At 37.5% G+C, this 137,330-nt stretch overlaps 2 protein-coding genes across 2 annotated transcripts; one reads left to right on the plus strand and one right to left on the minus strand.

Annotated features, from left to right (window-relative positions):
* Nucleotides 1–7,487: 7,487 nt before the first annotated feature.
* Nucleotides 7,488–88,018, minus strand: HS2ST1 (heparan sulfate 2-O-sulfotransferase 1). Its single transcript, XM_050901465.1, has 7 exons — nt 87,895–88,018; nt 25,302–25,540; nt 18,966–19,051; nt 15,236–15,374; nt 11,627–11,724; nt 10,247–10,404; nt 7,488–9,193 (listed from the first exon to the last, which is right to left on the minus strand). Exons 1-7 carry the CDS (start codon nt 88,016–88,018, stop codon nt 8,967–8,969), a joined length of 1,071 nt encoding a protein of 356 aa, XP_050757422.1. The 3' UTR covers nt 7,488–8,966.
* Nucleotides 88,019–88,789: 771 nt separating this feature from the next.
* On the plus strand, nt 88,790–118,620 carry SELENOF (selenoprotein F). The gene is made up of 5 exons (XM_050901466.1): nt 88,790–89,054; nt 91,971–92,138; nt 104,963–105,026; nt 113,891–113,940; nt 117,543–118,620. Exons 1-5 carry the CDS (start codon nt 88,986–88,988, stop codon nt 117,672–117,674), a joined length of 483 nt encoding a protein of 160 aa, XP_050757423.1. The 5' UTR covers nt 88,790–88,985; the 3' UTR covers nt 117,675–118,620.
* The last annotated feature ends 18,710 nt before the right edge of the window (nt 118,621–137,330 follow it).

Genomic DNA, 137,330 nt, shown 5'->3' on the forward strand with positions numbered 1-137,330 from the left:
GGCACCAAAACTAGATATTCTGCTTTCCTAGAGACTTATTGATACTTGCTCAACCGGAAAAAAAACAACCCATGAACAATTTATTACATAACTACATATTAACATAAATACCTAAAATCAGGCTCCACATTTGAAAAACTGACAAATACTGTCAAAAACTGATAACCCTTAGTTTGCATTGCTTTTAGCTATGGAATATCACAGACTCCAAGAAATTTTAGAATATACTGTATGGCTGCGATACCCAGGTTCCCATCTCCTAGTCTTCTGCAGTATCTTTGGAACTAGACAGTAAGACTTCCAGTTATCAATCATCATTTGAATTTGGATAAACAAAATGAGATCGGCATGGGGGAGAGTCTACCAATGCAGCTATAGAGAAAAGAACATTCTTTTGGATTTTGAACACATCTTTTTCATGCATATGAGAAAACACAAGAAAAAGAATGTGTTTAAATCAACACACATAAGCAGAACATAAAATGATGAAATAAATTTGAACAACCATCTCAATGTCTATGATAAACCATGACATCAGGGTTTCTCCCTCCTCTCTCAGTCACAAGGTACATGATTCTCTTGGAAAACAGTTGTTAAAGGAGCAATAAGCTTTACTATCAGGATCTTTCATTGCAGAAAGCTCTTTTAAATTTGTTTCCTAGGTACTCGAACCGAGTAAAGCCCAAACTGGACTGCTCAACAGATGCTGAGAGGCCATTCCAGATACACAAAGAAGCTGGGTTTTGAAAGCGCATTTGAGTGTCTGCCTGAGCATGCTTTGCTCCCTCTGACTACTGACAAGGTTTTCAAACTTGGCTTCCGAAGCTGTCTTCGAATCTTTTTGGCTTTGTAATTCACTCTCCATTTATCTCAGTATGATCAAGTGATGAGAACTATGACTGTATATGTGTAGACACACACGTGCACATATATATGTAAGAGGACATTCCTGGACAGGTGAGCTGGGGAGGAGGGGGTATGGAACCAAAATTACACGAGCCAGCTGCAAAGCTTTAGTTAATAAAACCTGTAGATTGCAGCCTGATTCTCATCTTGTCAGGCACTTGTCCTGCACAAAGATTTAAAAAAAAAAATACACAAGCTAAATATCCTTGCTAGATGAAGTGACTGTCAGATACATCGGATAAGTGTATCCAAACTGTTGTATGCACAGTCACTAGTGTGCACAAGCTAATTCAGCACAATACGCGAGCACTACCTCTGACACACAGGACAGGGACCTCTATTGCCACCAGACTCTCAAAGGTGATCCTGAGTAAACACCAAGTTTGATAAACTCCATATTGGAGCATGATCTCATGTCCGACAACAATACCTGCAAGATAAGACTTGTCCTTTGGAAGGCTTGTGAAGGAACGAAACCTATTATGCTATCTCACAGAGCCACCTGAGAAAAGGGAGAGGCTGAACACAGAGGTCATACACACTCACACATTTTTCCATATACTTGGGGGGGGGGGAAAGGGCACTGACAAAGAATGTTTGCTGGGGTGGTGGGGGCACTGATGTTTTCCTGGTTTGCTCTGTTTTTAAGGGAAAAATTCCCCGTTTGTCTTAAGAAAAAAAAAAACCCAAACCTTTGTTGAGAAGCTTTGTGGAACAACAGTATTTACGGCAATTTTTGCTAAAAGTAAATCTCAGGTTTCCAACCATCTCTGAAGTAACCTTTAGTAGTCTGGTTGGAATCTGCCTGAGCCAGTGAACTCATTCTGAATGGACACCAAAAAAAGTGCACAATTTTTGCTCCATGTAATCTGAGCATAAGATGCTTTCTCCCAGACTTCATGGATTTGACTTCTATCATGCAATTACTGACTATTTTATCTTCAAGAAGCAAGGACCTCAAATGCAAAGCAGACAAGCCTCCCAGTCAATGTAATCTGCTTTTCCAGATCTATAGCTTAGCTGTAAGTAGTACTAGAGCAAAGTGCTGGAAGTAGGTATTTGGTCGGGGGTTATAAACAGGAGAGATTTCATTTGTCAGTGTACAGGCCTTGCTTATAATAGCAGCGGCCTTGATGGCTGCAACTTTGAATTCATTAATTCTGTCAAGGGAAGGCACTGAAGATCCAAAGCAGATAATTAGGCCAAAGATAGCCATCATAGCTGCTAACTTCAGGAATTCCTGCAATCTTATATAGTGGTTTATATTTCTGCCTGCACTTTCCTCTGCATTCCTTACATACTGTCTTCACAGATGCATATATACCCTTTCTTACCGTATCGACTGCTTTACGCAACATTTGCCCATATCTTCGCTCATCGTTACACACTGCAGTGAGGCAGTCCTGACAAAGCCAGCCTGTAACTGCACAAGTCTCTGGCAGTTAAGCATTCCTTTTCCCCTTGCCAATTCTCCAAGTCACGCAACATTTTAAAAGTTATTAAATTCTAAATAAAGGAGATTAAGCATGCCAAATTCTATTCTGTGCTAAAAATGGCAATCCATATTTGTCAAGACAATAATGTCTTTAGAGCCAGAAGACCATTATTCTCTAGACGCATTTTTTTCTTTTTTTGGTAAAGAGATAGTTCATAATATTTTCCAGTAACTGCTGCGTCAAACCCAGTGTTCTGGTTGAGTTAGAGCATTTAAGTTATCATACCAAATTAGGTATGTTTCTCTCTCAAAATAGAACAGTGTTTTTCATTATTAATACTGAAATTATATTTGAAATACAATGCTTTTTTAGTTGAAAAACACAGATGAGTTCATATCAATAGCAGGGTGAAACAACACATGCATGTATACTGCAAGGTAGTGAACCATTTCTTAAAGCATCAGAGGAATGCCATACCTATATACTTGAACTATAACCACAATTCCCATGAATCACTATTTTAATCTATTTTGTTCCGAGATATATTTTTTTCAATAGGAAGATGGATAGTTGTTCTTTGTGCAATTATTTTGAGTCATATTTATTATGAGAAGTTAATGTCTGTGTGCAGCAAATCTGAGAGTGGATTCAGGACCAGCCTTGTAAATGTGCAGAAAATGGGCAGAGAATGCTTATCACAGTATTTCCCATTTTTATGAGGATGCAGTTGGTTATTATGACAAGGTGAAAGGTCTCAAAGCCTTCATTTTTAGGCCACAGGTGTTCTTTGTAGAGGTTTTTTTTAATAAAGAGTATTATTAGTCCTTTAAATTAGCTCTTATTGAAAGTTACCACATCTGCGTTATGTGGTAATGAAGCCGGGGGGAGGTCATAGCAGGGGACTTGTGCTTGAAGAAAACATCTGGACATTGCTTTGACATTCACTAGCAACTTCTTGTATTTTATTAAGAAGTAAGGAAATTATACTGAAATCAAATGCAAGATTCAAATAATAAATAAAATGAAAATACAGGACCTGAAAAAAGATCTAGCTTTGAACAAAAAAACCCCTTTCCCTTTTTTCACTCCCCTCCCATGAATTCCAACTGATGAGATTAATTACCTGTGCAAATGGCAGCATCAGTAAAAAAAAAAAGTTCAACCAGTATTTAACACATAAGTCACTCTGTCTTTCACAGGACAAGCTACTGTCATTTTAAATAAAGCATTTTTTGTATTGTAACTTTTTTTGGCTGTCATTTTGTGTACTACATCATTTCAGAAAGAGGTGCAGGGACCTTAGGAAGTCCTGTACCTTTATATAGGCAATTTTTTCCTCCACTTCCCCCTGGCTGATATAAGCAGAGAGACTTTGTTTCCCATGCACAATTACACCTATCACTTCCACTGACGGAAGTAAGGAAAAGTCTACTTTCAACGAAAGGGGGATTTAAAACCCATCAAAATCCTAAGTGGAGGTTGCTGAGTAACTGCACGATGGCTCTTAATCATCAAGGCTGACAACTAAATATTTAGGCACTATCGCATTAAGAAACTTGGCTGGGTCAGATGACTGTTCAGCTCCACAGTGCACGCAGCTAGGAATGTTTATAGGGCAATGGTTACAGTACGCGTCAGAAATCCTAAACAGAGTAGCGTACCCATGCTCACTATATTTTCTTGTTTTAAGTGCTTGCTTACAAATGCAAACGACATTTCTATTCTACTCAAGTTCTTATACCATACTCATCACTGCAGTAACTGAGCATCTTCCAGTACCACAGTCATCGGTCAGGTCATTTGTTCCCTCAGGCAGGGAAGCACATATGTATCAATGCACTGTTTTAATGCCAGTTTTCTATTCTTACAAATCTCGGTTTTAATATTAAGAGCTTTTCATTGACACTTTCAGCACAGTGTATACCCTTTGCAAATTTACTACATTTCTGGCCAGAAAGCCCAATGCAAATTCTAAAGGCCTATAAATATATTTGGTTATAGCTATATGAAATTATTACAGACGAGCTACACTCCAGCTTGCCCCTCCCCTCCAAAATCACAATAGCTGCAAACAAAGTTCACAATACTGCATAACAACATCTTCTAGAAAAAAAGCATTTAACGTGAATGTGACATGCAAATATTAAGACAGGACACCAGACTTCTTTTCTCTCCCCTTCCCACTGGGTGTTTTATTTTATAGCATTTGCATTAGGTAATCAACTGAAACACTTCAACAACAGAAAGCTGGCAGCATAGTAAGGAAAAATGGAGATTATTTCTCAAACAGCTGTGACAAAATGGTTTCAAGTTGGAATAGTATTGCACAAATGAATCAATTTACGGAGGGTGAGTGGGAGCGAGCATCTTCAACATGGATTGTGAGGAAAAAAGGCACTATTTAGCTGTGTGTGTGTTTAAAAAGAAAAAAGTCATGAAGCACAATCCATGTTTTTCAAAATTACATTCAGTACTGCTTTAGAAACGCTCACAAACCTGTCTCTTTTTACAGAAGCTACAGAGAGCTGCTGATGTAAATATCAGACAGTACAAGTGTATGAACATTTATAATTATGCTCCAGAAAAGTCTCAGGAAGAGGGCTCTTTCTATAAATACTGCTGCAAAGGTTACATAGTTGCATAGGCTTACAGTAAAGGAAGCATCCTTGCAACTAAGCAGCCTTACAGTTTCCTTAAGTTTAATCTCTAGTAGTCATAAAATATGCTCTGATTTTGAAGAGCTACATTGGCAGTGCACTTGAATCAGGCTTTTCCACTGACTGCTTAAGCAGCACAGTTCAGACAGCGTCATCCATATACCTTTTTGTCATATACACATTTAGCAATGCCAGGTAAGCTTAATGGAAAATTTTAACAGAATTATAACAGAAAATAACTGAATTTTCCCTGATATAAAATAGAACTGCTCTGAGACCATAAATAAGCAAATGTTTATTCCTGGAAAGCAAGAATAGTTAAATATCTTCAGAAAAACTAAGTACCCAGAAAACGCATTTCAAAGGACCAGGATGGGCTGCTTCTTCCTCTCCCGTATTGTATAGCTATAAATTTTCATGCCTGTTTGAAAATGAAGCCATGATCAGCGTACCATTAATAGAGAGACTGCTTGAAAATCAACCCAGAGCAATTGGGAAAGTGCACATAGGACATTCTGCACCCTAGCCTTGTGTCTGCTTATAGATGTACTAACAAAATAAGAGTGAAATTCTTGTCGCATGGCTGCAGAATTATTATGGGAAGGAGCTAAAACCACTGTTGCTCTCCTGTCAACACTGCCCAGTGTATCACAAGTGCTCCAGGCATGCTGTGGTGATGGCTATGTAGTTACCAGTGCAGCTGGACCTAGCGCCATTATCCTGACATTGAGTTTCAACAGGGCTACGGTTTTGCACAAAATCTGGGCGTTAATTTTGTACAAAAAGTACAGAACTGTGTAACAAAACCTACTCTCAACTATATATATATATATATATATGTATATATATGAGAGCATTTCAGCACCTTTCAAACAAGCTTAGCCCTGCAAAAAGCCAATCTCACTTCTGTGTAGAGACTACAGTGACTTCAGTTAAAAGATCCGTGTTCAGGAGGCTGCATAGTAAGTTTACTGATCATACAACCTGCAACAACAAAAATCCATGTATTGCTGCTTTTCACTGTAAGTCAATTAAGGGAAAATACACAAGATACATTCTGTTTATATACTGTAAAATATTTTTAATACCAACAATTTGGATTGTTTCCATTTCTGAATAGAAGATGAAAAGAGCAGGTTATTAAAAATCTGTAAAGCTCTTTTTCCTAAACTGACTTTTAGGAAATCCAAGTTTGATAGTTCTGAATTCAAAGGATTCTAAAAAGTTCACAGTTGACTTAATGGTTGCATTAGATATAAAAGTAGACAGTCTTGATTCCTTCTGTGTTCCACAGACAATATAACATTTTCAGAGTACGTCTGGAATGAATACCTCTCCAATTGTAGCTAGCATTTTTAAAAAATATTCCTAAAATTCTAGTTTGTCTCGACCCTGTCAGTTCACAGCAAAGAACAGGAAGTGATATCTGATTGAATAAAATACGTTTTCATATATGAACTATGAAAAATATATTGCTCTTTTAAAAGTAAAAAAAATTGCATTGTTCTATTATTTTTGTTACTGAAGACTCATAATTAAGAAATTCTAAATCCTGGAAGGAAAAAAAAGAAACATAACTTTAAAAATTGCTTACAGAACAGAAGAGGTTTCTGTAGACCCTACTGAAATCAGTAGAAGTTTTGCCTATTTTTTCTTGTCAATACAGAAGCGTTTGTCTACACACCTATTTCATTACTTAGCTGAATTTTTTATGTTTTCACTTAGTAAACTCTTCTGCTCTCTTAGAGGTGCTCTTCTGAAAATTCTGAGGGAGAGTCAAGAAGGTAAACTGATCTGAATTACTCTGAAGGAAAACAACAGTCAAAATAATATCTAACATAAAACTATCACTGAGTGGATAATCTTTCCTGGGATTATAAATACTCATTTTATTTCAGAAAAATTACTGCTTTGTTATGGAAATTTTTAGATCTCCATTAGCTAATTCTTGTGTATGACTCCTCAGCTCCTTTCAAACCACGACACTTTCTTTAGCTAGGAAACATGTCTTCATGTGTGCACTAACACATCCTATTCCCAAACATGTTGGCATTATTAATGACATCAATAGACAAGAACTAGAAGAGGAAATCTTATGCATGGTTCATGCTATATAAATGGTAAGCTATCAGAAGGAACTTCCCTGATTATTTGGGAAGAACAAAGAGAGATCTATTTTTAAAATTCAAAGGGAAAAATCCAAGAACACAAAGAAAATGCAAGATGTACTTGATAGTCTCTCATTATCCTCTCTGTAACTGGGCTGTTGCTTTTGGCTGCAGACATCCAGTTCACAGACCATTTTCCATTTCCTTTGTTTTCATTACAAGAGCAAGCTGGTTAAAGAAACTCCACTTGGTAATTTTAAACTAAGCTTTCAGCATCATCCCTTAGGAATTTAAACCTCTACCACCATTCCTTACTTTGTCTCCTCAGTGCCTTCCTCCATTAAACCCTGTGAAGAGCACTTCAAGAAAAGGCATGCGTAAGATGTGTAAATACTCAGATCTTTAAGAAAATTCCATAGGAAACAAATTCTTGTAGTTCTCCACTGCCATTTGCTATAATGCAGTGGACCCAAACATCTGTTCTCAAATTTCAATTTACTTCATCTACCAGATGTTTCACATTGTTAATAATGGCAACTCACAAATTTACAATAGTCACATAAGGCAGTTACATAAATACAATTATGTCAATCAAGTTCACTGCATCTTTCTCAACCAGACTACACATGACATTTTTCTTCTTTTCCTCTTACCATAATAAAAAGATGAAGACTACATATTTGTAAAGAGAATCCCTGGACAATATTCTGGTATTGAAGTCAGAGAGGTCACTGAAGTGCATTTCAGCAATGTCCAACAGTTAACTCAACCAGGAAGTAGATGTGATGTTTTTCACTTCACACATAACAGAACTGGTGCAAAAAAACCACTTTAAACTAGTTACTTTAAACCTTTTGGTCCAAATACATAAAATAAGCAGTATTTACAGCATTTTACTCCTTTTGTAAATGCAATGCTTTAAAACACATTATAAAGCACCTTAGTAAAAATATTCTACAGGTAAAAGTATCGAAGTAGTAGGAAAACCCTAACCATACCACAGCTCACTAATGGAGTCATAATATGGATTCACCAATACCTTAGTTTACAATTATTACAAAGAATCCATGGAGAAACTTAATACTGAATTTACGATTTTTATACCACTGTGTAAGGATCAACTAGAACTGCAGACAATACCAACTTTCTTCGTAGTTTTCCCAACCTCAGTCAGTGGTGGTGGGGATAAAAAACAAAACAAAAACCCCACTGCTCTGATTCTTTAACTTTTTACAATATTAACGTGGAAATAATGTTTTAACACTAATGAATAGTTGTAATTTTTTAATAAAACCACATATATAAATATGGGCAATTCCAGCAGCAGCAGCATTTCTCAGCAGAACATGATTAACCATCCCAATTAATATCATGTGACATGATTCACAAAAACAAAGCATAGATGTTGACCAGTTATTAACACTACTCATGTTGTATACAACCAAAATTTCCATGTTGAAAGCTGGGAAAAATTAATTCCTCTTCACAGAAGTATAAATGAAAATAAATTGCTCTGAAAATTAAAAAGAGCATCAACAGAAGCATTTTTTGTTTGTTTATATTTTCAACTAGAACTGCTGTGTATTAATTGCTCCGAATTAAAGTGTATATTTCTTCCGGTAAAGTATATTAACTCCCACTGAAAGTATTAGTTAGATAAAAGAAATGAAGCCTTTGCTTCTGGATTACCAACATAGTTAGCCGGTATCCAACGCCCTGGAGGTGATCCACAGCCCACTTCTCTCAGATCTATAAAGAAACGTCTTGGAGGTCTACAAGCAATCTAGTTTCCATGGCTGAGGACTAAGATGATGATGTGACCAAAGATTTAGGTCCATAAATCTAACAGTAAAGTGTTCTTAGTTTGATTTAGGGTAAATCTTTTCATAGAAAAAGTTTTGAGCCAGAATATACAATTCTCCGTCTTTTTCCCGAACTGCATGTGCTCTGACAAACTGAAATTGCTCCAGTGCAAATTCATAGAACTCATTCTCCATTTTCCAGATTTCAGACTGTTGTAGCTTGGCAATAGTTTCTTTTGTGGGAAGTTTTTTCTCAGTTGTTTTCCTAAGGTGAGACTTCTTTCCTAAACGCAAAATGAAAGCAATAACTTCACTTTAAAGTTCACGTGATTGAAAAATGTTTACAGTCCTTTTATTTACAGAGGTTTATACTCTCAGCATGTTGATAAACTGCATTAGAAGCGACAGAATTTAATCCAGAATTTATTAACGTAACATGCAGGGTTGGAAAATTGCAGTCTCTCTCACTAAATGTTAATGAATTTTGCATCAGTTCTTTCAATTCTTCCTCCTTACTCTAATAAACCCAGGGAATGAACACTTCATTTAAGGAACAAGATTACTCCACATAATGTACTTGGAGCAAGACTGGTCTTTCAAAATTAATTATTTAGATGTTAATCTGGTATCAACTGTGAAGAATTTTAAAAACTGCAGAGCAAGAGACTTCTTTCATGAGATGAAGATGACCAAAATGATGACAGCATTTTCCCTAAGAAGTGCGCTCTGTTGCTTTATAATAAACTTGTTAATGCTACGCATCTAGGCTCTACACATCAGAGCCTTTTCTCCCTCTATTTGCAGATAGAAGCCCTGCTAAGATGGACCTTTTCTTTATCATAAGTTGCACGGCCATCTCCTAGAAACTGAGCTACTAGCTATACAACAAGTGTCTTATTACAACCCCAGGAAGATAAACATCTACTTGGGCCTTTGTATCCCTTGGGCCTTTTTGCACAGCCAACCAGGTTGCATCAAGCACAGTTAATTTCATCAGCAGGGCTTCTGAGGAAATGGAAATCTGCCCCTGCAAGACCTTTCAAAAAGGTTCTGATAAACACTTGTCACAATTTTTTAAGTGTAGTATACCTACACAACTGCCTTTACCCCAACCTTAAATATTTACAATTTGTGTAAGGCAGGAAGATACTTGGGCTGCCCTGAAAAATTTGTATTGAGAGTCTTTTTTTGTCTCTTCTGTAGGAACATCAGCCAACTGAGAGGCAAACCTGGCAGAGACTCAAAACTATTCATCTAGGTCTAAAGAATTCACATTAAAAAAAGTGATGAGAGGATGAAAAATCCATGGAATCCATGGAAATTAACCATTTAAATACCTGTACGGTACAGTTCTGTGGCACCCCTGAAGAACCGGGGCAAAGCTGCCTCCAATAACATGATAAAGTCTTCAAGCTCTTCAGTAACGCCCACTAGGAAGTATTCATTAATCAGATTGTATTTGGCTTGTTCCAAAGCCCATCTGCTTCCCACATTCCTAAAATGACAGAGAACAATTACAGCAAGTTCTGATGTCAGCCAACAATCCTTGGTCCCTAGATGGACGTTACTCCATAACAGGACATTTGTATAGGAAAGGCAAGACTCATTTCAAGTTATAACCATTCCTAACTTCATTTCCCTTTCCAGTTTCTCTCATCTGTGTTGTTATCTAAAAATTTGACTCCTCTACTTATTTTGACTAAGAAGTCATCCACAAAAAAAAAAAAAGTGTGTGTATATGGTTACTGTCTCTATTAATGCAATTTTTGGAGGATTTACACTTTCTCAATGTCAATACTCAGTCTCCATTTTCACATTAGATACCAGAAATGGTTCTGGCAAGAACACACCTTCCCTTTTGCATCCTACAAGCATAATTCTGAACTAGAAAGTCATTGTGCTTAATGTGAGGACTTCCCTACTGAACAACAGACAGAAATTAAACTGACATTTTTTCCTCCGTTTTATAACTCTAGACAGGGTGAAAGACAGGTTCAGAGTTCTTTCTTTCTCTGCTTCTCCACCTGGCCCAGGTGTAGATAGGTCTGACCAACATGCACTGAAAGAGAAGCTCCCAAGAGGCCATTTACTTTGCTTATGTTTGGATGAACAGTACCTTTGACAAATAATTGCCCTTGATTTCACTCAGAATCCTTCAAATCATCTATGTCCTTTTTCTTTTATTTTTTTAGTTTGCTAAAGAGTTTTTTAAAGTCTGTGCCATTGTTATAAAACATGCTGCATTGACAGATGGACACTTTTTGCTTTTCAGTTTCTACTAAGTAGCATTGACTACTGGATGTCTGGTAAGGGTTTAAGAAGATAAATTTATCCTGATCTCAATTATTTTATTCTCCACAGAAACTCTAGGAGCTTGAACAAAATATCTCCAATCAGAAGACAAATATTGTAGCCTGACATAAGAGAAAAATGTCAAAACTCCAAATCTACAAAAATTATTTCTAAAATTGAAAACATCTGTTTTCCCTCATAGCACTGCTGATACAGTATCCTAGCATATTGCTTGTTTAAAGAACTGCAAGACTGTTTCAGTAAAATGCATCTTCAAAAGAAAATACATTACTGAAGTACCTGCTGCTTCACTCTGTCCAGTCCCTCACACTTTCCCCAACTGTGCTACATATTCGAATTTGTTAAGTTTAGATTTCAGCGCTGATATACTTGACTAACAACTTAAGCTACATTTATCCCCCTACCAGCATTCGGAGCTGTGGCCACAGAAGAACGGAATTTGAAGCCAAAGTTTCTCTGGAGCACAGTCTGAACCTCCAGCTGCCACACATTCATCAAAGGTCTGGAACAAAGACAAAATTGAGCTGAGCTTTAAAATCTAGTATATGTATCAAACATCTCAACCTGGTTAGTTGCTAAATGTAGTGGCGAGAGAAAAACAAAAGATATGATGTGAAAGAAAAAAAGTAATTTTTTCAAGCCTTTCACAGTGTTATTAGGAGGACCTAGTCATCTCAATTGAAATAGTACTTGGACAGTCTTTTATGATTAGAACTAACGAACAATTTGATCTTACCTGATAGATTTGATATACCTTTGATATAACCTTGATAAAGTCTATATATCGAGACAAGCAAAAACAGTCAATAAGTGTTGGTATCATTATGTTTCCCTTACAAAAGAAGTCACTAAAGATACAGCATCAAATGCCATCAGGATTTGTGTGATACTGGAACAGCTGGATCTTTATACCATAGAACACCGTGCATTTTGTGTTTCAGATTAAACAGTGTTCCATTACATTTTAAATATTATGACAAATCACTGTGATTTCACAGGCTAATTTGTTTTTGGCAATCAGAAGAAGTAAAAGTTGTTCACTGCATAACAGAATATTCCATAAAACATCTGTTTCAACTGCAGTAACACAGTTACAATAAGAACTCCTAATTTGTAAATATTTTACCCAGTCACCATAAAGTAAGTATTTACGATATTTCTAATCAAGATATAAGCCATGTATCTAGGATAGATTTTTTGTTAAATTATTTAAAAACAAATAAGTGATCACATGACAACTTTTTAGAATGTTTCTTCTGTATAATTACAAGTTTTGTTCAAAACAACTATGTAAAAATATATTTGTGTAATTATTTGGTGTTAGAACAAGGACAACGTCCTTTGCTTCTATTTTGAGGTGAAGTTCCTGAGATAATCTGAAAAAATTTACTGCTATCAGGCCAAAGCAGGGATTAACCTGTGGTGTCTTGGTCCACATTGCACTTTTGAGTTTAGAATAGCTCATACGTGTCACATATCACAGATAAAAATGCAGCTTAACTAGGAAAACAAGACACTGGTATGCTTTCTCTAGCATAGTTCTCTAGAGAAATTCTGCACTGATCTATCATGAGTACTTTATAACATCAACATTACCTAAGTACTAAATTATTTAAATGCACCTGCTAACTTATGAATGTATATACTAAATATGAACTGGCATCTCTCAAAAGAAAGACTTCTTTGCTTATACCTGCAGGTTATTTTATAGTTCATACGCAAAAACAAGCAAGTAATTTCCTAAGTAAGATGAAATAGGACAGGCCTCCTTCCCCACTTCCTCTTATATACTTACCTTGACTACTCCATCCAGAGATTTTATTATAAGAAACACTTGTCTTTACAGACTCTGTTCTTGGAGCCAAGCTATCTATAACTTTGGAAGCACAGGGATATAGAAAGAAAATGAATGAAGAACTCTTGCATATAAATGCTGTGGTATGGACTGGGAGGGGCGAGGGTGTAAAGTACGTTGAGATTCCTTTACACTTAATAAAGGAACAATTGACTTCCATTAGAAAGACTGCATTTTTTACCTTCCCTGCTTTTCACTTGAAGAGCTCTTAGTGAATCTACTGTAACACAGACTAGAATAGATATAAGTGTTATAGACACTGCGATTAGCTCAAAAATTGATTGATCCTACTGAATTTTATATCTAATGTATGTAAAACTGACACCATCTATATATGTACAGTTTTCTTGGAAACACCATGGAAAAAATAGTATTACCTGATTTAAATGAAAGAAACCCTAAACCTTGGCATAGCAAATCAATTTCACTTCAAATGAACTACAGATGCTTATAGGACAAGTTAAATCTGTATGGCAACAACAAAGTCTCAGACCTAAATAAAGTGGTATGACAGTGACAAAATGAAAAAAAAGCATCTTTAATAGAAAAACATAAAATTATTAATGCAATGCATTACAAACAGTATAAATAGGAATGCATTTCAACTTATTCCAACAAATCAGAGCTTACAGTGCAGTCTACCAAGCAGTAGCATTAAGGATTTTGGCTTAATGTTTCCCAGTGACTACCTAACAAGGCTGTTCAGATTATAATTCAAAACTAAAGCAACACTGTTAAATTTCACTCTTTTTAATAAATAAAGTCCTATAAACAGCTTGGACTTGGTAGCATGCTCAGCTTTCCAACTCACTGATCTCCACCAGGGAGGAATTCCACTGGCCAAATCATGCTCCTCATGAAAAGGAACAGAGTCGGTTACAAAAGATGAGATCCTATCTCTCCTTTTAAAAATGTCTTTATGATACCATAGCACCAAATCATCTCTGTAGCCAGTTCTACGAAGATACGTTTTTTAAGCTTAATATCAATTTGTTCTGCTTGAAGCTTTCCTCTACCTATGCTGTAGGATGTCTGGACAAACTGAAAGGCAGTAGCTGAAGATGGCGCCAAAACCTAAATAACAGAGGAGCAGTTAGTTATCAACTGGAAAGAGGAATGGTCTGTTCCCAATATTTAAAAAACACTATTTGGATGGGTGGGAGCACACAAAATGATTATTCACATTTATTAGTTGTTATGGTGTTTATAGACTAAGCTGTATTCAGGGTGATTTTTGCTTAGTTATTTTTTTCAATGTCTCTTGGTATTCCCACGGTGCTACACTAAATTGTCAACATTACAGAAAAATTTCATCAGTTTAAGAAAATATTGCCACTGAAATTTTAAAAAATGTTTGGCTCTGTGAAGTACAAAACCCCCTTACATTTTATGAAAGCTTCCATGCCGTTCTAACTACAGTTTTATAAACTATATTCATATACTTAATATCCTACTTTTCTTCCTGATGTAAGAAAAGTCCAAAGCAACATGCTCCAACAAATGTCTTACTGCAAACCATGACAGTGCATGTATAAATTCTTTCTGGAATAAATATATTATGGAGCCTAAATAATGTTGCCATTCTGAAACTGTATTAGTAATCAAGGTTTCAATATGCTAACCTGAACTACTCCTACAGCCACCTAAGACAGATGGAGGAAGTATAGAAATGTATGATTCATACTCCATAGTTTTCAAGCAGACTCTTTATGCAATTCCATTGCAGTATTTACATTAAAAAAAAATTGGGTTGCTAATTATAAAAAAAAATTAACATCACAGACAAAGCATCAGCTGTTCTACAGCTTTTGGTGAAAAATGTCTCTCTCAGTCTTCAACAAGAAGAGATGTAGATTTCTTACATAGGAGGAAAGCTTAACTTGATACTTAAAACTCTGGATACCTGAAAACATTTTTTAAATTTAATTTTATTTTTTTAACAAATTGCAACATAAAGTGAATTTATAAGGTTACAAAGAACATACTTAATGTTACACTCTGGTCCAGTACAGACATGAAGAGGAGAGTATAACTTACAAATCCACCATCATCACCAAGGCTGATACAAGAACTATTCAGCTTTTATTAGGACATTTTTTAAAAATAGTTTTCTCATTAGCTTTGGTAAGAACAACATACATAATAAAGTGTACTTTACCTTTTTATCCCCCTGTTTTCGCCTCCGTAGCCCTGGTCTGTAATCATCTCCAAAGCGCAGAAAGTAATAATAAGAAACTAGTCGTTCTATAGGATCTCTTATGACATTTATGTAAATTGGTTTCTTTTTAACACCAAATCTAAAGTAAAAGAGGAAAAAATGTCTTTTAAAGGCCAAATCAAAGCTTCTCATCTAATACGTAAAAGCCTGTCTCCATTGATACAACTGAAATCTATATACAGAGAAGATGATGGTGAGAGGAAGTTTAATGATCACTTTCTCCCATCCTCATATCCAGTGTGTTAGGTGGGTGTGAAAGTCCGATCAACTTCAGTTTTCCTAAGACTGTGATTTGGGGGTTTTTTATTAGAGAAACAAACAAAACTGAAATATTCTCACACAATAGATACTGAAAATGTTTATACAACCATCCTGACTCTAGAAATGCCTTAATTAGTCTAGCAGCCATGTATGTGTTTATAAGTACAAGCAAGTTGGATACTGAGTTCCTGCCCTCCTGAACTGTGCTATGCAATGCTGCAAGTGGTTCTCCCGGCAGGTCTCCAGTTGTCAGAGACATGAACTCTAACAGAAGGAAGACAGAGCTCAGAGCCCATCCATTACCGGGGTTGAATCCATATGGCTATGCTTATTAAATATAAGCCTAAGACAGTATCTGTAACCATATTAACTTCTCTATATATAGATACAAAATTTTTCCTTAGACATTTACCCTGAGCAAATTTTGATTTACTGTGGTACAAACAGGAAGCTTGATGAAATGAGGTGGTAAGCTCATAGGACACATAAGATAGATTTAAACCACCAAAACTGTTTTGTGCAAATACTACCTTTCAATGATCTACGTCCAAGACAGCTTTTATGACACATTTCTCAGTTTTATTTTCTATTCCATTTGAGGCATTACTGTGGCAAATAAATACGGCATCCAAACATTAAAGAGGTTATATCACAATGGAAATTGCAAGTGTGTCAAATGCCCTGAAGTAAAGCTAGGAACTGGAAAAAAAATTCTCTTCTGTTCCCATGCAAACTGGGAAAGTGTTCTGCATTGACAGAGGGCCATTCAAGCCTCCTAGCTTGGCTAAAACAGAGAGCGCTCGTAGTTTTAAGATGCAGTACCATTATTGTTAAAGTGGTACTCTGTAAATTATAATACCAGCTACTGCTCATATGAGGAATCTTAAGTTGAAAAGCTGAAGAACAGAAACATAAAATAAGCAGCAGAAAAGAAGACGTTAGAAAAAAACAATTCAAAGGCATTACTTTTGCAAAAGACCAGCGCTATAGGTACAGAAATTGTTAAAGGCTACAGAAAGAGCAATTGATTCTTCAGATGTTGCCAGCAGAGTACCAGTGAATCAGACTGTAGCAGTTAAAGGCAGCACTGCTGACATCTGTCTGTATGCCAGCTCTTGCTCCCCAAAGTCCACAAAATAAGAGTGTGTGAATGTTTCAACCATTTTGATGCAAAGTCCAGACTTTGAAGTGCACCCTCTTTCAGGTCCACTGAAGTGCCTGAGACATGCACGTGTGTCCCCTTCTACCGACTCTACTGCAAGTGCTGTAGAAGGCTATAACAAACCATTTTGATATAGTAGCAGCGTCAACCAATAATACGTATCTGTGGGTTAAATGAAGGTGTCAAAGCCCTTGGAAATGTTTGTGCTGGACTGTACATTCATATGGATTTGCACATGACCTTGCAAAACTAGCTTCAGTTACGATAACATAAGCCACTTACTATTGTAACCTTATTAATAATGATAATGATTTGGCGATTGCATTGTCAAAGAACTTTTTTTCCAACCGTTTACCAGAGCAAATAGGGAATAAGGGTGGATCAGAAATTAAAAAAAAGAGGAAAAAAAGTTTTTAAACTTTTATTACTGTAATTTCTACATGGATGGCTTATGATAACCTGTCCTCAATACTGTAAGTCATCGATTGAATCCCATGCTTTAAGCTTCAGCATAATTTAAGAGGTACTTCTGATATTCGACAGTGTACCTAAGTCTGATGTCTGTGTATAAGCAGGCATAGACTTTTCTGAAATATTTCACACTTCTCAACTACAAGAATGTTCACTACAAGACCATACCTCACAGCCTTAAAAGTGTGGGCCTTGCCAAGCACAACCAGAGTATTCAAGATATGATTTTAATAATGAAAACCCAAAGTATGAGAAAGCAAGCTTTTGTGGGAAAAAAATAAATCATTTAAGTGAAAGGATAACAAACAACAAACACAAGGATAACACAGTCCTGGAGGGAAGATGCAGATGAAAGAAATCTGTGAAATTGCTTAGATGCTTTCTAGATGTAAAATAATGATTTTAGTTTAAAAAGTTCCAGTATCTGAAAATGTTTTCAGCTTTATGAATTGAGTAATGTATAAAATAACATTCACCCTTGCTGTTCCAGAAAGCTGTTATTCAGTTCAAGGGTTTATTAATGTTACAGCATTTTAACTTCAAAAAGGCAGAAAGGAAGCTAATGAAATTTGATACATTTTATTTTATTGATTGATTTGCAATTAAGACTTCTTGCCTGTTACTTTTTGTAAACTTCAAGCTTTTACTTGGTGCCATTGGTAATTTCCAGCTACTACTATAGCTTTTAGCATTTTCTATTATATAATATACTGTACTGGAAATCTATGAAGCTCTCACTTCCCCTTCTCATTCTTTGTAATAAAAAGCTAGAATTAAAAATAAGTGTACATAACAGAATGAATAATTAAAAGCAATGACTAAACAAAAGAAATTCTTACATACAAAAAACTCATTTCACTAAATAAATGTTTTAATATACAGAAATGTAACATTACTGAGGACTGATCACCAGCAAGAGGTAAAAGTAGTGGTTACTATTGTTTGTGCAGTCGAATATGCTAAAATCTGAAAATCCCACTTTCAATTTTAAACCATTTTCCGCATGCTGCAAGTGCAAGATGAAGCACTGCCTAGTAAGCATCTTAAGCAAAACTGACTTGCCAGTTCAAGGGGAGGTTTCACAAGACTGAGCGACTGAGGATCACTGCTTTAGATCCAGAAGCAAAAATAAGACAAGGAAAGAAACACATGGAAGCGGGAATACAGATATGATCCTGAACCTTTGAAGTCACTGGGAGGATTTTTACCTCGTTTTCTTTTAAATTAGTTTTAGAAGTAGCAGGACTTAACTCCACAAGAATTATTTCCATGCTTTCTGCAGCAAGTCAAATTACTATAGGCCAGAAAACTGCTTTAAAATATAACTTTTAATATTTTGATAAAGCGTAAAGGGATACTCTGATAGAGAAGAACTACATAACTTAAGAGGCAGGTGGTATTACTTATAATATGAAACATATTTGAGAACAGGTATCTTAAACTTCCCAGAATGGGAAGCCAATCCTAAGGCAGAACTGCCAGCGTTCCAGAGAACAGCCAGGATTTTCAGTAAAAGAAGCTTGTAATTCAGACAAGGAATACTAAACCTCACAAATAGTTTTGAAATGAGACTCGGCTACATTTTATCATGCAAAAAGACAGGAGAAAACTGTGAAAATCAAAACCAAATATTGCTCATCATAGGAATTTCAGTGTGTGAATTTTTCAAAAACTGCAGATGTCAGACTTTCATCACTAGAGGGCACTAATATCCCAGCTGGATCCAGGCAACTTAAACTACTAGCTACTCAACAGATAAATCCAAGGGTAACATACTTTGCAAAGTCCAAATAAGATATATGTCCATGGTAAAATCCTGGTTTCATTTCCTTCCAGGAAGTCACATTCTTCACAAATCGGACCTGTAAAAGTAGACAGCAGAAAGTGTTTCTGTACTGCTGGAACACATTAAGTTTCCCCATACATGGTGTTTTCTGGTTTGTAAGTAAAATCTTATAATGCATTAGGACAAAAGTCTATTTTGAATATTACCAAAGAATTTGTGCCAGCTAAAATAGACTTTTCTGCAAGCACACAGATGACTCATTTTAGATCATCACAATTTAATGATCAGAAACTAAACAAAAGCAGAATACAGCAATCAGAAGGGCAATTCAAGGAAAGCTACCACAAAAACATTAGCAAGACAAACATTTAAATTTTTGTCAGTCCATTTTATTTGTAATTTGAAAGGAATGTGGAATTCCCTCAGCAATAAGTAGAAATGCAAGTACACCTTTGATGGAATTGTCTGATCCGTATTTAGTCCCTCAAATAAAAGTGTACCAGATTTACAAGCATATTCTTACACCTATTTTACTGGGACATAAGAAACAAATCTGATGGTTCATTTGCTTCCCCATCCCAAAATGCAATGCATGAGTAATCCAGAAATTTTATAAACGTATACAGTGTAAATTAGATCTATAGCTTAGCATTTTGAATAGTTATCTTAAGCCTAACATTTCAGTGAAAATTCCATGTTAAAGCATGAAGTAGCCCTTAAACAAGGGCTGATAAAGCAGTTATCGGCAAACCTCACGAAAATAGGAATAGCTTTACATTTCAAAGAATAAAATAAGATACACGCCCCAAACCAGAAAGTATGATCAAATTAAGTGGGACATGCAAATCCTGATATAGCTTGGCTTTATTAGATGAACAGAATATTTTAACATCAAAGCATTTAACTCTGAAAGTTATTTCAAAACTAGTGAATTGGATAATAAAGAAAAGATGATAAATTTGTACTGCCTGAGCTGTCTGACAATGATATGCCATTTCTGAAGCTGAGAATTAGAAGATAGCGTACCCTGCACATCTAAAATATCTTTTCTGTTATACAGTGACATAGATAACCACGAAGATACTGAGGTGAGACAAGAGAGTCAGAAAAGACAAGTTTGAGAGCTCAAGACAACACACTAACATTCTGTAAGGTCTAATGGATTGAGAGTGTCCTGCAACATGATATTTATTATTTATTCTAACCAACCAATTGAGGATTTTAAGAGGCAAGACTGGCCTGCTGCTGTTTCTTCAAATGTGCAAAACTCGCAGTCTAGGATTTAAGAGGTTGATAATCTTTACTTATTTCTTCAAACACTGGCTCTTAGCTCTCAGGTAAAAGAAATGCATGTTACTTTTTAATAACAGGCAGCATTCATTTTTTCAGTGTACAAGTTTCACAGTCTGTGGCATTTCACAATTTAAACCATATATTGCACATGAAAATTGTGGCAAATCTAGCTGAAAAGCACTGCACAATGTTATACAATGGTGTTTCATAAACTGCATTGGCTTTCTGTCTGGTTTTGTCTACAGCACAAACTGATAATACATCTATGAGGCTTTGAATCCACTTGAACTACCTTTACTGCTACTGAAACAAATCACACTTTCATTGACTATACCTTTCAAAGATTAATGACAAGGTATTTTCAGTGGAGAGCCTCAGCTATGAATATTTCTATATCTGGGAAAGAAGTTTCCTAAATGCGAAGTATATATTATCCTCCCTTCCCTCACCCCTAAACCCCAAAATGTCACGGCTGGTTGATACAACTCCACAAGTAAACCAGTTATGCTACCTGTTGTGTGTAGTGCAGCATGCATATTAAAGCCTGTATTTGAGTTATGTTTCCATGAACAAGCTTTCTGAAATCTAGCACCAGCTAGATTTCAGTTTCTCATAGACTAGGACTAGACACAGGGAAATGTTAAGTGCAAAATCCCAAGGGTCAGTTCTGTCTTAGATCCCCATGCCGCCATCTGGCATCAAACCTTAGATGTTCCAGTAACAGTTAAAAAAATCCTTTATTGTCTTTGCCTTACAATGTCGTTGTCTGCTAAGGAAATAATTTTTATGAACACAGGATGGATATTCTAGCCTTTTATTAACTTTAATACCAGACAAGCTAAGAGAAGGCTAGGAAGATTTTATAAGACAGCTGTGACATTTACATCTGCCTTAAGATGGACCAGCAACAGGCTGTGCCCCTGAGAACTTAAGTTTTTAACACCTATAACTAGCGTGCAAGCAAGAGATTATTTCCCACCCTGGTTTGCAGCATTCCAAAAATCAGAATTGTTCCAGGTCACAGACAGCCTAATGAGTCTGGATTCACACATTTTAGGGCAGAGATGAATATTGCCTGCTGCTTCATACTGGTAAATATGATCAATTTTACCTTTCTTTCCAGGGCTTAGCAGATACTGGAGCTTTCAAGAGACCAAGCAAGCTTCTCCATCTAAACCCAACTGAATAAAATTTGAGGTTACTTTAAAAGTTCAGATAGACGTGAATGGAATTCCTGTGAAGTTGTTTCATGGTGCTTTTATATAATCAGTTACAAAGTTGCTTCACAGCCTTTAGTAAGTGAGAAATCAGCTGAGCTTCACTGAATTAAAAAGCCAGATCAAACGCACTCTGGGGGCGTAAGATGTCCTGAAAGGTAAGTTAAATACATTCAGTTTCTAGGACAATAAGAATTTAAAACAAGTCCCAGTGAGCCAAAAGGAAAAAAAAAACCAAAACAACCAACCAGCATACTTGGCCTGAGCAAAAAGCCCTGGGAAATCTGTGCGTGCAAACCAAAGTGATGTTGTAAACTGTCATCTGTGTCCACTAACCGATTCCATCAATCTCAAAAAAAAAAAAAAAAGGGTTCTCAAGTAAGACTGAAGACCAACACAGTGTTCCCATTAAAGGAAATCTCAGATTCAGATTTGAAGACCAAACATGGTGGGATGACTGAATCAGAATCCCTCTGCAGGAAGGCACTGGGAGCTTCACTTTCCAAACTGTCATACAAGCTAGTAACTTATAGTTAGCTCTAAATCAGAGTCAGGAACACTGGAAACAGGCTAGCAGCACACCTTTGGCTGCATGCCGTGAGAAACCACAAGCAAGCTCAAGGCAAGGGCAGCTGAGAAGCAATTTTGTGAGATGGTGGAAAGACAGAGTTCACCAGTTCAGCCATGGTACAGCCAGGATACCCGCCTCGCATGAACAGTTCTTTTTCAGAAGGAAGAATACAATTGGCACATGTACAGCAGTGGACACTAGTACTCACTAGAAAAATTCTTAAATGTTCAGGAGCACATGACAGTACTTCCGCTTCTAACAGTCACTGCAACCTTTTACTTGTTCCACTTCTGACAGCCATTGAAACCTTCACCAGCAGAGGAAGTAAGTACTACTAAAGTCAGTATGAGTGTGCTATCCTCTGAGAGGCCACTGTTTTAGAATACATTTGGAAGCGAGATTATATATTTTCAGCTTGCTCTTTTGAGAAAAATGGAGAGAGAAACTGCAGGAGAAAAAAGAACAAGGAACAGAAAACAGCAAGCTGAGGGAGAGAAATGCTGGATATCATGGCTTTTCTATGTTCACAACAACAGTACAGAGAATGTGTTCTCATACCACCTTTTCTAATAGTATATCAAGAATACATGCTGCAAGACAGAACAGTAATTTTGTTTTCAATGTTTTAGATGACAATTTCACCATGTTACAAAAAAGCTAAAGTTTGTGTGGCTGTTATGCCATCCAGCTAGCCATAACACAGGCATACTAGTATGGACAAAAAGTATCAGTACTGAAACATGCAAGCAACAAATAAAATCCAACAACTACTCTGATTTAATGAAAGCAAGTGTTTTTGTTACAGACCACACAGGTCAGAAATGCAACATAGGCAACATGGCACTCAGCTTGCTGCAAAGAAAAGACCCAACCTGTGCAAAGAGGGGCAGTTCCCAGGATCGTGCTGTCAGAGAAGCTGCAAAAGAAAGGAGGGCTGCTGGGACAAGTTCCATCTGAAACTGAAATGGATGTGTTAGGGACTCTTACTGGATTATCTCAAATCAGATACAGATTATATTTGGAGTGGATTTTAAATAGGGTTTTTTTCAGATTGCGTTCAAGAAGTAAAGGTTTCACATATGGGCAGAGCACTTAAAATCTGTTACAGAATTAGTTTGGAAAAAGAACAGCAGAAGTAGTGCATAACACAGGGCTCACTATTTTACGAATTTATGTCAGGCCCAAGACAATCTTCACCTTGCTTAGGGAGATTTGCTTTAACAAACAGTATCACTGAAAAAACAATTTTGTCTCTAGGATGTGTTTATGTATTTCACTACTGGCGCATATACACCTAATGCACTCAAGTGAGCTGTACTGATGAAGGTGGCATGTGAATACTTCATGCAAATCCAAGCCCACAAAGAGTAAACCTCATCAGCTACTACTCAGCACCCTTGCCGTCTCCAGAATTATGTGTTATGACTTACAATGGCAAGTTGCTGTCTTGATATACTAAAGATAAATAATTATTTCTTCTTCTTTGAACAACTATGCAATATAAAGTTTTTCATTGTCAGCATCTCCCAGTTAATGACCACCAAAGAGGAGGAGTATCAATTGTCTAATTAAACAATGTAGTTTACCACCTTGGACAGTAGCATAGTATCAAATGAAGGTAGGACTGCCAGTATTGTACACATGCCCAGCATTGATGGATTTTCATTTTTCAATAGGTAATTTTTAGAGGAAAGATGAAGAGGAGAGTTTCTCTTAGACAAAACTAAGCCAGTAAAGAACAAATTTGATTGAATGAAATTAAAACAAAAGTAGAAGTTTAAGGCAAGGTTGCCTATGTTTAATTTATACCATCAATGACTAGCTCTCCTATCCTTCAGGACAGACCACTACAATTCAAAGAGACACCTTAACAGAAACAGAATCTGTGGTTGGAAGTGCAGCACTAAGTATGACTGACTTGAGCATGATTTTTAATTAACAGATACAGGCTTGTTAAATCTTTTGAAAAAAATCACTCTGCTGTTAGTGCACAGGTCTTTAGTACTTGTTCTACGCAGTGGACAGGGTATAGCGATGGCTACCAGAGTTACTCTTAGTAATCTCAGTAATCATGTATGACAATATCACCATATTTAGCAAAAGATTTCACAACAGCAAAAACCCAACAGTAACAAAACCCCACCATCACAAAACAGGTTCCCAGTCCCACCCCAAGTACACTCTGTGTCCCCTGCACTGAGTTGCCTACCTCAATCTTTCTCCCACACACAGAACTGAAAGTGGAGGGCCCATTATCATCTGCTTCCCCTCGCCCCACTCCAGCAGCTGTGCTGAGCTGCTTCTGCCTGTAGGCATGCACTTAAAAGGAGCTGGAAGCCTCAGTGCTGACATGCTGCAATGCAGAACAGCTCCTGCCTCTGCTGCATATCAACTTAAGATGATCAGCATACAGCCGGTAGTACATACCCGAGAGTTTGGAAACATTTGTTTTACAGACAGGGATGACGACATAGTGATGTTTCCGACCTCTGACCTGGGTTCCCTGCACGTGCACTCACGATGAGCATAGAACTATTATTTTAAAAAATAAAACAAAAAAAATCTACTCCCTTACCACACCCCACCCCAAGAAAAACAGAGCATTGATCCTTCATAATTTTTTTTTAATACTCATCATCTGATGCACTGGTAGCCATGATCATTTCTAGCCTGGAACTACGCTGATTTTAGTGAGAGCTTTAAGTGATACAAAGTGACCCATCCTTTAGAGTGCACACTATTTACAACCACTTCCTTCTACCTATTTTTTATCACCTGTGAGACTTGACCAGACCTAGTACCAAAGACAGAAGTATAGCCCTAACAGCATGGCACAGTGCCTGCACTACTCAGAGAGGAAATCACATAAGACTGCACTCACTGCAGATGGAGATGACAGGCAAATACCATTACACAGCCAAAAGGCAGACAGTTGACAACACAATAAACTTTTACAGTTATAACAACAAAGGTCATTTCTGCCCTAGCTGTGTCCCTTTTTAGCTTTGTTTTTGTCCGATAAACAGATACTTACCACCTCCAGTAGACCAGCAAAAACCTAAACCTATTATTTAATAAATAATATTAATTCTCTACAAAGAAAATATAAACACATTAGAATTCATTTATATTGGAAAATGTGACATAAAAGCCAATTCCATCAGACCATGTAAGTTTGCAATAGCAAAAAACTTTTCTATACTTTCCCCCTGTTTAATAAAGACATCCCAAAGGCAGCAGCTTACCTGATCTTGCAGAGACATAACAGGATTATTTTTGGTTGTATTGATATGTAGAACATGGTATTTGTTCTTCGCACAAAGATCATAGGCAATATTTGTGAAGGATGTGCTGGCAGTCTTAGGTACTCTGTTGTAAATGATCACCACATCATCTTCTTCATCCAGTGTCACATCTTGTCGGGGGCCATCTACTGTATGACGTTGTTCTATTTCTCTGACTTCATGTCTTGCAATAGCCCTTTCTGTTAAGGATGACAAATACAAAATTTCGAGGTAAATATCACCAATTTTGAAGTTCAAACCATAGAATGCAAATAACCTGGTGAAAAGCAGTAACTCCTCAGCAATAAAGGAAACACTTGCTGTCATATATATTTCTGACACAGCTGAAGCAAAACTTAATCTATAAAATGTATAAATGATAAAAGGTGATTTAGTCTGACACAGAACACGAAGACTAGAAAACAATATGCTTAGGGAACACATACGGTATTCTATGACTCACACTAATGTTACTGAAAGCCGCTGTCTCTAAAGAAAAATGTCTATAATGCGCTATCAAAATGGTGACATCCCCCAAATATCCCAAATAATTTCTATAAAACACCTATTTAAAAATTATAATAGAAGGAATAACTCAAGCAATTTGGAGAATATGAATTTTCTGAAAACAGTAGAAATTAAATACTAACACTAGAGATTTAGTCAATTAACTGTGTAGAGGCACTGGAATTCAGATTAAACCATTGTTTTGTTATTTCAATTGATACAAGCCCCAAGTGTAAAGCATTACAATAAATGGGTTTGCAAAAATTCAGTTAGATTTATTAATTTCAAGTTTGACAAGAACAGAAGCAAGAGGTGCTTACGAAACAGTTAACAATAAGGTGAAGAGTGATCTCAGAGTATTGAAATACACCCAATACATCAAAAAGAAAGAAACATGGAAAAGTAAGCTGTGAACAAGACATTTTGGCAAGGTGAGTACATTGCAAATAAACCATTTTTCCTTTTATACAAAGGGCAATATTCTGAGTAATTGAACTCTGCTTCAAGTGCTAAAAGCCTATTTGGAAAATAAACCCCACAGTATTACAGCTTTTTTGTTGTTGTTGCTGCTGAACATCAAACACTTTGTGCTGATTCAGACACAGCTTTGTTCTGTTCTAGATAAGTATATACTTTAATACGATTTGTAATACAGATGTCAAAGCATCTTTTCTGATTCATTTATTGTGATATTGCCTTTAATAATGTATTCAAAGAAATCTGCGTCGGCCAACAGTGCAAGCTGAAGTCGGTACCACAAGAGTAACCTGTAATTCTCTGTATTATGTTCTTACACAGGGTATAGCTCTCTCTGGATGACATGCTTTTAACAGCAGCAGCTCTTGGCCTTTACTTCCCTTGCTTCCTGTAACCCAGCTCCTTCTACTCTCTTTCACCACATCTCTTTAATTATAACATAAAATCACTTTTAAAGCAGAATCATTAAGCTGTGAACACCACTAGCCTGTAATTCCACATAAATTGTCTTCAACCACAAACTTCCATCTGTCTGAAATGCTTCAAAGCTTAAACTCACTCACTCTCTCATATGCTCATATCTCACACCCCATAACTAAGTTACATCAGTATGAAAATGTTTGTAGAAAATGCTTATTGAGTATATCTCAATTTTCCACATGACATCTGTTGCTCCCCACTACATCAGTCACAGTTTTTGCTCCTTCCTTTCTCATTTGCTACCTCTCCCATCACTGCTGGCAAACGTCCTATTTTTGAAAGAGATGAAGCAACAGACTCAGGTTTCATCAATCTGAAGATGGCTACAACAAAAAGGGACTGGCAACTGTCACCGTCCTGCCAGTAACAGATTAGAGGAAGCATTTGGTAGGGGACATAGTTAACCACATGGCTGCCCAAGGCTACATGGATACTGAATACCACCTAGAGAGGCTGAAATGAAACAAATTTAATTTGTATTTTCTACACCAGAGTAGTAGATCTCAGCTAGATTTGAATCATAACTGCACAGAACTCCAGGGCTGATGAGGCTGGCTGGTGCAGAGGGAAGCTTCCCCTTTTAGGTATAAGAAGTAAACATTTGTCAGAAACAGACATGATTTGCAAGAGGAGTGATGAGAAGTGTTCCTCTAATGAGGTATTTGAAACCATGATGATTCAAGAATTAGTGTGATAAGTGCACTTTAAAGGCTATGCATAAGATATAAAAGATGTATGATTAGATGTAATTAGCAGAAAGGCTATTGCATACAATCACCTTCAACTTTGTATGGTGAGAGGGGAAAGTAAGAACCCATGCAAGGAGGAGAACTTTCACAAGTGTGAAGTACGCAGATAGTTCTATTATCAAAGAATAAGGAGGCTTTAAATTTCAAATTAAAATGAAAAATAATCTTTATGATTCAGAACTGAAATCACCTTTTTGAAATAACTACAATAGTTAACACCAAAAGCTGAGATTACGTGCAGGATATAAACTGCTGAAGTGCAAGGGAAGCTAAAGGTAGTGAGAAGCAGATGAAGCACCTGAAAGTGTCTAATCTGGTCACCCATCCTGATGGCCTATTTCACTGTAGTCTATTAATAACACAATAAGGGAAGCTGCGAGTTTTTTTTAAAAGTGCACATTTTTTTCCCAGTCATGAATAGTTTGCAGTTTTTTTCTGTGAAGTCAGGAAGCTTTTTTGTTACTTTCTGAAAACTCAGTTTAACTCTTCAAATGGCACGTGATTTGATCATATGAATTTTATTTGTTTATTTATTTATTTATCTGGGGAGGGGGAAGAGGTCCAGTAATGGTAACATGCAACTGAGAATAGTCTTTGGGATAAATAGTTAATCAGGAGTTAGAGAATTTGAGGAGTTGATGGGCATTTGATTAACTACTTCATTTGCTCTTCCATAAAATTTAAATAATCTTGGAAGTAAAAGTCATGTAATGGTTGAAAAATGAACACTGCTTATACGTTTTTAGAAGTACAATAGAAAATGCAATGTATGCTTTAATGACTTTCTACATGCGGAAGATAGGGAGGAAGAAGATGCTAGGTATTTATTAAGTATATTTTGTTTACCAAAAATCTCCTTAGATGACAGCCCTGCAAATTTAACTTTGATTATGAGAACTTGGCTACATAAGGTTGGATTGGTTTCACTGAATTAAATAAAAAAAAATAATAATCAGGTTAGGTCATTTCTTTCCTATCAGAGATCCTGTGGACAAAAAGATGTCCTACAGTCTCATTGCTTTCATTGCATTCTATTTAAACTTGATTTTGTAAGAAAAACATCTAGGCAAAATTACTAAGAGCCAAGTGTCTAAACTGGGTTAAGACTGTCTACACTAAGTTTGACACTAATTAACTACATCAATTTAAAAAGATAAGCAGCATTTAAGAAAGTGGTACTTTGAATACAAGACAGATTTTCATAGTCATTTAATACAGGATCATTTTAAGGCATAAAATATTCTGTCTCACACTATTACTGCCCGTTTAGGTTCACTGTAATAAATAATAAATTACTATACAGTCGGGAAAAATGCTGTTCTGTCATCTGCAGTTGTCCGATGTGCAAACTTTCAACAACTGCAAGGACAGTTTGCACACAGACAGTACCATATATGATCAGCTTAATAAAGGTTGCTACACTGGTTATTTACCAGCAGATGAATTACTTGCAGAAAGTCTTCAGCTGGCAGAAGTAGCTGTTATGTAAACAACAGAACAAGCTTACTTTCTCACCTATTTGTCTACATCTTCTTCAAAATCCTCCTTTATCCTATTTCTGTAACTGTCAGCATCTTCCCATGACTTACATTTCTTGAGCCATCCTCTTGTAGCAATAAACCAGGAAATATCACGGCTAGCAACAAGTTGGTTTGCCAGTCAGATGCTACCAGAAAATAACACATAATAGGCAAGTTATGTCTTCTCCTTCAGCAGAAGCACTAATAGCAACATTCAATCTGTATGCCACCACTGATTATGGAAAAATTCAAAATTATTTATCTTCAAGATCACTGCCCTTTCAAGTCAAAGCAGTTTGTCAACAAGTTTAAAAGTTATTAATAGGAAAAGTAACACTTGGAGAGAAATGGACAGACCAGGTTTGATTGCTTAGCCCTATCTTGTTAGGATCTCAACTAATAAAATCACCTGTGAAAGTGCACGCAACCCATACATACCTATAAAAATATTTGAAAACCCAACTGAACAATATTTACATAATTATAGAAACAAATCACCCAACTGAACAATATTTAAATAATTATAGAAACAAATCACTGTGATTATAAGCAGTTATTTGTCTACATTCCTTGCACATTCAAACAGATGAAGGTCTTAGGTGAAACAAGTTTATTAGCATTTACTTCAAATCCAAGTGTTAACTGCATACAAAATATTATCTTCCCAAACAAAAGAGTGGCATGGATTTTAACAACTTAAAGGTTAACAAAACCAAACATTTCAAATTCCTCACATTTTTCACAAAAGCACAAGAACCTCCTGGGATTTCTTAACAAGAAAATCTATCAAAACCAGAAACTCTTCTTTCCCCCATAGCTTAGCACTCTTGATAAAGGATACATTTTGAGCCTCGCTGGCTGTCAAAGTCAAGCTAACTGAGTACCTGGAAGAATAATTCAGAGCATACCGCTCTACTTCCCCAAACTATGCTCTTTGTCCTCTACGTCTATTTTCCTTCTCTATGTATCTACGTATATTATTTAGGCTCTCTCTTCAATGTGTCTTATGTGCCTGCCATGCTTCCTTGTGAAACCTCCCACTCAGATGAGGAAAGGCTCCGTCTTAGAAGAAATTTTAGCTCAGCAGCCTTCAAGTGTTGCCCAACCGAAGAAAAAGATGTGGATTCAAACTTCACTCACACTGACTTGATGCGAAGGAACTGGACAGCTAGTATGGATAGCACCATCCCTGAGCAAACAGTTGCTGTATATCTACAATACTGGATGCCACTTCATACCAACAAGCAGGTTTCTTCCAGTTGGGAACAATATTGAAGCCAGCTGACTTGGTGTCTCCGCTTTCTTTCCACTGTGCTCCCAGGCCAATTAGGCAAGCAGCTGGTAGCCTGATGCACTGAGCAGCTCTCAAGCTGTTTCCCTGCCCAAAAGCTGCATTAAACACATGATTGGCCTAACTACCCAACCAGAGCAGGACTGAAAACCTACTCACTATTGACTCCATTCTCCTCTGATGAAGAATGAAAACTGAACAGCAGCTTAAAGATAAACCATAATTATGTAGCAAAGTTAATGTCCTGATTCATTTTCAAATTATATACACCTACCATATATACGTAGCCTTCACCCTTCACTGAAATGTGGCCTCCTCTGGGAGCTGTTTAGCAGCATACTACTTATAAACCAGAGCAGTGCTGCTGTACGTGGATATCAATACTTCGGGGATGGAGAGAAAGAGAGAAAGAATCAATGGTGCTATGACAATTTATGGCCATGGAGGATTTGTGTCACTATGCCCAGTTAAAACTGCAGGAAAAATATAGATTGAATTAATAAAAAATGCCTAAAGTTAAATTTGTTCAAGGTATCAGTATTAACATACCAACTCTTTCAAAGACCTTTAAGAATAACAACTCTATCCTGCTCTAGTGGCTGTAGCAGAACCACTACATTGGTTCTTCAGCAACTTCATGACTTAAAGACCAACATGTAGTTTGGGCAAGCCTTTGGTTTCTCCTACTTTCTTTTTGTCTGCAGAATTATTCCATGAAGCCTGCTGTCTCTTTATTGCTGATTAATGAATGTTTACTACTCTCAAAGGCAATTCTGGGTGAGCCATTGGCGGGGGCGGGGGGTGGGGTGGGGGTGGGTGCAGGGAGTGTCAGTGTCCAGGGGACTTCAGATTCTCTCAAGTGTGACTCCTCACAACTATCTCTAAGTGACCATCCTTAAAATTGTAACTAACTATTCTGTTTCCTCATTAGCATATGTAAATATACATAATACAATCAACATTAAGAAACAAGGAAAGCAAAATGCTGGCTATTTGATAGTACAAACTGGTAGTCTTGCAATGTCTCTGTTTATCAGAGCTGAGTGACTTTCCACCAGTAAAGTAAATACAACTTAAGTGTGAAATAATACAACACAGGCACATTTACCCCCATCATACCAAATTTTTATTAAGAAAAATAATAAAAGGATTGCTAAGAAACAAAACTGCAATTTTAATTAAGTTTTTTCAGTCACCAGTGAAACCTGACACTAGCGACAACATTGGTGCTCAAGCAGGAGACCACTGCCCTTAGACAGAGGCTAGATGGTCCTACTGCATTCCCCCCCCCAATCACTTCACATCTTCAGAAATTCTGGTTAACAAAGATACCATTCAGGGAACCACACTTGTGGAAATCACTGCTAATGCCATATGCAATAGCCATAATTTATTCTAGTTAAAAAGAATAACTGGGACAGTTTGCTTTCTTCTTTTCTTAGATATTTATCTGTGCAGCTCAGAACAACTTACCTAATTAAAAAGTCTTAACCCTTAAGATATTTTAGCTATTTGCATTTTAGACAAAAGAGACTGTTGGTCTCATTTGCAAATCTACCTATCTTTAATCAGCCTATGAAATATCTACTAAAACCTTTAATGTAATGTTTGTCTTTAAAAAGTCCTGCAATTCCAGGACAGCCTCAGCTCATATGTGCTCTGAGCCCAGTTCTGACCTACAGCAAGTGAAGATCACGTGCAAAGCACATACAAGGATGAAAATAGAGCACAAAACTTAAAACAATACAAGAAAAGTTATTTTAAGTTTTTTCAGTCAGGTCAAAAAACCCCATCTTTTCCTTCCACTTCTAAAAATTCAGTTGCCTTAGTGTCAAGAGATTCTAATGACTAATTTTAGAAATTTCATTCCAGTTTGGTTTTTTCCAGTAAGGCATGAAAAGAAACAGGTATAAAAGATCTTCTGTAATAAAACCCAGTAGTTTAGTGAACAATTAAAAGTCACTAACATTGCCAAAACATTTTCTTTAATAGTGGTTAATGCATTTTCAGAACAGAAGGAAAAAGAACAGTCCAGACAGAAGAGAATTGTTTTCAAACTCCAAACTTTAAACTCCAACAAATGCACACTGGAACTAGTTAAAAGCAAAAATAACCCCCCAAAAAAGCCCAACACGGAGTAGCAAGAAGGCACCTCCAACTAGGCACTGAGATCGTTAACTAAAATCTAATGCAGCAGCTGTCTGAAAATTAGAAGTAGTGATGCTGAAAAAACCTGCTACAGTTTCATTAGCATTTGATACTCGTCAGTTAATTTCAAGATAGCATTTTTTGCCAGGGCTTTACTTTACACACTAATCAATATGCTTCTACGTACGTGTTCAATATTGTTAAGGGTTTGGTATTAAACTAAAAAAATAAAAATGTTTACCCAACAGTGAAATCACTATCCCACATATACATCCAAGCTGGTTTTAACATCAGAGCCTGCATTTCTCATTTTTCTGCAAATTTTTTTAGTTGATCAACCGCATTTGTAAGGAAGAGAGTATTTAAAGATTAAGCTCTGACCAAGTATTTCCTTTTTTATCTTTTTTTTTTTTAAACTACAGTTAACATACAGGCTTACACATTTTTCTTCCAGCATTCCGTTCAGCAGAATATTTTAATGAAAGACTATGTTGTGGCCCTTTTTTGATACAAGACCAGATATACAATGCATGTACTGTAAAGTCAATCTGTGTTTTAGTTACATAATACATAGGACAGGTAAGGGCCTACATCCCAAGTTGTCCCAGCAAGGGCAAAACTAAACAAAACCCCATGAAAAGTCACAGATCAGATGAATTGCATTTATAGATCAAAGCTTAGGTACTCCAACAAGCATGGTTACTCCCAGAAAAAATACGGCTTATAGCAAGACATTTTTGTGTAATAACATCCAATAAAACAGAAAAAAGGAGGTTCCATTCCACCAAATATGAAATTTTGAAAAATTTGTAAATGCTTGAGAAGCTGCATACTAAAAACACATCTTCAGCTGTAACTATAGCATCACTACTATGACTCCTGAATATTGCAAATAATACTAATTACAAAGTTACATAACAATTTACAGAAACATTTTAGGCAACATGGTGTAGTAGTAAGCTTTAAAAACAAGCATATGTCAAACAGCTCCATAAGCTCTCCAGCTTCAGATTGAACTGTTTTGCTTGACACAAGTGTTGAATTCAAGTTAATGAATTAGCATGAGAGCAAACACAATAGACACCATTCATCTTTTTCCTCCCAGTCACTTGCTATTTTCAGATTTCTTTAGGACAAGGAAACTTGAAAAACAGATAGCTGTAAAAAGAAGGATGTAATCACACAAGAAAAAGGTTTGTGGCTTTTCAGAACCCCAAAACTGTCAGTAAACTGTTATTGTTGCAAATTAATCTGATAAAATAATGATAAAATAATCAAAATTTGATTCTACATACATAGAGTTATAAAGCATAACTTTGTTAAGATTGAAATAAGTAACTATAGAAACTTCACTAGAAATTAATGGCTTTTTGTTTTGTTTTAAGAAACTAAGGAGATGGTCATGGAGATCAGCTATGCTGCTTGGAAATCCCCTTACCCTTCCCATCTTGATTTAAATATCAAGGATTCCAATCAGCAGAGTTAAATGAAATTGACCAATGATTGTTTTAGGGTAAGAATATTGATAAGGTGTATATATATAACTAATAAAATAATCATAGTAAAAGTTAAATTTAATAGTGAACTTATTACGTATCAGAGAAGGGGTTGTGAAGTGCCTAAAACAATGAAATACTAGAAACAATGGGGCTATTAAGGTAGGAACGATGTGAGACTTGAAGCATCAGTGACCCTACCAACATATGGCATTGTGAAGCTGTCTCAGAGTAGAAACCAAAGTGAATGATAGTTTGTTTTGTTAACGATCCATGAAGGACCACTTAGTGTTGCCAAGTTTAAGTGAACTTAAGGGAAAGATAATTCCGGCAGGGGGAGATCACGACCACCAACTCATAGACCACCGACTCAAGAAAGCCACCGACTCAAAAGGTTAAGGAAGTAAAGGTCTCAAAAATCGTAGTGGGCATGTGTAGTAATTTGCATGGTAGGCGAAGAAATTTTAACCAATCGTTTAATAGAATAACGATGAATATGTATTGAATGATTAAATATGTTAACATCTTGTGTATAAAAAGTGATGGATTTTGATGTGAAAGGTGAACACGGTTTGGTGGAGCTATCCCCCGTGTTCCCAGCGCTGAATAAAGGAGTGCCTGCTTATCTGCATCTCATTGGTGTTAATAAGTTCTTTTTGTCGCGTTTGGTGATGTTATGAAGCACTGTGACTATGATAACAGCAATGAAAAATACTTGCAAATCAGGAATTTGTTCTCTAAATAATAAACTGCAGCTGAGTATGTAACAGCAGGGCTTGCTCTTATTTATAGTGCCTTAATATCATAATGCAGGTCTTCAGTGTTAGCAAGAAAAGTTAATGGAACTGTTTTATACACAGACAATTGTCACAAGCATTCCACTATACAAATGTGCATGTCACTCCTTCAAGCAAAATCCAATTCAAATAATGAAAGAAAGCAAGATCAATATAGATCATCTGACTCCATTTAGTAAGGCTGCCTGGAGACTGTTTTCTTATTTTATACAAGCTCTCTCCAGACATACAATCATTTACTTTTTCTAAAAAGGTACTGGCTAGCATAAAAGCAAAAAGGATCACTAAACTGTCTGTTAAAACCACTGAAAGACCTCTGTGTATGGACAATGCTGTATTACAGTAAGTCACCATCACATTTAATAAAACTAGTTGGTAATATATACTGTTATTTCCAACATATTACACTCATACCCCTGCTTGTCGCCACACTTCTTGGCTAAACTAACCTAGTCGGGAAAACAAACTATTGCCAGCTGGTCTAGCAGCCAAAAAAAGGAAGACAGCAAACAGCATTGCCTTGTGATCAGAATGGCAACTGACACGGTTAAGGTAGAAGATCTAAATATTTTATTAGGAATCTTAGGAAGTTAGAATACCAAGAATAAGCTTATGATAACTCTATGTAGTACCAACAGATACAGCTTAATTAACATTGGCTGTGTACAGAATAAGCATTTACAGTGATAAACATGATTTCTAACCTTAATGTAGTTATAGGAGTTTGTGTAAAGTCCTTTGAAAAAACAGAAATTAGTCTGCATGCTGAATGAGACCCCCTGTTGTTAAGTCATAACAGAATTAATTTTAATTACATTTTTTAAATACTGACTAGATAAGCTCTTGATTATATTTTTTGTTTTCTTTGTGAAAACCATTTATCTTGCTCTTAGCTTCATTTTAAGAACTTCAATTTAATTCTATACCCTGGTTGCTTTATATACAAATCAAAAGTATGTCTTATTTTTCCCAAAAAACTGCAAATTGCTAATCGAGAGATTCGCTAGCTCATGTAGCTTAAATATCAACATATATAAAAAAATACTGCTTTATCTTTTATTCCGATCTTAGGCTTGCAGCCTAAAGACCTCATCTGAGATGGAGATGAAAAAGATAAGCATGAATAAATATAAGCTCTAACAACACACAGACCACTCAAAAATTACATTTCAGGAACCTCAAAGCCATTTTAAGTAAATGAAAGTACAAGAAAACCTCTTTTTTAATTAAATGCTAGAATTACAACGAACACTCAATTAGTTTTTAAACTACCTCTGGAAAACTCTTGCTATATCCTACACCTCTTCACACCTGGGGGTCCAAGCTATACTCAGGCAGAACTAGGAAAACAAATACATGCAGTATCAACCCGATTCCTTTCTGAATAAAATAATCATCTGTTTTAAAGGCAGCCCTTCCCCTCTGACTTTCAGAGGATTAGAAGGAGCAGTGGCCCAGTGGACTCAAGGAGTCACTAGAGGGAATATTACAAAGGAAAGCGTGCAAGTCCTCGCAACTTGTACCCTCCCCGGCCCTACCCTGGAAGTTTAGTTGGGCTTTCATCAGAGAAGCCCAGACAAAATCCCCAGGATTAGTTTGAAATCATGCATTAGAGAACACTTGGGACACAACTAGCCAGTTAATGCAAACCTTCCACATCCATCCTCTCCATGCTAAGAAACAGTGACAGTCATACTCAGTTCAAATACACTTGCATACCAACAACACTACTATAAAAACTCTTTGCAGCAGACATTGATTAGCAAAATCAAAATTATACAAGCAGGAGTTTTATCTAGTTTCATGTCAGTGTGATATGGAGCTCCTTGTCCTTGGTAAAAACAGAAACAGTCCAGGACTGGTGAGGTGTGCAGTAAGGTGGTTTTGTACAAAAAACGTCCCACTGGTAGGAAAGCCAGCTGCTCATTGAAAGCCTCTGAGTGTTAATCCCAATTTAGATTGGTTTAAGCTTTTTAATTAAAAAGAATTCTTTTCCTACATGCACGAGAAATATTTTGTTCTTCCCCCAAATCAGTCCTTTTTTGAACAAGGAGGACTATTTGATGAAAATTTGACTAGAACAAAAGGGCAAGCAATTCCCTCAGCGCATCTTAGGCAGCTGTTCCAAAAAGGTATAAACAACTCCAGCCCCTTGCTCAGACCTTTGGTCCCACAGCAGTAAGGGATACAATAGATTTGATTCATCAATCTCTAACAATGCTTCCTGACTAAAATACACCATAATTATTCATTATCAGAAGGTACATCATCACTGAACTTACTAAAAGTCACAACTGCAGAAAGTTATGCTGGATAATGCAATGCCACGGAAATAAAAGTCAAAAAGAACTCCTACAGATACCCCCCAGTAAGACCAGAGAAAAAAGGAATCAAGATTCTCTTTTTAGTATTTAAAATTCATTAAAATATTCATTTTATGAAGGCCCCTGGAACAACAAGAAAGTTAATTTAGCTTTACATATCATTTTGTTGGCAGTTGATGTAGAATTGCACAGTATATAAAGAGCTGACTGGTCTTGGGGGAAAAAAAAAAAAAACCCAAACCAACCACCAGAAACACCCACGTATTTGGTCAGATTATCTTTTGCAGATATTAAGACTTTAAATTGTCAGATTTTATTTTATACAAGCAAAGTAATCTGCTTCCAACAATAGTCAATAGCCTAAAATCTAGCATTAACCCATTTCTAATATGGCTGAAACCCGTAGAGCTCTGTAAGGAAATAATCCTTTTGCTGTCATTCAGTGAGAAGGTGTTTTGAACTGTCAATACCGAGCCACTTAAGATATTTTAACTTGATTTTAAAGAATATGTTACATGGTCAGCACAGATAAGAGTAGCAATGCTAAAACTATGCTTTGAAGCAAAGATTTGTTGAAACTTCATGGCCCATGTTCCCAAAGAAAGAAGGTGTGACGTTGAGAACTATGCGCTCTCGCCAGAGATGCGGGTATCAGTCTCAGCTCAGCTTTCCCCAGCTGTACAGCTGTAACACTTCCAGTATTAAAGCTACTGAAGTCATCTAAAACAAGTTTTTACTCTCTGTTCTTCACATCTCCATACATGGACCCCAAATTCCCTGAGTTGCTTTTGGTTTAAGTCTCCAGTGACCACAGATGGCTTCCATATATATAATTTCAATTTGCCTTGCTGTTGCATTGTCACCATCCTCAAATTCCATTAGTCTCAATTACTATTTTTGTGTATATGAATAGTAAGGTTGAAAAGTTCATTTTTATGTTAACAAGCCATAACCATGTAAGGATATATATATATTTTAATACCTGTTGGTAATTCAAATAAAGCATGTATGGAAAAACACACAAGTCTTCCTTTTTGCTATATGAAGTGGAAGTTACTTCTTTGGAGTGTTAAGTCAGAAAGATATTTTAATCCAAGCCATTACTCTGGGGGGAGTGGGACTGTTATAAACTTCTGTGGGAGGATATACCAATTGATACAGTTTTTTGTAAGAAATAGCTTATTTATCTGGGATACTTCAAAGCAAAAAATACCACTGGTGAATTCTGTTTCCAGGGAGATGACATATTACCTTCCAGAAACGTCACACAGTGAAGTTATTGTTCAGACTGAGTAAGCAGAGGAAAACATGAAAAGGACTTCTTTGCCATGACACAGACTCTCTGGCAACGTTGTTACATAAGGAATAAAATAAAATAAAATAAAATAAAATAAAATAAAATAAAATAAAATAAAATAAAAGGAACTTTGACTCATGATCCTCAGCAAATTTAGTTGCAGTGGTTAGAGAGGGAACTATCCATGTACCAACAGAGCTCTAAAGACATCATATCATGGTAGGAACAAATCAGACACAAATTTGGGCGGAAAAGAGGGAGGAAAAGCCAAGAGGCAACAGTCCTTTATAGTACCACGTGGTTCAAAGGAAGTTCCAGGATAAGTAAATAATAGTGAGAATATGCATACTCCCACCCTTCATCTCCTCAGTCACCGCTCTAGATCCCCCCTATCAATAATTCATGACAAGTTTTAAGGTTATCCTCATCTCTTCATGCCCTTTTCTTGTCACTGGACTTTTCTTAAAGGAAGCAACAACATCATCCCTTCTAAAAAGGCAATACAAAGGAACCAAGCAGCTGTGTAGGGGAAAAAGAATGAAAGCTCCCACACAAGGAGTTCAGTAAATTGGTACTTAGAAATAAATAATAGACAAACTTACACTGTTTGGTAACAAATAATTTAGCAGTACAGTATGCCCATTACAGAATAGCATCTGCATACCAGTCTCCTTCAACTGCATTATCTCATGTCTTCTTAAACTTTTCAGTTTTTTGCCACATCATCTTCCTCTGAACCTTTCAGATAGCTATAGCCTCTCCTCATACACTCCGGCCACCCTGCTAATAATCATCCGCCTCTGCTCACGGTTCCCCATGAATCATTTAGACTTATAATGACCTGTTAGGTTACAGCAAGGATCACATTTCTCCTGCCTCCTTGGAAGGCTAGTGTTAATGCACTTCTCCCAAATCCTGACATCTACAAACGCTTTTTAAAGACATGCACAAAAGTCATATTGCTACTGCACATTTTTCAAGTGCACAGTCACTTGGCCTTTTGATTCAAGGACTTTTTTTTTTTCCAATACACAATTTATCCTTTAAAAGGAGGAAATACTTTGGCTGGATGTAAGTTGTAAACACATACCTCCCTTGCTCATACTAAAATACCTTCTGAAGTCTTATTACTTTTACATTCCCAGATAAAAGTAACTTCTTTTAGTTTCTAAACAGCCTCCTCAAAATATTTTCACACCTCTTTTGACACCTAGTTCATACCATGCTATCTTCTTCTCAGGAAGGAGAGGATATCATGGGCTGACATCAATTTGCAGGATTAAAATTGACTCAGGGTGAAAATTCTCACTATGTTTCAAACATCACCATATCAATGAGAAAATGGGTCACTTTTCATCAAAAGAAAATTCTGTATCGAAATCGTTATAGATCAGGACTTCACATCTCTGTACGCTAGTAGCCTATGGCCAACTGAGAAGATAACAGAACTCTCAAGCAAGATACAGAGCTGTACTTCAGTACATATAAATATATATTTTTTTTTAGCAAATTTATGTTAAATTTAAAAGAGGTTATTCCGTCCAAGTGGCCTCCCCTCTATGTTCCCAAATGTGGACAAATTATCCCAATGATAATTTGGTTAAAACAGTAGCCATTTCTTCCAGAGAGTATAGAAAAGGCCCCCCTCTGTAGTCAATGTTACAAGCCTGCAAATTCGACAGGTAGCAGAAATTTAACTCGACTTGGGTGCCACTTAAAAAATATCTGTAACTTCAGTAATTTTTGTATGCCTGTCCTGGTTTCGGCTGGGACAGAGTTAACTTTCTTCTTAGTAGCTGGTACAGTGCTGTGTTTTGGATTTAGTGTGAGAATGATGTTGATAACACTCTCATGTTTTAGTTGTTGCTAAGTAGCGCTTATCTTAAGCCAAGGACTTTTCAGTTTCCCATGCTCTGCCAGCAAGCAGGTGTGCAAGAAGCTGGGAGGGAGCAGAGCCGGGGCAGCTGACCCGAACTAGCCAAAGGGGTATTCCATACCATGGAACGTCATGCCCAGTATATAAACTGGGGGGAGTTGGCCGGGCGGCGCGGATCATGGCTCAGGAACTAACTGGGCATCGGTCAGCGGGTGGTGAGCAATTGCATTGTGCATCACTGGTGGTTTTTTTGTTTGCTTGTTTGTTTGTTTTTTTCCCTTCCTTCCCCTCCTTTTTTGTTATATTCCTTTTCATTAATATTATTATTATTATATTTCATTATTACTATTGTTAGTATTATATTTTACTTTAGTTATTAAACTGTTCTTATCTCAACCCACGAGTTTTACTTTTTTTTCCCCTCTTTCCTCCTCCTCACCCTACTGGGAGGGGGAAGGGGGAAGCGGCTGCGTGGTGCTTAGTTGCTGGCTGGGGTTAAACCACGACAATGCCTCATAAACTATTTTTAACCTGTTCTTCAGCTGAGGTACAATTTCTGCAATATATTAACTTCTAAAAACTATATTTACAAATGTACATAGTAAGGTTTATTTCAAAATATAACATGTTTCCAACTGGCAGGTTCCTGTTAAACAAAAAAAGCTGAGCTGCCACAGCTCTGTTCTGCTTTTGTGTATTCTAACTGCTCAGAGGGGGAAGAAAGTTGTTTTAAGTGTTGTGGGGTTTTGTTTTTGTTTTTAAATCATGGCTCTCAACATCTTTGAAGCAAAGGAGTTTCACACTGCTTCCCTCTGAGGAGGAAAACATGACTCTGCATCAGAACACAACAGACATCTCTCCTGATATCAGAGGAAAGATGTCGCAAGCCGCTGTGATGTGACTGGCAATGGGGTAATTGACAGAAGTTTAATGGTGCTGTCTGGCCCAACAGAGCTGTGGGAGTCAGACTAGCTGTCTCTGCACATCTGTTGTGGATATAAGCATTTGAGAACAATCCCTGCTTTCAGCCCAGATACTAACTCATTCAGTATATTCATCAAAAAAGCAGCTGAATCCAATGGCTTTCATTTTACAAAATGATAGATCCATACTCCCTCATGACTACATACATGAATAGTTCCAACTTCTGAACTTCAGCTGGATTACTACCTCCTCCTCTGCAAAGGGTCACCCTGTGCAAAGCATACAGCCACAGGAAACAAACCATAGGAAATTAGCTTATCTATAGAGAACATTTTTGAATTGACAACAACTGAGCTGCAAACCCCACAAAAATTCACATTCATGCCATTAAAATGTCTGCAACAAACTGTCTTGGTGAAAGGAAATCCAACATGGATACAAACCATATTTCTTTTTAGGAGGTGGGAGCTCTTTATAGTAATTATTTAGGCTATTATAAAGCTAATCCTCACTAGGGGGAGCATGGCTCTCCCTCTCAGAGGCACTTCCAGTCCAATTTGGAAGTCACAGACAGCATCCTGGCTCATTTAACACACAATACAGTTGTCCCTAAGTTAGTCCTAAGCTGATAAATACTAAAACGATTTTCATGTTACTTTTATTATTCAGATTATCATTAAATGTGAAAGATGGAAACTCCCAGGCAGTAAAGATATTTAAAGGCAACTTGATTGCAAAGCTTATACAGAAAAGCAACAATAATTTACCATTTATCATAGAATAGTTTGGGTTGGAAGGGGCCTTTAAAGGTCATCTAGTCCAACCTCCCTGCAATGATTTACAGTCAACCACACAAAAATCGAGATTGACATGTGATGAAGAGCATGAACAACACAGGTAAGGTTTTTTTATTTGCCTTCTTGTTCTCTCACCATATGGATACACCTGGTTCCCATTACCAAGCCTTTCTTCCCAGCTGTGAAGGATGGAAACTTTCATTTTAAAACACATGCTGACATACATCTTTCAAGAGATAGTGTTTTAACAGTTTTATCAATTACTCTTAATACTTGAGGAAATCACCTGAGTTGTCAAAATTAAAATGATATCAGTTACTGTAAATGCTCTTTAATCTAGTCCTCACTAGCTGGGAAACACACTGCAGAGATCACAAAGTTAGCTACTAAGAAACATTTCAGCAACAGTTTTCTGTTTCTGCTGCCTACTTTTTCTTTCCCTCTGAATCTAAGGGTGCATTTTATTTTCTTATTTTACCATGGTAGCACAACTATTCAAACCTTTCTTTTAAAAAATACTGGCACTAGAAAAATGAGGCACTATCTTAGTTAATTAGTGGAAATTTTTCCATCAAGGAAGCTGTCTTTAAAATGAGTTACTTTTCTTCAAAATTAAATGAACCACTCATTAAAAAAATAATTAGTATGTACAACAATCACTTGAAAGCCTATCTCCTGCTATAGGACATTTCTATTGGGCAGCAATCTGGATTGCATTATAAAACACTATTATATATGAACAGATGGAAATCATAAAATGATATTTAGCTACAGATTTCCTGTCAGAAACTTATATAAAAAGAAGGAGGGGAAATATGCTCAACATTTTCCATTAGCCAACATCAAATCACTGAAAAAAATCAGAGGAATCCATGTAATGCCTATGACACAGCAACCTATTTTTAATCCATATTTTTTCAAGTCCCTTGCATGTAAGACAGGCATAAATAAGACTACGTTTTCACCTTTAAGCACACAATATAGGATCAAAACCAATAAACTACCCACCAAAGAACACATATGAAAATGCGTTTCAGTTACAGTTAAAAATTAAGACTTCTCAGGTTTGAATTCTTACTTTTGGCTGAACATCAGTGGAAGTCAGTGAAGCTCTACAGAGCTTCACAGATTTGTCAGAAGAGCTGATTATAGGATCATGGCCCAGAAACATATTAAACGTTCCATTATAAGCTGTAATGAACTGTCTTGGCTAGAATAGCAAACACATTGTTTATTTCACTCAGATATGAAAGTTACTTGAGTTGCAAAGATCAAGGTGCATAACATCAACTTAGTATGAAAATAAACTGCTCCCTTTGTTTAAGGGCAAAGTATTATCAGCTGTTGCAATCAATACAGCTATTTTGAAATACAGTCTTGTCTTGGATTACACTTAATCAGAACCTTTTGCTTCATTGCCAGAAAAAAAAGTAAATATTAATGCTATTGAAGCACAATACAGAGATCATTATAGAAAGTTTATAGTAAAAATCCAATGTCAGAATAACAGTTGCTGAACACGCCATCCAAGAGGAATGTGGGGGTACAGGAGGTAAGATACAGACGTGAAGCGTGAAGCACTCCTTGAAATACTTAGCATACCTTATTAAATAGATTGTGTTCAGTTTATTGTTCAATATAAATCAGAGTTGTATTTCACAACTGATAAATTGATAAACCTACCTGAAAACTAGCAAATCTCCAAAATATTATTTCATCAAGACTTCAGAACACATTAAGTACTACATGAATGTTTCCTTTAGCATGTAAGTCAATAGTAGCATAAATTTTTAGTCTGTACATAGACTGAATTTGCTATTTTCTTCCTAGACTCACCAATGAAAGCTTTTAACGTTATTTTCCCATACATTCAGCTTCTTTCATTTCACTTCTCTTTCTGCAGAAACGCAATACAAGCAAAGGAACATATAAACTTCCTTCTGTTTCAGTGGTCTTAAAGGCAAGTCAACCTTCAAGATCACTGATGATCTCCAAAAGGATTTAAATAATGGAGGGCCTTACTATTAATTACTCCAAGCTAACAACAGTTAGGGCTTCAAGCACATCCAAGACAACATATTTAATTCCCCAATCAATGTGGTGAATTCAGGAGGTCAAAGTACATTAAAAATGGGGACGAAGGAAAGGAATTAGAAACAAAAAATAATGTACAAGTTGGCTATCAATTAGAATATGTTGTATTATTCCACACTCCACTAAAGAGCAAACTTGGTATCCAGAATTTCTTATTTGTACATACAGACACCTACAGTTGCATAACAGTTCAAAAAGTCTAGATTATTTTGGTGAGAGCTGGGAATAGAGTCTATACAGAAAGTAAACCTGGCAGTTCACAGCTATCTCAAGCTTACCCTTGGGAAGGGCATCAGAATTCTGCAATATATGTCTGGACACAGTTAATAAGGCTAGTCATTTATAATTAACAATGTTCTCCTTTTATTCTACATTATGCAGCTGAACAACAACTCTCCTGTTAACTCAAACCAGAGAGAAGGAGTCTTAGGCTTTATTGAAAACCACCATTAAAACACAACTGTAGTTCTAGCAAGTGAAGTTAAAGAAAAAACAGCCAGAAAACCACTAAAATAGGTGGGAAATCATCTCAGAGAACAGAAAAATATACCCCTGTATAGTACAATGAAAGAACACCAGACACCCTTGAGGTCTAACCGAGTGCACTGGAGGTAAAGAAATAGTGCTAGTTTCATACAAAAAACCCCAGCAGTTTCATAAGTTTTTGAAGTTTTTTAGGTAGCTTTTAATAGACTCGAATGAGAACAGTCTGAGGCCAGGAAGCAGTGAGAGGCCTGAGGATCCCATCTTCCAACCATCAGGCTTATGCAATCAACTGCCTCAGCCTTTCTTCTGTGGTTGCTTTATCAAAGAATGAACACAAATGCTTGTTTATAAAGCCTCGGGAATTTGAGAGGGAATGGACATTTGGCTTTCTCTATACAGAAGAATGATAGTCTTCATCTGTCTTTTTATATGTAAGGCAGTTGAGATAACATTAGGTCTTGTCTTAATGGATTTTGGTTTAGTATCTTCCAACTCGGAGGTAATATAACATGACATACAAAAGGCTCGTGAAGCAGGATGAAAACACTGGGGACATCACTTTAGCTCCCCTTAAACTCCCTCCAAGCACAAACTTCTGCTCTACAGAACGTACCTATTTCTATAAAAATAATCAAGACATTTCTTGCCCATTTATTAGAGACTGAAAAAAGAACCAAGTATACAGAGCCACTGATCTGTTTAGAGGAAGTATACTAGTATTCAGCAATATATCAAAGTGAGGAACCAGAGGATCTTTCAATACACTTGATATTTGTGCTGGCGTACCAAAGTAAACAAGTTTTTTGATTGCAGACCCGTAAACTAAAGGGGAGGAATATATCATCCAACTCCTTTCTTCTCAAAGCTCTGCCAGTGGGAAGACACAGCATTTACTTCTTTTGGGGTAAAAAAGATCTAGTACTCAATTATAGTACCTCCTAAAAAAAAAACCTCAAAACAAAAAAACCCACCCAAAATAATTCCCTGCCACCAACATCAAAAACTGCTTACCAGTGCACAATTACACCAAGTACTTTGTAATAAGGTCCACAATTGTGAATTTTCAGCTACGATGGCCCTATTTGTGTTCTGTTCACAGCTATTAGTGTCTTCTCAAACACACCTTGCCCCCCTTCACTGGCTTAATTTTAAGCACCAAGCTTCTAGCTCTTCAGCTTCCAGTGTCAAATCTCCCCAGTGTTCCCTAAACTCTCCTGCTTCCTCTTGAGCACACTGAAGCTTCTACTCCTCTGTCTTAAATACTCCCAAATGTTAAGAAGCCTGCATCCAAGTTGCTGTTGCCTAGTTTTCGTTTACAATTAAAAACAAAGCAACAGGAATAAAGAAGCTAAACACTTATGGATAGAAAAATTATTCTTCTCATCTAAGAAAATCCACGCTTCATCTATTGATGCAGAAGCAGTCCCCAGATTAAGATAATGGCAATTGCAAGACAGCTCCCCCAGGTCAAACACACCTACAGAACATAAACAGAAATTATGCTTTTTTGCAGTTAAGAGTTTTGTTCTACTTCGCATTTCACAAATTATATCCCATAGACAACATTTGCTACCTCCACTTTAATTTTTAAATGTTTCATTAGATATTTATCTTTGGTAATACATGAATGCTTCCTGGAAAGATTTCACCTTCACTCTGAAGAAGCTGTGAACACTAGACAAACAAAAATCACTTGGAAATGTTTATTCTTAAGCTCTCTTATATATGTCCAGATCTGGATAATCACTACACTGTGACAAATGGAACTATTTGGGTTTTTTTCAGCTATTTTTGTTTTCTGCTCCATGCTACATTTTTAGAGATTTATCTCCCAATCCAAGCTAGGCATATGCATTTTTATGCCTGTATTTTGCTTAAAAAAAAAAAAGAGAGAGAGAGAGAGAGAGAATGCAAAATTCTTAATACAGAATAAAACATTGACATAGCATGCTTGCTGATGACTAATATATAGAGTAGATGCTTGAAACTGGTACTTCATAGTTTCCCTATTCAACTATTCCGTAAAATGAAACAAACCCTTGACTGACAAAAAATACAAAAATGTTAAATTAAAAGAATTTTTCAAGTTCCAGACATGTAATATTCTGCTGCTCGTTCTGGTGGTCTATAATTATGCAGCACAGATATAGCATACTTATGCAAATGAAACTTATGCTAAGGGATCAATTTCTCCATCCTTGAAGTGCAGAGACCCATTGGAATATCTAATGACACCAAAATCAGAACTTCCTCTGAGTGGAAAAAATTTTGCCAGTAAAAAAATTAAATAGTGCTCATGTATATTTGAAAGAATGAGTTAAAGACACTAGACTTCTGATTTCAAAGTGAAAATACTCAAATCACTCTTCCTTCTCCCACAAGAAGAGTCCATTGTCCATATCTATTTTGGAAGCAGCTATTACGCATCAGCTTGCAATGCTCTTCCCAGAACTGAATGAATTTAAAGATTACTCAGACCCTTCAAAGGTTCACAACAGTGAATTGCTAATTCATTTCCTTTCAGAAGGAACCTGGACTATCAAAACATTGCACTTCCTCCTCAAAACAAAATCTTCACATTGCACACCATCATATTCTCATTATACAACTTCAGCTACTATGTACACTTCATAAACCAGTCAAACTCTCTGTAAAATCGAAACCAGTAATTATCTTTACAAGGCTGGTCATTAAACTTGTGCTTTACTACCAGAGTGTCTGCTAAGTATTTGTAGTAAAGGTGATGGCAGACGTCACATGCTTTTGTTTGGCTTTCCTAAAATTCCAGATGTCAGTGCAATATTTGTCAGCTCCTTTGGACTCTCAATTATTGTACAGAAGAGCTCAGACAGACACAGTAGAGTCTTGGAAGTACTGTTCCATACCAGGAATGAGGAACGGGCCATGTGTCTGCTCCTCCTCAGCCCTACCTCCCATCTTAGACTCTTACCACAAACCTATGTCCATTGGTGGCTTAAGCCAGTATGGTAAACCATAAACAAGTGATGTAACTTTCAATGAAAACGCAGCAGAGAGCTGAGGGAAACTGAGGACAGATGCACTTTTTCAACAGCCGCATCGAAATACAGCAAAATTCATCTACCAGGACCAAAGAATGATTCTCAATTTGATCCTCTTATGATTTTTGCTTCATCTGGGAAGCAACGCTAGGGGTGAAGAGGAAGTTCTGAGAGAAAGACATTTTGTCAAAAGTGCCTGGTGCTAAGGAAATGTCATAGCCATTCAGACTGCAAAAAGAAGTTTGGGATGGCAAAAGCCAGATCACTATTTTTTTTGCATAAAGGCAATCAAGAGAAAATTTGAAGTTTTCTCAGTAAATCCACGGTCTCTAATCAAACAATTCACAACAATAAAGTCACCATATATAGATGAATATTATCAAAAGAAAGCAAATCGTCTTTGTTTTGCTGTTACCAGTATATAGTTCTTTTTTCCTGCTGTTGTCCTACAGCTGTACACACAGACATGCTATTTTTCCAAACGAAAACAAGTTGTGCGAGCTTACTGCAGAGTAAAAGGTGCAGCTTGAAGCTCTATGTTTTAACACTGATAATGGATGATTTATCTCAGTGAGAAGCTGATAGAAAACAGTGCTTTCTACCTGTGAGAACCAAGATCAGGGACAGAATTGCTTCATACAGTCTGCATATGATTTTTATGACAATTAAACACTGGGAGACAGTTGGACTACTACATCAACTGATACCTGATTCTAGTCATATTGGAACTGCACTGAAATTTCAAAGCAGGCCCAAAAGAACCATTACGGGCACAATTAGTGCTAACGGATGAAAGATGCTGTCACAGAAGCACTAACAACACAAGCCTGTGCTTCAAATGACTTGCTAAACACCATTCAGGAATCCAGCAGCTTACACAGTGCATTTGTACTGCTGATCATTTCCCTCATAATCCGATTCTTACAATATGCCTGAAAGTATACAAGTCCCTGTAGTCTTGCTCTGTTTGCCACTGAAAAATGAGAAAAGCACATTTTAGCTGTTTCTGAAAGATGGGGGGGGGGGGGGGAGATGCATAGTATGCTTTGCTCTTTTTTAAGCACACAACAGTACTGAAGAAAGCAAAGTAGCAAAGTGGTTTGGTGGTTTTTTTTTTAAGTCTCACTTCTTTTTCCTATATTCTCATCCTTCACATTTTTCACCTTTCCATTTTATTTCCCTGTGCACTGCCGCATCATCTTTTGGCCAAAAGATTCCATTCTCACAATGGGAGCCAACACACATTTCTCTTACCTCAAAATTTCCCCCTGGCAGAAGCTTCTTTTCCCCCTGATCCCAGAAAGATGAATGCTAACTTTTGGGTCATCAATTAATAAAACAATGAAATACATGACACTCTTGGATTAGGAAGCAAAAATACCTCCAAAAAAACCCCAAACACCACAAAACCCAAACAAAAAACAAAAGGAAGCAAAAAAACCCACCATAGATACATAGTCAAAACAGGTTGCCTGTGACTGCCATTTTCTTTTTCAACTAAAGTGTCACAAATTATTTTCTTAGGCTTATTTTCATCATTTTTTATACAGAATACTATTACCAGGAACAGAAGAAGCAAACAAATGAGAACAGGCAACACCTTGTCTAAAAATAATGATTTCTAACTCTCTCTATATTTCCCTGTTTCTCTTAACTTTAAGCTGATTAGATTTTCACTTAAACATTGAAAAAAGGAAAAAAAAAAACAAAAAGAAAAAAGAAAAAAAAAAAAGACTGCTTCCTTTAGGCTCTGAGACAAAAATCTTTAAGGATGTTTATAAGCACTTGTTATTCTCTGGTTCCAAAGATGAAGTGGTACCAAACTAGCAGAAAAGAATTATCACTCCATAAATAGCTAAAAATGGAAAGTGATCATCTAAATTAAAAAGGTTGAGAAAGATTAGGGAAAGTTCAGGTGAGATTTATGTCTAGAGAGCAAGCAATAGGAATGAGTTATAAAATATCAATCTATAAAACTTCTTAAAAGAACATTTAATATAGAGCTTGTAGAAGGGATAGTTAATATCAGTTTTCACTGTGACAGCAACTTGTAGTTTAAACTGGTTAAATTTGTGTTAGAGACATGCACACACTAAAAATTAAATTTAAGTCCTGCCCTTTTCCAAATGCTAAGAACAAGTGCTTGATTAACATTATGTAAATGTATTCCTATTTTGATCATGACCAAGCAGAAAATGTTCATTAAGATGCAAACACAATACGCCGAGAAAGTGTCAGTCCACTTCTTTTGCAAATTATTCATTAGGAGTCGGGCACTACATTAACACAATTAAATTTCTATGACAATAAATACACATAGATCTGATGCTTAATGTGGGATGAAATGATGGGAACACACGCATTTTGAGACCAACTTCAATATACTGCTACATAAAGTTTCACAACTGGTGATGGTCTGATTTACATTTTGTGAAACGGTGTATTAGATAGATAGAATTTTTTGGCTCTTCCCCAGGAGTGCTATTAATTTAGTCAAAAGTTTGTAAAACCTATTTTGATAAAAACTGCTGCATATTTACAATTTTTATACAATAAACAAGAAAACTACTACTGCTACAGTTAGACTGAGCTTTAGTCTGATGTTTACACTGCACTGGAAATTAGAAATCAAAATTAGTGAATAAGCTTATAAAGATTAAATAGATAATGTGCTGTTTCATAGCTTTAAATCAACATTAAAGAAGAGAATAAATGCCAGTCATGGGACAGGTATTTCAAAGTAACCGAAAAATTAATACAGTTTCTGGTTTGAAGTTTTTTCTCATAAAATTCTTCATACGTGTGATCAGAGAAGCCATTTACCACGTCAAAGGAATCTACACATATGCTTTTAAAAGCAGCTCCACAAGGATGGCACTAAGTTTTCACGTTTGGCCAAGCCTTGTATCGACTCAACGTACAGAAGTGATTGCTTCCCTGCTCCTCCCTCCAGCTACCCTCCCAGATTCCACAACTGGGAGAGTAGTCAGAGGGAATGTACCCGGCAAGAACTTTACTCTTTGCAACACTAATTCCCATCTAAGTTTCTGATAGCTCACAGTGCTTGATTACTCAACTCTGTTCCTAAAAACATCTCTCCAAATCTACAGTAATTTTTTTTTCTCCCTTTGGAGTCCCACAAAGGGTTGGAATGTTCTAACGGAGCTGCTCTTTCCTCCCCGGAATCTGCTCTTGCTTCTTCTCTTTCACTTCTGGTGAGAGGGAAACAGCCCACCACATTGTAATTACCAAATTTAGAAATGAGTGCAACTATTTACTAAATGAATATTGGCCTCAAAGCTTAAATTCCTAGCAAGGAGAGTGTTTTTAATGTTGAACAGGGACTGTTTCATAGAAGTAGTGAGAAAGACTAACACAGCTGATGCCAAGAAAATTTAACTGCATTTATCTATAGCTATTTGATTCCAAGCTGGTATATTCCTAAAATGAAGGATCTTCTGTAGAAAAGATTTTTAAAAGTAGAGAAAAAAAAAGGAAATATTTCTGAAAAGAACCTAACTAGTATACAATGGTCCTTAACTTGACCGTTGTGTCTAGAGCGTCTTAGTGCAGGGTGGTGCTTTCTTGTATCGTAGGAGTTTCTGGAAGTACCACGATGGCCACATCTGCCATGAAACCTGCACGCCTTCAAAATTTATGGATTTAATCTCCCAAAACTCCTTTGAGATTGGAAGACGTATCTTTCCATTTTATAAACAAGGAAGCGTAGCACAAAGAAGCCATTTGTGCATGTGCACGCACACACCCCAGAATTTAAAGCTCGACTGCATAAATCCTGAGCTCAGACCTTAATCGTAGTATCAGTTTGACTTGTCATAGTTCTCTGTAGCCCTGACTGATCCAAAAGAGCAGCTGATATTTCAAGAAGGGTGTCTTGAAATCTTATTCAAGTTTGTTTCTCAGAAGAAAAACTTCAGCTGCACACAAGAATGCACATTTTATTTTCTACTTCTTCACCAGAATGTTTTGTCAAATAGCTAGATAGAATTTATTTTGCTGCAGTATCACCTCATGCCCTATTTTGCTACTAATGCAGTTCTCGAATATGCATAAAATTACCTGTTCAGGCACTTGACACTGAAGTAGCTGGATTAAAAGGACATATTGTGCTAGGTTTGAATCTTGCATACTGCAGAGAGTCAAGATAGCAATGAAGCTGACACTCAGTGCAGATAATTCAATTACATTATTGCATGAAGTGCAATATCTTATCAAAATCAGTTAAGTCACTGGTGTCCTTTGAGGATGACAATAGACATCACACAACTATCAGAAAAAAAATACTGTCATCAAAAGTTTACCTTTCCCTACTCATTTCTCTGGTGCACTTCAAACTACACAAAATTATATACTTGAGGAAAAAAAAGAACAGGTGAGCAAGTGTTCAGTCCTTGAAGTGTCTGGTCTGACAAGGAGTGACACTTTCCAAACTAATTACAGTTTTAGAGAATTGTGCTTAGTTAAACTTAACTATACTAATTAGGCCCCTTGAGAGAAAAAGGGTAGCTGGCTTTCAAAGAGTTTATTAGCATGGGACCAAGTTGCTAGGACCTGTATAAAGACACAGAAAGGTTGCTGCATACCTGTCAGTGAAGGGTTAGCAGGGGAAAAAAACAAAACGCTAAAAATCAGTGTCTCTATCAAGTACAAGGCTGATTCAACCAAATTTTAAATTTTAGTTATCAAACTTACCTTACCTAGACATCTTGTAGTTTTCCCTGAGAATAAGGCCCAAGATATCAGTGATACAGTACTACATTGCAATTAGATGTTTATCCATCAATTATTTGAGAATTCGTCCTGGTATTTTAGTTCCACCAACATGGTTTCCACGTGGACAGAGTATCAGACTAAATAAAATACACAGTTGCGACTGTACACACACAAAATTCATGTACTTTGATGTGTTCTTCTGACTGTCCCTTGAGACTTGCAAGCTTTACAGATACTGCTGTAGCAAGGTGTGGTACGACGTGATGTTTCTGCTCTTTATCAGTAATGATGTAGTAGAGTGGTCGAGCTGTTTGAAAGCTAGGTGAAAGAAGTTCTGGCAGATTCATTCAAGATATGTGTTCCCCCTGCCCCCCAATACAAGCAGTAATTGTGTAATGATTTTTTGAAGAGATTATTAATTAGGGAGTATGTGACTATTAGAGATGAATATTTGGGAAAAGGGCATCTTTCTCTTTGATAGTACATTTGTACACAATATTTATTTACCTTGTTAAAAAAGGAAGCTTTATTTCCCTAAAAGAAGTCCTTGTTAAGTGAAAGTCATGCCAAAATTGCAAAGGAGAATGTCAGCAGCATTAGCCTCAAAAATAGATGCAGTGCTACATAAGAACCCAGCCATATTCCGCAGCTTGCTTTGCGGATGGCAGCTAGTTTTGCAGAGGTAGGTTTGCTGGCCTTTGTAAGCATCCCACTTGTTAGACTGAGCTCATTATTGCTTTGTTTTTTCCACTTTGATACTCAATGTTAAAACTGATCTGAAAAATACTTCAATCACTTCTTTGTGCTTTTGGAGATGAAAAATTCTTTGCATCTTGCAGTTTCCATGACCAATATTATTATCTGTCCTTTCTATCACATATACATTGTGATTTTTTTTCTTGGAGGCATTGGGTAAACTCATAGTCTAAACATTAAGCATCAGATTCATTAAAAAAAACCCAAAACACTTACATACCATTGTACATCCACCCTTCACAGAATTAAAAACTGAATTAAGAGCTTTAATAAAAATTTTAAAACTTATTTAATACTGATAACAGTTTATCATCAATCAGTAGGTTTCACTTGCTGGCTAGAATAAGAAACCATCAATCCATAATCTAATCTATCCAATAATTTATACAATATTAACTAATCAGAGTTTTAGAAAATGAAATCATAGAAGTTTAAGGTCCTGGAAATACATGCTCTTTCTCAAACTATGTATTTTATCATTCAAGATACTCCAAAGTCTAGTGATAGGACTCAGGAAGATAACCCATTCCACCTGTTCCCAGCTTCCACATTCACTTCAATGCCTGAAGAGCTGTATAACTCTTATAGCTCCCTTGAACAATTACTGCTCTAAGAACTTGATAATCTAAATTACTGTTTTGAAACTACATGCCCCCAAAGTGGATTTTTCTCCTAATACCCTAATATTTAGAGGAATGTAGAAGTTTATGGCAGGTTTCCCTATTTTCACGTTTTTCTACAATCCTGATAAGAAACATTTACAAATAGGAATCAATAGTCCCACAGCAGACCCAATCAATGAGATCAAGAACTATAATTTATCTACCTGAGAATTACCTTCTATACCTGGCAGTCTGCACATAATTACCCATTTGTTGGTTAAAACAAATACAGCCATCAATGCAATGGATGCCATCAATCAGCACGCAGCCTCTACCTATGCAAATCAGCCCCAGTTGACTTCTAAATATTATAGACACATTATTTACATTAATTTTTTTTATTAAGGATTTAATGGTATTTATAACGCACTATACCAACAAACCAGCACAACTAATATAGTTGGAAATACTGCTATAAACTGTACTGAATTTTTCCAGCAGCAAAAAGAAGCTGAGCTGGTAATGTCAATGTAAAAACCAGGCCTTAATTCACCACTATTCTCATGAGAAAATATTGTTATGACTAGTTTGCTGTACTTTTTAAAGTAACAGAAGATACCCCAAGGAAAACAGCAAGCATTTTAGTGCAGCCCTATTGATGCACTGAAGAGCCTGTCAATGTATTCTGGAATTTCACTAAAATTTATAGTAAAACAAAAGATTTCTCTTCTCATCTCATTTTGTGCAAGAAAGATAGCCACCTAATTTAACTTTATAATCTAAAACTCTATTAAGAATTTAAGTGTTACTCTGTACCAAATATGATCTGAATGTTCTTAATCTCTTCTTCCCTCATGTGAATGGAAACAAGGGTAAATATTTCCATTTATACTCTATAATACATTTTAAAAAGAACTTTAATTTTTTGCACTTTTCCTGGGCAAATCAATTGTAAATGTGTCAGCAGGAAAAGCTGACATTCTAACTCTTAAATTGAAAGGAATTCTAGATTTTATATAACTCACGGAAAACAATGAGAGAAAGTTGCAATAGGAGCCAGGAGTAACAGGCTACTCATCTATTTGCAGCAAATATCCAGAGTATCTGTTTCATAAATACGTTCAAACCCAAGCACTTAGTCACTGACCAAGCAGTTCCCTACCAGGGATTTCCTGTTCACCATTGCAATAAAACGGTATTTATAGCCATAAATTAGAGTTGTTTCTCTCTTCCTTATTTTCCATTATGGGTTTTTTTCCCCAGAGATAACTTCAATGATTTCTTTCAAGAGTTGTTTTGTTTCCCTTGTGTCATATTGGTTTTTTACCAATAGATGCATCAGAGATGATCCTGTGTAACAAGATGGGATGGGGGACTTTTTTAAAAATACTTTTCCTGGAGACCGAGGGAATCAGTTCATGTGATATTAAAAACAATAGTCAGTAATGTGATATCTAAAGGAAATGCAGAGAAATAATTTTAAAAATTTAGCAAGCTTCCTCCAAGGGAGGTAAAGTATCCTGAGGTCAGGGACATTCCCATTACTAATATATTAAAGGTGAAGACTAAAACAAAAGCATTGTCCTACAAATGCAGACACTATTTGCATCAGGCTATTTCCAGAATTTTTGTGTCTTTATTCTTGTAACCAAATGTTGAGGGCCATTCTTTGCTACCGTTACACTAAATCAGATGAAAACAGAGTAACATTTTATTGCAAGTACAGAGGAAAACCTGAGTTAAGTAAAGTATGCATTAGAACATCTTCAGGATCACTAGCACCAGTAATGAATAACAAAATACATTTACTGTCCAGATGAACATACAGCACTCAGCAGCATACTTTACAGGTCAATGGGTTTTCTATAGAGCTAGTGCTGAGAAATATTTCTAAAGTACCTTCTCAAATACGCTTGTCTAAGTCTATATGTCCAACTGCACAAGTAAGCTGTCATGCCATAAATAAAGCAGACTATTTGGCAAGCTATTTATTTATTTCCTCAGACACTGTTTATACTGTTGCATTTCCTTTTAAAGTGCTGTATCTGTAAAGGTATTTCAGGTTATGTATGTAAGGAAGTACTATTCAAAGTATCAACAGTTAAATTGGCTGTTTTCTTCTTTTAATGGCAGTCACAGGATTCATAGACCTTACGAAGTTTTAAAGCCTGAAAAAAGACTGATGCTTGGTTTGAGGGTCTTGGGGGGAAGGCGATATCAAGCGTGCATAAAGAATCCATGAATACCATTTTCAGCAGCTGCAAATTCCAGATACAATCCCTATACTCTTCTATTTTTACTGCTGTAAAACTGAAGCCTTATTTATTAATAAGTGCGGAACTTCAAATATTTTCAGAGGCTTAAAAATAGTACAATTCTAATCATAAGTGGCTGCAAGAGACACTACCAGTTGCACGATGCAAAAAGCAAGAACTAAGGAAAATCTGTTCAAGCTAGAAAAATGTAAGACGGAAGGATCTCAGTAAGCAAGGAGGCTAAAAAAATTATTAATCCACATAGACAGCTCAGATCAATGTATCAAGACTTGGAAATAGTAAGATTCAGGCTCTCATGAAAACCAGAATGGTCTTAATTGAGCAGGCTGCTAGTGTGTCCAGATATATGTATCAATATATGCCCCATAAAGTCAGTCTTTGGGTATATGAAATGTCAGATAATCAAATACTAAGCAATTCCAAGAGTAAACTTGTAAATAATGCAGAATATAGAGCATGTTAGGCTAGCAAGCTCTATTACAAGCAGTTTCACTTGGAAATGCTGATTAGAGCAAAATGTCAGGCATAAAGTACGTAAAGAAAATGTGTGCTATAGTAATCAAGTCTAAAGATGACAAAGATGGATGCCTGCAGTTTTGTTCAAATCCTCAAAGAAAAGCTGCAATCACTTGGCCAGCTGGAGACAAGTATATTTTCCTGGCTACCCAGGCTATCCAAAGAACAAGCAGTAAATCTCTCGCAACTCAGACTGCAGTTCACCTTCACAACTGAAGGCCTCATGCCTTCAAATCAAATTGCATTTACCAATCCAGCTAATTTCGAAAACCGCTGCACCTTCTGCCCAAAACCGTCATTGTCTTTAGCAAAACTAAAGTGCATGTCAGCTAGCTTTCTGGCTCCCTATTTTTTTTTTATACTGGGAAGACAAAGAATGTTCAATGAATAGATGGAGAAGAAATTATTAGTAGAGCATCCCTACTGACTTCCCAAGGAACAGTTACCATGGAAGATGCAGATGTCTGTGATAACACAGAGAAATGTATGCAACCATTCCATAAACAATGAAACAGGGACTATTGAATAACCTACATCTAATGCTGAAGTGAAAACGTAGTAGAACAATTAAGACTCTTTCCTGAGTCCTGAACTGCAATTTTCTATCTTTTACGAAGTCTTGATTCCAGTGACTTCCAACATGCCAACTTAAGACAAAGGAAAACTAGAAATAAACATCAATCCTTGTTACTTTTCTGTCCCCTTTACCTACCATTCTTTACTCTTCGTCAGAGCTCCTATACAACGGGAGAAAACACACCTTCAACCATGCTTTCATTACTAGTTTAATTGTACACAGTGGTGAGGGGGAATCTAATCTTACATAGCATACATACTTAAACTAAGTTACTTTCGGGATATATTTTTTCATCTTCTTCCTGCTACCCCTACTGTGAGATCAACTTCATAATTTCCTGTTCCAATGTCCGGCAGCAATACTTCAGAAGCTAGCTTCTCTCTATGCCAAAGTATCTATTTTCAGAGAAATAAAGGAGAGAAACAGAAAAAAACCCCACCAATATACAGATATTTAAGCAATATTCACATTCTCCACTACTCTTTCTGTCCTTATGCCTCCCAGTACCACTTTTGCTACATGGTAAACAAAGTCTCTGATTCAGTTTACCTCTGTATCCCACAAAGATTATACGGAATTTGGAACAAGCAGCAAGGGAAGGAGGAGTGGGGTATGCCTAAGTCAGCATTGCTGCCAGAAATAATGCATGTCAAAGTACATCCCTAAGACATCTAGAACATTGAGGAATGAATAAATAATATGTCTGGATTCTAGACTGCCTTTCAGAAAAGCAACATTCTTCTCAAAGTCTCTTTGCCCTCCGTGTAGTATTAAATATAACTTATGGGATACCTGCAAACAGAATATAACAATAGTTGTCTTAAAAAAGCTAATTTAAAAAACCAAACAAACAACAAAACAAAAACCCAAAGCCACACGATTTTCCAACAATATCTTCTACATTTCACTGTAATATGACTCGGCTTTCAAGGAAAAAGCCTTACCAAAAACTAAGAACTATTTCATGACATGTGACAAACATTTTAATGGAAAAGTAAGCAAACTTAAGTTGTGTATTTCAAGATGTTTGTAGCATTACTTCCTAAAATTAGAAATTCTAAACCAGTAACATATAGCTAAAGCAATTTTGCAAGCTACACTTACTTATCCTAATAGAAAAAAAGCTCTGCTCAGTGTTCCAGAAAGGGAGGAGAGCCCAGTTAGACAGCACATTCACCAAACAATACACCCCAGGAGTTTAATTCTTGGACCTCTGCATGTGAGATAAACATCTAATCCTGTACTCGTTGAAGATACTGCTAATAGCTCAATTTCCAGTTCAACAAGATAATTAAGAACGTGAGTGAGTATTTCCACTCACTTGTACAGGACTAGTCATGTTTAAAATGATCTGTTATTAGAAATTTTAGGTTTCTGGGGCTTTCTTTTTCATTTGTTTAGGGGGCACTATTTTTATTTTTTAATTCTTATGTGATGGAGATATTCACATATCCTGTGCATCAAAGAAGTGTTCATAATAAGACCAAAAATGTTTTAAGACATCTCTATGAATACGCTGTATAATAGTTAAACACTTTGCTTGTAAAATCAGTATAATTTTGTCCATCACTACCAAAGCAGAGACTGATGTTTGACGTGTTTGTTCAAAACAAACAATACCATCTATTTGCTGTCATAAATATTGCTTATGTAAAAAGCAAGGCCAAAATTCACAAACATAAAACTCAGAAGTGTTATGCCTTTGCCTACTAAACGTGTGGGCCAGCACCTACTGACTCACCGAAGTGAAAACAATTCTAGGCTTGAGAAATGTAACTTAACTCCTATCTAATGAAGGAAATCATCAAGTTATACCTGCACCATCCTAATATGCATGTACTTATTTCTATAGAAATTTCTTACGGTTGTTCTCCTCAGGTCATAGTCTGATGTTGACCTAAAAACCCCTGTACCTTACAATTCTTGACTGCTGACCTCTATCAGCCATTACTCACTTCCTCTCCTCTGGAAAAATAATGTTTAAGGATTACATGAGTTCTCCTAAAACAACCTCAGGGAAGGTCAGGTGAGTTAGCTCATATCAGCCTTTATCATCTGTTTAAACTACCAGGCTAAAGCAGATGAGGAAGCATGCATATAATCCCTTTTTTTCAGCAAAGCAGTGAGGGCAGCAACCTCCAGCTGGGCAGCAGCAATATCTTCTATAAGCACAGCTAGATCCAGAGAAGGACCTCTGTCCCAGGCCTTAGGCATCTTCTCCATTAGCTACATGAACAACCAAGACTGTTTAGTTTTACAGTGCAAAAAGTCCTGGCTGGGAGTCTCAGTACTGATAAAAAAGTATGAAAGGTTGTCAAAGTGCATGAAGAGAAGCAATGTGTGTCCTTGCTTAAAGAAGAGTGCATCTTTTCAGTACTCATCCATTCCTTCTGAGCATCGCTATTGATCGTATGTATTTAGCCACTGCCTTTCTCAGGGCAGAGCTTACATTCCCCTTTTTCTAAATCAGAGCTATAAAGCTATGACTGCCTTGTGATTTACTCCATATTCCAGCAGACTTTGTATTCTACTTTTAATGGTAGAGCTTCTCAGTGACACCTACTGACATACACAAGGCCCTAGACTCTTATCCTGTGTGAAAACACTGAAAATTTAAAATAGCAATACAGTTTAAAGTAAATAGCATCTGGTTAATTTATATGCATAAGGCACTTGTGAGGACCACATACCTATATACCTCCTATTGCTTCCTCTCCTCCGCCTCCACATCATTACACCTCATTGAAATAGAAAAACCACCTTCATGACAGGGTTCTAGCTCTTTTGACTAGTTGCCCACGTAAGAACATCTATCCCTGTTTCAGTAACTGCAACTAGAATATACACTCTATCCTACACAAACACACCACGAAGTCCTGAATACAGTACAGTGTGTATGAATCAACATTATAGTCAGTGGTACTCCACATGTTGCTTACCATTGAGTCATGTCAAGCACAATTAAGAAAATTACACTAAGCTTTAAACTAGACTTACAAAATCTACCTGACAAGTGACTTTATGCTATACTAACACTCCAAATATTTAAGCTATTTTCTTGTATTTATTCTGTATTAAATAGGAAATAGTTTCTTCTCCACATACTAAAAGTAACTTCCAGGTCTCAAACTGCTTTTCTTTTGTCACCTTTTTTGCTCACAGAGACTTGTTATATCCCTCGCTACTGTAAAGGAATGTTACAAATGTTGAATAATCAAAGTAATACTAATGGAAAAAAAGTTCTACGTTACGGGATTGTTTTCCATATTATTCTGGTTTAAATCTAGGCTATACAGAATCTAGACACTTAAACCATAAGAAACAGATCTAACCTCCATGAAAATACCTGAGCAGTCTGAAAAGGTCATTAGGGAAATACATTCTGAACTGAATTAAGTTTAAAAGATATTTCTTACTATTTCTAAAGTAAAAAAGCCACCCAAAACTAACTGAACAAATCACAGTAAACAAGAAACTCTGTTTCATATTCACCTGAACTCCCATTTACTAAATTGCATCGAGGGAGAAAATATAATCACAGTGAACAGATTATGCAATTATGATATGATTATGTTGCGTTTTCCCTCTTGGTACAATTTGGTAAATGTATGTTTATGCAAATGTTAAGCAATATTCCACAGGTAATGCAAGTTACACTTTTTTTTATATCTTTAGTGGAAGTATCACCAAAAAAAACAGGAGTCATGAGTACACATTTAATGCCTTACTATAGCAGATTATTTCAACTATACATGACTGTGAGAAGGGATAAACTGTCTAGATCATTACTATTACATCTTAGTAAACTCGTGCTTGTTTTAATTTATGTGTATGGTACGTATTTTAAACAGCTGAAATTCACAAGCCTGGTCTAAACTTGATAGTCAGAAATGTAACAACAAAGGAAGACCACAAAAGCGGAGGTGAGAAGATGAGTTGGTTCTTTGGTTGTTTTTTTACTAGTAAGAAATACACAAAATTGTTTTTGTTAATAAGTCTGGTCTGCAGGCAGACTTAAATGCCTACTTTCCTCATCTCTTTGCTTCTAAAAGCACAGATTTGTAAAGTCCTAAAACAGAAATAAGAGAGATACATAACACAAAGTCAGACACCATAGAATAATATGAAATACAGTAAAGTATTTTCAAAGATCTGAAAAGCACACTCCACATTTTCAATTTCTGCTCTTAAAAGAAAGGGGAAAATAATCTGGCAGAGAGTTTTCAGGACAACTATTTTGCACTATCCTCCTTTCCAAATACTATTAATAAACATTTGTTCTTTGCTCACAAGTCTTTCTTTCCTGTACTAATTAAAATCACTTTCTAGGCTAGTCAGGGAATGCATAAACACTTCTCAGCTGGATTGTGATCATCTTCACTTCATCCCTTTCTCCTGTTTCTTCCTTGGACAATCCTTATTTAAACTGATACAACATAATACCAGAGCTATGAAGCATTAAGTTTTTTATAAAGGACATCCTAAGTCACAGCACAATGTGTTCTTAAGTGATCCTAACACAACACATAGAGCAATTAGTTACAACGGTTTAACTAGTAGTTTGAGTCTTTGCCCATAAAGTTGGAAGCTTCATTCAATGTCCTCCAGCAGGATATAAGCTCAGATGGGCTAACGGTACGGTCAAGTTAGTGCATTATTTAGACAGTGATCACCATTAAAAAACAACTCACAAAGCATAAAGTTGATCTTGATCGACCCAGACCATTATTAGAAACCTCACAACTTGTCACTGCATTAAATATTTCATTATTCAAGCTTAGCTAGAGGAAGCCCCAGGCTAATCTTGCCAAGATCAAATTGCTATTTAAAACCAGCATTAGATCATTTAAGTATTCTAATATATTTCAAAGTATCTGTCCCGTGCAGACTTCTAAATTCCAAAATACAACTGGCAAGCTTATACTGATTATACCAGACAATAACGAAGCAGTTAACCTACGTCTGTACAAATAATTCTATTTAGCAAAAAGCCAAAGATTACATCCATTTATTTTTTTCTGCCAACTGCATCAACATGTAGCATTCACTATTTAAGTCTGTGTTTTGGTAATTCAGTTTTCAATGATTCACCTGACCTTGACTTGCTTTAAAAGTAATGAATCACATTATCACCAGATTTCTGCTCAGGACTGAAGCTTGATGGACTTTATTGAAAGAACTCTTGTAAATATAAAGTCCTACACCATAAAAAAAGAAGTGCATTCCTAGTAGTAAACTATCAAGCACCATGATCCCACTGTACAATGTGCTGGTCAGCAGAATTATGTCAATACCAGCAACTTCCTGTGTAAATATCAGTTCTAAGTAAAATTTTAAGTTGCAACTACTTAGCTAGCCAACAAATATGTTCGTATTACAATTTAAAACTATGGAAGAGAAAGCTTTTGTATTCTACTTATCTTTCAGTTTATAATGTAGAAGACAAGTTTGGAATCCAGACATCATGCACTTTTAAACCTTTAACAAGCAAAAATATAGCTTGATTTTAAATATTTTGGCCAGACTTCACTAACGTTGATTAGAAAGACATGGATTCTGAATTGTAAAATGATTCCTCTTGTGTTTAGTAACATCCCGAATGAGGATGTGCAAGGTTTAAGAGCCATTCTCATTTACATTCTCCCCCAGGCAAAAATCACTTTAGGAAATGCCTGAAAGCAACTGTAATTGAACATTGGACTTATGAAACAGTTGTATTTCCATAATTAAAAAACAAAACAAAAACAATAGGAGGATATGGAAGCCTTAAAGGTACAAAGAGGCATGGGGTACATAAAGAAAAATTTTCTCAAGAGAGAAAATCTGATGTGCCAGCGTAGCGGTTTGTTAAGAAAGACCTCAGAAAAGAGAAAACGCTGCATGTACAGAACTTTGGGGATAGAAGGTTCAACCCAATACAGTGATTCAAGCCCATCTGTGCTTTCAGTACTCAAATACAATGCTAACAGTCTTGTCAATGGCAATTACTTCTCTCTCATCAACCCTCCTCACTTGTGAATTAGGCTCGGTAAGATAGGATTTGTCTCTTGCTAATCAATGTTTAACCATTTTAACAGAGACAGTGGAATTCTATGTTTAAAGATTACTTTGAAAGGAAATTTATCAATTATATACACTTTGCTAAAACAAAAGATCACAAGCTATTCTCAAAAGACTTTTGATCTATAAAATGGAGCCTGGGAAACCAGTCATGAAAACTCCATTTTGAAATCTAGCAAAATGTAATGATTTTTTGCCCTTAAATGAAAACAAAGAACAGAAAAAATGATGCTCTTCTATACAAATATCTGCAGAATCCTGACAGATGACGGAGCCTGCACCATCTAAAATGCTACGTTGCTCAGAAAATTTGCAACTTTGCTGTGATGTGGTCTCATATACTTTATAGAAATCGAGGAATATCACCTGGGCTTGGAGGTAAAGAAAAATTTAAGTGAAAGGACATATTTTCCAGTGTACTGGTTCTGAAAATAGTATTTAAGAATTTTGTTTCAGTGACATTCATGTTCAGTCTGTGATACATCTGTAGCACTTACAGAACCAGAAAAAAAATGTTTCATTTGGGTGGTACTTTTTCCAAGAATGCCATCTACAAATTCAATTTCAAAACCTGATGCATGAGCCAAGACTTCAATGACAGAAGTTAAAGCATATTCAGTTATTTCAAGTAATAACAAAAAAATTTAACCATAATACAATGTCAGGAAATACAGATCCATTTCTAAGTATGTCCCCAAAAATCAATGTCACTTAAGAAGCCAACTTAAAACTTCTATTGCGATCTTCATCTATAACATATTAAATCAAGAGGGTGCCCTCACTGGTAACACAAAGCACTGACTTAAGGAGAATGGGGGTAAGTGGCATTGTCCACAAACCTTTTCCAAATTGTAGAAAGCAGAAGAGCATCTGTTGCTAGGCATTTGCTAATATTTTTAATGTTTTTCCTGTTATTTATTAATAGATCTTTATTCATTAATTCATATTGTATTTGGAAATTTCTGACCAGTGAATCTAGTCAGACATTTCACGTGCCCATGCCGTGACTGTGAAGCCTTTCTCTACCCTCGCCCCCGATCCCCTCAAATAAGTAGTCAGTGATAAAATTGCCTGAATATATCTGAGCACCCAATCCAAAGCTCAATGCACGTGTGCTATGCTGTTCCTTCTGCCAAGAGACTCTGCTTCTGGTCTAGCCTAGAGTTCATGTCAAAGCTTGAGGGATATCAGTGTAAATGGGTCCATGAGCTGGCGCAAAGCCCCTCCTACCATCTCTGCCAAGGAGCGCTACCTTTGGCAGATGGGAAGGTCAGGCTCATGAGGCAGAGAATCACTTAAACCAAGATAGCAAAATCCAACTGGGAATATGAATCAGAGCTCTTTTATGAAGGACGAGGCACTGGATTTCTAAACACTTAGCTTCCATCTACTGTGCTAACATTGATTGCCAACCACCACCAGCTCAGTTCTCACGTGGATTTATAACAGCACATTTGGAAAGGCTAACTCGTATCACCAGGGGATTAAATTTTCTTGAATTGCTGTTCCAGAAATATGATGATCAAACTCGATTACTGCCACTGAGATACATTAATATAGAGGAGCCAGAGCAGAAAAAAGGAAAATTCTATTATTGTACAGGCCATCCCAGTAGAAAAGGTTTGAACTCTTCAAATCAAAGTAATGTCAACCAGTTACAGTAATGGGGTTATTGAAAGTTCAATTGCATTTTTAAGAGTTTTCATGAATTAAAAGTGTTACTTCTTAATTGGGAAAAAATTACAGTATATTATTATTATTTCCTCCCTTTTTAAGTAATAGGGCTTTTGTTCACCAAAATTAAAATGTCTAGATTACCCATTTTACAATTTTAAACTGAAGATGTTTAGATGATATTGGAGACTAGCCAAAAAAATGACTTGAAATATCTGGTTCAGTTGAGTAAAATAAAGCTTCTCTGCTGGGTAACCTGGATGAAGGAAAATGACTTGCAGACAGATTTGGTTAATCCACCTTTGATTTATCTCTATGTCTGGATACTCAAAAAAGGGTAAATAGTGACTAATCTCATAAAATTTCTGTTCCAGTATCAATCTAAAATCCGAATTAAACTGCAGTTAAGCACAATAAATACACCAATGCAACCCTACGGTTACACAGAACCAGTCATACTTAGGATATTGGTTCATTCACTTCACTATCTTGACTAACTGTGGCCAAGACTCACTCTTCCTATTTTGTGAAGACATGAACAATTAGCATCAGAGGGAAGAAAAATTAAATTTCCACCTGACATGACTGAAATATAGTGGCACTACAGCAGAAAAGTTGAATAGCCTATTTTTCCTGTAATCAAGATCAGAGAGTCTTTGCACAGAAATAATCTGGTTATGGGTATTCATATAAACAATTCAGATTAGCAAAAGCTGCAGATCAAAGCCTTCATCACGCCCTGCCCCCAAAATTAAAGATAGAAATGCTCCTACTTTCCATTTAAAACTCTTCTTTGCCAAGGTGGTATTACTTCTTAGTTTGCTATTCCCATCTGCAACATGTCAGACATATCAATTAGATATCATAAAAACACTCTACTCCCATCAGTGTGTTTTGTAGGCAGTAGCTGGGAACAAGTGACACTCTAAGTTACAAGTGGATACAAACATAAATAGCACCTCCCTGGAGATCTATATGTGGACCCTAAAGCATCCTAGGTTCCCAGACTCTGAACTTTAGCTGTGCATGGCTGCTGTCTTTATGAAAAGAACTCTTTGGCTCAGCTACAGTTGTCATGGAAACAGCAACTTTGATTTTTAGATCTTTAGTATACGTGATATTTCAGCCATATGTTGCATGCATTTAAGTTCTCTACGTATTCCTCCTCTTTAAAACGGAGGGAAATTGAATGATTCCAACATTGAAGTAAATGCACGCAGTGTACTTCTCAAAGTGGAGAAACATGCTTGCAACCCAGAATTATCACAAATTTAAGCTACTACGAGCATACTTGATCTGTGTTTTTTCCTCTGTCCCAAACAGTTCCATTTGTGACAAGACTGCACTTAAAAAATTAAGTCTCTCTTTTTCTGATAAAGCCATGAGATGGGCTTAATCTTGCTTCTTAACACAGCAAACTGTTTGTTGTTCATTACTTCTGCATTAACAATGTCTGAGAGAGGTTCCAATACCGATCACACAAGGGGTACTGCTGGGCGGAAAACAAGCTCTCCGATATCCCGATCGGTGTGTCTGTCTCTCTCCAAACTGGGACCAGCGTGCTACTTTACAGCACCTTAGGAGGCACAGTAAATGCAGTCTTGGCCTGACAGCATGCTAATGCTATAGTAAGCATCATATACACGCTTTTCTAAAAAATATCCCCAATATCCAGTGACATACAAGATTGAGCTATGGTCTTGATTCCAGAAAAAACAAAAAACAAAGACAGCAAAATACTGGTTGGCTTTTAAAAAACAATTAAATAAATAAATCAGTGCAACTGCTCACACACTTGGCATTACAACCATGATTGTCTGTGTTTCCATATTTTCAGCTTTAAAAAAAAACAACAGAACTATTATAGCTGCTCTGTTCCTTCATCATCCAAAAAATCTGGATAGGCACCAGAGAGACAAAGAGTGCCCACTCTTCTATCACTCAGGGTGCTCAATACAGAGTCCCAACCTCAGTCCGAGCAAAGAGCACTCTAACAATATTTCTTCATAAAACAGAGATCACTTTACAACAAGTTGGCAATCATTTTCTCAGCTATATTCAAACTCTTCACTTCAGAAGCCAGGAACATGGATACCTGACCAATGATACTAAAAGTTTGCATCTGAAGAAACAATAATTAATTTAGGAAAACTGAGAACCAGGCGAATACTAGTGGTCAGTACGGGAAAGAGCCTTTGCAACAGTTGACTTGAACACTGTCCTGCAGCTAACTCACAGCTTCCTAGATTAAACACAAGTCCCACTCTCACAATGTATATCTTTAAACTTTAAAGAAATGTCCTTGTTTTATTTTGCACATTTTCATTAATGAGGCTCAGTTCTAATTAAAACTATATAAATAAACCAGACCCAGAGGACTCTGGTCTTTTGAACTCAAATGCTATTAGGAAACATTCAGCATACTCCTAAATGAAGGCTTTTTTACTCTAGACTTCTTCCTCCCCACTCCTGGGGATAAGTAAGCAAATGGATCAATCAATGGTGAAGAAAAAGACAAGACAGCAAGTTACTTTGCCATGGGAACAACTCTTAAAATTCAAAATAGATCACCTTCTCCTATTTAAATATAAATGCAGTGTAAAGCAGCTGCTACAATGAATGACATGTTCTCAATGTAGAGCTACTACCACAAGGGTTTCCAACCTCTAATGTGTGACAATATCAGCTACAGAACAGAAATACAAGCTACAAACCACTTTATCTCCAGCTTAAGCACATCACAAACAGAAATCAGAACACTCAGGCAGGAAAGTAACTGTTGCTCTCAAGCAGAAGAAATTAAATTTCAAATATTTAAGGTAGTCAAACAGCAGAAGTACCACTTGTCAATTATGAAATCCAAAAAGCCTAACTACTTTCTCAAGGAAAAACCAGGGAAACAGTTTTCCTTAAGGAAATACAAACAAAAAAAAATAGCTGAGAGATAAAAGTATAAATGAGCTGCTTTCTCTTTCACTGTACTATTACAAGTAATAAGGAAGAACCATGTTATCCTAAGATGTGTTATTTATCCCACCAACACACTCAGAATGTAATCCATCACTCATCCTTAACTGTGTTCTATCATGTTTCATACTGTTATAACACTGAAAATTATGCAGCGTTTCAAATAAATACTAAATTCACACACATTTAAAACACTCTCCAAATGCTATTTAGACCTTTAAAATGAAGATCTGGGTTTTTTTTCCTGATTGGCTTTCTATAAAGAAATCCTACTGAACCCCTGAGTATCATGTGGACAAACCTGAAAACAGCTCAAAAATAGAAGCAGCACAGTTGCATAAATATGGCTCCATGCAACTCAACTACAGTGTTTTTGGACTGGAACTAGGAACTCCACATTACATATATTCACAGTATTTGATAGATGGTAGATGACAGATTTTCCTATCAGTAAAATAAATCAGTAAATACTGCAAGTATCAACTCTTTAAAGGAGTTTAGGGAAGTTTTAGCTATGCTTTCATCTCCATACTATAAAAGGTCTGTATTTTGATTTACAAACTAAGTCGCTAGTATCCAGCAAATAAATGGAAACTTGAGTATTTGTTGGCATTTTTAGTTTGGAGATAATATGACAAATTCTCTGCTTTCGATTTCATATAATGCTGCTGTTATCAGAGTTCTATCTACTATTTGATTTCAGTGAAAATTGAGAAATGTCGGAGCATGGCATCTGGTTAACACAACCAGCCACTTCAGCCATATCTGCAGCTGCGTAATGCTGCCATTCAACTCCCCACACAAAGGGCATCCACAGATGGGTCAGGAGGGCAGAACAGAGGAAAAACTACAGAGTGCATGGCAGGGAGGAGGCTGCTACTGAAACACTGCATAGTATTTTTGTCCACATTTTAAAGTGGTTGGGGGAAAACTAGAGAGGGTGCAGAAGTGCCATAAAAATGATTCAAGGATCAGAAAGCTACCTTACAATGAGAGGCTTAGGGAATTCAATGTGTTTAGTTTTTCAGAGAGATTGAGAAGCGAGATGATTACAGGATATAAGCACTTTCACAGGGAAAAATACCGCAGGGTGGTGGGGAGGGGAGTACAGAGAACATAACAACAAGATCCAGTAGCTGTAACGTGAGACCAACCATGTCCAGATTTTAAGAAATTGAGGCCTTAATTCAAAATAGTGAAAGGTTCCAAAGGTCATTCATAAATGAGCAAAGGAAATGCTCCATTTCTTGATGATATTTTCAAAGCAAGACTGGATCCCCTCCTGGAAGAAATGGATTAGCAAAACTGCTAGGTACCACTTGAAATTTAAGCGACTAATGACAAACAAAAGGTCAGTCTAAGTCTTTAATTGCCTTCTGAAGAGGCAAAAGCTATGAATCTACGCAATGCTGAAGAACTGTTAGGCAAGTCCTTGCACAAAAAGGATGAATAGGATGCATTAAGGGGCACATGGCATTTAAGGGAAGTGGCCTGGTGCATACATTACCTAATGGGCTTTACTGGCCCGTTTACTGGTTCAGACCAAAGCTCCAATGTCCTGTTTCTGACAAAGGCCAATAGATATCTGGAGAAGACATAAAAACAGGTCAAGCACATGGTCATATCTTCCTGATGTATTTACCATTGTCCACCTACTTGCAACTTAGTAGATTAATGAATTTTTAGATCAACGATTTTTCCACCCCTAGTTTGTCTAAGCATTTCAATAATCATTATGTGCTGTGGCATTGTGTTCTACAGTTCACCAGTTTGTTCCAGTGTTTTTGAAGCTATCAACCAATAGCTTATTTTTGATCGTTTCCTATACTTGTATAATAAGCATTCCTTGCTCACTTTTTCCATACTACTCATGATTTTACAGGCTCCTACCTTTGATTTCCTAACATGTTTTCCCCAGTCTGATGAGCCTTGGTCTACTTAATCATTCCCTATATGGGAGATGCTTTGTTCCTTTGATTATCCTCACCAGTCATACATCTTTTCCAACTCTGCTGTAACCTTTTCCAAGATGAAGGGCAAGAAAGGACAACACAGCAGAATTGCTGTATCCGATGGAAAAAAAATTTCTCATGTGGTTCTTCATTTGGTTTTAACGGCTTCCAGCATGCTATGTGCATTTTTGACCACTGTTGAGAATTGATCTGAAGTTTTCATAGAGCTAACTTCTATAACTCCAAGAACTGAGGACAGCCAATTCAGAATCTAACATGTAAATTTGGGATTGTTTTTCTCCAAATACATTTAGACATGACAAAATTGAGTTTCACCTGCCATTACCCAGTCAGCTGGTATTGAGAGATTCTTCCCCTGAATAGCTCGTTATCATGAAACTGTCATCCCACAATGCACAATAATCTCTAAAACAAACAGAAAAGTGCATATCACAAGTTCAAACCATGAATTAATGCTCAGTAAAAAATACAAGTAACAATTCTAATCACAATCCTCAAAAGATTCAGATTTTTTTTCAGCTAATTAACAGGACAGAAAGGCTTTTAAAAAACATTACAAATCTCATTCAGCTACCATTCAGCCCTGTCTCTAAAGCATTAGAAGGAGCAGGAATCAGATGTAAAGCAGGAGATACCTGCAGAGGTCACACCATGTGGTTATTTTTTAAAAGCCCACACAGGCCCCAACACTCAATGACTTAAACTCCACTACTCCAAAATACATCAAAGCAGTTTCCAAGCAATAGAGCTTTTTTTAATTCTTGTTTTTTAAACAGATTTCTTCAGAATTTAAGTTTAAAGATACATATGCATATACACTTAAATAAAATGCAAAAGCATTCCCTGGGTACTACTGTATCCAGTGTGACTATATTAGAAACTTATGAAATCTAATTGCAGAAGGACACTCCAGATTAATCAATTTTACTATTAACAACTGTCTACTCCTCACAAGACACCAAAACCCCCAGATTTAAACCAACCCTACCATGTGGCTTTATTAAAGACTAGCAGGGCAATCTTTTTTTTTTTTTTTTTACTGTTGAAACTGTAGCTTCAAAAACTTTTACTCTTTAATATGCAAAGTAATGTTACAATGTTGAGGCCATACAGTTTCAGTTCACATCGAGATAACACTGTCCTCCCTCAGTGAAAGTGGTGTGAAACCATACAATAACAATTTCTCATGTGATGAGCATGAGAACAGCACAATGGCAATAGGGAAGGGGAGGAATATCAAATTCACTGCCTAGCTCCTATCTCATTTCAGTAAATTTGTGACTAACATGCCTTTATAATTTCTGTGCAACAATACATCTGCTTAGTGTTTTATGTTCTCTTGATAACACCACTTTCTGCAAGAGTTTATATTACACGAGAGTGCATCATCCTGAATTCATTTTGTTCCTAACCATTTGTGACATTATTAACCAACTGGTTTTCCTGTGCATTGGATAAGAACAAACATTTTGGACATTTAAAGTTTTCAAAACTTCAAACTGTTTGTTTTATAATGGGTTTGTTTGCTTGTTTCATTTGAGGCCCATTTTCCTGGCATAAATTTCACTACAGTAGGATTTAAAAACATGGTTCATGCAGACGTGTCTACAGTTAAATTATTTGTTGATTTAATGTTAAATTTATATTGTGTGGTTTCCAAAATAGAAAAATCTGTTCGAAGAGTGTAAATTTAACAGGCTCAGTTTAAGTTATTTAGACCTACTGAGTTCCTATTCTTCCCTACAGCCAAGCTTGCACAGACTCTTGACATCCTTCAGTTGTCTATCCTCACCCTGCAGATTGTTATGTCTGAAAATACAGTAATTCTGTTATTGCACATACAGTGCAATAAATTTGAACGGCCAGGCTAAATTAGCTTAAGATTATATTTGTTACTCTCAAACTTATGTAACTCATCTCTAGTTCCACTGAGAGATTACAAACACATTGCCATGTTCTGAAGCAACAGGCTTATAACAGTGGAGGCAAAAGAACATGTGAGGCTGGAAAGCACCAAAAATTCTACACTGTTATTCTGACCTTCTGTACACCTCCTGAACACCTTCCTTTGTGTTCAGAACCAGACTTCAAAAAAATCACCAGAAGCCTTTGTGTATGTTTTCTTACAAATTTTTTTCCCCTTTTTTTCAGAGAGAAGGCAAAGCTCTCTCATTAATGGTAAGTCCTATACTTTTTTAAACTTAGCACATTTTTAAAGTAACAGCAAGGCCTTGCAACAACAGCTAACATAGTTATCGTGGGGAATAATTAATATGCAGCAGCTTTTAAATTCATCATGTGGCAAAGGCGGTAGGAGAGAAGGAGAAATTGTCTTGTCCCTTGTTCTGAGGAAGATGATAAGTTTTCTTGTATTTATCACTGAGAAACCTAAAGTTGCACTAACAAGAAGTGTGCTGATTACTCGGCCTGTGATAAGTGGAGCACCAGGCCAAAAAGAAAACACAAAAATCTGTATTCATACAGGAGTTACTCTTCTCTCCCATTACTTTATTCTGGAGCAAGTTGGTGGTATGCTTCCATGAAGCACAACTAAGGACTCACGTCTGCAGAGGTCTGCTATCCATTCACACAGATGTCAGTGAAATATTCCATTTGCAGTATCTCATGAGGGATTTTTAGAGAAGTCCCTCACTGACTGTTCCACAAATTCCAGTAACAGAAATACTGCAGTAAGTTTTCCACTTTAACAGTAGGGCCATATATTGTCATTAGAGAAGGAACACTGTTAAAATATGACCCATTTCAGCTCTGTGGTTTCAGATCAATATAGCAAGTCTTCAAGGAAGGAATAAGACTCCTTGAAAGACTACATTTCATCTTTGCAGACAGGGGGGGATAAAAAACCAAGAAAAAAAAGAAAATCAATACATGAGAGGTTGTTTTCCAGAATGTTATGAAATGTTATCATCTTACAAGCAATTTTACATGTCTTTTCTGTTACCAGCATCATTTACAGTATGCTGTTCTCCTTAGTTGATTTTATTTAACTTACTGCTGAGTAAGTGGTATTCAAGCTGCTCACAGGAAGAAACCAGGGAAGTGTCAAAGCAGGTTAAATTCTTGAAATAGCCAGTGAGCTCCCAAGGCTGATAGACTACTTCTTATTTAAGGAATAGAATAATAAGCATAACACATTTGTCCATATACACGTTAAACACAGGAAAGTCTTTAATAGCATGATTTTATTATGAGGTACTGCACAGAAATTATATACTGTCCCTGAAACAGTCATCAGTCTTCTAAACATACGTTCTCTCCTCTGAAACATTAGTTTAATGAGCTTAATTCCAATTAATCTAAAAAGTAACTAACTCTATAAAGGTTTTATTTCAATGCCTACTGAACATAGTTATTTAAATAATTAACAATCCACACGGACTAATAATGAAAAATATTTCAGGAAATCCTTTAACCCCAAGTATAAAGATTCTCTCAGCACTAAGATGGGTGCAGGACTCCAAGGGAAGAAATTGCTCTATATGCTGTGTGATGTACAATGGAACAAATGGCACAGAAATAAGACCCATAAACCTCTATTTTGTAGTAACTTCATGAACAGCCTGATGCTTAAATCTACATCATAAATGCAGCACTTCAGAAACATGCAAGTGAGCTGTGGAACAAATACTTGGGCATAAACACGCTTAGAGAAGCCAAGTTCATATCTTCAAGAGAGGCTGTAGCAGCCTGAGCAAACGTACTGGCTCATTCAAACCTAACTCACGTAGCTTTAAACAGGGTAAGGGAGACTAAGCAGTTCTCTGTCAGGTGACACAATATGGTTTTCTATCCATAGCAATATTTCTCAAATTTGTATGCAGAAATACCAAGTTTAAACTCCAGTATAAATACAAACAGTGACTTTTTGTACATATATAAGTTTATACTGTCACATACCTGCAATATACCTGTGAAGGAAAGAGATCAAACAGATAGACTGTATCATTTCTGTATTAGAGTGGTCCCTATGGGTATTTTAAAAATTACTTTCCATCTGAAATGTGAAGACTTTTTCATTTCCCCCCCCCCCCATATAAACCAATCAGCTATATCCTTGGGACTCCACAGATAGGGAGAGCAGAGGCAGAAGCATTACTGACCATTTCCACGCTTGATGGCCTGTAGTGGCCCACACCATTAGTACTAACCTTCTCCCATTCCCTCATCTCTTGTATTGCTATGAAGCATCACAAGACCCTACAGCCCCAACCTTCCCCCTGCTTCAAGAACGGACTCTTTAAAAGATGTGGGAAAATTACTTTCCCCAACAGACTCTTTTTTATTTGATTGTTACTCCATGTTACAAGGCTGCACTTTATAGTCTGTAAAAGTTGTTCTGTTCAGTCAGTGGTTCACAAATTAACCTGTAAAATGGCAAAAAGCTCAATAAAAAATGTTCTTCATTCTAACATCGTGGCCAAGGCTCACGGAGCATAAAAGGGAAAATTTCCACAAAACACGCAAACAAGGAAAGCCACATGCACTTTGCTGATACAGTGGTTGCTAGACCACTCAAGGCAAGAGATCTTAAATTTTCATTAGAAAATGCCACTCCAGCAGTTGGCATTAGTAAATGTTCTTCTTGGATATTCACTTTAAAAAAACCCAAACACCTCCCTCCCCCCAAAAAAGCCCCTCACCAAACCCAATAGTCACTTCTATGCCAAAACAAAGTTTAGCTCTTTAGCAACCAATCATGAAAGAGTGTCACTGCGTAGTTTTATTCCAGCTATTATAAAATAAAAAATACTAGTCACACTGCCACCAGAATTGTTAATATGTGAGCCTACCGCATAAAATTCTCAAGTACAAGTTACACTGAAATTTTGTGGTCAAAGCAATCCCTTCATTAAAAAAAAAAAAAAAAATCTAAAGCACTCTAAATTCACCTGAAATAAGCCGGCAGTTAAAACAAACAAACAAACAAAACCCCCAAAAATCAAACTTAGAATACTAAGAATCTAGTTAATGCTTTAACTACACAAAATTGTGTAATTTAAAAATTTAACCCTACACAAAATTGTGTCTGGTTCTAGTTTGGAAACACGATGACTTCATTTAACAAGCATTCTGTGATGCCTACTGGAGGTTCCAATCACAGAATGATTAATAAGTACTAAAGTGCAATTTAGGAAGTTTGCTTTAGATAAGACTATCTTTTATTCAAAAAAAAAGGAATCAAAGCATAACTAATTTTTACATTTATAAAATCCATACTGCTGTCAAGGCAGCAGAGTACAATAAAACAATAGCACTAAAATGTGTAATTATTGCAGTAAGCTCAGTCATAGTTTGGAAAAGTGCCAACTGTTACTTGTTTTCTAAAGAAATAGAGAAAAACAGCCACCAAGAATACTTCTGGCAACTAATTCATATGATTTTTGACATATGCTAACAGTTCTTGAAATGATACACCTCCTAAAAACTTTGCAGTTGGTAATAATTTAAGTGCTATACTTTTCAAGGAATGTTGGGATATTTTTAGCTAATTTTGACCTTGCATTTAGATCAAACAGGAAGCAGCGATAAACTTAAGAAAATAATTATCCTCAAATCATTAAGTTCTTTCTGTCTACAAACTGCCTAAAACAAGGATTCTTTGCTCTGAAACCAAACCGAACACTCAAAACCTGTATGAGGGTCTCCCTGGGACAAGATGAGGACACATACACAGCCCTTTAGCATACACTATGTTCCCATGTTCCATCTTGTACAGCATGCAGTTGCTTAAGATCTTGTCACTACACAATGCCGTATATTAAATACCACAGGAAAATTATGAAGGCTGCTACTGAAATTACACAAGACAACAAGTTTAGTCAAGTTCGAAATCAATGCATTTCCAATCCTTAAATACCACATTTTTTTTAGCTCCTCAAATTCTTTGTAACAAAGGTTTTGAACAAATGAAAAAGAACAATCCCTTTTTACGGTTTTATGTCTGTACTTGGTTAATCCTTATCAGTTGGTAAAGCTTTAAACTACCTGGTAGTTCTGCCTGATATGTATTTGTAAGGTCTAGACATTTTTCTATAGAGAAGCCAAATATTCTTTCCAATTTAGGTCACTATTTAATTATGGAACCTGATACAGCAAAGGTTGAAGGATTAACAGAATTTGCAGAGAGCTGGTAGATATGTGATTCCATCAAGGGCAGAAAACTCATCCAAATCAGTTCCTGGATATCTGAGAGGACTTTCATATAGGTTTCTCTAACATACTAGTTACCTCTAGAGTGCCATCTCATGTTTACATTTACATGCACATACTTAACATATATTAAGTAAAGTAAAAGAGACGTAGGAACAATCACTCTATTTCGTTCCTGCTGCTATATGAATACTTGACAGATTTTGTTGCTTACGTGTCATGTTGTCAGACATTTAATAGTTTTTTTCATACTTAAAAAGCACATGATGTAAGTGCTATTTTTATTTCCGTATTAAGATGGCATAACAATGAGAGGAAGCAAGTCTAAAAATAGTTTACCCTGTTTTCCAACATTCATTCTTGAAAACTAGTATTTCAATCTCAGTTAACATTTAAAACCTTTTCTCATCATCTCCAGCAAAAAAAATATTTTGTATGTAAATTTTATAGCACCAGCTTAAGAAATTTAACTTTATTACATCCCATTACTTATTACAAAACAATACATGTTTTAACTGCCACCTTGACACAAGCTTCCACCAGTCAAAGAGTGCACATATTTAAAACTTACACATAATCACCACTAATGCTCCTGGAAAATATAAAAATGGTCATTCAGTTTCTAAGGGCTTTTTTCTATGGCTTAGAACAACGAAAAAAAAAGAAAAAACCTCTTTCAATATCTTCATTCCTCCTTCACACGTGTGTGTTTTTCTTTAAACTTGATATGTGGATAATTTATCATCTATTTCTCTTTTCTAATTCTCATATTAAGACTGCCTTGCCATCTGCACTATGCAATCACACAGTAGGCACATAAAAATCACTAGAAACAATGCTTTGGGTTGCTCCAGTGACCACAAATGTTTAGAAAAATGCTCCCACAAACATGTTAGCAAGACCATGTTTTTCAGAGTATGGTTTGGAAAGCACAGACAGGAAAACCAGAGGAGGATACATATAAATGTTTTACTATTTGATTTATCGTTTCTTTCTGCTAAACCACCACCTCAGTTTTATGTTGGTTTTTCACATCAGAAAGGATAGGAGAGTTTAATAGTATTGTAGAGGGTAAATGACAAAGCAATAGGAATGAGAAGCAAGTACACTTTCAGACTGTTAAGCTAGAGCGAAGCCAGCCTTGAAAATAAGCGTATTCCCCAATATTCTCTGCCTTTTTGTTGGGATCAGGCAGACTGTGGATAGCTCACACATGCAAAAGTTGCACTGATCCTCATATACACACATCCTTTCTACTCCTCATTTCCCCTCTTCAAAAGTTCATCTTTAATATTCTCCTCTAAGCTTGAGCACGCACTTACAAGATAAATTTGCCTTTAGGCCAAATGCATTTAACATGCCTCATGAATAACTAAGAAGCCTGACAAATATCCTCTACTAATTTTTTCTGGGTCGGATGAAGGGGTGGCTGTCCTTTCCTGTCCAGAAGCAAACATATGCCATCTCTGCAGCTCAAAGCCCAAAGCATTAAACTAAACTGAAATCAAGAGTGCTTAAACTTCATGCTCCATGCTCTGATCTCTGCTGGCAAAGGAGCTGGGCACACCTCTGGTTACCACCCTGGCTAGCAATGGGGTGATACTCTCCCACGACAGTGCTGGGCACACTGCTGGGGGGACAACATTTTATGCTAACTTTGACAGCTCATCTGTCGGGTGTTGTGACTTCTCAAGCCCTCTTATGCACCTCCATGACTGACAGCAATTTTACTTCATTAACCACTCCAAAATTGCTCCTCAAAATTCAAAACTTTGGAATAAAAGTTGTTCCAACTGAATTCCGTGGAAAAGTTTTTATGTAACCCTAACTGCTTTGGCCATTGAATAGTTTCAAAGATGAAATTCAAGTTTGTACCAGACATGACAGGTTATGAACACTGCTATGTTTAAATGTAAGCTTAGACAGGTATTTCTGGTCATTCAGCCTTTGCTTTTGGCTCAGAAAGCATATTTGTGAGGCAGTTCAAGGACTAGAATAAATACTACTAGCCTACTAGAAAGTAAGGCGTTCTGGTACTTCTTATAGCAGAAAACACCTAGACTACTGCATACACATTAAACACACAGACTATAAGCCCTAATTTAGAAGTATAAATCAAGCAGTATGCCAGAATTTTTCTAAATTTTTTTTACAGCTTGATCAAAGAAAAACATGAAGTACACTCCTGTTGAAGATAACTTTAAACCTTAAACAGGTCCTGCTAAAACACCAGAGCTACTGCAAGTTTTGTCTTCACTCAAACCAACAGCAGCTGCACAAGTAGCACGTTAGGATTAACAATTTAGAGAGAAAAGGGAGGGAAGCCCAGAAGTATTTAAAAAATAATATTTGTTTTAATAAAAGTAGGAAGACAGTAAAAATATAAAACGTTCCAATTCCTACTAAATGACCATATTCCAAAAGGTCATTTTGTAGACAAGAACATTCTCCAAAAAGCAAATATACATCTACTCTTGAAATGCTATCTTTGTAAGTGAAATGGAGTTCAAAAACATACTCAGTCCAATCCCACTTTACACACTTTGAAGTCATCAAATTGGACAGCAAGATCTAATTGCTTCATCATAAGACAGCAAACTATTTATTAGGTACTTATCTTCAAAAGCTTGCCTTGTTGGCGGCATCACCAAAGTTAATACAAAATAGTTAATTTGCCTAAAAACCTATTAAAACAGACTAAATTATTCTCAGATAAGCAGGAGGGCTTTTAAAGCTTCTTTTGTTTGGCTTTAAAAAAAAAAAAAAAAAAAAAAGAGGGGCAAACTATAAGACATTCAATATTCCCAAAGGCACTAACTTGATTCAGAGAAAGCATTTTAGTGCTATGGTCATCTCAGCACAGTTCATAGGATAATGTATCAAAATAGTATGCAATTATAGACATTTTTCCAGGAAAATATCTTTTCTCACTTTTAAGAGCACACACTGCTGAAGGTTTACTGACAAATGAGATGTTGAAAAATCTTGGCTCCAAAGTTGTCAGTGGGAGTGCAGCTGAAATAGGATTCTACCTATGAAACACTTCATTCAACACCAGGATACAAAAAAATCTGACATTATGAATTTGTTTCCAAAAACACAGATCCTCATACAAGATATTTTGTGTACTGGGTACAATACCACATCTTCTGAAAGTGATCATACACTTGTGCTCAAGAGTGTTTTGGTCAATAGACAAGGTGTAGCATTTCTGTCCTTCAGCATGGGAGTAAAACCCTGTGAGATACTACTTTTACCACTGACAATGGAAGGACATGGCTGGAGTCAGCTTTTGTGAAAATTAATCCCTGTTTTTTGAAGGAATCAAAAATTTGAAATTAGATCTTCCAAAAAATTATTTTCTCCTCAATTTACATCTGTCATTCAAATGCTAAAGGAGTCAAAATCTTAGACTACTTTGTTTTGTTCTGGAGACACTTTCGTCTATTTAATATGTCAGAATAAGATTCTATCGTTTTCACATCCTACTTTTTGACTTCATTCCCTTTTACTCTAAATTTGTAAATCCTTCTCATAATTACAGAAATCCTTTGCTCGGAATGAATGATCAAAATCAACTCCAATATAATACAATCAATTGCTGATTAATGTTTTGTATATTAAAACCCCTTGCAAATGCCACGTTTTGCAAAAAGAGACTTCTACTACTGCAAAACCTCCTCCAAAGTCCCCCACAGAATCAATGTAAAGAAATGCAAATATTTTAAAGAAAACACAGATGTTATTTATGCAATCTTTCTGAATATGTTCAACAACAATATATCCAGAAAAGAAGACAATAGAAATATTGAAAATGGAAGGATACACAGGGAAAAGATTCAGGAGAAAAAAAAAAAAAATTAAATTAGCTGGATTTCCCTCTCTACTTTGCAGAAAGCGAGAGGAACAAGCATAATCTCTGTTCAGTTGTTCTCATATCTCCAAGTTCCTTCATGTTCTCAACAGCCTTTTTGCACCTTTTTCAAAGTGAAATGAAATGCTACTGCCTTTCAATCTGTTGTCCAAGAAAGATCAGTCCTATACTACAATATTGGAAAATATAGACAATGAGGGTGAGGAATATATACACACATAATATTTATATTATAATCATATACATTATGAATTTCTATATTCCTTACTCTCCCCTATGTATTTTTTTATATATATTAAAAAATTAGAAGAATATAATAAGATCTTCTGAGAGAAAAACCACTACAGAAGTAAATGGGGAAGACAGGCATTTTAATTTAAGGAACCTAAGATCCCATCCCCACACTCTTTACAGTTTTACAGCAATTATGCACAAGGTTTGCATAAACACTTCAAAGTCATCAAAAGGTGTTTTATCAAAACAGCACTTAAGTTTTACATATGTTTCAACACAAATTAGTATTCAGAATTTAACAGCAAGGTGATAAAAAAAAAAGGATGTCAGATGTCATTTTAAACTCTAACCAGATATAGAGAGAGGATGGACGTAAAGGAAGGCAGACAAAGACTGGGCCAAAGTGATAGATAGCTTCTTTCCAAATACTTTTTGTAATTTAATTATCTTATTAATTCTCTCACTGCCCTAGACTCCTAGCTACTCATGATGAATTTTATCACTACCAGAAAGCTTGAATAATAATTATTGTAGCAGTAATGTTATTGGAACCATGATGACACAAGGATATTGCAAAGTAAGGACAACAATAATACACTGAATACTAGGGACAATAAAAAGACATGCGGATGTAGTTGGGCTTCCTGCAGACACATTTGCAAACAATACCTCTATGGTAAAAATATGCTCTTAATTTATAGCCATAAAAAGCTAAACTACAGCAACGAATTAATTACTTGGGAACATACAGACACTCAATACGAAGCCAGACCCTGACACTCAAGGGCACATCCTGCAATAACACTGATGTCCTGATAGTCAGCATATTCCTGACACAAAAACCATATCTGTGTGCAAAATGAATGCTTCCACAAGTATTGAGAATTTATACTTTTGGTGAAGTGCCTGGGCATACCAACTATAATCAGCACTAGCAGTAATTTTAATACAGGCAATTACTGATAGGAACGCCAAATGGAGGGACTTCAGTTCTCCAAAACTTAAGAGGTCAAGTGGAGAGGAGTTGGGGGGTGAATAAAGAACCAACTGACCCAATTCCAGGAAGGAAAGATGTTGGCTTTTCTCTCCTAAGTGACTGAAGACTTCTCTGAATGCTGCCTTTCTCAAGATGCTGCGCTTTGAACACAACAAATTTACGGGGCTACAAGTTTTTAGGGGAGTGGGCAAATCCAACAGAATTGATGGGCTTGAGCATCACATGAAGCTAAGGGTTTGAAAAAGATACGGCCCGCCCTCTGTCTAGATAGTGAGTAGGACAGATTGCAGTTAAGAGTCTGTACATATTTATGACAGGCTGCAGCCAGCTGGCCAAATTTCAGATGCCTCTCTCAACACTGGACTCCTTTCACTCAGTCTTTTACCTTTTATTTCTGGTTGAAAAATAATGCAAATACACGTAACAGTTCAGCTGTTTTTCTACAGCATGGCACTTTCATTATGCTTGCTAGGCTAGTATTTCAAATATATAAACAGATAAATAGCACCACATTTCAAGCAAAGCACTTACCACTATTTTAATACTGCTTTGACAAGGTTTAAATACACGTCAGATAAGTGACAAACACTACAGATTGCACACAATTACACAAAAAGGCTGTCTTTTGACCCAATTAAGTGATAATACGTGGAGGATTCCATATGCAAAAGCCATCTATTTCCTAAAGAGGAGCAAGAATTTGAGGGAAGGCATTCATTATTAGAAGACAAGACAAGTCTGGCCAGAATAAGTGTAACAGTGAGCGACTCATTGTTGCCAGTCAGTAGATATGGAAATGACGTGTTCATGAACTGTTCAAATGTCCCTAACTTCAACAGCCAAGGGCAATATAAAGCTGTGCAAAAAAAGAATCCAGCTGCAAATATGTCAGTTTTCTAAAGTAAGGAAGAAAAAAATTCCTACAATTTATTTCACTTCAGATGTACATGATAAACTAGAAAGCAATGGTTTAACCTGTTATGCTAACTCCAAAGTTTAAGTAGTTTAGCAAGGGTTGTTTGGGGCTTTTTTTTTTAATATATATACATTTTATAAGTGTTTATATACATACATACACACATATACATATATAAAATGCACAACCACTCCATTTTAATTTAGTGGAGTATTTGGGGGTCTCTGGTTTTGTTAGGGTTTTTCTGTGTTTTAAACCAGTTCCTTTGATAATTATCTCCAGTGAGAACTAAAAAAAAAGACACAGTAACTTCCAATCATTTAATTTCAAAGGCACATTGCAGACACGAAAATTTTAGTTACTTTTGCCATGCTCAGAAGCAGAAAAGCAACAAGAGAATCAAAGGGAGCATTGGCATGGCATTATGCCATAATGTCATTGTTTTAGTTGCTTTATCACAGAGTAAATAAAGGCATTAAAAGTACCTTTTTCTGATTTCCAGTAGTGCTACCACTTTTCTTTTTACGGTGCCAAGCACATTACTGAAACCTGCCAGGTATTTCATTATTGAAATAACCCAATCTCCCTTCCTCTGTAGAAAAACAATGATATGGCAGAATAGGACCTAGAACTCCTTTAAATACTTTCTCCTGAGGTTCTCAGCCTTGAACTAATTCCCCACCTCATAGCTACCATTACCAAACCTGTAATATCGCATTAATTCACAAAGAAGAGGAGCATGGCACTTGCATCTCTTTGGCTGTCCAACAAGCCTTTTCAAGCCTAAACAGCTGATCGTAATCGTGGCTCTTCTCCAGGATTTCCCTGGAGGATGGTATTGTAAGTCTTTGTGCTCTTCAACTTAAATTTGTGCGTTAAAAAGGAACATACATAGATATGTACTGGCCCAAATCTGACCTTTTCCAATGGAGAATCTACAAAGATGCAGTGCCTTACCTGGTGATTACTTCATCCACTGCAGTCCATGGCTGGAGGGACTGGAGGCGTATGCTTTGTCCGATCTCTCAAGTCCATTTAATCTCTCAGAACTGCCCTCAAAATATCTCTAACAAAAATATCCCCTTGCCAGATAACTCTTCAGAACAGCATCTGCTATTAGAAGCGAAGGCACAGCTCTCACCACATAACTAATTCTCAAACCTATTTCACTAAAAGCATGAGGCAAACTAGGTACAACAATACTAAAGTTTCTCATGTGCAGCCTTCCAGAAAAGGAAAGAAATTTTAAAAAGTTGTGCCTCTTATTTCCACTGTTAGACAGAGACGTTGGAGTGCCAGCGAAAAGGGGTGAGACCAAGCCTCAGAGCCCATTAGCAAGTCTGAACTGTCTTGGTATGTGCTTGGCAACGTGCACAGTTCTGTATTAGTCAAAATTCAGACATTAACAATTTCATAGAAAATGCAACAGCAGCAGCTGCAACACTTATTCCTAAAAAAGTTATAAATAAAGTCACAAACAATAAAGTAATAAATAAATAAAATTCATACAATTGCTCTATATCACCCTTTTCAATGGGAAGTACAAGCATAGTATGGCAGTAGTTCAAAATTTATTCTGAAAGTGTCTGGAATGACTGGGGGCATGGTGAAGGGGAACGGTAAGGGGGAACTAAACGAAAAAGTATGATGGAACCAGCAAGGCAAAGTGGAAGAATGTTTCACTGGCTGCAGATACACTGAGGAAGCAGCATTAAAACTCTTATTTCAGGAAACCTGGTATACAAGAAAACAGCTTCTGAAAGAATGCCTCAGGCTACTCAGCAGAAAACAGTAACTACTGGGCAACAGAGCTATATTTAAAAGAAATGCTAGTAAATTATTTGCATAGCTATGTGCAGCCAGAATTGCCAGCAATCACGAACTACTCTTTATAAATGAAGTTCAAGTATAAATAATATACTAAGGAACCATGCATGCTGTATTATGAGGGACAATTTAAGAAGTTTTCTGAGGGATTTTCCAAACACATGCAACTGGCAGGCCTAGTGACAGGAGATTTTTTTTTCTTCTAAATGAAGGAAACATAAGACGCCTATTATTTCAACATCCCCAAAAAGCAGAAACTCTTCTATTTCTAGAAAGCAAAAGATTTAATCATTTAACTTCAAAGGAACAGTGGTTTGTTAGGTACTGGCACAGTGCTTAGAAGGATATTACCCCAGCAAGGGCCACAGGTGCTAGGAAACTACCTTAAAAAAAAAAAAAAAATCCGGCAATCAGTTAATCATCAATTAAATTTTCTTCCCTGGGCTTAGGAAAAGAGCCTTAGCCTTTCAAATTATTCACATATTTTCAAACAAAAAAACTTTTAAAAAGTAAAATATTAAGAATTTCTTTCAAATTATAGACTTCTATATGCTGAATTCAAGGTGCTGAATTAACAGATATGAGCTGTAAGTTTGTTTATCACTTAGCAGAAGAAATACTCCCACCATACAGCTAACCAGTGTTTCAACATGATCTGAAGCAATAATCTGAAACAGTAATAAAGTTGTTCAATCCTTGCTCTCCCTGTTAGGATACATTATGTTACTCAGACATGGACTATTTTCAATATCCAATACATAAGTATCACTAAACAGCTAGAAAGTAGCACTATTACTTCACTTCCACCCCACCAAAGAGTAATCCTTCCCCATCCACTATCCTCACCTTCTCTGATCAATGCTACAGGCTCTTCCTTGAATGAGGCAATGTCCTCCCCCACGCCCCTGCCCAACCTTGAAGTGCTTCTAGTACTTGCTATTGTAGAATAAAATTAATTTCACAGAAGAACTAGAACACATACAAACTTCCCTCTTCTCTTCCTTCTCCCCACCAATGCATTACAAAATTTTGGGGAGGGAAGAGAAGAGATGGATGGATTACTTCAGCTGGATCAGTTTTTTGATCCAACTCACCACAGACACTAACGGCAATGCAGGAGATGGCATGGTACATGTTTAATGCTAGGTCAGTTTAAACCAGAGGCAGACCGGCACCCCCCAGGCTTCCAAAAACCAAAGGGGGTGGTCAGACATTATTTCTGTTCCAGGAATGATAGTGCAAACCTCAACATTTGGCTTTCACATGCAATATTCTCTATTAGGACTGTGCATTCCTAGAGCTAATGGGCAAGTACCTACACCAGGCTTAAATAAAAACACTGAAGTTCTCACTGGCAACTAGGGACAGCTTAGTCTGGAGAAAATGCCAATTTAGCTGCCCTTATATGTAAACTTGAAAATAATATCAAAGATTAATAGCTGGATGTACAAATCTCACTAAAAAAGTACTTGAAACTGAGTTCTGACTGGGCTGCTTGTGATCTCACCACTACAAACTATTTGCAAAGAGCTTAAGTCCAACAGCTGCAGAGAAGTTAAAATGAATATTTTGATTTTCTTTATTTTTTTAATTAGGGAGTTATCTTTCACATGATGAAGAAACCCACAGGTTTACAAATACCTTTTTAAATTATATTAGGATCATAATAATCTCATCACAGAGAAAAAAAGCAGCAGCAGCAGCATTTGTAATGGTCATTTGCTTCTATCTCCTGTACTTCGCAGCTTAAAAAAAGAAACATTTGCCAGGGTGACTGAGTTTTACCTATATGAAGTCTTACAGGAAGAAAGAGGTTCCCATTCTCTTTTCGCCCAGAAACATGCTCTAAGTTCATGTTACAGGCAAAATGTTTTAAGATGTTGAACTGAAATTAACCCTCTCCCACCCAATTGTTCAGTACAGAATCAGGAGTTGCTCATACGTGAAGAAATTGGATAAAGCCCTTTCTATCAGAAAGTATCGCTGAATGTTATTAGAACTGCAGAATTATTTTATTTGCTATCAAATCTGAAGTCATTTGGTTTTCCTAGTCAGCGCCTAATTCTTACAATTACTTTCCAAGATGACAGCTTATCATATGATATATCAATGCAAACACATAGCATAGTTCAAAACCCAGTACCCAAACAATATGCAATGTGACTTCTAACATAAAGCACCCACTGAAACACAACTGAAAGACCAAAGAACTACTTTGTCATTTTCACCAAATCATAGTATCACTGCCGCTTCACACACACGCATCTCATTCTTTTGGGGGGCAGGGAGAAAGATTGGAATTCAAGTGCGTTAGGCCAACTAATTACTTTGATTCAGAGAAAACCATTCTCCATATTACTGCTCAGTAGAAATATCCCCAACCATGACGGTAAAAAATTTTCTGTAATGAAACCTTAACATTTGCTAGTCATAAAATACATACCGAACACGTAAAAAGGGAGACATTCAGGCAGCTGGAAGCTTTTTAACAAAGTATACTCTCACGTTAAAAAAACAGAACCCAAGTTCAGAGCTGTTGCAGAAAGCCCTTTTTCCCCTCCTTACCCAGGTTTTAGAGAATCACTAGTAAGTTGCTTACAAAGCAAATCTTTCCATCATACTTTTAATAAACTTGACAATAGTTTTCCCTTCTCCTTAAGAAATAAAATCAGCAGAACACAGTAATTAGATTCTTCTCCCAAAGCAGTATGAGCTGTGTATTTTTAATCCTCTAAATATGTAACTTAATCACGAGCATTGCATATATATTAAGGAAGAAAAGGAAGTTTTACCAGCAAAATTCTTTATTCTCACATGTATTATGTTAATCTTTTCATGCCAGGAGGTAGATTTCCCTAAAGTAACATACACTGTCAGCAACAGAGGCACTGAAGCCATGGGTACCAACCAGTTTAAAACAGATGGATACAAAATTCCACTGAACCTTGAGCACTATGTTAACACCTGCTTGAATTATCTTCCAATTTCATTCATTTTCTTCTTCAAATTTTTGTACTTAGTACAGTCAAATAATATGAGAAAACAAATCAACCATGTTTGTAAACCAGCCCCTGCACTTGTATACACCAGAAGTCTCAGTGCTCTGTTTTTACAACTCCTAGGCACCACAAACTAGGTTCAAGAATGGTATTTTTTCACATCCCTAAGAGCCTTAATTAAAGTAATGTAAAATCTATACAAGTTCTGCAGTCTTACGTACAACAGACAAAGCAGTAAGATGTTACCTACCAGGCAGATATTACTGTAAAAAGGTCTTTTTAAGGCAGGAAAAGCAAAAGAAATCTTACACAAGAGTCTTCAAGTTCATCATTATTCTGTTTAACTACAGCTCAGTGACAGTCTAGGAGATCACTAACTACACTCAGTAAACTGCAGAAAATAACATCTTACATTCAATGAGAGTAAAACAAAGTACCCATCTGTCATTAAGAACAACGTCTTTAGCTTTTTTTTTTTTTCTTTTTTTACACTGTGCTTTCCTTTACAATGCCAAGCGACAGTAAAACGGTTAAGGTAGAAATTAAATGTGAAGAAGATAATTCGTTGCAGCAGCAGGCAGCAGAACTAGACTCACTTTCGGCACCACTACTGCTTCCCTTCTCCCTTCCCAGGTGCCTGTCAGAAGGCACACGCAGGCCAGCCACTGCTCCTAATCGCTTTGAACACCGCTGCTCTTTTAAGAAAACCCATTTAGACACACTACAGAAATATTTACCTTTCCCACACCGATCTCTCAGAACACACATGCAAATGAACCCAAAGGCCAAGGCTGCTGCCTCTGCTGCTGACAGCCCCTTCTGCAGAGTCCCCAGACCGTACTGATCAGGTCCTTTATCGTTTCGGGCACGTAAACACAAGGAGCCACACGGGGAAAGTAGCCAGCGGCGCGCGTCCCCCCACCCCCGGCCAGGCGGCACACCGAGGCGGGGTGAGCCGCGCCGCCGACCCTTCGCGCTCCCGCCGCCGGTCCGGCTGCCCGCGCTGCCGTCTCCCCTGCCCGCCCCCCCGCGCCCTGCCCCGGCCCCCGGCCCCCGGCCCCCGGCCCGGCCCGGCCCGTTCCGCCCCAGGCCCCCGGCCGCGCCCCGCCGCCGCTCACCCAGCTTGCCGCGGGACTCCTCCAGCTTCTGGATCTGGTTCTCCAGGAAGAGCACGGCCACCCCGAAGACCAGCACCGCCAGCAGCTGCAACTTGGGCGGCAGCATAATCCTGAGCAGCCCCATGAGCAGCAGCAGCAGCGCCGCCCGCCTGGGATCACGACATAACGCGGGGCCCGGCCGCGGAGGCCGGCGGGAGCCGCCGCCGCCGCCGCAGGGACGGCGCGAGCGAGGGGCGGCGAAGGGAGCGCGGCTGGGGGCGCGCGACAGGGCCCGCCGCCGCTCTCACATCGCCCCGCAGACTGCCCGGCCCCCACCGCCCCCCGCGCCCGTCACCAACTGCCGCGCGGCGGCCACCAGCGCGCCCCTCCCCCGCCTGCGTGCGCTGCTCAGCAACCGAACGCCCAACCGCCCGCTCGCCCGCCCGCCCACTCCCCCCGCCGCTGCCGCCGCCGCCGCCGCCGCCGAGAATCGGCGGCGGGACCCGCCCCCGCGGCCTCCGCCATTGGGCGGTGCTGTCGCCACCCCGCCTCCCCCGCAACTGGATTGGCCTCGCTCAGACGACGCCCCGCCCACAGGGCGTTGACTCCTCCTTCTCTCCCCTCAGCTCTGAGCTGCCGGACCGAGGTGGTGTCCCGCCCACTTGCCTCCCTTCGTGATTGGGAGGCCCTTCCTGAAGTCCCGCCCACCTGCTCACTCTCATTGGGCACAGGCACCACGGCACTTGGGAAAGACACAACAGTATTGCTCAGACCGGCTGTCAATCGCCGGGGCTAGGGGCTTATATGCCGGTTGGCAGCACCTCTTTGGAACGAGAAAGGGTCTTATTTGGGGTTGTTCCATGCAGTGCCTGACTAAGGCTGGGGAACGGTATCTCCTCTAGCTTCGCTGCGAAGCGCTACTCTGAACAGACTAAAACAGCTTTGCTCTAGATTTCCCGCAGAGGTTCTGGGTTAGCTGTTTCTGCTGGTGGTGCCGGGGGCTGGGAGCACGTCTACGCTCTCCCGCATCAGGCAGTGTGTCGGGCATCCACGATGGGTGAGGTCCTTCAGCGACCTCCCGGCGACGCTGACAGGAGCGTTCCAGCACCAAGATGGCGGCAGCCACCGAGCTAACGGCCCTGGGGCGTTGCTGGTTCTGGTTGCTAGTGGGGCTGCAGGCGGTGAGCGGCCGTTCCGGTTTATTCGCGCTCGGGGCTGAGTGCGGCTGCGATTTTCTGAGAGAAAGAAAGAGGGTGTAAGGGAGGGTGGGGCGGGAGTGAGACGTGTCCTATAGCGGGAGGCGGAGGCAGCGGGCCTTGCCCTGCCCATCCCATCCCCGAGGCGTCGTCCCGTGCCTCGTCCATCTCCTGTCTCCGTGGCCGCCTCTTTTGCTTTCTGTCGGAGGCTGTTCTGTGCTTCTGCCCTCTTCGCTCTTCCTGTCTCTGCCTCTACTCGTCCAGACTGCGAGAGCCGCGTTTTGAAGCCTAAACAACCCTCCGCCTTGTCCCTCGCCTCGGCCCCGGTTTGCCCTGTTAGTTCGGAAAACGTGGCGATCGCTGCAGCTGTTGCAGCGGCTCGTGAAATAAATTCGCAGGCTTCCTCGCCCATTTTTAATAGGATTTGTGTGTTGTTATAAATCTCGTGACACGGGTTATCCTTAGTAACAAAGTTAATGGGTTTGGAAAGTGAAGCTAGGTGGCTTTTGATTTCTAACTGAAGGTGTGAAGGTTGTCCCTCAGGGTTTTCCAGACAGGTCAGCTTTCTCTGTTTTAGTGCACCTGATGCCCTTAAAGTTCTCACCCACCTGAGCTCCAGAGACATGAGGTTATACAAAAGATCAGGTCAAGTGTTTCACTCTAATAACTCTTAAGTACTTCCTAAAGCAATTTGTATTGATGTTGCTTTTGCTTTAATATATTAAATTATCTAATGTGAAAGCAAAGCAGTTGTGTAATGTGTATTTGTAGTCAAAGCTTTAAAGGAGAGCATGCTGCTGAAATGAGGCTCATTGCTGTCTAAGTAGCTGAAATTATCTTGTTCAGGTGGGAAATTAGCTTCTGAAATGTAAGGGTTCTTTTCTAATCCTAAACAGAGACATATACTATAATTATTATGCTTACTGTTTCAGGATAGTGTAATAGTTACGGTACTAAAAATTGAGGGAAAATACTAGGGAGAGCCAGTTTCTTCCTTGCCCTGCCCCCCCCCCATGGTTTTATTCTCAAGTTGTTTTGAGCTTGCTGTGTAACCAGAACTTCCTCACTGAGGAAGTCTCTTGTAATGGAGACTTTGCTTGCTTTCATACACTGTTTATTTTTCGGTTGGTGTCTCCCCCAAAACAGGAGAGTATTGGCCTTATATACGCAGATGCTCTAGAGTTCTGCTAGGGAAAGGTGTGAGGAGTGTTGCTGGTGGAAGCAAAATGACAATGCCAGTAATACCATTTTTGCTCCCAGGTGAATAGATTCAAAAGTGAGGAAAAGATGACAATAAAGTATAAAAGGGGTGGATGGCAAGCAGCAAGATGCAAGAAAACTGTTTTAGCTACTGTCATCTTCATTAATTTGATAAGTGAACAGTAATTAAAATGTAGCTTTAGCAGTGTTTGGCATCCTCCTCAGGTTTTCTATACTACTGTGGTGGTGTTATATTTCTTATTGCCAGTATCCCTCAGAAAGGATAAATAATAGATTATTCCAGTAGAATAGGGTCCCGTTTTTGCTTGCCTGCTGTCATATATAGAAATTACTTTAGCAGTGTCCTATAGGAAGAAGAAAAATAGCTTTCTGCCTGACAGAATGGTAATTCCAAAGTAATTTTCTGTATGTTATACTTTTCTGTTCATGGTTTAACTTTTTTAGCAGATGGAGAGAAACAGAATAATGAGGCACCTAATATATTTTCTACCAATTCCTAATCCATAACATTTCCTATCATCAGTGACATGTCTTTCCTTTGGCTGTAGGGTGGCCACTTCAGGGGAGGAAATGGGTTTTGTCTCTACCTTACCTGGGTATGCTGTATATATTAAATGGTGGGTGAATGTGAAGAGAAGTCTGATTTACTGAAGGACGAACTTAGTTTTTCTTCTGTATTTTTCTGTTTGGCCGATCATAACTCTTCTGACTCTTGGTCTATTATCATCCAGTCCAGTTTGCTGGTATCATCTCACTCTTCTCTGAACACGGGAGGTGCTTGCTGATTGTTTTGTTGGTGTTTTAGATGTTGTGGGGTTTGCCCAAGGTTTTTCACCCAGACTGAGAAGCATCTTGAGCATTTGAGAAGCAACTCTCTCCTTTCTTAATTTCCTCTCTCACTCCTCCCCCCCCCCTCCAGCATACAGCTGGAAGGAACAGTTTTAAGCTAGGGTGTGAGAAATCCCTGTGTAGGGAAGTGGGAATGTGAAAACAAAACCCAAATACCACTTAAGTGCTGGGATAGTTGGCAAAATTGTTTTTGCTGCTCATTAAAAACAGAACTGGTGTTTTACATAGAAGCCGTGTAATTGAGTTGCCTATTTTAATGTATTACTGGTAAATCAGAATTGCGGGTTTTTATCTACACTTTCAGTATGCGATTTTCCTGTAACATTATTGCAAACATGAAATTAAAATCCTACTTGCCTTGAGCAGTTTGGTCCATTTCATCACTCCCTGGTTGTGCTTTTCCCAAGCTTAGCTGTTATACTTATTTTCCAAGTGTGTTTTTGGTGATATGAAATTTACTGAAATTGTTTTGAAAGAGCAGGCTTTAGAGAGCTGTAGCCATGTGCGTTTCAGCTGATTCATTATGTTTGGTTTTTTCTTGATTTGGAGCTAGCAATAGGAAAACAGTAGAGTTGTCAGAAGTGTATATAAATTAATTTTGGTGGGTCTGATACCTTGAAATATACATATGAGTGTCTAGAATTCACTATTATTTTAAGATCATTCTTCAAAATAAGGTGCTGTTTCGCACTTAAGGGCAGACCATTAGGAGTTACTGTAAAATGGTTACAAGAGACTTAGTTGTTCTTCCTAATCACTAAAGCATTTAAAATCTTCCTTTTTTAAACAACTAATTTAATACTAAAGTGTAACATTGTATTGATTTTTCAGGTAAGTGTATATGGAGCACAGTTGTCATCAGAAGCTTGCAGAGAGCTGGGCTTCTCCAGTAACTTGCTATGCAGTTCTTGCAACCTTCTTGGACAGTTCAATCTGAATCAGTTGGATCCGTTCTGCAGGCAGTGCTGCCAAGAAGAAGCTCAGTTGGAAACTAGAAAGGTGGGTTTTGGACCAAATCCTTTGTGGAATAATTTAACACATTATGTTATGTTTATGAAATTTCATTTAAAAAATGTATGAGAATCTGGGTTATAATCTCAAGAGGAAAATGCAACATTTCTTTAGTCCAACATACATAGGCTCTAGATTTGCAGACTTGCCATACTGCTCTAAAATAACGTCCCTATATGAGCAGGGGAACCTTTAGTTCTGTGACAGCCCTTCTCTAGTGTGAAGTAACTAATGGGAGCTATGTCCAGCTTCTTTAAACTGAAAGATGTGTGGGGATTTGAAGAGGGCAAAAAAAGAGGGTAAGGAGACTGGTGTTCTTGATCGCAGCTATTGCGTGGTCATTGACCCGTAGTGTAATGGCCAGGATAGTTCAGTTCAGTCCCAAGGAACAAAAGGCTGGTGCAGCCGTCAGGTCAGCTCCTGAAGTGGCATGAACCTGACAGAAGCAGGGCTGTTCAACTCCATTCTGCAGTGGTGGGAACAGCTAGGTTCTAACAGCTAGAAGTACTGGGAATGATCTTGCTCAGAGCCCATGCTGTGCTTCAGTCAGTTAGGCTAAGGCAAAACCTTTCCTTTATCTGTAGTAAATAAATATCTATCTTGCTTAAGGTACGTCAGCAAGGAAGAATTTTTACAGAGCTCTTGAATACATGCTTTCAAATATGTTGTAATTTAAGAGTACTCTAGAATACATTGAAAACCAATCAATTATCAGGAAAGCAGAGATTTCAAGAAGAGGTGCTGAAATTATTTTTAATGGCTAGAAGATAGTTAAATAACCGACAATGTGAAATTAATGAGGAAATCTAGCAGGTTTCCCCTGTCAGTTAAATTCAGCATAATATTAAAAAAAGTCTGCCTATAATTTTCAACAGAATCACTGATTACAGTGTTAGGTACAATATATTAAATATCAAGAAGAAAGTGTTTGAGATTTGCAGAGAATTAGTAATTAGTAGTTCCTTAATATTGAGAGACTATTAAGGTAAGAGGTAAGACTAAATTGTGCTGTTTCATATCTTGACAAAAGAATGTTTCCAGTAATATTTCAGTACAATCCTTATGGGACTTGATATCTAAGACTTTTTCTTTGCTAGATATGTGAATCTTATAAAGGAAAATTTGTCTCTGGAAAATGCTCCAGTTCTTATATATATGTATATATCTATACACACACACACAAGCTGAAAAGTTTCAGAATAAAATCTAATGAAATGTACTAAAAGGGAATGGAAAAATAGGAGAGGGTCTCCAGCTGTGCTGTGGTTGTGTACCAGAACCTGTAACAGTTGTGGTGGCAGCAGCAAGGCTTCCTGTCCTCACGTAAGGAATGAATGGTTATATTTGTTCAGGTAATATTCTTACAGTTTTGCCTCTGTGCATAAGATGTAGCAGAAGAACTTGTGGAGCAGGGTGATTTCCATTGTCATTTGTTGGGAAAATAAACTAGAGGAGTTACGTTGCGTTTCTGTCAATGTGACTTCTGAGGAAAAAAAAATCTGTCTTAATTTATCAGTAATTTACTCAAGGATGTAACTTAGTTTGTATTGTAAATATTGCATTAATAAAAGTTGGATCAAACAGAATTTAAATCAGTAGATATTTTTCTGATTATCCTGAATCAGACCTAGGTTTCACCATGTGGATAATTACACATTTTGTGTAAGACTAATCAAATGCTATTTTGTGATCAGGGCTTTACATTGTAAATATTTTTAGTCTCAAAACTTTTTCTATTTTAGTCATGCTAAGTGTAGTAGAACAAATAGCATAGAGCTGGACGGGATCTCAAGGTTGTTCAACAAATCCCTTCACAGTGAACCAGAATTTGTTGTATATTCATAGGAACCAAGGGATTGTATAAGTTGTTGGTTTTTTTAGTCCGTTTGTGTTGGTTTACCCAGTTTCATTTTCTGCTTGTGCTTTTATAGTAAATACGAACAATTTGCTGCTATAGCACAGTTCAATGTACATCTTGATTATTATTTTATCTTTTCTTACTTCTGTGACATTTTTGAAGAAATTTAATACAAATGATACTTGAGATTTGGAGCTAGCATGTTAAGTATCAGCTTGAATTATAGGAGTGATTGTGATACTATTTTCATGCATTTTCATATCCAGCTTTGAATGCAGGCTTTCTGTACTCTGTGTGTGAATAGAAATATTGGCTTGTTCTAACATTCTGGTTATATGGTTGAGTGCTAGCATCATTTCTAACATTCTTTTGAATGCTGTTTCAGAAGGTGGAAATCTTTTATACTGTTACCACTACTTGGAAATGTGTATTTTGGATTTGCTGATTGTTTTGGGTTTGTGTTTTGTTTTTTTTTTTTAAACTTGTAATGAGTAACTTTCCTTGAAGACTAGCCAGTGGAGAATTAGTGTTGGGAGAAATGACCACAAATGTTATCTTAACAGATTGTATTCAGAATCATCATATTTTGGATTGACTTGTGTTTTAACATAGTGCTGGTTGTAATAGGTGTCTGTAATGGAGCTTAAGATTTTACTCCTCTTACATTAAAAATTAACAATCTAACTTATAGTAGCTTCTTGCTAAAGTAGTATTTTATGATATGCGTGCAGAATAGAAAAACTGAATGCCGCCTTTTGCTGTATTTTTTCCCTTTCCCTAGTTTTTTCAGGTTACCATAGAAATCTTCTTTCTAATGAAAATTTGATAGTCGAGAGTGAATGGATGTTAAAAATCTTAAAAGTTCTTCTCCTACCCTCTTGCTTGAAGAATTTTTTTTAATCTTACTCTTAAAAACCTGCATCTAGATGTAAGATGTCTGACTTGCTGATTGGCAACCTTATATGTTGCTGAGTTCTAGAGCAGTGGTGCTCTGGGTTTTGCTAATGCTGTGACTACATGCTTGAACCTCCTCAAGGTACATGAATCTTTTTTTTTTTTTTCTGAACCATGATTCCAGTACATGACCTCACTTGTTCATTATGTGAGCAGGTATTTGTTCCCATCATGTGAACAGCATATTGGTAGTCTGTGCTACAAACAGACTTGCAAACTATTAGAATTCTACGACAGCCTCCAGGTTTTTAAGTTATTTCTTCTTATACGTATGTGGCAAGTGTTAGAAATAGAGAAGGCAAGAGTTAGTTTCTTGCATGACTTGCGCCTCAGTTTTAAATGAGAATTTAAAAGTAAAGGTAAGGGGATAGCATGTGTATCTGAGAATTTTTATGTATCATCGCTACTTTTCACAAATGATTTGTGAAATATGCCCAGTCCTAAAAATACTTTGTGCTGAATTGCATCAGTGCAACCTCAAATGAGATGTTTACAGATTTCAACTGTTCCATGTCCTTGAAAGATGTTTATTAATACTGATCTTGTTATTGGTCCAGTATTCTGTGAACTGACATTGCGGAAAGTAGCTGTGAGGTGCTCTTGTTAGCCAGTATTTGTCTTGCTCTTAACTTCTGCTCGCACCTGTCCAGTGAAATATTTTAATTACTTCATAATTGTACTGTGGGTAAAATGAAAAAATTCTTTTGGTTATTTTGTCCTCTTCTAGAGATTTTGTATTCACTTTCAGACTAATTCAGAAGCTAGCTTAAACAGTATTGCTTTAGACAGCTGCAAGTTTTAAGCCTCAGTCTGTCAGATGCAGAGTACTGCTGGTGTGTAAAACATAGAAGGATGAAATGGAGGTGAAGCTAACTGTGTGTGAAATTGTAGTAGCAGGAGAGATTGTCCATATTTTGCAGTAGCTGAAAATAGCTGTGCTCCATCTGCAGCTTCACTTATGCTGTGTGATCATTTCAGACATAGCTATAAGCATATTCCATTAATTGTATATTATAATCTTAGATTTATCTCAGCAATATATGCGTGTCAAAATCCAAATTGATTTTAAGAATCAACTCTGTGATGAAATTTGCAATACATTAAATTTCACAGTTGCACTGTGTAGGATTGCTACAACCCTTAAGTCATCAATATTTCTAAATGGAGCTTTGAAATATATTTTGCTCACTAAGATGTGTTGAACTTCAGCATTTTAAATTTCTGTTGTCAAGTATTTGTCATGTTACGGAGTTTGGTGAATTAGACAATGTGACATCAGGTGTAAGCAAAAATTGGCCAGGAAATTTGAGACATGAAAATGGATGGTTTAGATGGCAAGTTGTCATGGGTAACATCACCCGTGTCCATCATACACTATGTCTAAATAGTTTGATTCTACTGTAAAAAAAGGCAAACATAATGATACAGAAGTCTATATGCATATCTTAAAATTTACATAGAGATGGATAATAACTGCTCCACTGTACAAATTTAAGCAAAAACATCTAAAATCCTGAGATTTTTAGCGACTTTCTTGTGCATGTATTCAGGGTTGTCAAAATATGGTAAGCTGTCAAAGTATGGCTTAATAATTTATTGGAATATCTGGCCTCTGCATTACTAAGATAATGAGAAATTTAGGATTATTTTTCAGCAAACTTGTACTAGATGTAACAATATAAATAACTAAAATATTTCAGAAACTTGAAATGGATTATTGTGCTGCACAAGGGGTGGTTTCCAACTTGACATTCTTCTTGCACCAGTACATATAAAAGTTCCCTTTCATTTTGACATGAAAGTATTGTGAAATATTAACCTGAAATAAATGTGGGCAGCTTAAACTTTGGCTATTACTTTTTTCAAAAAAAAATCTTAAAGCCCATCTTAAGGTTGCTTTACATTCAGACCCCCATTCTACCTCCTACCTGAACCTAAAATGATTTTCAGTATTTATGACTGCTGTTTGAAAGTTAATGCAAGTCTATGGACATAACCCCATTAGCTGTAGACAAACAGAATGGATGAGACTTAGAAAATAGTTGTATTTAGTGACCTTTAAGTATTGTGTTTTCTCAACATTTTGAAAAATGCTGAAAATGGAGAACCAACTGGGGAGAAAATCCTAAGAATGCATACTAAAACACTCTGGAAAATGGGGAGAAAAGTCAAAGCACAGCAGAGGAACCTTTCCTAGAGTTTTATTATGCATTTCCACTGGTCAGTCCAGTAAGCATGTCTTCGTGGCAGCTAGGCATGTTGCAGACCTGTTCCCTAGTTGTTGCATTGTAACTGGTGCTGTATGTAACCAGGTACTTTGACATTTCTGCAGGAAGATCATACCATGTTTTCACTCCATCAAGCTGAGATTCTTTTTCTTGCAAGTCCTTAGTACTTGAAGTTGTGGGAAGTCATTTTAAGACATGAATGATTCGGCCTGTTTCAACGCTGCAAAACCACAGAACTGTTGAAAGTGAAGCCTGGGCTCTGACCCCTTCTTCGACATCAGCCACCTGTTTCTGCATGGTATCGGACAATTTATGAGAGGTTTTGTGGGTGAAAAATACGGGGGTGAGGGACGATATACAAAAGAGTGAGTTATACCTATTTAGCCCATGTAATAAGTAGCTGCTAATGTTCAGCTTGGTCTGTTCTGAAGAAAAGATGACTCCTAATTTCACTGAAAGGTAAAAAATATGCCTGTACAAATTCAGTTTTCTGTAGTCTACCTTATCTGTCACTCACAACAAAATTGTCACTCAGGCCTTTAAACATTATAGGGTAGGAGATGAGCATGTATGCAGAAACTGTTCCTCAGAACGGGTTATTTTAATCCCAATAGATAATACTTAGATTCTCCTTATGACGTAGTTTGACCATAACTTAAAACCAATTCTCTGGGTGGAGTTAGCATTAGAACCCTCCTGGAAATGAAATAAATATTTAGTGTAATATTAGTAATAAACATGCCCCCTGTAATTATGACTCTGTGCCACTTTTAATAAAAAATCAAATTGAAAGCTCTCTTAAAACTCCACCTTTTTACATGTACAGACCTTTTAAATGTGCTGTTATGAATTACAAGGAGGAATAAGGTGACATTCTTGTTCAGACTTACTTTTTAAAACTCAAAATAGTTTACAAAACTCACAATAATTACTGAAACTAGAATAACTTGAAATGCTTTTAATGCTTTAGGCTACTCTTGTGTGACCCAATTTAGTTTCATTTTTCAGGGTTTTTTTATTTTCATTTCACTAATTAAAGTGCTACACTCAAATTACTGTTGGCTGCCTGCTTGTTCTGCCAGAGGCTCTTAATGTGAATGGCTCCAATGAGGCAGTCTCATTGGAGGTTTTTAACTCGATGGGTAAAAATAGAGAACTACTTAGAATTCATTGACATCTCGGTGGTATAACATGAGTGTAAGTCATATCAATACTTGTATAAATGAATTCAAATTTTCATTTACTTGTAGCTGTTTCTCAAAAACCCCAGCTTTTTCTGTCTTTTGATATGTTCTATAAAATCCTTTGTCTGCTTTGTAAAAATCAAATGGTACTTTTACATAGCTGTACTCCTTATTTCTAACATGCTACGTAAAAATGGTTCACGTTCATTGTTTTTATCAAGTGTGACTTTTAAAAATAGCATAATTCAATGACAGCATAGTTTATTTAACATTCAAGTAAATAATCAGAACCCTGTAATTGAGGCTAATATGTCAAATGATCTCCCTTCAAAGTTTGTTTTAACTAAAAAGTGTCCCATACAGTTCACAGAGGAATAATTTTATGGGGAATGTTGATAGGGAAGTTGGAGAATTGAGATGATTGTGTTCTCTCTAATTGAGAGAGTCTCTTATCAGAACACTGTTGCTTCAGAATATTATGCACAGCCATTCCTTGTACTAAAAATGTGCTGCAGTGGATGTCCTTCTTAAGAACTTTACCATGAACACTCTTTCCTTTCCTTCTGTACATGATGTTATCAGCAATGAAAATTAATGTTGACAAACAACGGTTGTAGATAAGGAAGGTGCAGGTAGCTAGTCAATACCTAAGACAGAAATTTACTGTCTTTTGTTTGGATCAGATTCACCAAAGGTTCATTTCATCTGTCAGGTAAACTAAGATAAAATACACTATCTGTCTGTAGTAGGGCAAGCCTTACCTATGGAAGAGCTCTTTCTAGCCTTATCAGTGAAAAATAAAAGGTTAGGGAAATTATAAATGCGAATTTGCTAAATATAAGTTAAAGTTGTTGATGTGCATCTGTGCTGGTGAATGGAATAGGTTTAGCTAATTAAGTCTGACCTCCTTCATCTGGATATGTCTGGATAAAATATTGGCATTTGACTCTACATTTGTTGAAACAACTTCAAAAAGTACAAAGTCTCCAAATTACTTAAATGCGCAAAGTCAAATAAATAGTTGATGAGTTCCATTCTCAGTGTTTTCTTTGCAACTCTTCTAAGATGCTTTCTTTTTTAATAAAAGCACAGATTCTGGAGAATAAAAGATGCTCAGGGATTCTACTTCTAGAGGTAAGTAGATGGTTAGAGAGCAAAGTTAATTGGACAGTATATTCCAAAATGGGAACTTAAACCGTTAGCTTTCTGTCTCTATTTTTTAGCTTACATAATTCTGTTCACTAGGTCCAAGTGAGAGCCTGTACGTAGGAGCCCTTTTTCTGCCACCCTTCTCCTCTCTGCCCCCCACCCTCACTCAAATAAATTGGGCATTCACACCAGCTAATCCATGCTATAGCTCCAGAGGTCTAAAGCTGATGGTTGCTCAGCTTCTGCATTTTCTCTCTTACCCTTGTGCCTCATCTCTTGCTCACATGACCACACCAAACCATTCCAGAGAGAAAAGTTAGAAGATAGTCTGCCAGGAGGTGCAGTTGTTTTGGAGCTTTTTGGTGGTGGTTGGATTTAAAGAGCGAAAATGTTTACATAATACTGCAAGGAGGAGATTGTTTAACAACAAAAATAAAACACTTCGATGGATGACACACTTTCCTTATGCTGAAGATTGCAATAGTAATGCACAACTATGTTACGTACATACAGATTAAAAAAGTTGAATCTTCTAGTCAAAGCAGAACGCAAAGTTCTGAAGATCACCAAGGATACAGATTCTACAACCTTTCTTAGTAAATTATTTCAGTGCTTAAACACCCTCATTGTGACTTTTTTTCACCCTTATATTCAGTTGGAATTTCCCTCCCTGCAAATAAATGAGAGCTTAGATTCTGCTTCAGCTTTGTTCAGAGGAATTTGCCTGTAATACATAGCACTTATCACAGGAATAGCACTAATTCAGATAACTGTTTTTTGACTATTTGACTCTTTGTTTCCAAACTCTTATTTAGAATTAGGCATCTCCCTTCACAGGATAATGAGTTGTGAATGGGAGCAGTTTCTTTGCTAAATTTACTGATGACATCAGTTCTGAATGATGTGTGTGTGTAGCAATGACTTCATTGGCTTTCTGCATTACAGAACAGTAATTCATAATGTTCCTGGCAGTGAGGCTTTCTGACTGCTCTCTGTTAACCTGCAGATTCTTGCTCATTTTCTGTCTCCAGGGAAGGGGAAGACTAGAGTGATTTTGAAAACTTCTAACTGTCCATACAAATACCCTGCATTCTCTCCCCCATAGAAGAGAAAATATTTTATAGTTTAAATCTCGGTGTATATTCCTTTATTTAACTAATCTAGTTTTCTAGTAAAAGTAACAAATTAATTGGTAGTTATGAGTTTAGGAAAGAGCAGAAGAAATTTGCACCAAAATCTCTTTTCTTTGTGACTTCATTTCTCAGAAGAACAAATATAAATTAACTTGTTTTGCTTCCTGGGTGGGTGGGACACACTAAAAATTAATTTGCATGCCTTTCAAAAAAGATATCATTCACCTTATTTTAAAACAATACCAGTTTGCACATACCAAGTAACTTTGGCCAGTAAGAATAATGATATCTGTATTTTTCCTGACTTTTTTGAAGTAAAACAATAGTATGAGTTGATAGGGGATGAGGAGGTTTCTTTGGCAGATCTGCTTATATAGTAATACGAAATCAAAATTACAGTGAATTTCATAAAAACAAAAATTGTTTGCATTGGAAGGATTAGTTGTTGGTAAATATTTAGTGGAAGATTGTCTTGTACCTGAGGCAAGTGAAAATTCCAGAGTTTTAGCAGTAGTCATAAGTTGTGTTTTACTGCTTGTTCTCAGAGCTTAACTTTATTTTTTTAAACTGTTTGATTATTAGGAGAGGAAAATGTGTGGATATCAGAGGGAATGCAGATACCATAAGATAGCTATTTACCATTGTGTGGCTTTATCTTAACAGCCTGTTTCACTGCATGTTTTAAGACATGATGGTACTATAATTTTTTTCAGCTGATTGCAGACAGCTGTACAAATCCAGTTTGAGTGACACTTTGTAACCTGTGCAGGGTCAGGCTTAGGAGTTAGAAGAAACCAGTGTGCAAAGTATAGGTGCTACAGAAGTAAAATTAGGGATAATTTATTGTATTTTACAAAACTTTTTTTGTCACCTTTGATCTAACACCATTTTATTATGATCAAGGAGCAATCTTTGCTAAGTACCATTTTTTCAGTTTGGTTTGATTTGGTTACTGTTTGGTTGTAAACAGTAACAGTTATACAGCAGCTTCATAGGAGGAATGTAATTTTTCTTCTGGAGTTTTCACCATGAGTAATTGTGATAACAATACCGTATCTATTTATAAATGAAGCACTGCTGGAATTTTGTCATGTAGAAATTACTTCAGTTCCCTTCCTAATAACAGGTGAAATGTTTTCTTTCACCTAAGTTAAGGTTCCTTGTTTTTAGTTGCTGGAACAATTATTTTTACAATACATATTTTTATCTAACGCTATTCTTATGTAAATGGTGGTTTATTCTGTTATAATGACCACTTTCCTTCATCATTAAAGCAGATATGACTGATAAGTATGGTTTTCCTCCTCTCAGTTGTGAAGAGCCATCTTCATTACATCAGTGTGAACTATTACAAGACATTCGGGTGCTTACAAAAAGCTTTTGAATGAAATTTAACTCAAGTTGATGCTTTGTAAAAGATGAGGTAAAAGTTCAGATTTTGTCATAATAGCCTTAGAAAGCATACTATTAAAATGTTTTTTAAAAAGCTAAGTTATTTTTATAGATGCAGACATGAATCAGCCTGGAAATCATAACAGCACTTCTTTTGGATGTTAAAATGGACACTAGTAATAGTTTAGAGAGTCTTTATTTCATTGCTTGTAGTACTAAACTCACTTTCATGAGCACTAAAACAAGTGAAGCATTATTTTAAAATGAACTAACTTATGAGTTAAGCATTGTGTAATGACCTGACTCGTCATATTTGTATGCCTCCACACTGAGTGATACATGTCATTCTTAGTAATACTTGAACACAGTAAATGCCTTCACAAGGAGGTTTGGAGGACATGTGCTCTGGACATGATGAGATGGTAGCAGCAGTAGATATTAACAAGTATGCTTTTGTTGTGGGCTAAGTGATGCAAATAAACCTGTGTTTCTTGCAAAAGACACCTTTGTTTAGAGTTATAAATGAAGCCAATTGATTTTTCTTTTTTTGTTGTCTAGCCATCTAGAGAGCAGCTGTTTGTCCCAGCATGAATCTCAACTTTTTTGTACCAGCACAGTTGGGCTTCAGTTACAGCAGAGTTATAAGCTCAAAATACAGACATCAATGATTGAGCTGTTTTCTTTGTTAAACTTTACTTCTATCAGATATTGGCTAGGAGTTACAAACTGGGAGTAGTTTGTAATTACAAGAAGTCTTACGTAGTTCCCTACAGTGATCTTGTTCCGTAGAAACCCTTGTTTGAAAGGAAGAAATAAACTGTAAGAATTATTTGCAGTAATGAGAATTGAAAAATGCTCGTTTTACTGTTGTCCTAAACTTGGGTGTAGTTAGGTCTTTATACATATATATATATATAAAATAATTAGTTAACTAGATAGTAAAAGGCTATTCCTTTGTCTACTTCTTTATACTAACTTCTTGATAGAAAAATGCAGGTAACTGTCAGTATCAGAGAACCAGTATAAATGTTCAGTGTATTAGTGAGTGTGCAAACTAATATCTAAATCTAGGATTGCTGATATAATTGTTGTTGAATGTTTTTTAAAGAATAATGAATAGAGACAAGATGAGTGAAGTTTATAATCTCACTATTCCATGTTTCCTCCATCTGTAATTATTTCATGTTTTAAGTCCAGAGGAACTTTAATTATGCAAGCTAGTATCTGAGCTGTTTATCAGTGCCTTTTTTATTTAAAATCTTTACTTGGGCAGTGAAAAAAAGCTTTTTAAAAAATCTGGTATTTTTGATCTCTTGTTTCATAGCAGTTCTGGGTATTAACAGTCAAATCTTATTTTTTATCTTAAATCTAACATCTAGTTAAAAATGTAAATGTAGTTAAGCAAATTTCTGAGATGCTGTTCTGAACAGGTAATACAATGTAACATTTTTAGTTCTGTTTCCTGTGAAAGTAATGATTACTGATTAGTTCATGTCAGGAAAGAAGTTGTAATTTCCCTGCAATTGATTAGAGTATTTCTTATGTTCTAATTCATAGTATTTAGGCAAATACTGAGTTGGACTTGAATTCAGAAGATTCGTATTCTGAAATGAAGATGTATTCCTGGCTGTCCATAAACCTACATAGATAGGTGATGAAGTGCTAATAAAATTGTCTTTGAGATTTCTGTCGTATCATGTGTGGTTTGCTTTTATGACATGTCACTCCTTTTTCAGAGGGGTTAGTACTCATTAAATTTCATAGTGAAAGCTTATTTTTAATTACATGTATTCACAGTTCATATTTTAAGTGAAATGTGAATTTACTTCATTTCAGTAAGGTTATATTTTTTCCATGTCCTGACTTGCACGTTTGTTCTGAAAACACTGTCTAAAAGAAAATTAAAGCAGAGGTCTTAATTGTTTATAGAAGGTAATGAATTGAATTAAAAACTCTTAACTGAAGCTTATTCTGTCAGCTTCTCTATAAACGGTGAGGTTTCAGGGTTAAAAGGATATGATTTGGTATACAGTATTGACAACTATGTGTAAGATTAAAATGCTTAACTTTACAGTATGAAGTTCTATTTTAGTAGCTGGAAAAATCTGTTCTTAATTTATATTTAAGATTCAGCAAACTATAGAATCAATTGCATGTTGCCAAAAAAACCCAAAAAAGTTTAAAAACATGTGACAGTATATAAGATCAATAGGTTTCTTTATTTAGATACTACATAAAATTGCAATGAACTTATACTTTGCTTTAAGAACATTGAATCTGAGTATCTTACATGTCTGACAGAAGTGACTGACATCTAAGCACAAGCATCAAAGTTAGCCCAGCCTGTATATATTACTTCAGCTAAGGCCTATTAATGTGATCTGTCCTTCTTCTACAATCACAAATAACTACAATAAACTACTAATAGTAGCCCAAATGAGAAGTCTGAAGTCACTGCCTTATCTTTATTATAAACAGTATTTCACTGTCCAAGTTAGGTTTAAATTGGATACTAAAATTTCACTTGATGAGACTTTCTTAGCATCTTTGGGGAGGTAGAAATAGTTTTCCTATTACTCGTCCATTGTAATATGTCAAATTGCTTTTTTTTTTTAATGAAGCTTTGCTTCCAGCAACAGTATATCTCAAATAATCTTCTTTTTCCTGTTTTTACATTTTTAATGTAACGAATGGAAATTATCATGTATCTTGAGTGAACAGTCAGTTGTTGCATGAATCAGACACAGGTCTGGAATTGTGATTCTATTTAGGATCTTACTTGTCTGTAGTTACCATCAACACAATAGTGTATTGTCTCCTCCAAGAAAAATAGTTCAACATATAACACACCATAAGTAAACTAGTAATTTAGATTTTTTTTTATGTCGTTAACAGCTTCTGTTTATTGTTACAGCTTTATGCAGGAGCTGTCCTAGAGGTATGTGGATGAAAATTGGGAAGGTTCCCTCAAGTCCAGGGTAAGTATTGTTCTTTCAAATATGAAATACTGTCACAGCTGAATGACAAAATGTGCTTTTAAGTACTACTACAAGTAGTCATAAATTTCATATATTATATCAGGAAAGTTGCATTGACCTGAGACTCATGGAACTGGTCTCCAATAATTGATAGATGAAATTACATTGTGCACTTATGGAACTACTTTCTTTTCACAGATCCTGCAGTATAATTGTTTTGTCAGTGGATAATGACAGTCAACTAAAGTGAATGGAATACACTAGTGTAAAAGGAAAATCAGTACCATCAGTGTGTGGTGGGAGGAAGCCGCAGGAAAAACATCTGTGAGAAATTTCGAACTGGAATTTACTTATAAATGGGGGAAGAGCTTAGGTGATAGCAGTACTTTGATTTTATTTTTTTTCTGTAATGAAGATCCTAATACTGTCCTCTGGACATAGTTCGACTTAGAAGAAAGACTGATCTAGCTTTAGACATAAAATTGCACAAACAGCATATCTCCGTCTACCATGGCCAGTATTAATACCTCCCTGTTTGAAGGCTGACTGACAAGTAAAAAAAAAGATTTTAAAACAGGTTACAATTAACATAAGTTATGCTGCTTTAGACTCTCTCCTGCCACCTCTACCCACACACCGTTCAGTTAATTGACTGAGCAAGTCAAAAGACCAGAGCAAAGCTATTTTCTCTTTTCCACTGTTTAAAATGCCAAAACAAGTATTGTTTAAATGACTTGTCCTACTTCAGGGGTGTGAGGAGATTAACTTTGTTAGCACAGGAGTCCATATTATCTCCACGACCATTCAAATTTAGCAAACGTAAAAACATTCCCAACTGTTGTTGCCCATTCACTCAGCTTCTTTATGGTTGTGAATTTGTAACAGTTAAGTGCTCTTTTGAGCTATAGATTTGAAGGAAAAGGTCAATCTGCTAGCCTGACTCCAGCCTGCATTATGTCCTCAGTTATCTTCATGTGTAGGTCCTAAAAGGGAATGGCCCTCAATTTCTGCTCTGTGCACACCATGAAACATGTTCCAAAAGCTTACAGTACAAAAGTAAAAACTTGGAATTTTTAAAGATTTTTTTTTTCCCTTTCAGTCCTTGGTTATCTAAACCTTCTCAAAGATTGACATTCCATTAATCATATAGCTTGCTTTTTAAAATGACTGAATAAATTTCAGTGGTTTTCAGTAGGTTCTCTGTTTTCACTACCAGTTCTTCTCTGGTACAGTAAGAAGAAAAAAAGGGCTGACTAGTGGACTTAAAGATCTCTTTTGCCTTTTCATCACAAACTTCTGCAGTTACCCAATCTAAATTTATCTTGACTAAATTTACTGCTAGGGTATTAGGACAGGTTGGAAGATGGGATAAATTTTAAGAGCATATTTAGAAATTTTAAAAAGCAGTAGAATGTATTCTTCCAGCTGGTGTTTGTCCTCACATTAATATTAATCTTAGAACACTTTTACTTAGATTTTCCCCTTGATTTTAACTTCTACCAGAAACAGTATTTAATGTCTCCGTCTTAAGACATTAACATTCAAGAAGTGTTTTTATTTCAACTTTTCACTTGGATGTTTGCTACAGAAGTTAGGTTGCCTGAAGGTCATGCTGCTGTTTTTGAAGCGTTGTCTTTGTGTAGGCTTCATTGAACTGTGTAGCCTGTCATTGACAATGTCTCATTGCAAATAACTCTGATTCCTTTCCCATAGCTTCTGCTAGGATTTTGTTGGGATTTTTTTGCAGAATATACACAAAATTTTACCACTAATTCAGGACTGTGTATGTATTAGAATTACATGGATTAGTATATGTTACTTCTGTATCTGACCGTGAAGTGTTCACCTTTAAGTACCTGTGTAAATTGCTTTCTCACTTCACTTACTCCCACAGACTTGATTTGTCATGGGCTACTTCTGGATTATATTTTATTTGGCCAAAGGATGAACAGTGCTTTTTTAATGATGAGATTCACATCTTAACACAGTTAAGGATTAAAATCTGTTGAATTAATAAAGGTTTGTAAAAGTTAAACAGTAAGGAAGTTACACAGTTGGAAAAGCCTGTGCATCGCTCGTGGTTACTAAATGCAATATTTTATGGTCCTTCTGTATCAAAATTTCTATCAAAATTACTGGTTATATAATTTTTAGCTAGAAATAGTTGCTGAATACACCTGTGTGCCTGAAATGTGAGAATCATTACACATGGAATATATTTGTAGATACTGGTGAAAGCAAAGAAGTGACAAGTGATGAAAAATATTTAGTCCTCAGCAAGAGGATGACTTCAGAGTCAGTAAGCACTCTATTATATTGCCTAAGTTCTCCGAGTGTGAGGGGGATTCTTTTAGCTTTTAGCTAAAATGTAATTTGTTATGGGATTGTATTTTTAGGTAAGATCACTTATTTCCTGGTTATTTTAATCTGTAATTCTTAAATACTGGTGAAAGAAAGTCTTGCGGTTTAACCCCAGCTGGCAACTAAGCACCACACAGCCACTCATTCACTCGCCCCACCCAGTGGGATGGGGGAGAGAATCTAAAAAAAGTAAAACTCGTGGGTTGAGATAAAGACCGTTTAATAGGACAGAAAGGAAGAAAATAATAATAATAATAAAATGACGATAATACTACTAAAAGAATTAGAATATACAAAACAAGTGATGCACAGTGCAGTTGCTCACCACTCACTGACCGATGCCCAGTTAGTTTCCGAGCAGCTATCTGCCCCTCCTGGCCAACTCCCCCCCTTTTATATACTGGGCATGACATCATATGGTGTGGAATATTCCTTCGGCCAGTTTGGGTCAGCTGTCCTGGCTGTGTCCCCTGCCAACTTCTTGTGCCCCTCCAACCTTCTTGCTGGCTGGGCATGTGAAGCTGAAAAATCCTTGACTGAGTATAAACACTACTTAGCAACAACTGAAAACATCAGTGTGTTATCAACATTATTCTCATACTAAATCCAAAACATAACACTATACTAGCTACTAGGAAGAAAACTAGCTCTATCCCAGCTGAAACCAGAAAAGAAAGTTAGAAAGTTGTGTTAACCTTAAATCTTGCATTGGTAGAAATGTTAGTAAAACTCTTGCTAAGAAATGCAGGATATTGTAGTGGGAGACATGCATAGTTTTATCATAATCTTTTGTAAACAGATGATACACAAACTAAAGCAATACTTCTCTTCCAATTTAGAAATGTCTCTTGTCCTACTGCTTCTACAAAGTACCCTGTCTTTGGTTTTTTGTGCAGTTTCTTCTTCAGGCTTGATCAGAGCTCTGTCTTGGATTTGCTTTTGAAGGCATGTGGTGCTTTGTATAAAATCATGAAGAGCTGCATTGTGACTTGATTAATAGACTACAAATAGTAGTTATTGATGTGCCATATGAATTCTTACATTTAAATTCTTATCTCAAACTGAGGTCCCCAAAAGGTAAAGAGCTATAGCCATTAAAATGTAAATGAGTGCTTGATGTCTGCTGTAGTTCTGTCTTCTTGCTAGGCTCTCATGGTATCTTTTCAAGCAGGCTCATGCGATTTTCAAAACTGCAGAGCATGTATTTGTCCCCAAAACAAATTATTAAAGAGTCTGAGGAAAGAAATTAATGCTTTTGGTTTGCCTGTATTCCCAGTGATTTATACATTCACATTTTTAGCAAATATTGCCAGTTGTCTTAGCAATGCTTAGATATTTGTGATGTAATTAAATGTTGGGTTTTCCTGTCTTCATAAAATATCATTCCGCTACTCTTCCTTTTGTTTTGGTTGATTTTCTTTTCCATAGGTTTAACACTTCATAACTAGCAATGCCCCAATAAAACCATTGTTCTATTCAAGTTCATTTCAGGTACAAAATGCTCAAGTCCGTGGTATGGTCAAGTCGTTTTTGCCTTTTTATGTACAAATCTGTGACATTCTGCACAAACTTGTGTTTCTAGTAAATTTTTTTTTACTTTCAAACTGCTTGTGTCTAATAATTCAGGGCCAAGTTAAGCAAACTACCCTTATTTCATTGGTTTATGCTAAGTAATACTACATTTGCTTTCTGTTTATTGAAATTATCTCAGAACAACTATTCATAGATAATCTTAGATGTACTTTAATCATCCTCTTGTGTATTAGTATTAGATCACTTCAGTTATTTCCTGTAACACATTTTGTATACATGTAGTCTTTCTTACTTTTGAGTTTTAAAAATCAGTTGTATGTGCTGCATTGAGTTGTACAAAGTACCATGGTACTGTTTGATAAAATGTAAGTCTTTTGTAAGACAGTAATAACTCATGTTCTTCCTGTTGCTAATTCAATGTGTGAAACATTTAAATGCATCACAAAAAGACTTTAAATATTTGTCTAAAAATAGATCATCCTTTATACTAACTTTGAAACATTCATCCTTACTCATGAATGATGATGGAAGCATTCCTTTGTGATGTTGCTCTCAGAGCACTAACAATTCTTTGCCCTGATCACATAATGGGCTCTTTTGGTGTAATACTGAGGGACAGGAGGGATAGTCGCCTTCATCACAAAAGTATGCTGCTGCTTTTCAGTGCCCAATCAGCATTTTTAAGGACTTATCTGTAATATGAAGCTGTGTATCTGTACACAGCATCAAGAGTTTAGAAGAAGCTAAAGGGTTCTGTTTACTAGAAAAATAGCATAAACTGAGAAGGGTATGTCCAGTTTAAAAAGTTGGATGAATCCCCATGGGCATACGTAGTCCTCGTAAGTGTTACAACAGTAAGCCTATAAATCTAAACTAAAAGCACAGCTTTTTAAATAACAAAAGGATTAGAAGTTTGAACAAGTGGACTTTTCCATTACTGGCAGATACTTAATCACATCAGATTCTTGCTAGAAGACATGCTGTAGCTTACCAGGAGGAAAAATTGTGCAGTAAAAATTTATTGCTGACCTTGTGCTGAAGATTTGACTAGTTCTGACTTGTGCTTTTCCGCCATTAAAATCTGAAACTGATATAATAGAGACAGTAAGGTTTTTTAATCTCCTCCAGGCCTTTCTGATTTGAGGCCATTATAATCCTTGTGATGCATGTAGAGACAGACAAGGTTAAAATGCTTGTCTGTGTGCATAGTTGTTTAAAACTAGTGTGAGATTTTACTGCCACTGTATATTGGCTCTCATTCAAGTATTAAGAGATTAGTTTAGTGTTTTTCTCAACATAATTTTGTATTTTTTTCAGTTACAGATCAAGCAGGAGATCTTTGCTCCTAAAGCAGGAATCTAAATAATGTCAATATTCCTGAATGTAGATATTCTTGGTAGTCTGGATCGTGCCCTTAATATATAACAGTAGGTAGTCAATTCTATTGACAAAGAAGTTATGTCTAGCATATAGATCTGCAACTCTGCATGGAGAGATGTGGCATCATGTCCATTTTGGGTCAGAAGTTTTCTTATGGTATAGCCTACTGTATCAGAGATAACAGCGTGTATGTGTGCATGCATATACATAGACTTGCTGTTTCAGCTTGAGTGATTCCAAGATTCCTAAGTAATCTCCACTTAGGACTCTAGGCTTTAATTCCAGCAGACTAGTTTTCACAGACTTTCTCAAAATGAAGAGGTGTTATATATCAAAACAAAGTGACATTATAATGATAGCAGTGAGTTTCTCTGTTCTGCTGTGTTCATAGGCAGAGGCTGCTCTTAGGTCTTTAAAAGCCCTGTGCAGTATTACCGCTCTTTGCAAAACAGTTTGGTGGTGGGCAGGCTTTAAAATGCCCATACACACCTGATCCTTTTCTCTGACCTTTTATTTGTAGTTGATTGCGTGGCGATCAAGTCTGCTCTGTAGGCTCACCTCAGGACTGTGTTTAAAAAGAAGGCATATGCTTTGGTATTGCACATGTTTCATAAGAGCATAAGGTGAAGTGATTATGTGAAGGGACAGTTGCAAAGCTGGCAGTAGAACAGCTCTGACTTCTAGTCTGGTGTTTAATTCACCGGAACATAGTGTCATGGCACCAAGCTCAGAGTTCATCTCATGGAAGTCAAAGTGGAAAATGCCTTCCCCACTCACCCATGGATGGATTATGTAAATGCTTGTTTCTCTGCAGTGTATAATTTCTAAAGCTGCCACAGGGAGAGGAAAATGGGGAGATAGTTTGATGTTTAATACTAAAATCCTAGCTATTAAATAATGGTATAAAGATGTGTAAGTAGCCTTCAGACATAGGATCATAGGAAGCAACAATGTTGATGTCAGGGTATAGAGGGGAAACTGTTGGGGCAGTGCCTAAGGTGGAGCGTGTACACCATATGACATGATAAACAAGCAGCCATGTGTCCCAAAATGTGCACTGTAGCTGCATCTGACATCCTAACCCCATCAATTCCATTCAAAGGCTGTTTATTCAACTTAGGGCATGATTTTGTGGAAAGGGGAAAAAAAAGTGTTTGATGGGATAATCTGTATTTTTAATGCATGTCAGTATATTAGTTTCTCACTTTAGCTTCCAAAATTCAGAATATACAAATTAAGTTATTTGTACAGTGAGTGTTTTTCTTTGTTGCATTGCAAATTCAAGTGACTAATGCAGAAAGTCACTATGATCAGCATTAGAAATATGCCATTAACAGAAACCTACTCTGTTCCAGCTGTCTAAAATTTCAGGAAAAATGTTCTGTAGTGCTTCAGCTTTCAGAAGATTTAGACATTTGACACTGATACAAGTGTATAATAGCTACTTTTAAAGCGACAAAATGTAATAGTGCCTATAGAATACTTTCTTCTTCCACCTAATTCTGTTCCCATTTTATGCAAGCTTGTTCAGTCCAACACTGCAGCTGGAGAACAGCCACTCATGTCCAAATGAGCTTTCATCTGTTGTTCAAGTAACAAATCCTCACACCTGTTACAAGCTTAAAGTGCTGTAACCTGAGTTAACCCCCAAAGGCTATTCTTTAATACAGTTGAGTTCCACAGTTCAGATTTGCTTCTGAAACTTTATCCATTTTACTGTGCTCTCTTACCGTTTTGCTTTACGTTTTGCAATTAAAGTTACCCACTGTACTGACTGCTTCTTAAAACCTCCTTTTCATATAAAGCCCTAGAGACTGATTTCAGCTTTGGATTTAAATTGAAAAAAATGTGGAAAAATTCCCCATGAAATAGTTCAACATGCTGTGGACTTAACAAAGAATAAGAAATCTTTGCCACTTTTTTGCACGTTACTGTTGATGACAGCCAAGACAACTAACAGGTCACAAGGACATGGGAAACACTAAAGTTGAAAATTACATCTTTGTGAGTTTAAATCAGAATTGAGCAGCAGTATGTGAGCAAGTACTGGTTATTTAGTGCTATTTGAAATTGTTATACAAGTACAGTTTACAATATGACATCAGTGTATAGTTCTATAGGAAGAACGAAAACAAGCCTTATTTTCTTCTTCAGGGGTCTAGTGTGTCTGGCAGCTCATTGGGCCATTGGCATTTTTTTTTAACTTGTTTATAGTGTGTAGTGGTTGGTGCAGCAGGCAGAGTATATGATTTTGATCTGTACTGGGAGCACAGTGGAAGAGGGAAGAAAATAAATGCTACTCAGTATATACATACTGACAAAGTGTTAAGGTAACTGTCTACAGTAATACAAAGATAGGTATAAAGATGCCAGGGGACATCTCTACAATTACTGAGGAAAGCACTGCACTTTGTGAGGCAGTATGAAACATTAGTCCTGAGGTTGCACTCATCTCCATGCACCAGCTGGATGCATTGCAATTTGTGAGAGAGTCGTTGTTGTCTAACCTTGAAAAAGCACCTTTAACATGCAGCTAGCACCTTTGTAGGAGCCAGTCCATACTGACAGGGTTCATCCTTGGGGAGACACTACTGATACATGACAGGAGTGTCCTGAATCCACTTAATGTCTGTACAGATACTACATTCAGCCTTTAGCATAACCTGAATGTAAAAAGGAGGAGTGAAGACTATGCTATTTTCTGAATCAGTTTTAAATACTTCTAGAACTCAGACATTCATTAGGCTAAAGTGTTTGGAAGTAGGGGATTATGCTCACACTTTGTCCTGAAATAATTCATATTGTCCTTTCTTTTTAAAGTTAATGTTAACACAAGGCCTGGGTTGTGCTGTAGGGATACAGGGACTGTGCTGCTGTTAATGCTTGCTGTTTGCTGACTAGCGCTTCAAGCAAAGAATTGTTCAGCAGCAGCCCACCTCAGACCTGATCTTCTCTCCATGTAGCTACATGACAGGCCATAGAGTCCATCTTAAAGCTGATTGCCTTTAGGAGTGTCAAGAGAAGAGGAGATACCAGCTTCTCTTCTTGTTTTCTGTTCTTGTTTTCTTGCTCCGAGATCTCTGCAAGACAAAATTGTCCATCTTGGTTGCAAGAATAACACCTCTATGCACAGTTTCCTCTGTGCCCTTTCACCCACGCTGCTGCAGCTTGTGTGGAGCATGCTGATGGGATATGTGTCATATTTAGCCTCCCTCACAAAGCTTATCTTCAGCCAGATTTTGATCGCTCTAATGCTTTTCCTCACATTTGTGTATCGCAGCAGCATATGGGCAAGTCTGCTGAAGACTGTCAGTTGTACATGCAGATAAACTGATTTAGACAGTTGCACTAGCGTTCCAAGGAAAATCCAAGCAGATATGAAGCTTGTTTGGAATACTAGCAAAAATAGGGTATTCCTTAAGGAATAGGTTTACTATTATTAATTTTGTGAGGATAATGAGAATTTTAACATTAAAATATCTCCTAAAGCATCATTCCAAAAGAAATAATTCAGGGAATACTAGCCTGAATGTAAATCTACTTTATGCAAGTGGAGAAGTTTACCTTTCTTTCTTGTCTCCAAACCACAGCTTTTGTCAGGAGTGATAAGCCAAAACTCTTCAGAGGACTGCAAATCAAGGTGAGTAGTAACTTAACTTTTATATTTGGGATGTTAGGAAGAATTAAGCTTGGTGGAGACAGTCCTGTGGATTGTTCCTTATTTGCTGATCAAGTAATCCTTTAGCAGAGGACATATATTTGCCTTGCCAGTATAAATCTTTACAAGTTCCTGCTGCTAATATTAATTGGTTTATTGCTTTGTAACTGTTTGGTACCAATTCTTTGTTGGTGTTGGGGTTTTGGGTGTTTTGTTGTTTGTTTGTCTTTAATCCAAGAAAAAAATATACTGGAACCCATAAGTAATAGCAGATGGCAAAAGAATGTGAGGAATGCTTGCATTCTGTCCTTACTCTGTGGATATCTTGGATTTACTCAAGCTTATTCTGCCAGTTTCGTTTTCTCTTGTTCTGTTCTCCCCTCGTTTTCTGATGGAGCTGCCATTCCCATACATTCAGTGATTCTTAGATTTTTCTCCTCCCTCAGAATTTCTTTGCTGTGTTCTGTGATTCTGTTTTTCTTTATAGTCTTCAAACATCCAACTTTATAGAAATGCATATACTGAATGGTGTTTCTTATGACTTGCATATATGCAAAGCTGCATAAGCTGCACTGCCTTAAGCTCAAACAATTCTTTGGTTTCAAGATCTAGTGTAAGACTTCACCTTACTCTTAAAATCCTCTGTGATCTTCCAGCGTACTTCACAGATATACATCTTGATTCTCACATCTTGTGCTCCCATCTCTATTCAACAAATGGCACCATCTGGAATCACTTCATAGCTATGCATGGCTGCAATAAGTGATTTGTCTTCTCAGCAGCAGATTCCATCTAAAACAGATTTCCTCTGTCCGTCTCATGCATTCATGTCTGTGTCCTCCAGTTTCTTTCAAAAGCTTTCTCTCCTTCTGCATGTCTGACTGTTTCATTTTTATTTTAAACTTTGTAGCTGTATTGAACATCAAAGCAGTCTAAACTACAATTGGTATAGAGCGCTGCCAGAAAAAATTTAGTGCAAATGGATCTGTATTTATTTTACAAGACTTTTGGAAAACGGATTAGAGATGCCACGAGCTTCATTAAGTAAAACCAACTAGGTTAGCTCAGTAGGGTAAAGTAAAATACTCCTGGGGAAATATTTCCATAAACTTAAATGGTTAGAGCCTTCTAATACTGTTAAAAGCTTTTATTTGCATTACATATTTTGTGACTTAGTGAGTCTTCAGAAGCATTAAAGTATTATGTTACCAGCAAAGCCTAGTAGGCACAGATACAACACAGCAGGAATGAATGTGATTACATTAGAAATTGAGAGTAGAACTTCAAGCTGTTAAAGTGACCAGAAATTTCTAAAATGGTAAAAAGGCTATTGATCATATGAGAAAAATCATTCAGCTGCTTGATTCAAAAATCCAACTTCAGCAACTTAAAACAGTTAAGGTAGAATACCATCTTTCAAAGCTAGGCTTATGGCATTGCCCCCCTGCGTACGCATTAGCTTGTGTAGTGGGCCAAGGAGAACAAGTAGAGTTTCTGACGCACACAAACCCCCAACATCCCCCCCCCCCCCCCCTTCATTTGACTTGTTCCTCCACTTTCCTCTCTTTAACGTTAAATGAAAGTCAGAAGTCTGAACTGAAGCTGTTTCCTACCTCTCTTATTTAAGGCAAGTAACTGTCTGGACCTCAAGATAAACAGTTACTGCTCTTAATGTGTGTGGTGGGTTGACCCTGGCTGGATGCCAGGCACCCACCAAAGCTGCTCTATCACTCCCCCTCCTCAGCTGGACAGGGGAGAGAAAATAAAATGAAAGGCTCATGGGTCGAGATAAGGACAGGGAGATCACTTCACCAATTACCTTCACGGGCACAACAGACTTGACTTGGGGAAAAATTAGTTTAATTTATTACTAGTCAAAAATGGAGCAGGATAATGAGAAATAAAACCAAATCTTAAAACACCTTCCCCCCACCCCTCCCTTCTTCCTGGGCTAAACTTTACTCCTGATTTTCTCTACCTCTTCCCTGCCCCCCGAGCGGTGCAGGGGGATGGGGAATGGGGGTTTGGGTCAGTTCATCACACGTTGTTTCTGCAGCTCCTTCCTCCTCAGGGGGAGGACTCCTCACACTCTTCCCCGGCTCCAGCATGGGGTCCCTCCCACGGGAGACAGTCCTCCACGAACTTCTCCAACGTGAGTCCTTCCCACGGGCTGCAGTTCTTCACGAACTGCTCCAGCGTGGGTCCCATCCATGGGGTGCAGTCCTTCAGGAACAGACTGCTCCAGCGTGGGTCCCCCGTGGGGTCACAAGCCCTGCCAGCAAACCTGCTCCAGCGTGGGCTCCTCTCTCCACGGGTCCACAGGTCCTGCCAGGAGCCTGCTCCAGCACGGGCTTCCCATGGGGTCACAGCCTCCTTTGGGCATCCACCTGCTCTGGCATGGGGTCCTCCAGGGGCTGCAGGTGGATATCTGCTCCACCGTGGACCTCCATGGGCTGCAGGGGGACAGCCTGCCTCACCATGGTCTTCACCACAGGCTGCAGGGGAATCTCTGCTCCGGCGCCTGGAGCACCTCCTCCCCCTCCTTCTTCACTGACCCTGGTGTCTGCAGAGTTGTTTCTCTCACATCTTCTTACTTCTCTCTCTCTGGCTGTAACTGCTCTGTAACTTCTTTTCCCTTTCTTAAATCTGTTATCACAGAGGCGCTACCACTGTTGCTGATGGGCTCGGCCTTGGCTAGCAGCGGGTCTGTCTTGGAACCTGCTGCCATTAATGTTATTGGACATAGTGGAAGCTTCTAGCAGCTTCTCACAGAAGCCACCCCTGTAGCCCCCCCACTACCAAAACCTTGCCACACAAACCAAATACAATGTGTTTTAATTTCCTGTGAAATGGGGCCTCTGTCCCTTATGCTTCCTTCTTTTCTCCCACCCTCATTCCTTAGGACTAGGCAAGAAAGCATCTAATCCAGAGCTGCAAACACTGGCCAACTGCTGCTGGTGGAGTGTGCAACCTACAGCATCTGTCTGTCTTTAAAGCTTCAATATGGTGTCTCCCCTCTTACCAGTTCTTCCTTTGCATACACACATGCACACAAACTCCAGCTTTGAACATCTCCTCCTTTGAATCTGCGCAGTAGGTGAAAAAAAACTGGAGAGGAAGTAGCAGCATAGGAGAAAACAAGCTGAAAGACTGATCTCATAAGCTTAATTTGATTTTTATCGATCTGTTTTCTTCAAGAAAAGTAGAATACGTTGTTAAACACTCTAGGAATGAAATTCATCAAATCAGAACAAAATATGTGGCACTAGAATATTTATAGCATTGAGCATTGTCAGAACAACCAAGCTTGCCTGTTTGTTTTTTAAGAATTCTAAGCTTTAAAAAGCTAAAGCTTAGGTTGATTTCTTAGTACAAATTGTATTGCCAAAGTTTGCCCAGAATACTCTGATGTAATTTAGTGCTCTGTTCTTAAGTATTCATGGTGTCACTCTCTGGACTTTTTACTATTCGTGCTTTGACATCTTTTTAACTGATTTAAATCAATTGGGGGAGGGGGGGAGCGTTAATATGGAGAATGCATTTCCAGCCCAAGGTAACTGACTTTTTTCCCCCCTCCCCCGCAGTATGTGCGTGGTTCTGACCCTGTACTAAAGCTGCTGGATGACAGTGGGAACATTGCAGAAGAACTGAGCATCCTCAAGTGGAATACAGATAGTGTGGAAGAATTTCTAAGTGAAAAATTAGAACGTCTATAAATCATTGCTTTCAGTCCTCTTTCCTTTTCATGTTTTGTCATGGTAATCTTCTCAGATGCAGTGTGCTACAATTGAAAAAACATTCCAGCTTCTATATTAATTTTAAAATATCCGTTGTGCTGTACTAAACATCTTGTAATTAGAAGGGGAATCTTCAGCACGCATATCTGACAAGTTGACAAACAGAATAGCTTGTCTTAATATATTCCAGCTTTTAATGCATTTACCACTAACAAAATGCTTTGTTTCAAAGTTAATTATGCAAATATCAGTTTGTTATAATTGGACCTGTTTTTACAAATGCTCTTAAAACTGAAGAGCTTCAAATAATTGAAATGATTACCATGCTTTTTGTCTGCTGCTGTGTGTAAGAAAGTCAGAACCAAACGCAATGTACTATCTCCCAAAGAAACTTGACTGCTAATGCCCTCTTCTTTTTCGTATTTGAACTGTCCTTTTTATAGAAGCATTGTTTACAGTGAGTATCTAGTTCAAAGGTTTTGCAGCTGATGGAGGAACTCATGCTCTGGTACTGTGAAACATTTAGTAAGTACACTTTAGTGAAGACTACATAGAAAACCTCTGAGGTGTATGGAAGTCAGATGTCAGGTGTGCTTTACGTTAAGTGTTTTGCTTCAGAAAACATGAGATCTAAGTCTTGAAACAGCTTTCCTTCTAACTTTCACAAGTTTATTGGAAGTCTGTTTATCAAATGAATTTATAAACTCTTTTAAAATGTGTATTTTTCTTTCTCAGTTGAAATTTATGTGAACAGGGAATATAGACAGTATGTATGGTAATGAGTCAAATCCATTATGACTTGTCAGGTTTTTTCCACTTAGAGTGAATAAATATGTTAAGCAAGAATAATGTGGGGTTTTTTTTCCTGAAGTCTAATTAGCAAATAAGTCTTCCCTTTAACTACTTTATGCACACCAGTTTTTGGTTGGATGGGTGTTATGCTATGGCCTGAATTGGTATGCAGTTTTTCTCTTCATATATAATTTTATACTCAAGAAATTTCTCTACAATTTACAGATTTTATTCCCAACTTTTGAGAAGAAATCATCAGCTTCATAGCAGAACAATAAACTTGGGACTGAGACCACACTAAATTATCAGAAGTAATACACTAAGGTGATTCTTTAGGCGTAGCCTTCTGAGTTTTTATTCCTGAAATATTCTTATGAGCTCTTAGAAGGTGTGAACAGCTAGGTCCCATGATGTTATCCTCGTTGTTCTCGCTCACACTCTTATTCTGTGCCTTTCACGCCTATCGTTATAAAACATGCTGCTCATCTCCCAGATGACTCAGTGTGGGACAGCTACAATAGTGGTCACCACTGGCTTAGAGAAGTATGAACTATACACAAAAAGCACAAATCTTTGCAGCTTGTGCTAACTTATCAGTCAAACATGGATTTGTTCTTGGGACATGTGATGTATTAGTCAGCAGATGAGCTACAACCAAAACATGCAGCATGACATCCCAGTATTTTGGTAGTAAAAATATGCTGCCATCCACTGGTCTTTTAATATACTGACTATATCCCATACTTCTCATTCCTATGTTTGCCAACAAGGGATTTCAGTTTCTGTGTTGATGATTTATTGTGCTGTTTTAGCAGAATATTTTAACCTCATCCTTCTCTCCAGCCTTAGGTCCTCTTTACTGCTCAATGGAGAGATTGTTTGCTTTGTTTGATATTTACCAGATATTTATCTCTGCTTCTCTCTCAGTATTTCCTTCCTCCTTCTCCTTAACATGATGGCCAGTGGGTTTCTGACCTTCAACCTCCCTTTTCTTTCCATGTCTTCCTACTGCCAGCCCTCTACTTCTCTACACAAACTTCCTCTTCTGACACCGGGTCCTTCACTCCTGCTCTTGTTTGTCTTTCACTGAAGGAACTCACTCTTGTACCAGATGATAACCATCCCATAGTGGAGGAGGATGACAGGCCAAAGAATTTCTCCTCCAGCATAACTGGGTTTTATGACTGCGGTCCCAGTACTGTTTCTGCAGCCTCTTACCTTTCCCAGTACTGGTTCTCACTTATTTTCATCAAGGAGACTGGCAATGATCTTTTCTCCCCGTTTTCCTCCTAGGTTCCCAATTTGCTGATTCCTATTCCACATACTAATCTTGCCTTGTAATACAGATATTTATTCCCTTAGCTTAAAAGCATGCAGAAGGTACATCCCTATATATAGGAACATGTCGAGAGTCTTCCGTGATTCTGTTACTGAGCTGCTGAGCCCTGAACCTACTGGATCTGTTAGCCCCTAGCAAAAGCTTAATTACCTATGCTTCTTGACCTGTTGACTGTTCTCCATGCTGTTCTTGAAGTGTCAAATTCATACTGTCCTTGCTTTAGTCTTTCTCATTCTATCCTTTAGATGATACTCAGGTTCTTGGCTCTACACACACATGCTAGGAACATTTAACATTCTGGCAAAAATGAGCTGGGCTTTGTGCTAAAAGAGGCAGTTAGAGTGGGGAATAATTTCTTTTGGAAATTCTTAAGTTTCTATTTATCAGTGTGGAGGTGTTTTCCTCCAGTCTGCAGCTGTGAAAATTCATAGAGCTCAAAAGGTTATTTTGGCTTGTGGTAATTAACTACACAAAATACAAGGTTTAAAGCTCCCGTTTAAAAAGGAAGTGGTTCATTTTTACTTATAGCCATGATAAGCACCCAGTACTTCATGAAAAGCATTCACTCAGATTTATGTAAGAATTATTTAGTCTTATGTAATGCTCTTGTTGTGCCAAATCTTGAGAGAGTTAATGAAGGGAAGAATAAAAGCAGCAAGCATGCATGACTGAGTTGAAACATGACGTATCCATCTACCCCTCCTATCTTTTTAGGAGGAAAAAAGGCAACTCATCTTGCAGGAGAGAGTATCAGTGCTTTTAAAAAAAAGAAAAAAAGTGTTGTACATTCCATTTTGTACATAGATATGATATGTAGATGAATTTGAAGCATAGTGTACAAGCTACTTGGAAGGGTTTCCTGGGTGCCTGCTTAGTCATAGATCCTGCAGTGTGAACCAGAACAAAATGATTGTAGCAAGCAAAAATCTGTTTCAGAGCTAAGGGAAACCTTCCAGCAGACATTAAAATTGTGGAAAGAAAGCAAGTATTCAACTCAGTCTTTGTTTTATTGTTTCATCACATAGACAGAACAATAACAGATTGTCAACTTAATGAAGAGCACACACAAAAAAAGTATGTGTGTTCAGAAACCTGGCCTCCTATTGAGAATGTCACTTTTTTTTGAACCTGAGCTTTCAGAAGCAAAGTAAATCTTCTGATGTTCCGCTTCAGCCAGGGAGATTAGACCCCGTTCCCCCCCAAAAAAACCAAAAAGAAAGAAAAAGCCAAAAAATGCTTTATTGTCATTCTACTTCATTAGCATGGAAGCTGGATTTTTGGAGCTGGATTTTTGGAGCTGCATTAGAACTTCTCTACATTCCCCCCATAAAGGCAAACAGGCTCAAATCTAACTTGAGATAGTTTCAAGAGTGCATTGCAAGGAACAACATCATTTGCTCGTTTTTGCAGTGTGTAAGGAAGGTTAGACAAACCACAAAATTTTCTTTGCTAGGGACGTTTTGACCACTTAAAGTAAGTGGACTTTGAAATTTGTCAAGCGTGCCTGAGAAGCGTTCATCGAATGCTAAAACGCATAATATTTATATCAAAAGCAGCTAAAGAAAACACCATCTTCTGAACTTGCGCATTTTTCCTTAAGTTGTTAACTGTTAAGGCCCAACCCAGTTACTTTGAAACAAATTTGCTGTCATGCCTAAGAGGAAGAGCCCAAGGGACAAGATAGCCAAGGAGACAGACAGCCCGCTGATACGTTAGGTTACTGAACACCTGTGGTTCAGAACACCAGCTTCCCTCCCAAACGCACTCTCATAAAAAGTCTAAGCAGAGGGCAGCTGGAGAGTATTTTCAGTAACTTTTTTTCCTTATCACTTGTCATAAAGGACAGACAGAAGGAAATGCATTATGAAATTACTCACCTAGTGAGCTCAGACAGGAGACAAACTACAGAAGCAGTCAGAGTATTCTTGCAATTATTGATTTAAATAGGAACCATGGCACCAGGTGAACACAGACTGTCTCCAAGAGTACCTGATTATCTGTTATGTTTTGAAACGGACTCATAATGCTGAATAAGGCCTAGCAGCTTTGTTGCTGTCCAAGAAGCAAGGTATCCAACTACATGTTTCAGTTGCACCTTTGTACACTGAAAGCTTTAGATACAGCAGTACTTGTGTCCACTGACATGCAAGTTAAAGCTTCTGAACACCGAGAAATGGAATACGTCTCTCAACACTTCCCACTACTAAGGCAACCAAGATCAAAACAGTTGACCATGATTTCCCCTTGCATCGAGAAAACACTTCTTTTGAATCATAGTTCATTTTGTCTGCTCTCTGGCTGTGTTGTCAAGCATATTTGTTTCAAAGCACTTGCATCAATGCAGTGGTCCCAGATGACCTAGACAGCCTAATGCATACGCTTCAAGTAGACAGCGGTGACATACATACCCTCATGTGGGTATTCCTACCAGTAATTGTTTTCCTTGAAAACACACACCACACATATATTCTCACAGGGCCCCAGTACAAAGCTGTATTAATGACATACTTATTGTGCATCTTCTGGAAGTTCCTAGCAATATTAGTATTTTATCCTGACAGCCTTCAGAGGCCATATATGCCTAAGATGGATAGTTTAAACATTTTGTAGAAAGGGAATTGATCCTAGTGCATAGGATTTCAGTTAGAGTTGCAGATACTTGCCAGGATGCGCACTTTGGTGGTCGTGATAGGTTTGGGTAGGTCTGTACCACATCAAAGATAGGTAAGAGCACATGTTGTGCCTTGAGAAGTTACAGTCTGACTAGCTTCAAAAAAATAAAATGACACACTGGTATGAGTACCATTACAAGCTATAAATACTATGGGGGGATCTTAAGAGTATATACCACAGTTGCCAAGCCCACATAATGCGAGTTTAAACCACATCTTCGCTATAGTGTGCTGCAGTTGTGCCTTCAGTGCTGCTGCTTTGTCTCCCTGAGGGTTACCTGTTCACTGCTTTCAGATTGAGATTAAGATCAGGTCAGTTGACTAGACATAATGTCCTTATCCATTTCTGGAATACAAAGATACTCTTTGCTCTGAACGTCTCCCAAAAGTGACAGCAAATAAAAGAACATATTAGAAATGGAGTGGAGGGGAAAAAAAATTCGTATTTTCATAGGAACACTTAACAGCGTTTTAATATTTAGTAGGAACAAGGGCATGAACTGAAGGCAGCAGGGCAGTAACAACTAAGCAGTAATTTGTATAAGAATAAAGTTGTTTAGTAAAAATCAATGGATCATACGAAGCTATGAAACAACATCGTATTTTCTCATAACTAACTCAGGGTTTCGATCTCAATAAAACAGCATAGATTTGTATACAAAATAGAGCCCCTTAATTTCTTCATTTAAAAGCCATGCTTAATTTACTGCTATATTAATTACATGGGCTTTCAACAAGTTATTCTTCTAAAGAAAAGTAGTTGTATGTTTATGTGCCATACAAAATACATCACAAAAAAGTAAGAGTTAACAATCAAGCTAGCAGAATCAAACTCCAGAGGCTGGGATACTTCTGCTTTGTCTTCATTTTAAGTGCCTGATTTACTCAGCAGGAGCAGGAAGAAAGCAATCACTCTAGTGAGTCAACAATGTAACAGCACAGTATGAGAGTGTCTTAGTTCTCAGTGTTCTTCCCAAGATTTTACTGTGGTGAAATCACACTATAAGTCATGCTGGATGGAATTGGAAGGAGTAAATCAGTCTTACTGTAAATCCACAAATTCATCTAAGAATATCTTTCCTAGTTTCTGTATAATGGAAATCCTCAGAGAAGGCTGTACTGGCAATTGATATATAGGAATAACTAGATAATGGATTTACAGTGTAGAAGTCTTAACATTGCCAAAATGATTCACTACAGCAGTTCCATACCTTGACCTTCTCAGCCAGCATCCAGCACTGCAGTACAGTACATATCCTGGAGCTGGGAATACATCCCCTTGGGGCTGAGTGCATCATGCACAAAAGAAACCATTTCTGAAGTCACCAGCAAAGGCCGCATTCATGGGTCAGAACAGAGGGAAGAGACATGCCACAGCACTCTTCTACCTACCAAGTAGATGGTGCCCAAGCAGGTGCCTAGTTAGGAAGGGCATAAAAGAATACTTCATCATTTCTTTTAGAAAGCAGTGTGTGGGAAGGTAATTTACATGGTATGTCTTGGTAACTGTAGGAAAATGGTTCCACAGGACAGGCGATAGCCACAGAACCTGCATGCCAGGGTGCAACCACTATCTGGGAATCCCAGCAAACAAGGAGGAAGCAGGAAGACATTGGGACTGCACAGCTTCGTGGCTTAGAGCAGCATGACAGTCTCTTGCCAGGTAACCTCAATCGGTCTCCAAGAAACACAAAATCAGGAATACAGATGGGTAAAACCTTATCAGAAGAGAATCTCAGTGGTACCTAAAGTAGACCTCTGGCCTTTGTTTTCTGGGATATAATCTTGAAGGTCAGCTCAAAATTTTTCCTTAAAAATACTTCTAGATGTGTCCCTCAATAATTTTAATACCATTATTTGTAAGTTTTCGATCCTGAAAAGATACTGGAAGATGTTCTCTTGATGATGATCTTTTGAGGTTGTATTTAATTTGGTTAGCTGGGACCCTTTCTGACTCCCCCCCCCTAAAATTAAAGAGAGACTGGTAGGAAAAGCACATCATTTAGTATTTGCTCTTGTGTGCCTGGGGCCAAGCTATGATTAGGAGGGCAATTCACATTTTGGTATATTCTCATTCTTTTTAACCCAGTATTACCTTCATACAGTTATTTCAGTGGAACAGTGGCTCAAACCACGGACTAAAGCATTCCTCATCTTAAATATGGGAAGAGAAAAATTTCCACTTTTCTCTGTTGTAGGATGTATGTAATTTTAAGGCAGGATGTCTAGCAAACCTATCTCTAGGCTACAGTTCCTGACTAGGCTGGAAATTCCATGGGCAAACACAGATTTTTGGTGCCGGAGGATAAGCAGAGAACAGGATAGTTAAGATAATTTTTTACTCCGCCTTTTCCCTCTGCAATGACTTGGTTTCTCCAATGTTACTCTACATTTCAGGCCATCTGACCCAGTTTCTGGAAAGCACTGATCTTCGATAAGGAGAGGTCTTGAGAACAGACAGACATCTTTAACTAGCAGGTTTAGCTGGCTCATGGTGCAACATCTCAGAGCCTCTCCACTTACTCAGTGCAGCCCGGCTCCAACCTGTGGAGTTTCCAGTCAGGCTGTATGACTCTCAATGCTGCCAGTTTGTTTTTTCCCCTCCTGGGTCTGACAAAGCAGAGCTGTAATAAGGTGACAAACCGCAGCTTCCCTCCACTCCCAGCAGTGAGGAAACACCCGCATTCACACTCCAGCGTTAGTCAGCCATGAATGCCCCAAAGTAAGCAGCTGTGTCTCCAGAGGGGAGTCTCGCTAATGCTTTTATTAGATTATCTGCATCAGTCACAGAGTATCTAGTTTTATGACTTTTCACTTCTGAACTCTGCCGCCCCCCATGCCACATGCATCCCTGGGAGCCTGGCCAGGCTTTCCTCACACGGGGCACTCAGCCTCCCTGTGGAGGGTCACCGCACGCAGCGAGTCCCCGGGGGGAACGGCCAAGAGCCACCTTCATCTTGCCAAAAGGTCGCTGAAGGGACTGCGACAAAGAAGATCCATAATCTGATTTTCCCCGTTGTGTAGAATAGGCAGAGGTGTGTCACCGGCTGTGGGACAGCCTCCCCATGACCTCCCGACTAGGCCTGGACCTCTGCTGTCCGCAGCAGCTCCCTCTGGAGCCTGTGCTGGCACCCCATTCCTGTCACACCAGAGGCCATGGCCCGTCAGAACAGCAAATCCAGGGAAACTAAATCAAAGCAGAGCTTTTACTTCTTAATCCTGGCTGCAAAGATTCAGGATTTCCCGAAGAAAAGCATGGCAGCTGTCACTGGCCCTCAAACAGATTTGCCAGGCCAAGACATAAGCCTTACGGATCATTTCTGCATCACTGGAACAAAAGGCGGATCCTGCCATCAGGCAAAGCACATATTGCCGTGGAACAAATATTAGAGCAGATTTGACACCCACAGGAAGAGGTGTGTGTACATATAAAGGGAGAGAGCGACTTTTATCTGCACTCTTCAGCAGCCAGTGCGGCCCCACTGCAGGCTGCCTCGCGCCATCTTGGCTGCCCTCACTCCTGCCGGCAGCACTGACCACCACAAAGGGGACTGGTCTCCACGGCAACTGAGGATCGTGATTAATGTCAGGCTGACACTGACGCATTTTCCTAAGGTGATCTGAGAGACAGAATCATGTACGGGAGCGGGTGTAAGAGTAGGCTTTTCTTTCTTTCTTTCTTTCAAATAAAAAAAGGTAGGTCTAAAGGGACATTCAGTTTGCTTGTCCTAAGCTTCAGAGCTGTGCACAGCTTCAGCTCTAGCCAGCTGCAGGCTCCCCGGCTCACCCTTTTCCTAGTTTACTGACAGATTTTTCACCGTGAAACTATTTTATTTATCGTCATTTATCATTGTAACAGCTGGGGATTGCCATAAATTACTTCTGTGAAAGTGAAACTCGCCCCTTAGCCTAACGTGAGCATTGCTGCGGTTCACCATTCATGCACGTACACGCACTGGAAAGCCACAAAATTTAATAATACTAGGGGCATTTGTTCCCCCATTTCTCACCTTTTCTGGGACTGGGCCCCAGCCAGGTCCTGCTCAGAATGGGAGCGTGGTGACAAGGACCAACCCTGCTCTCGGCAAAATGCGGGCTGCCAGCTGCTGCTTATTACGCACAGGCGGTGCCGGGGCTCTGCTAGTGCTCTGTCCCTTACAGGTTTCGTGAGCCTGAGTTTGTTTGGTTTTAAGTTAAGATACACGTAGTCATATCCCTCCTCCTTTTTAGCAGATAATTATTCCTTTAAAATGTACTCACAAGGAACATCACTTACACACTGTGAATCTGTATTCAGTGAGAAATTTTACCCCAGTTTAATTTTGCATCTTTGGTTACAAAATCAGAGGGACAGCATCACTTCATCTTCAATTCACCCCAAGGTGAGCATTAACAGTGTAAACCAGGGATGGAGAAAAGGGCCATTTGGACCATGAAGATCACACATGCACGACAGATACCATGTCTGCATTGGAGCAGCATGATTACAGACGTCTTTCACGGGTTACTTGTCGTAACAACAGTGTGGATACACTCTGTATTGAAACAGGCTACTGAAACAGCCACTGAAAAACTCTCTGGATGAATTTCTGTGGCAGAGTCAATGGTTTTCATGTGATCTAAAGTTCACCATCCAGGTAAGAATTGCTGTCATTAGCAGATAAATTCTATACGTAGAAAGGCACATATGTGAATGGCCCTGCAGTGAAGTGTCTGAGTGACAAGTTGCCTATTACCAACCTCCTCTTGTTCAGGCACCGAGCAACACGCAGAAACCTTACCCCTGTGGATGAAGAGCATTCCAAGGGGCAGAGCCTGTCAGCATATGTCTAACGGGTCTTCTGTTGACATAGGAGCACAGTATGAAGATGCTGGTATTTTAAGTGGGTTTTAAAGTGTGTTAGTTATAGTAATTGACTCCAAGGAGAAGGGAGGCTGTTTGCCTATGTGTTGAATGCCAGTGCTTGTGAGACAAGCAAAAGTTATCTTGCTTAAAGCAGTAGTGTTTCAAGAATGACTTAAAAACTCTGGTAAAAACCTTCATCCAAGCTCAGAAAGCTGTGAGACCTTTCATGAAGAGAATTTTCACTACTCTTTCGTGTCACTGACCACCTTTGTCTACATTAGCATGGCACAGGGGGAGAGGATTACAGAGCAAAAGAGCTGGTGCTGAGAATCCAACATTACACGATAGCACGTTCCAGGTGTACTCCTAGGAAACATCTCCCACTTTCATTTCACATTAAAGGAATCCAGACCACATACTCTAAGACCACAACGACGTGAACCAAAGCACACTAAGCAAGGACAACTGGGAGGTTCACATCAAAAGCACACTCCCATTGTGAACCAAAACAGTAATGCAGACAATCAAACTGTGCCCCTTCCCAACTCCACAGTCCAAGTCTCCCTTCCTCTGAGCACAGCCATTCAACAAAGAACAGTGCCTGATCCCTGCAGATACACATTTAAGGATGGACACCATTGTCAGCATTGTTCATGATCCTACAGTGTGGTTTTAAAAATTATATTTAGCACATTACTTACACTGATATTTGCTGCAGGATGACAAACAAGTACAGTAATCACCATTGAGACAGAATCGGCATTTGGCAGCAGTGCCAGAGTGGGCTAAAATAACACACTGTTCTCCACCTTTTTTTTCCCAAATGGTTACCACTGCAAAGCAGCTAGCATTTAATTCCACCCAGCAAGGACCTTACAAATATACATAATCTGAATGTACAAACCATCCCACTCATATAGGCACATTTAAAAGGTTTGCTGGACTCAGACCCATAAGTATGCTATACCTTGCAAGTGCAAAGAACAGAGACATCAGCATTTTTTTAAACTAGAGCAAATAAAGGTTAGATTCAAAATATGCAGGACTTTGCATAAGCTGAGAGCAGTTCAGTGGAGCACAGAAACTAATGCCACTGGCTCTGGTCCTCTGTGGTCAGAGAAGCAATAGCCTACAGGGGCTGTTGGGGCAGAAATTGTCTGGAAATGTCCAGTCTAGGAAGAGCTACCATCGACACAAGTCTCACATACATAGTGATTGAAGTCTCCAGGAGTATTAAATGAAACTACCTGCACACCCGTTCAATATTCATCTGGCACCAAAACTTAAATACCTCTCCAGTCAAACTCTACAATGCTTTAAAGACATTAAGCTACCAGTCTAGCCCATCACACCCTATCCATGAACTCACATTCAACCAGACTCCCCTCATCTCTAATCTTAACCAGTTTCCTTATTTATTCCGTCAGCCATTCCATGCCAAATTTAGCTGAAAACTATTTATCCTTAGGCTTGTCTTTAAATTTAAAAAAAACCAAAAAGTGTGTGATCTACAGACTTCTTTACAGCATTAACACAATTATCAGAAAGCTTTATGTTCCTCCCTTGTTACCACAGATTTCTCCAAACCTCTCAGCATATTAGCAAACACATGCTACCTAATGACCCTGACTGGGATTGCAACTGGAACCACAGGGTTTCCACTGCACGCTGACAGGTGGAGTTTGGATTTTGGTTTTCTAATCATTCATTTCTCACCATCTGTAGCCCTACAACCTCTTACCTTCTTGCTCACCAATAATGGCAGGGTTTGAGCCTCTCTGGGAAGTTGGAGGGAGGACGAATCTGCATTTCCAAGAAGCCATCTCCTGTGGCACAAATGGTGCAGAGAAACTTCAGACTCCGGTGGTACAGCAACAGAGCAGGTCTGGTGGAGGCAGGACTCGCCTTTTGGTTCCTGTCGTTCACAGCCGCAAGCTGAAGCGCTACCAGCTGTGTGAGCTCAGTCAAGTGCGACTTGGAAAAGCCTTAGGGTAGCCATGGTAACTTGTAGATCTTCACCTGATGCACTAGAGTCACTGTATACTCCTTTTGAGAGAAATACTCTTGTCTCTAGAAGTATCTTAATATTAAAATCTACAGATCTAAAAAAGCTAGAAAGCTTTGAATTGACAGGGAAAACAAATCCTTATTACACTAGCAGTTATTCTATTAGTACAGGGCAAATATGTCTGTTCTGATCCAGGTTGGACCCTGTCTACTTCTGTGTTCCCCAAGTGGCTGCCAGACCTTCTCACAACTGGTGCTGAACAATTTTTTTCTTTTTTTTCTTTTTTTTTTTTTTAAACAGGCTGTCCAAGAACCAAAGCAACAGAGCAAACTGAAAGTTTGGGAAAATTATAAAGTAATGTCAGGGTCTCCTTTCAGGACAACAAGTGAGAAAGAATTCTATCATCTAAAGTATTTTTTCCCTCTTGCTATTAATACAAAATGTGAGCACAGCCCTTGAGAGGTCATCTCTGAGCCAGCCTTTACAGGAGGATATGACTAAGACACAAGGCACCAGGAAACAGGAGGCTCAATCACCATATCGTTAAGACAACATGGATGAATCATCCCCCATTTCTGTGCTGCAGTTTCTCCCAGGTAAAGAGACAATGACACTCACCTTTGTAAAGGAAGTTTATGATCAGCAATATGGAGGCATTACACGGAAAATAATGAATAGTTTCTCCGCAGGGGGAACAGGATTAGAAACCTAAAAACTCTCCTAGATGCTTAATATTCTCAATGGAGAAACACCAATGCTATTTCCACTGGATGGCGTGTAAAGGTTGATGTGGGAAATGTGAAATTAAGCCTCAGTGGCATTGGCCTTTCCCAAAGATGCACAAAACATAACTCCCTAAAATCTCCGAAAAGGGGATTTCAACATTTCAAAAACTTCTAACATACAAAAAACCCCTATTTGTGAGACTCCTAATGTATATCAACATCGCTGTTGAGTATCTAGAATTCAAAGCAATTTAACTCAGACAAGTAAAATTGGAAGATTATTTCTGGTTTCAAATATTTCTCCTTTCGAAGAAGCAATTTCCTAGCTCATTATTCCAATTCCAGTACTTTTGCTTCTGCCTATAACTGTGTAAAGACATTTTAAAGCTTTAATTCATTTTGCAATTCTAAATAGCTTCCCTTAATCGCTCATGTCAAACACCTATTTCACGTTTTTAAAAAATTTATAAAACAATTCTGTACTGTCAGGAAGAAAAAATTTCTTAGCATTCAGATTATTAACTGCATGCAAGCTCCCCATGCTAATGTGTTTCCTACCGTTCACTTCTGGCAGGAAACTATTTATAAAAGGCATAACATTCATACAAGTAATTTAGTGTTCGCATTCACGGTACATTTTCTTGCCATTCCCTCAGCTAAGGTACAGAATTCATCAAGCTACCCAATTTGTTTGGAGGGGTTTCTCACTGCCAAATGCCATGCTGAATGCTCCACGTCACTGAACAATGGTAAGGGCAGTAGCATAGAAGACGACTGAGGTTGTGTCTGTCAGCTTGACTGATGTCTTTGCATTTTCACCAAACACAAATTCGCACGGCTAAGTGAAACTAACAAGCTTGCAATGTACTGCCTTGTACTTCCATTAATAGCTGTGTGATTAATTGGTTACAGTCCGTTATATTAGAACATACCCGGTTAGGAATTCTACTTCAAAAAAAAAGAAAATGGATCAGGATTGGGCTGCAGGCCAAGTTTAGCAAGGATTTTCAGCAATTCATAAATTCTTAAGGTGAGTGAAATGAGAAAAAAACTAAAACAGTTTCAAGTAGGTCTGAGATATGGGGATTCAACCCTAGTCTCACAGGACTCAGTAGACCTTGCCCCTCAATAAATACATAGATTTGGCAGTCCATGGAAAATAAGACAGCCTAATTCTGCAGTCCTTGTTTAGACAGCACTTGTAACCATAGTGCCAGAAAGGCAATGAATGACTAACTTTCCATCGCCTCATTAGGGACAAACATCATCTACTAACTCTCACGGGAGTTTTTGTTAAACAAGATTCCAGGACTTAGTTTATTTACGACTGATGGGGCTTTGATAACCCTATTCCCTTTCCCAGTATTTATTTCAGACCAGATGACTACCTGACCCTCTAAAAGACTGGCTTTGAATTAGGATAAGGGAAGCCACAAACATATTACCAACTACTGATTAGACATTTAAACATTAAATCCTTTAAGTTTAATGTGGAGTTGCATAGCTAGAGGGAGACATCCCACAAATTCTGAAAGATGGATTAAAAGGTACTGGGTTGCACTGCAGAATTTCACAGAGCTTCACTACATTCCACCGACAACTTCAGTCTCCAATTTTGGGGAACTGAAAGTCTGTTTCCCTTTACGCTCAAGTATTTTGTGCTGAATACAAATGGGAGTATTTTTGCCTGTTCTTCCAGGTGGAAGCATAAAAATGGGACTCCTGCCAGAAATGAGTCAGAGAAGAAACATGATGTCTTTTGAATGGAGAACATTTGTTTCATAAGCCTTTCGTATTTGTGGGTTGTCATGAGTGCCTTTCTGTGTACAACATTGAAATGGCAAATTCTTGGGGCTTTTAAAATGAAAACGAAGGAAGAAGCAGTCGGTTGCTGTTCCCAGACAATTCCACAGTACTGCGGTACCTGGCTTAAACCTCAGACCAATGATCTATTTCACAATGTTAGTTTTTAAGCCTTCCCAGCTTTCAAGGTAGGATGAAGCATAGTTCAGCTATTCCAATCGATCCTGATGGTATTATGTGGACACCAGTACTAAAATTCTTTACAGTGAGTAACACTTGATTCTGAAATCTCAGACAAGGTGTTTGTACAGTACAGGCATAGCCAGCATAAGTCCTAACGAGTTTTATATTTGTTCTTATGTTTTCCAAATTGCAATATACTCTTGGTATATTCTATCATTCAGAAAGCCCAAGCCAGCTCCTTGTAAAATCTGGACTACCCACATCTTTACTGTACAAAATACAGATGAGGCCAATCCTGCCCAATTTGCTTTCCTAAGTCATCATATATAAATCCCTGGCTATGATGCTACATGCATGAGTAAAGATCAGGCCTATCACAGTTAGACTATCAGTAAGCTACCAAGCCAGTTCAGCCCTCACCAAAGCTGACAGGAGTCAGCCAATTGTATGAGGTTCAACAAGGCTAAGTGCCCAGTCCCGCACTTGGGTCACAACAACCCCATGCAAAATTACAGGCTTGGGGAAGAGCGGCTGGAAAGCTGCCTGACAGAAAAGGACCTGGGGGTATTCGTATATTGAATATGAGCCAGCAGTGTGCCCAGGTGGCCAATAGCATCCTGGCTTGTATCAGAAATAGTGTGGCCAGCAGGACTAGGGAAGTGATTGTCCCCATGTACTCGGAGGCCACACCTTGAATGCTGTGTTCAGTTTTGGGCCCCTCACTACAAGAAAGACACTGAGGTGCCGGAGTGCGTCCAAAGAAGGGCTGGACATAGAGAACAAGTCTTATGAGGAGCGACTGAGGGAACTGGGGTTGTTTAGCCTGGAGAAAAGGAGGCTTGGGGAGACCTTATCGCTCTCTACAGCTACCTGAAAGGAGGTTGTAGCAAGGTGGGTGTCGGTCTCTTCTCCCAAGTAACAAGTGATAGGACAAGAGGAAAAGGCCTCAAGTTGTGCCAGGGGAGGTTTAAATCGGGTATTAGGAAAAATTTCTTCACCGAAAGGGTTGTCAAGCATTGGAACAGGCTGCCCAGGGAAGTGGTTGAGTCACCATCCCTGGAGGTATTTAAAAGACGTGTAGATGTGGTGCTTAGGGACATGGTTTAGTGGTGGACTTGGCAGTGCTAGGTTAATGGTTGGACTCTCTGATCTTAAAGGTCTTTCCCAACCTAAACGATTCTATAATTCTATGATTCTATAGCAAGAGTCAGACCTGGGAGTAAGCCAAGAAAGGAAGACAAACAAAGTAAAATATAAATTCAAGGCATATCTATATTCAGTACCACCAGATATACAGAAAAACAGGAGAATTATTCTAAGACAGATGAGATAGTGTGGCCAGACAGATTCCTAGAAACCCAGACCTTGGGCACCACTAATGTAAAAATACACCACTAATTTGGTTCTGTTCAATATATTATGTCTTAAATATATCTTCCAGTGATTACTGGCATTATGCTACAAAAGTTCTATACAAAGGAGACTTCTTGTCATATTGAACCTTAAATTTTAGCACGGACATCTTAATATTTAAAGGTATAATGACTTCTGAAGAAAGAGCAGAACCATTATGAAGCAACCCATATCCCCAGCGGATTCTGCTAGGGTACCTTGCATTTAATAGTACTGTGTAATTACCAGTACTTGTTGGAGTCAGCAAATATTCTCAAATGCCTGTGCTTGAAAGGGAACATCATTATAATGTCTATGTTGTTGCCAAGTCTAAAAGCCAGATGGACAGACTGCTGACGGCAGAAACTTGTTGCTGGAACCAAGCAATCATGACCACAATCTTCTGGCAAAAGTAGCTACATATGTTGTACTTCTGATGCTTATTTTGTGGCACAACTGATTGAGACAATAGTAAAAAGCATTGTCACGGGATATTAAAATGACAATTGGTGTTAAAAGTGACTCTATGGATGCATCAGTGCAACTACTAAGGATGGACAGAAAACATTTGTCAAACTCACAGAATGAACTTTAATGAAGCTGCTTGGTAGTGGTTTTTTAAGAGGAGACTGGAAAGGCCAGATGTAATATATGAAAAGCCACATTCTACACAGATGCATTGAAGTTGCAGACAGTACATCAAGTTTTTGTATTGCTAATTATTTTGAAGCACTATAGAGGCAAATTAACTAGTTTTCCATGTATTATCACACCTAGACTCCTAGAAGACACCTCAGGTCACTCTTGCACAATCTTCCAAAAAGAACCAAGCTGAGATCTAAGAGGCCATTATTCAGTGCTGACAATCAAACACTCAGGAATTAATTGATATCTATTTAATCTCATTTAATCTATTGATGCCTTATAATTAATTCCCAGATTAAACTCTAAATGTATTATTGATAGCAGAACCAAAACAGTTTTAATGCTACCTCTTCCCTGGGCCAGATTTAAAAGTGGAACTGTCATATATGTTTCTTCTACTAAGAACAATACAGCAAATTACAATTATGAAGCTGCATCCTGTGGCCAAACTTAGGGTCCAATTGTACAGCTACCTACATCCAAAAAATTCAAGCTACAACTACCATATGTAAGTATTTAATCTGAATCACTCTTATCATGTATTCTGCCAATGTTTTGTTCTAGAATACACCTATACTTTTTCAGTGGTTACGGACTGTAAGCCATATGCTAAGCATATACATAAACTCCAATTACTTGCATGGTTTTCTATCTTTAGGTTTCACATTTGGGCATTTCCTATTTTGCTTCTCTTCCCCCAAAACATTACAATCATCTTTTGGAAGCTTCTGTCGGACATGGACTTGCTGGTAATTGCCTAAGCAGCTTGTAAGTAATTCTCCCAAGTTCTGTTTTAGCAGAGCACCTGCAGTTATTAAACTTCATATTTTTCAAATCTTCATATTACTGCTTTAGTCTACTGCTACAGTATCTGCATTGTAACAAGAAAGACACTCTCCTTACAGTGTTCCTTAAAGGTATGGGATAATCTGACAACTAGAATATACAGGCTTAATTCTATCCTTTCTTGCAAATTGCACATTATAGAGGTACCTGAGCTAGTGACACTATAAGAATTAATATGACAGCATACTAATTCACATACTGTATATGAGATCCAGAGATGCTAGCCCCAATCCCAGAGGCAGCAGAGCTGTAATAACACAGTGTTGTCTGTGGGCTAATTATGCTTGCATTTCAGAAGACTAATTAGTTCGGGGAGAGCCCTATGCTAAATTTGGTATCTTTGCACAGTCATGTACTTCATGGATATATTTCTTTCCTTCCTCCACCTTCCCACATACATTTGCCTGAATTAAGACACTATATACTGATGGTTTTACCTGTAGCCAAAATTTCCATATGGTAGAGAATTCTGCTCCAAAATACAACACTACTCTAGAAAGAAACAGAAGCAATACAACAATTATAAAAATCTCATTGTTTGCAAAAAGTCCAAAACAGGATTTCTGTTAAGAATCAGTAGGAGTTACTTTTCAAGCTTAGCCTGACTAAGAAAGCTTTCAACCAATAAAGCTTGTTCTAAGAAAACAGGGAATTAACCGAAGAAATGAGACATCCAAAGCCAACTTCAGTTACTTTTGTATTTTTTGCAAAAATCATTGAGTCAGAAAGCAAAACCAAAGAAGCCCAGTCAATTTTTGTTTGAAAGTTGCCCACAAAATGACACTTAAAGAGGCTGAGTTTTGGAACTACCTGCAATAAAGTTCTATTCAATTTAACACTAGTGTTAAATGAGCACTTTTCTACCAGCTTCCCTTCTCAATGGTTCAACAGAGAACCTCAAGATAGATGAGTTTAAGAAAACACTAGCAACTTTCTTTACTTAAGAGGAAAATTACTTTTGGTTTGAAATTAAACAGAAACAGGGAGAATAGACAATATGGATTTGCAGTTTTGTTAGAGTACGGGGTCAACTGCAATTTCTCTCGCACATAGCTTAAGCTGCTGACACATAACAAAAGTAATTTTGACTGCTGCCAAATGCTGCCTTCACATAGCTGTACTACTTATATTTCACTAAACCCCCACCGGTAAATGGTCCAGTATAGCAGAGAGTCAACTACATTTTTGAATTATTTTACATATGTTTTCTTGAATATTCTATAAATTAAGTCAAATGAATAATATTGATTTGAATTTAAACATGTGATGGCAGTTCACATTAGAGAGGACTGGAAAAGACCACCACTGTGGTTGAAGTGTTCGGTCTTTTTCCTTCTAAACTGTAGGGCTTTATCCTCCTATTAATTTTATTTAATGCATCATGAATGATTCATGGTTATTTCTAATTCATCAGTAATAATTATTACTATAGTTTCCTCTAATCTTTGCATTTAACAGACCGAATAAATCTAGGATTTTGTTGGTAGTTACCCCAAGAAGGTTGCAACTGATGAACCAACGCATTTGTTTTAATGTAACCTCCGCACTCTAAAAATGAAAGAGACTATTTCTGGAAGTGCAATTCAAAATAAAAATCATCACTTTTTAATTAAACAACCACATCACCTAAACGAATACAATTTTATCCATCCCACTGAAGTAATTTGTATCGCTGCAAGTTTCATCACTACATGTTTGCAATGGCAACGTTAAAAATTCTTTAAAGAATTGTCATTGCAAACAAAGTTGCTGATCAGAAGCAGTTAGCTAAGCACCTGGTACCAGTGTTTTCTGAGAGCTAAAGTGGACTTCTGTTAATGTTGCATCGTCTGCAAGGAAAATAATTTCATTCTCAATGGAAAGAACTTCCTTCAACAAGTCCAAATCAATTAATTAAATACACTGGAACTTAAAAAAAAAGAAAAGAAAAAAGATGCCCCTCAATCCATCCTTTTAATCTTTTTACAGCCTTAAAAATCTGCTATTTATGAAACATTAAAAGGGTGCAATGTTTAGGAAAAATTTATGTTATTTGCAAATACTACTACCTTTGTTAAAGCCATTTTTAGGTTCAAAATATTTTTTTTCTTTCCCACATATTTAAAGGAGGTCCTCTTGCAAAACAAAAAAGTGTAACACTAATTGAATCCAATTAGAACATGACAATAAACTGTTGCATAAGAATCGTGGATGCAGATTTTCATTAAAACCTATAATCTGAACAAATGTATGCTCATCTATAGAACTACTTAAATGTAGAGAGACAGCGCATATTTGCTTAGCAAAATGCAGTGCTTAATTTAACATAAAGGCTGATTTGCAATTGAAAGAATCTTAATAATCACTAATCAAACTGAATTAGCCACTTTTCTGGAAAGTGATTA

This window comes from Gymnogyps californianus, chromosome 8, assembly GCF_018139145.2.
Source record: "Gymnogyps californianus isolate 813 chromosome 8, ASM1813914v2, whole genome shotgun sequence".
In the NCBI taxonomy this organism is placed as follows: Eukaryota; Metazoa; Chordata; class Aves; order Accipitriformes; family Cathartidae; genus Gymnogyps; species Gymnogyps californianus.

What these genes read in the sequence shown, in the direction of transcription:
- HS2ST1 (XM_050901465.1), bottom strand. Translation starts at nt 88,018, where the DNA reads ATGGGGCTGCTCAGGATTATGCTGCCGCCCAAGTTGCAGCTGCTGGCG. An exon ending in TTATGTCTCTGCAAGATCAG is followed by an intron (nt 19,052 to 25,301) that starts GTAAGCTGCTGC and finishes CTACTTTTACAG; the next exon opens with GTCCGATTTGTGAAGAATGT. An exon ending in GGCCACAGCTCCGAATGCTG is followed by an intron (nt 10,405 to 11,626) that starts GTAGGGGGATAA and finishes CTGTCATTTTAG; the next exon opens with GAATGTGGGAAGCAGATGGG.